General features: G+C 41.6%; 3 protein-coding genes, 1 long non-coding RNA gene, 1 other non-coding gene and 1 pseudogene across 5 annotated transcripts in view; 2 read left to right on the forward strand and 4 right to left on the reverse strand.

Annotated features, from left to right (window-relative positions):
• The window catches only part of LOC137035027 (uncharacterized), a 4,917-nt gene extending 1,491 nt beyond the window's left edge, over nucleotides 1–3,426 (reverse strand). The window contains exons 1-5 of the mRNA XM_067408273.1: nucleotides 3,366–3,426; nucleotides 2,679–2,999; nucleotides 2,226–2,528; nucleotides 2,056–2,142; nucleotides 1–7 (exon numbers count right to left, since the gene is read on the reverse strand). The exon at nucleotides 1–7 is cut by the window's left edge and continues 80 nt beyond it. Coding sequence (XP_067264374.1) covers nucleotides 1–7; nucleotides 2,056–2,142; nucleotides 2,226–2,528; nucleotides 2,679–2,999; nucleotides 3,366–3,426 — 779 coding nt within the window. The remainder of the gene's footprint in view (nucleotides 8–2,055; nucleotides 2,143–2,225; nucleotides 2,529–2,678; nucleotides 3,000–3,365) is intronic.
• Nucleotides 3,427–36,260: 32,834 nt separating this feature from the next.
• LOC137033688 (uncharacterized) lies at nucleotides 36,261–37,278 on the reverse strand. Its single transcript, XR_010896873.1, has 4 exons — nucleotides 37,194–37,278; nucleotides 36,951–36,979; nucleotides 36,520–36,591; nucleotides 36,261–36,357 (listed from the first exon to the last, which is right to left on the reverse strand). It is a non-coding gene; the product is annotated as an uncharacterized lncRNA (long non-coding RNA).
• A 1,822-nt stretch (nucleotides 37,279–39,100) lies between these two features.
• Nucleotides 39,101–69,501, reverse strand: LOC137035028 (carcinoembryonic antigen-related cell adhesion molecule 3-like; annotated as a pseudogene).
• A 3,778-nt stretch (nucleotides 69,502–73,279) lies between these two features.
• On the forward strand, nucleotides 73,280–78,155 carry LOC137035029 (cytosolic phospholipase A2 gamma-like). The gene is made up of 12 exons (XM_067408274.1): nucleotides 73,280–73,414; nucleotides 73,532–73,674; nucleotides 73,754–73,952; nucleotides 74,674–74,776; nucleotides 74,935–75,075; nucleotides 75,502–75,567; nucleotides 75,982–76,089; nucleotides 76,257–76,400; nucleotides 76,562–76,639; nucleotides 76,722–76,879; nucleotides 77,748–77,913; nucleotides 77,995–78,155. The coding sequence occupies exons 1-12, from the start codon at nucleotides 73,280–73,282 to the stop codon at nucleotides 78,153–78,155; spliced, it is 1,602 nt and encodes a 533-aa protein (XP_067264375.1).
• Nucleotides 78,156–86,775: 8,620 nt separating this feature from the next.
• Nucleotides 86,776–100,494, reverse strand: LOC137035030 (cytosolic phospholipase A2 gamma-like). The gene is made up of 15 exons (XM_067408275.1): nucleotides 100,420–100,494; nucleotides 94,519–94,544; nucleotides 94,285–94,396; nucleotides 94,051–94,193; nucleotides 93,715–93,922; nucleotides 93,274–93,376; nucleotides 93,057–93,197; nucleotides 92,576–92,641; nucleotides 92,412–92,477; nucleotides 92,039–92,167; nucleotides 91,681–91,821; nucleotides 91,284–91,361; nucleotides 90,628–90,782; nucleotides 90,120–90,285; nucleotides 86,776–86,936 (listed from the first exon to the last, which is right to left on the reverse strand). The coding sequence occupies exons 1-15, from the start codon at nucleotides 100,492–100,494 to the stop codon at nucleotides 86,776–86,778; spliced, it is 1,770 nt and encodes a 589-aa protein (XP_067264376.1).
• Nucleotides 96,412–96,530, forward strand: LOC137035135 (5S ribosomal RNA). The gene has a single exon (XR_010897034.1). It is a non-coding gene; the product is annotated as a 5S ribosomal RNA (ribosomal RNA).
• Nucleotides 100,495–125,550: the final 25,056 nt, after the last annotated feature.

Below are 125,550 nucleotides of genomic sequence, written 5' to 3' on the forward strand. Positions count from 1 at the left end.
TCTTGATCTGTAAAGGATGAATGTTAGTTCAGATGCTTCATATTCAGATTGTATTTTCCAGTGAAAATTCTTATATTGGTCACACTTTCAAGACATAGAATCTGTGATTCTGTAGTTCAGTATCCACACCGGTGCGGTGACTGACAGCAAGCATTAGATTCATCTGCGCTGATGAGCTGTGCCGAGGCACAACGCACGTACAGAAAACTATTCCGCCTATGACTGCAATTGCATGTTTCAAACAAGAGATGGCGACAAAGAGGAAAAATCGCAGCTGAAAAAACGGAGAAAAAGAGAAAAAACTGCAGCTTTAAATAAAGGGTGATTCTTTTCATAAGTACTGCGTTTTCTTTACTCATCTTATTCAGCATGATGTGGCTATGCATGCAGTTATATGCCCTCAAATTTCAAAATACATGGGCATTTTTTGCCCCGACGAGTTTTTGTCATTATATCATATGATATGATGTAGTTGTATTACGATATCACACGAGCTAGAGTGCCGTTTTCCCCAAATCAGCACAAATGCAATGTTCATTTAACTTATTGTTAAATGAACAACGTGAGTTACATTTTAGACACAGTATTGTTAATATTGTTTATTTTTTTCTTTATTTCGCCAACGAAAATTTTAAAATGGTGTACAGCAGAACAGAGCCCCGTGCAACAGAAATGCTTTTATTATTCTGATTGAATCCGCGTTTAGAACGAATTAATCCGAGCTTCATTCCTGAATGAATCAGTCATTTGAACAAATCGGTTGAATGAATTACTCACTCACTCACTAAGACAGTGACTTGCTGCCACCTACTGGCAGTTTAGTTTAGTTTAATATTTAAGGTACATTTTAATTAAAAAGTTAAAAATAGAAAAAAAATCCATATTTAAATATTGAATTAAATTTATGTACACAAATTGTAAATGCTGTGTAAATATATTAATGCCACTTCTCATTCTGTGTCATCTCTGTATTGCAAAGATGGATTTTGTTGATAATGATTTAATTTGATTGTTAAGAGCCATAATGTATAGGCTACTATGCTAGTATTAATTTTTATTTCTTCAGGTCTTAAAAAGCCTTAAATTTGACTTTAAAAAATGTGCAGCAACCCTGAAAGAGAAAAACTAAATAAACAAAGTAAAAATTATTTAGACTGATAACATTTTTTCTCCCAAGCATTCTATGCTATCGATATTCTATAAATATCGCGATATATCGATATCGTGAATTCTTTTGGCCACAATAACCGTGGTGTAAAAAATCTAATATCATGACAGCCCTACTACATATGGTACAAAATGACAATTGTATTTTTTTTTTTTTTTTTTTTCAACTGCTTACTCACATTTTCAAAACTTTACCTCTTTTTTTCAAAACTTTAAACAAATCCAAGAATTGCACACACAAAATGCCTCACATCTCTTGCAAAATGAAGCACTGCATTCAAGATATCACAAACACATCTCAAAAGCAAACATTTATCTTAAGTTGCCGTAATATATTCTATTTTTGGATAAATCATATACACACAGTTATTCAAAATTTAAAACTCTTCTTTCATGAGCTTCTGTGTACAAGATTGAAAGTAATTGACAGAGAGATGTTGAACAATTCAGGATAAATCAAAAGCAAGATTGAAACCAAATGATTTTTTTTTACTGTATTGTAGTTGTGAATCCAGTATTACACAAAAGAAAAGAAATAAAAGAAATGCATCAACCATGTCTAGTTGGACAGAATCAATGTTTATGTTTGAAAAATACTTTGATACTTTGTGTTAGATTTTACATAGAGAATTGTGTGTTGTGCTTTTTGTGTTTTGCAAAAAGTGTTTTATGAAATTGAAAACGGAGTCAAAGGCTGAGAATTAGTGTATGGCTTTGCTGATTTTATTTGTGTGATTCTGGTGTTTGAGAGTCAGGTTTCAGAAATTGTGTGACAAGTAAGGATTTTGTGTGTAAGCAGTTGAAAAAAAAAACTGTAGTCAACATACAAGATAACTCTAGCATTATGCACAGTAAAACACTGATGTGAGAAAGACAGTGATGATGTACCTTTAGTTTCTGGTGTCTTTATAGTTGAGGGATCCTGAGAGTTTGTGGTGTGGACTGGAATCAGTGCTGTCGTTGAATCATCTTGATCTGTAAAGGATGAATGTTAGTTCACATGATTCATACTGTAGAATAATACAATCATATTTTAATAAGCTAACAGAGACTCTAACCTGAATACTTGACAGTGTATGTGACTGAGGTCTTGACTTGATTTCTGAGAGTAAGCCGACATCTCCACTCTCTGTTGTCATCTTCCTTCAGGAGTGTTGTAGTCAGAGTGATGATACAGAGTCCTGAAGATGATATCTGATATCTGGAGTCTGTCATCAGATCAACACCAGCCTGATTCACCCACAACAGCTGAATTCCCTCAGAACGGGCCCAATTATCACAAGATTCTCCATAATATGAATACAACTGACAGGAGAGAGTCACAGAGCGACCTGGACTGATCTCAGTCTGTGAGGATGATGATGATGATGATGATGATGATGATGATGATGATGATGATGATGATGAAACTAAACACAAGACACAAATCACATTACAGACTTTAGTCTATTAAAGAGTTTAAAGAGAGGATCGTGACCATTTTGAAATTAACCACATAATCATAAAATTACCATGAAGAACATGCAGATAAACATGTGCATCAGTTCCTTGTTTTTGTTCATTCACAAATTGTCGGCAGCTGTAAAATCCAGGATCTTCTTTTGTGACGTTCTTGATGTTCAGAGAGCAGTCAGACCCCAGACTCAGTCTCTCATGTCTCTCAGAGTCTTTCTTCTTTTTCCCTCCATTAATCAGTTCAACTGATCCTGAATGTCTGAATCTGTTATAGATCCATGTAGTTGATGGACAGTCAGAAAGAGCATTATTACAGGGCAGACGGACATCTTCACCAGAACTGATGAACACATGAGCATCATCCACTCCACTGGTACCTGAAACACAAGTACATTTGAGTGATCATTATGTTATATATTAATAAATTAAAATATAAAACATATCAGCATAAAAAGCAGAAGATTCATACAGTCTTTTCCTCACTTAATGCAAACACACTCTCCAGAATAAACTGTTTTTCTTCATCAGAGAGCTGTTCAGATCACTCACACACTCTTAATATGAAGATAATGTTGATCATCAGATGTTTGAGTGTGACTCTATGTCCAGTATCAGGAATAATACACTGTATGTATCAATACACAACTCTGAGATCACAACTTGAATAAACTGATCATGTTCAAATGAACTCTTTCCAGACTAACTCCACTAAATGTCTTTAGAGAAAGTACAGATTTCTTTACCTGTGAGAAGTGAACAGAGAATGATCAGTCCCAGCAGACACAGATCACACTTATCAGACATTTTCTGTTTCTGTCAGTCTTCCTCTTCATTATACGCTCACAACTCTTTCTCTAAACATCATCAGCTCCTCCTGTGTTTGTTAACTTCCTCTGATCTGAGCGAATGAGTGTTTCAATCCGGCTACAGTTGATATATAGTGACGCTGTGCCAGTGCATGATGGAGAAGTGTTGCTTCACAGCTCTCTTATTAATATCCACTCTAATTCTTTTGTGTTGATTTACAGTACACTTTTACTGTAATAGGAACTGTCCCTCAAGAGCATCTTATGGTGACGTGTTCAATAATAAGAGCTCAGGCAGTTTTTGTATCAGTTACCCTGTTACAGGGGTGACATTTATCATCCTGGCCATAAGAGGGCGATAGAAAGAGGAAAAGAAGGAAAGAGAAGAAAGGAGGGCATGTTAATGGAGTGTGTTTGGTGGGGTGAAAGAAGGCTGAACATCACCTTTTGTTTGGGGATTTAAGTGAATTATATTTCAAATGCTCAACTGAAATCCCAATGCACATTTGATGTATTCTTGACAAATGTTTATTTTATATTGTTTAGAAGCTCACAGAAGACCCTGTTATGAGGCTCTAAAAGAGAAAAAGGACTGTTTGTGCAAATATTTACTGCAATATTACCTGGTTTGGATTACACCAGTGGGATTTAGTGTCTATAGTGACTTTATAGTTTCATCGACTGCTGAGACATTTTCTGTTTGCACATCTACAGCATTCAGATAAGACCTTTTGCATTATGAACTATATTTCCATTACTGCTGTTGCTTTCTAAAACTCTTTGATATTCCTTTCATACTTTATTCATTTTTGTTTGGTCTATTTGTGCTGTAGTGTCTGTATGATGATAATTTATCCCAGAGTCAAGATTTCTCACGATACTGAGATGGCTGATCGCTGTTCTACACTTCCGTAACTAAAATAGTGAATTAATTATAGCAGTTGTAGTGTTTCAGAGCTGTGAGCTCACTGTTGAGGTTTGGAAACATGTTCCTCTGAACTCAGTTTAACCCCATCGAGCAGTGATCATCTCTGAACCCAGTTTAGACTGTTGATTCTGAATCATTCTGATGTCACTTCCTTTTCTTTCTTTAAGTGCTGCATGACATTCAACTCCATCTTTTCAGTTGCAGTTTTTCTCAATTGATTTGACACATTTCTCCAAACTCAGATCACTGTTCTCAAAACAGTTAACTCTGTCATCTAAACACTTTGTAATTGACTTAAACAGATTGCAAGTTTTCATTCATGCAAATCATTTGAACCATTTTCTCAAAACACTACATACAAAAACTCTCAGATGTTTTCATAATAGTTCATACATCCAACCAAAACTTCAATATATCAGGAAAAACAATCACAGCTATTTTTATTGGCTTTACACAAATCACAATCATTCATGCACCATTTGTCCAAACACAACAAACACAACTCTGGATTATCAATTGCACATGTTGTGTTTTCTATTAGCCCCAAACTGATATCTGCTCGATTAATAATACACACAACACAGGAAATGCAGCTTTCTGAAATGTTTACGCATTTATCACAATAGCATTATGTAATATAAAAGGGAAAGAATACATCGATCAAGAGAAGGGGAAAATAAAGAGGTGTAAGTGTAAATGTGATGGCGTGGGTAGAGGAAGTGATGTAATGAGAAGGAAAGAGTGGAACAGATAGAAAGAGATCATATATGAGTAGAGAGGAGGAAGTTAAAAAGGAGGATATGAGAAGAGCTGAGTACAGTGGAGGAGATTGATGTAGAGGAAAGAGCAAGAGGAGAAATTATAAGAAGATATTGTAGATATCTCTCATATACTGATTAAAACAAGCTAATATCAAGTATGGATATATAAATGTATACATATAAATATAAATATTTGGTTGTAAAAAAAAAATTAAAAAAAAAAAATTAAACACTGAAATATGTAACAACTAAAACTTGACTCATAAATATGCATTACATCTATTTTGAAAATATTTTTAAAAACCTTTTTTGAAGCTTTATCTTCTCAATGACCCATATAACAAAATCTGTTAGAAAAACATCAAATAAACGTGTATTTTTGTTAGTGTATTTGTACATCTCCAGCTGAAAGTGTTCCAAAATCTTTAGAGAATACACTTGCAGTTTTGATTTTAGTATTTTAATAAATGCATTACTAGAATCAGAATCACAACTTGTAAGTGTGATTAATTATTGATGTTATTTTATGAGTGTTCAAAATACATAGTTTTGTGTTTTAGCTATATTGTGTGTTTCCGGCTAACTCACATCGTCTTTCTGAAATACTTCTGCTAATCAGCTGTGGGCCACTATTACCTAAAATTGAGTCCATTAATGCAGATTGTCGTTCTTACTACTTTGAGTAATGATAAAGGATGGAGCGAGATTTGTTTTACAAACTTTAATGTTTCATCAGTCATTGACGTCAGAGCTCGGCTAATGTATGTGCTGTTATTGATACTGTTAATAATACAGTTCCCACATGTGCACTGCAATACATTACAAATATACACATCAGTTTGTTGATGGACATATATGTAACAAATATCTCAGGAAAGGAGACATTAGACACAATTGCAGAGGTTTTATTAAGAAAATGAGTAGCGATCATTCAAATTTTTTAAATAAAATGCTAAAAACAGCAATGAACAGACAAGATAAGAGAATCACCAAATCAGCTCCAACAGAGAGGATCATACAAACAGTCTGAGTCTGTCCATTACTGTATTTATTATAATTAAAGCAGTTCATATATGAAAAAAAAAAATAGAAAATGACATTTAACACAGTAGGCAAATATCCATAAAATCCATATAAATGAAAAAAAAAAATCTAAGCTTGATGGCATCACTATTTCTTCAGGGTTTTTTTCTGTTTTCTGAGAAGAAAATTAAAAAACGAACAATCCTCCATAAGTTTTTGCAATTTTAAATATTATTGCAGATTCGCTCAAAACTCAGCAGTATTTTATTGTAATCTTGTAGGCATCTCTATTTCCTCTAGGTGCTGCGAGTTCTTCCTACCTGCAATATAAATGCATTCATTGATCTCTCATATGTGTTTTTATCAAGACTGCAGATTGTTCCAGATCAGATGAGTGTGAATCATCAGATTGTGTGAAGCTCAAACTCACCAGCTCTTCTTGCACAGATGATCTGAAGAAGAATCACAGTAGGAGCAGCAAACACTGCGATCTCAACAATCATCACAATCACTGCAGGAAACACGTGTGGACAGATGAGAGAGAGGAAGAAGAGACTGAATCTCTGAAACTGTACATGACTGAAGTCAAGGGTATCAAACAATGAATGATTATTGACAAGCATTTACAGACTGACTGATAGTTTCAGTGTTATAAAGCTGTTGTCATAAATGAACTGCAAACAAAGACGTGTCGTACCTCTGAATAATAATCCAGCAGTCTTACTGACTTCAGTTGATGCTGTGACAGCTGGATCTGTGGATCACATCTGTTAGTTCAGTTCAAACACATAATGTAATATATAAACATCATCATCACATAATACTTGAGCTTCACAGAAATGATGAATATGTGACCCTGTGTGAACTTCACTGTTCCACAAGTCTATCCAAGACATTTCTTTTACAATCTGCTGTAGTCCAGAGCAGCTCTATATCAGTGTGACTCAGTTATGGTGCTGAAAGCTGCTCACACTAACATGGGATGACTTGTATGTTCATGAAATGCTCACTATGATTTTAATAATTTAATCTCAAAAGCAAAATATATATGATGAAAGAGTATACAGTGCCCTCCACTAATATTGGCACCCTTATTATTGCAACATCCGTTTGCCAAGATAACAGCTCTGAGTCTTCACCTATAATGCCTGATGAGTTTGGAGAACACCTGACAAGAGATCAGAGACCATTCCTTCATGAATCTCTCCAGATCCTTCAGATTCCAGCTCCATGCTGGTGCTTCTTCTCTTCAGTTCATTCCGCTCATTTTCTTTAGGGTTCAGGTCAGGGGACTGGGATGGTCATGGCAGAAGCTTCATTTTGTGCTCAGTGACACATTTTTGTGTTGATTTTGATGTTTGTTTTGGATCGTTGTCCTGATGGAAGATCCAACCACGGCCCATTATAAGATTTCTAGCAGAAGCGGTCAGGTTTTGATTTTTTATCTGTTGGTATTTGATAGAATCCATGATGCCATGTATCTGAACAAGATGTCCAGGACCTCCAGCAGAAAAATAGGCCCACAACATTAAAGATCCAGCAGTATATTTAACCGTGGGCATGGGGTACTTTTTATCCTTGTGTGCACCAAACCCATCTGGTGGGTTTGCTGCCAAAAAGTTCTTTTTTTTTTTAGTTTCATCTGACCATAGAAGCTCGTCCCGTTTGAAGATCCAGTCATGTCTGACAACTGAATATGCTGGAGATTGTTTCTGGATGAGAGCAGAGGATTTTTCTTGAAATCCTCCCAAACAACTTGTGGGGATGTAGGTGCTGTTTGATCATTTTTTTTTTTTAGGCTTTCTGAGACTCAAGACTCAACTAATCTCTGCAATTCTCCAGCTGTGATCCTTGGGGAGTCTTTGGCCACTCAAACTTTCCTCCTCACCTCGCATTAGGACGATTTAGACACATGTCCTCTTCCAGGCAGATTTGTAACATCTTTAGTTGATTGGAACTTCTTAATTATTGCCCTGATGGTGGAAACGGGGATTTTCAATGCTTTAGCCATTTTCTTACAGCCACTTTCTATTTTGTGAAGCTCAACAATCTTTTTCTGCACATCAGAACTATATTCTTTGGTTTTACTCATTGTGATGAATGATTACGGGAATTTGGCCTTTGCGTTTCCTCATGTTTGTACTCCTGTGGAACAGGAAGTCATGACTGGACAATTTCATGTTCATGATCACCCTAGTGTGCTAAAAATGTAAATATGAATGTGAATATACTTCAGAAATATTTTACTCATAAAAAAATTCTAGGGATGCCAATAATTGTGGCCAATATGTATTGGAGAAAAACATTTATTTCATAATGTGATTTTTCCCCCACTTTCAATTGTTGAACTTAAATGAAAGTTTAGAATTTTATGATTTTTTTTAATAAAAGATCAAAAGGATAAACAATGCAGATTTATTTTCACATCCACCTTAGCTCATATTTACTAAGAGTGCCAATATTAGTGGAGATCACTGTTTACATTAGCTTTTATGTTGACTTCATGTTTGTGTGGGGAAAGTGAATGAATGAGCTCTACAAATTCAATAAGGTTTGATAAGCTCTTTCTCAGTAATTGGCACTGCAAACACTGACATATCAGTGTCACCCTCACCCTCAGAGATGATAAGAACCTCCTGTAAGTGAAAGTGACATTTGAAGGCCAAATATGGTAACTCATACTCTGAATTTGTCCTCTGCATTTAACCCATAACCCATTTACTTGAGTAGTTTTTTTAGAAAATGTGTACTTTTTGGAGTAGATTTAAATGTGGGTACTTTAACTTGAGTACATTTGTAATGAAAAATTTGTACTTTTACTTTGCTACGTTGGGTGACGTTCCTCTCGTTACTTTATTTTAATGCAATACTGTAAATGCGTAGTTTATTCCAAGCACGCTGTCTCTTTTTTCATGAACGATGCCCCATTCACAAATGAATCGCTCTTTTGAGTCGATTCTGTTCAAAGACTTGATCAAACAAATTGACAAAACTGTCTAAATTGGTTCGTGAATCAGTTTGAATGATTTGTTCAGTTCCTGCACACACTGAATCATCTGAAGCGGTTTCTCACTCGAGTGTTGGATGAAATGGCAGTGGATCTCCAGTCAGTTAAAAGCAAATCTGAAAATGCATCCTTTTGTTTGCCAGCGCTGAAGATCTTTATTACTTGAACTGCGTATGCTGTCTGTGAACAATTCCACACAGGTATCAATTTCATTTGATTTCAACTCATACAGCCAATAGCCGACATTTTACAACCAAACAGATTATTACGCCACGATAACAAAGTGAAGCATTTCTTTACCCTTTTTATGGACATATATCTTAATTTATACATTAAATAAGCTCCCATTGTTCAGAGAGTATGAAATGGTAATTTGTGGATAGTCTATTGCGCAGCGCCGGTGACCTGTTTGTCTTGAAAATTAACGCCTTTGCTTTGACACAGTTAATCAGTTTACACGCGCCTGCAGAAATATACATTTGAGTACATTTTGAAAAACAGACAGAAGAAGATCCGTCAATGTGCATTTGTTCATTGTTCATTGATCATTGTTTGTGTGATGTTCATGAGCGCGAGCACATGTAAAGAGTTCCCTTTCATGGGAACATCGATGCTGCGTTGACGCTTTGGGAACGCCTCTGCGTGATACATCTTGAAGCACTCGTGAAAACGAACCAATAGTGTGACGGGACGTCAGAGCAGGTGACGTCACGGAACAGGGGCCTCGTTTATAAAACTTTGCGTAGATTTTATCCTAAAAGTGTATGTACGCCCAAAAGCTAGATTCTGCGTACACACAAAAAAAATCAGATTTATAAAACCATGCGTACACCAGAACCTGTGCTATAAAATCCTTTTATAAATCCCAGTCAACGGAAGATTGTGCATACGTGCATCTCCACCCTGTCTCCTCCCCGAAATCACCATATATGGAGCTTATGACACCTAGTTTTACTATGCATAACCTAATCTGCATATCATTTCCATACATATTCCCATCCACATGACACCATGGTTAACGCCATCAAAGGTACAAGACAATGGAAAATATTAGTAATGGACTATAAATGCCATTTGTGCCACACATTATATTGATAAAGATCATCCAATATCCTCTTTATGTTTTAGAATAAATATATCAAAATATCCATAAAAACAAAATTGTATAAAATACTTAAGATAAAGGTTTTAGAATAGAGCTGATTCATTCATTTCCACTGGCCAAATAGTATTTTAATAGTTTTAAACAATTTGAATCAAATTTATGCAGTTTTGCTGATAAGGTGAACATATCTTTTAGGAAGTTTATAGGCTATTTTTAGTGGAAACAGATAGGCCTACTTATTTATTGCATTGTAATCGTCTGTCTCGGCGCATCACTGACAAAGTATTTTAAAAAGAAAACATGCAAATCTTACTGTTTTCATGTTACTTCAAATGGTAATTGTTTGAAGATCCTTAACACGACATCAATACTGGTGGCTTTACGAAGTTCCTGGATCGTTTCAAATGTCGCCTCACCACTCTCATCAATCTCCCCCAGCAGGTCAGCCTGATAAGTTTGCAGGATGGACATTGTATGTAAACATGCTGCAGCCTGACCTGCTGAGGCATAAGCTTTGCCCACCAGCGCTGACGTTGTTCTTACTGGTCTGGTGGGCAGCGTTGGGGATTTAAGGGACGATGCTGACTCGGGCGAGAGATAGCTTGCGAGTGTCTCCTCAACCCGAGGCATCGTCCCTGAAAATGCGTAAATGTAAATACCTTCTGCAGCTGCGGTTATACAATAAGCTATTATCATTGGACCTATTCAAACTGGACAACGGACCGTTCGACCACCAAATCCAGCAGTGTCTTCCATAATATCCAAGTTAAGTGTGCATCACTGATCATCGTTCTCGCTAAAATATTTTGTCATAACATCTGCAGTGTAGTTTAACCAGCAGGGCCTGGCGCTCCCTCAGGCAGCGGCAGGTCGCAGCGCCACTTCCGGTGGCATCGGCAGCTGCCACGGATTTCTTCTGGCAGCTGCCTGGATTCGTGGCAGCTGCCGCGGATACTTCTGGCAGCTGCCAGTGTTTGTGGCAGCTGCCGCGGATTCTTCTGGCAGCTGCCATGGTCTTTCTCGGAGTTTGTCGCTGTTTGAGATGTTCTCAGTGGCGTGCGGTGGTATTTTAAAATTTATGATGCAAAGTTCCCACAATTGTATTATTATTATTATTATACATTTTTATGTATCAGCATGCCAGAGTTTGTGCTAGCAGTCACGATCGTTTGTCGCCGTTTCTGGCTGCAAACTACAAAACAGGCTGAGAAAATAATCGATTTAAAAAACTCAAGTATTAAAAAATGTGATATTAAAAATTTAAGTCACTATAGTTTTAATAAAGTAACTTTGTCCAACAGCGACACCCGCTGGTAAAGTTAAAAAGAACAGTACATATTTGTATTTTTTCGGCCTTTTGTTATTAATCTGGAATAAATGTAAAAATACATAAAAACACTAACACTTAACAAACACTTATTGGTTTTGATAAACAGAATATTACATAGTGTAAAAATACAAAATATAACTGTATTTGGCCTTTTATATGTAATGTTTATTTAACCAGGAAAAAGTGACAACAGTAAGGGTAACAGGGACGTGAATTAAAATAATAATAATTATATTATATATTATATTATATATATATAGGAACAGTTTTTAATCAGAGAATAGCATCAAGTCAGTTAAACTCCTGGAGTACTGATCTGGTCATTTAGCAGAGGGGGTTGTTAATCAGTTTCAGCTGCTTTGGTGTTAATGAAATTAACAACAGGTGCACTTAGATGGGCAACAATGAGATGACCCCCAAAATGGTTTTACAGGTGGAGGCCACTGACATTTTTTTCCCTATTCATCTTTTCTGACTGTTTTTCACTAGTTTTTGTCAGGGTCAGTGTCTCTACTGGTAGCATGAGGTGATACCTGGACCCTACAGAGGTTTAACAGGCAGTCCAGCTCCTCCAGGATGGCACATCAATATGTGCTATAGTCAGAAGGTTTGCTGTGTCTCCCAGCACAGTCTTAAGAGCATGGAGGAGATTCCACGAGTAAGGCAGTTAGGAGAGCTGGACAGGGGCGTGGAAGGTCCTTAACCCATCAGAAGGACCAGTATCTGCTCCTTTGTGCAAGAAGGAACAGGATGAGCACTGCCAGAGCCCTACAAAACGACCTCCAGCAGGCCGCTGGTGTGAATGTCTGAAGTCTGTTTCTGACCAAACAATCAGAAACAGACTTCATGAGGGTGGCTTGAGAGATCTGACGTCCTCTAGTGGGCCCTGTGCTCAGAATTGTCAGGTCCACAACTGGCGCCCTGTGCTTTTCACAGATGAGAGCAGGTTCACCCTGAGCACATGTGACAGACGTGAAAGGGTCTGGAGAAGCCGTGGAGAACATTATGCTGCCTGTAATATAGTTCAGCATGACCGGTATGGTGGTGGGTTAGTGATGGTCTGGGGAGGCATATCCATGGAAGGATGCACAGACCTCTACAGGCTAATGGCACCCTGACTGCCATCAGGTACCAGGATGAAATCCTTGGACCCACTGTCAGACCATACACTGGTGCAGTGGGTCCTGGGTTCCTCCTGGTGCACGACATTGCCCGGCCTCATGTGGTGAGAGTATGCAGGCAGTTTCTAGAGGATGAAGGAATTGATACCATTGATACCCCCACGCTCACCTGACCTAAATCCAATATAACACCTCTGGGACATTATGTTTGGGTCCGTCCGACACCACCAGGTTCCACCTCAAACTGTCCAGGATCTCAGTGATACCCTGGTCCAGATCTGGGAGGAAATACCCCAGGACACCATCCATCATCTCATTACAAGCATGCTCCGATGTTGTCAGGCATGCATACAAGCACGGGGGGGCCATACAAACTACCGAGTACCATTTTGAGTTGCTGCAATGAAATTTCAGCAAAATGGACAAGCCTGCCACATAATTTTTTCACTTTGATTTCTAGGGTGTCTTTGAATTCAGTGCTCTGTAGGTTGATAATTTTCATTTCCATCAAACGATGTGGCATCCTTTAGTTCCTAACACATTACCCATTCCATGTCAGTATAGAGATCCAGCATATATATATATATATATATATATATACACACACACATATACACACATATATATATATATGTCACGGTTCGCAGATCCACTGTGTCATTCTGTTGTCTGTGTGTGGGTTGTGGGGTGTGTCACCTGATTGTTCTGTGTGGGCGTCGCCGCTGATTACTGATCAGCGGCAGCTGTGGGTTATTAGATCTTGCCTATTTAACGCCTTGTCTTTCGTCTCATGTTTGTCAGATCGTTGTTTTGGAGTCCTGGTGTTGTCTCGTGTTACCGTGTTTCTTGTTTCCTGGAGTTGGAGTTTTCGTTGCTGTTTCCTGTCTGTTCCCCTGGATACTCGTTCTGGATTTACCTTGCTCATCTCATCTCACGGATTCTCACCACGGAGCACCACTCACCACGGACACCAGCGCCCATCCAGTCCCTGTGTTACCATCTCTCCTGCTGTCTGTGTTGTGACTATACTGTGTGTATATATCTGACTAACCTGGCGTGAAGCACTATTAAAGTGATTAACTTGCTATTGCATCCAGTCTTCTTTTCACGTGACAATATATATATATATACGAACTCTGGCAACTGATACATAAATATGTATAATAATAATAAATAATAATACACCTGTGGGATATTATTAGTTTAAAATACCACCGCACGCCACTGAGAACAGACTGCGGTCAAGCCAGCCGCCATCCAGAAATGAGCGGTCAATCTAGCCGCCCCTATATTTCGCGGTCCGCGCATACACTTGCTATTACGGTAAGACTGTCTGTGAACGAACTGAAGGTGATTTCACATTCATTCATTTATTCAGTCAGTCAATCTGTATGAATGAATAAAAATAACTAAAAAAAATATTTCACAGCTCAATTTCACCTGAAAATGATAGTACACCTCAAAGCCTGACATTGTGTGCTGCTGAATTCCAAAACTAAAACCCTCCAATACTCGTACGCTGTTTTGTCTATACAAACAGCAAACAGCAGCAACATCGTGAAACTCCTAGAAAGACCGTGGCAGCTGCCTGAAGAAATCCGCAGAGTTGGTGGCAGCTGCCACGGATTTTTTCTGGCAGCTGCCAGAGTTGGTGGCAGCTGCCAGAAGAAATCCGTGGCAGCTGCCGATGCCACCGGAAGTGGCGCTGTGACCTGCCGCTGCCAGGATATGCGCTTGCTCTCTCTCAGTTTAACACTCTGAGGTCTGAAAACGCGCCGGCGCGTTTTGCAGGGTTTTTTTTTCACATTGCAGCAAAACAGACTTAAAATACTCCGTCATTTTTTGTCATAGAGACATAAGTAATATATCAATTGAAACTATAGAATATCTTCTTTTATTTGTATACACTCAAAGTAAAAACACGTTGTGCTTTTTGTAAAATAAAGAAAACTAACATGATGCGTGATTTCTCCTCTCCCTCTGAACGAAGTCCAATCTGATAGTTCTCAGAAAATGAACTGTAACTTAAGCCGAGTTCAGACTGCACGATTTTAGCCCCGATTTTGGCTCGCCGACAGGTTTTGAGAAATCGCCGACAAATGCCCGAAATCACAGGCAAATCGGTGCTCGTTCACGCAGTGTGACAATCACGCAGTGTGAATGAGCAAAGACGCGATATGAGAGAATCGCCGACGAGTCGCCGACACCCGTGAGATATTTGGCATGCTAAATATCTGAACCTGTCGGCGATTCAAAATCATGCTGTGTGAAAAGTGTTCTGACTGAAAACTACATCGGCGATGACCGACAGCCAATGAGAGAGCAAGATACAGAACAGCGGGGAGTTCGGGGAGGAGTTATAGACCAAAATATCAGCAAGCATGTCTTCGTTTCAGATAAACATTACAATTATATCAAACAAAAGCAAAGCACAAACATTTGCTTGACCATCCGCAACAGCAGCACATTGAAAAGTTATTTATTTAGTTCCAACTGTCTTTGCAGAACACACAATCCACAGTCTCCCCAAACATTTCCTTCTCCATATTCTTCTTTTATTTATGTTGTTTTCGCTGCAAATCAGCGCACAGGCAATTCATATTTCAAGCTTCTTGCGGACTACTATTTTTAATAATAATCCCACCGTGTGTCTCAATCAGCTCCCTAGTTCAGTAGTCAGGGCACTGATGAGGGTATCAGCCACATTCACTTTCATTATATACTGATTCACGAGCTAGGGAGCTAGGGAGCTGATTGAAACGCAGGGCCAGTCTCACATGAGAACTCCGGTCTTGAACGCGTGATATCGCGTTGTTTCCTTGTCACGTCTCGCGTGTGTTTGGTTGTGAAACGTAGTTTGCGTGCCAGGCAGTGTTGTCGGCGATTCTTCCTATTGTAAAGTCACGCAGTGTAAAAAACCTTCTATCGCCGATCCATCGTGCAGTTTGAACACAGCAGCGACTGAATGCTGGCCAAGATAGTCATGCAGTGTGAAAAGAACAGTGACCCGACTACTTTGAAAATCGTGCAGTCTGAACTCGGCTTTAGTGAATACTAATCACAGAAAAATTAAACTTATGTCTAAAAAAACGTTAAGATGTCAGGTTTTAAATCATGTAAGTCAAATCGAAAACAAACCTTCTGTGTTTATGTAATCTGTATGAAAAGAGAGCCATGTCAGAAGTCCGTGATTCAGCTCATTACCTGCTAATGCGGCCATGCCCACGGAGCCAGCGCTATTCAGAGGCAAATTCAGAGGCAATACATGCATTCATCGTCTCAATCGTGTATTTATTGTCTTGAAAAGTGTTTATCTGGATGTAAAATTCATGGTTAGGGAGCTCTAGAAGACATGCAGTTAGTTCCTGTTTACTTTTCTTCTACAGATGAATTTTAGATGAGTTTTTGTTTCTTTAGCGCCCTCCGGCTGCAGTATGAATTGGAAACTCCATTCATGGAATAGCCTCTTCTTCTTTTAGATGAATTTGTGGACTAAAAATGCACAGAGCGCCCTCCGACTTCAAGGATGAATTGAAAACACCAGCGCTCATAGTAATGACAATGAATATTAAATATATATATCTCCTCTGTATAGAAAATTGACAAACATATGAGAATCCAATATTTCTCCAAATGTGCATGCTTTTAAACTAAAAGCCTATATTCAGACTCTTTGCATCACAGAAATACATTATATTTTAAAGTATAATATAAAACCATTACTTTATATTGTAATAATATTTTTCTGTATGTTTCATATATCATAATGAGCTTGAGACATCACAGAAGGTTTTTTTCACAGCCTACCTGACTGAAATGCCTCATTAATATGCAAGTCATTTCAGCTCATTACTATCCAATTCTTTTGTCTTCTCAGGTGAGAATGGCCCATTTTCAGTGGTGATTCACGCCTCCTCGCATACTGTGTTTCTTGGCAAAAAGTGTCTTACAAAAACTAAATCAATATATTGTTTTATATGAAGGAGTAAGCAGCATAATTTTTACATAATTTTGAAGCAAAAACTCTAATTTACAACCTCCAATACCCAGAAGTCTTGTAAACACAGATTTACTATACTTTTTTTGCCCTTATTTCAGTGACTTAAGTTTTTTGTTTTTTCAATAACCACGCATAAACATTATTCCTTCAAAAACACAAACATGTACATACATGTTCCTCACATATTATGGTAACCTAGTTTGTGCTGAATACAGTGTAATGACACTTTTTCCATTAATATGTTTATGAACAACTGAAAAAAGCACAAATGTCAGGGCATGTCAAAACTTCTTCAGGCCCCAAATCAGCCTCAGACTCCAGAGGGTTAAAGAGGAATTATTGTGCTCCTAGTGCTCCTCGCTGTCATTAAAATAGCGTGTCACTGGAAAAGTGATCGAAAGTAGCACATCTGCTATCTCAATTCATATCACTTTTGATTAACTTCTGCGTAATGTAATTTCAGTGCTTATCGGCAATAGTGAAGTGTAATATTAATGTAAATGTTTATCAAATGAAAACTTGTTTCCATGCGAGTTTAAATAATTCTTTTATTTATTTAAACTGTTATTGTGAACATGAACTGTATTTATGATTATGACTCATAATGAGGATTTAAAGTGGTTTTCCTTTATATGCCGTCAGTCCCTCAGCTCACGATCAGTGTCGCCAAACTGCTCTGTCTCCAAAATGTTTGTATGCATGGGTCAGAGTTTGCGTGGAAGTGCGCAAATTTTCCCGTCAAGTTTGTTTTTATAAATCACAACTTATGCTTCGGAACTGGCATACACACGTTTCCAGCCCCGTTTTGTGCATACGCACGCTTTATAAATGAGACCCCAGGAAACTATAAAGCACTCCTGAGAACAAAGAACGCCAGCTTCTGTGTCTTCTGTGTGTTCATCCCTGCCCTCGCTTCATCACGGGCGGGGATACACACGAGATGTGCGTTGCTTGTTTGGGAGTGGAGCATACCCAGGCAGCTCTTGAGGGAGTTGTCTGTGTGCACTGCGAAAAGCTAACGCTCCGTACACTCCGTTCACGCCGGGCGTTCTTTGATAAAGATAAAGAGGGGGCCGCGGCAAGTGTTCCCCAGGGATCGGGTCCCTCTGCTGCTGAGGCACAGTGGCGGCTTCAGTCCTGGGGTTCACAAATGGATCTGGTGGAGGGGTTTGAGACGGGCCCAGCCTTATCTCAGCCCTCACCCGCCAAATCCAGTGTTTCTTCTCTGGTTGTGGAAGCACGCGCTTCGGTTTCTTCCCCCCGGAGAGAGGCACCAGCGCTTCACCTATCTAGCTCTGAGGAGGTGGATAGGGCGAGCGTCGAGGCTGGAGATGAGGACTCGCCATCCTCATCTCCAGCATATGAGGAGCTGCTAGAGGTTGTGACCAGGGCAGTGGCAAAGCTGAATATTGAATGGCCAGTAGAAGCACCTGAAGCACGTCATAAAAGCAAGCTGGATGAGCGCTTTCTTCCCGCCCGGTCACAGCCTCAGCGTCAGGGATTGCCGTTCTTTCCCGACCTCCACACCGAGGTGTCGAGGTCGTGGAAGAAGCCGGCTCAATATCGTGTGTATAGCCCCCAAACATTGCTATATTCAAATATTATGGGGCTCAAACAGTATGGTTATGGGACGATGCCTCGGGTTGAGGAGATGCTCGCAAGCTATCTCTCGCCCGAGTCAGCATCGTCCCTTAAATCCCCGACGCTGCCCACCAGACCACTAAGAACAATGTCAGCACTGATGGGCAAAGCTTATGCCTCAGCAGGTCAGGCTGCAGCATGTCCATCCTGCAAGCTTCTCAGGCTGGGGGAGATTGATGAGAGTGGTGAGGCGACATTTGAAACGATCCAGGAACTTCGTAAAGCCACCGATTTATCTCTCCGTGCCACCAAGGAGACGGCAAAAACAATCGGCCGTTCTATGGCAGCCCTGGTGGCCACGGAGAGACACTTATGGCTGAATCTCTCCGATATCGGAGAAAAGGACAAAAGTGTTCTATTATTCACCTCGGTCGTCGAGAGGTTCCAGGAAGCCAAAAAGCAATCAGTGGCCTTTCAGAAGTTCCTCCCTCACCGCTCTCTCCCCACCGAGGCTGCTGACTGGGAGCAGTCTCGGCCATCAAGCAGTTCCTCATTCGTGCATAGAGCACAACAAAAACAGAGTGTCGCCACCCGTGCTCCCCCTCTCCCTGAGAGCAGCTTATATCCCGGGGCATCAAAATGTGGGGGCAGACATCCTGTCGAGGCAGGGGCCGAGGCCCGGGGAATGGAGACTCCACCCCGAGGTGGTGGAGCTCATATGGAAGAATTTCGGTCGCGCAGAAGTCAACTTATTTGCCTCAAAAGAGACGTCTCATTGCCCACTGTGGTATTCTCTAACTCATCCAGCCCCTCTGGGGTTGGATGCCATGGTACAGACGTGGCCGAGGCTGCGTCTGTACGCATTTCCCCCGATTGCTCTGCTCCCCGGTGTTCTGGAGAGGGTTCGGCGGGACGGGGTCCGTCTCATATTGGTAGCCCCATTCTGGCCAACCCGAGTGTGGTTTACAGACCTAGTGTCTCTCCTAGACGGCTCCCCCATGGAGATCCCAATCAGGCAGGACCTTCTGTCTCAAGCGGGCAGCACGATAACTCACCCACGCTCAGAGTTATGGAAACTGTGGGCTTGGCCTCTGAGGGGGCTGAGCTCAGAGAATCCGGTCTCCCAACCGAGGTTGTGGAGACCATACTCCACTCCAGAGCTCTGTCCACAAGAAAACTGTACGCATATAATTGGAAGCTGTTTGCTACTTGGTGTAGCCAGTCTCAAGTGGATCCGGTCCACTCCTCTATCAGTCATGTACTGCAATTTCTCCAAGAAAAATTCTCGGATGGTCTAACTCCTTCTACATTGAAGGTTTATATCGCAGCTATATCCACTTATCATGCTCCTTTGGAGGGTATTTCTGTGGGAAAGAACCCGTTAGTTATACGTTTTTTCCGTGGTACCCAGAGGCTGAGGCCTGCTGTGCGTACAAGAACTCCGTCCTGGGACTTGGCTATTGTATTGGAAGGGTTGGCTGCGGCTCCCTTTGAACCTCTAGAGAAAGTACCTGAAGTTCATCACTCTGAAGACTATATTTCTGCTAGCTATATCATCTCTCAAGAGAATCTGAGATCTACAAGCACTTTCTGTTGCTCCTTCATGTCTGGATATTGCACCAGGAATGGTCAAAGCTTTCCTGCATCATAGACCTGGGAATATACCCAAGGTCCCCAAGAATGTCCCAGGGCCCATCGTACTGCAGGCCTTCTATCCTCCTCCTTTTGCAAACCCAGATCAGGAAAAACTAAATCTGCTTTGCCCAGTGAGGGCTTTTGACACTTACGTCCACAGAGCTGCCCTGTGGCGAAAAACCGATCAATTATTTGTTTGTTACGGGTCTCCTAAGAAAGGAGGCCCAGCGTCCAAGCAGAGAATGAGCAAGTGGGTGGATGAGGCCATCTCTCTTGCCTATGAGTCACCCGGGCAGCTTTCACCTTTGGCTGTCCAAGCACACTTGACTAGGGGTATGGCTGCCTCAAAGGCTTTGATCTCGGGGGTTCCCATCTCCGATATATGTGATGCGGCTGGGTGGTCATCTCAGCACACTTTTATTAGGTTTTATAACCTTGATTTGGGCTCCACTCCAGGGTCCTCAGTGCTCTCGTCATGAAAGATAACAGACAGGCCCTTGGTCTTATGGCCTAGTTGGGATAGCGTTCCCAAAGCGTCAACGCAGCGTCGATGTTCCCATGAAAGGGAATGTCTCAGGTTACGTCTGTAACCCTGGTTCCCTGAATAAGGGACGCTGCGTTGTTTAGCCATACTCCCTGCATGCCTATGAGCGTCTGCTTCATCCACATCAGAAGCTGGCTTTCTTTGTTCTCATGAGTGCTTTATAGTTTCCTGGTCCGTGACGTCACCCGATCCGACGTCCCGTCACACTATTGGTTCGATTTCACGAGTGCTTCAAGACGTATCACGCAGAGGCGTTCCCAAAGCGTCAACGCAGCGTCTCGTTCCCTTATTCAGGGAACCAGGGTTACAGACATAACCCGAGACGTTTTCCCTCTTCTTTCAAATGTAGATTATACATTGTTATTATTATATAAAGTAAAGGACATGCAACGATATTCGGGTTACAGATGCCAGAAATAATGCTTGTCTCTTCTGTGTTTGTTGCAAAGATATCTAATTATGAGAGTAATTTAAATATCTATCTAAATAATAACATGCTATTATATATATATATATATATATATATATATATATATATATATATATATATATATATATATATATATTAGTTACAAAGTAACTAGTAATGAGCTACTTGAGTAGATTTTCAATGGATACTTTTTTACTCTTACTCAAGTAATTATTAAAGATGCTCTAAGTGATGTCACGCGTTTTTAGGCCAAAACATTTTTTGTCACATACAGCAAACATCTCCTCACTATCCGCTAGCTGCCTGTCCCCTGAACAAAAAAAATGCAGTCTCTGTAGTCGCCACAAGTTCCGAAAACGGCAATAAAAAAAAACTGGTCCAGCCTGGACCACAAAACATAATAAACCTGCTCCAGCCAATAACCGACAAGAATGATTTTAAATGCGCGTTCATGACTGTTTCAGGAAGCACGGAGGGGAGGGGGAGGAGGAGGAGGAGGACTAGGGAGGGTCTAGCTAGCCTCTGTTTTGTTTGACAACACTTCGAATGTCAACAGGAAGTTACTCCACCCAGGATCACTTAGAGCACCTTTAAAGTCCCCCTGTAGTAAATTATTTTTTTCCCTTAAAACTAATCATTGATCACCAAAATGACATATTTAAAAAAAAAATTAAAGTGAAAAAAAATTCTTCATGCCTTAAAATAGCTTGTACACCCTTGCTCATTTAATATACATGGATCTATGAATATGCAAATTAGCCCCGCCTCCACTCGCTCAGCCGTTTTCTTCCGGAAATGGATATTTGACAATTTCGTTGCTTTTAGTTTTCAGATTTAAAAAAAAACATTCAGATGAAATCCTGCAGGCGCCCATGCCTCTCCGTACTTGAAACAAATGCACATCCTTGAATAAGCGCGGACTTCCATCGTATTTACTTGAACTTATCAGGTAGGCAAACATTTATAATGGACTGAATAACGTTAGCTCTCTCAGAACTTGACGTGCGATTCCACACTGGCTGAATATGCACATGAATCACGGTCACACGCACACGCTCAGAGCAATATTGTTTTAGTTATGTTTTATAGTATTAAAATATGACAAAAACATGAACTTTATTGGCTTTACTTCAAGTCAGCCGTCACTTTACTTAGCGTGAGCCCATATGCGCTCGCACACTTGGCACAGCCCGTGCAACGGTTCTGTCATTAATCAATACGAATTAATATAATTAGTCTTATCCTTGACTATGTTATTAAACAGCTAATAATGTGTTGCTAATGTTACACACACCGTTCCTGTTCTTCATCTCAGAGTCAGACAGCTGCCTTCTAACAATCAGTATCCTTACAAACGCTTTGAACAACTCAAAACGTCAGTGGAGAAAGGCTTATAGTTCATCATAACACCGTGATAGACTCGCTATATTGATAAATCTACACAATTTTTCATATAATCAGAAAATTTGCCGCGATAACCTGGCTTCTCTAGAGACTTTCCTGCTTCAGAGCAGTCACAGTTAATGATGTGCTAAAGCCTGCTGGCACGTTGTTGTGATTGGTTACAAGGTAGTCTGTGATGTCACAAACACCAGCGATTTCAAACCGCGGGTTTTAGACTGTCTTTGGTTTACTGCACTTTCAAACATAAAATACTCTGACTTATGAATTTGCACATGGTTTGTCTTAAAGCATATTAAAAACACTATATAGACATATAAACAACAATAAAAACTTGATTTTCACCACAGGGGGTCTTTAAGATTATTACTTTTACTTTTACTTTGAGTAAATATTTCTGTAAGTACTTGTACTTTTACTTGAGTACAGTTTTTGGATACTCTACCCACCTCTGGAAAACAGTGAATGAAAAGAGACAAAAAAATGGAATATGGTCAAAATATCATATCTGTCCATTGAGTCATGCAATATAAACACAGATTCTTCTGAAACTGAGTTAGGAAAGTTAGTTTCTCACCTGATTACAGTGTATACTTGATTTGATGAAAGACAGTGATGATGTACCTTTAGTTTCTGGAGTCTTTATAGTTGAGGGATCCTGAGAGTTTGTGGTGTGGACTGGAATCACTGCTGTTGTCGAATCATCTTGATCTGTAAAGGATGAATGTTAGTTCAGATGATTCATACTGTAGAATAATACAATTATTTTAATAAGCTATCAGAGACTTCTTGTGGAAATTTTAAAAATTTATTGTAATTATCCTTATATGTTGATGATTACATGTCATCTCATACAAGTGAAAAGCCTTTTAGTCATGTAGAACAGCTACGTTTGGGGACTTATTTTTGGCTCGTGGCCAAGCCAGAGTAAAAGACCATGTTTGTATGAAAAACAAATGTATAAGTTGTAGTGTAAGAGGATTATGATTGTCACATGACATGTGGTAGAGTTTTTCCTGGTTATGTGCCTAATATGGTAAAAGGAGGTTAGAGATAAAAAATTGAGAGGAAGCTTTCATTCTTTGTCTTACACTCTGCAGCTTTTTGTGAGCTTGTATGACTGTCTCACCTTTCTTGCAAGAAATAAAACTTTCGAAAGACAATTGGACTTGTTTGTCTCTTATGCAGTGAGTCGAGTCAAATTTCTTCCTCAACAGACTCTAACCTGAATACTTGACAGTGTATGTGACTGAGGTCTTGATTTGATTTCTGTGAGTAAGCCGACATCTCCACTCTCTGTTGTCATCTTCCTTCAGGAGTGTTGTAGTCAGATTGATGATACAGAGTCCTGAAGATGATATCTGATATCTGGAGTCTGTCATCAGATCAACACCAGCCTGATTCACCCACAACAGATGAATTTCCTCAGAACGGGCCCAAAGATCACAGAGGAATCCATCATATGTTTTTGTTCATTTATTAATTGTTTGGAGACCCCTTGTGGCGACATTAGTGGGTCATTTGTCTTATTTGTGAAACCACGCCCCCACCCCCAGCAGAGAAGTTTATCCGATGCTGAGAGGTGGTAGGTAAATGTGCTCCGGTAAAATGAGATTTCTTGGCAACTTAGTATTTGTTAATTTCACAAATAATATTAAGATTGAAGTTCAGTGATATTGTGAAACAATATGTTAAGTGATTGTGATTGTATTTGATGAACTTTGTAGAGTTTAGATGCAATTTGTTCACCATGTGCATTGCATGACTGACTCCATCTTGTTGAATCAAACGCAAGTGAATCTCTCATTTCTTTTGCTGTTTTAGATGCATGAGTGTAAATGCCCACTGTCGAAAAAGGATATATGTTTCTCCTTGTTGTGTTACAGGTATGTTTATTTGTTTGAATCTTGACTGTTAAAACTGTTCTATTGAGACAGATGCGTGCTGCGTCACGTTCAGTTGTTTGTTTAAAGCAACAGCAGAGAAGTTTATCCGATGCTGAGAGGTGATGCATGAGTGTAAATGCCCACTGTCGAAAAAGGATATATGTTTCTCCTTGTTGTGTTACAGTAAACATCGCATGAAACGCAGTTCTCTGTGTCCGCCTGTGATTCACGTGCTGTCGGATGAGAAGCGTTACACTGGTGCCGTGACTCGTCGCATCACAAAGATCCGCATGACGCAGATCGCCGAGTGGTTGCTGAAACGTCATATTTTCATCGCGGAATCGAGAAGACTGGAATAATAGTAGATCGGTTGGTCGTTCCTTTTACACTCTGAACATTTTTTTATTTTTTTTTATTTTAAGTCAAGTGAAACATTTGATGAACATTTGACTCATTTTGAACTTGAATCATTATGAACATTTGACTTATTTTGAACTTTGGACTCATTTTGAACTTGAATCATTATGAACATTTGACTCATTTTGAACTTTGGACTCATTTTGAACTTGAATTATTTTGAACATTTGACTTATTTTGAACTTTGGACTCATTTTGAACTTGAATCGTTTTGAACATTTGACTCATTTTGAACTTTGGACTCATTTTGAACTTGAATCATTTTGAACATTTGACTTATTTTGAACTTTGGACTCTTTGAATTTCAGACTCAATTTGAATTTAGGATTCAAATCACAATGCATTAGTGATCTAACTTAATCTGTTTATATAGGTTAGTGTTAATTTAGTTTTTATTTGTGAGCATATATATATATATATATATATTTTTTTTTTTTTCCCTTTCTTTTTGTGTATATATATATATATATATATATATATATATATATATATATTTTATCCCCTCTTATCCATTTTGAAATAATGGCTGAGAAATTTCCTTCAGATTATGATTCTACTAGCCCATTTATCCCTAGAGGGAGAGGTGTTTTGCTTCCTGGGTTGAATAATAGTGGCTTGCCACGCAGCGAGTCATTTTGTGGAGAGATTGGAAATCTTCAGTCGATGAGTGATAGTGAAAGGGGTATAGGGCGTGGTCATACCACGACTAATCCGACAATGAGACCATCTTTGGGGGATGGGCCTTTTGTTTCCACTCCAAGAGCTGATAATACAGAACATGCGTTGCAACAGTTGACAGATACGATGGGTAGACTTGGAACCCAAATAGGTGATTCGATCATGGCAAGACTTGCGGAGACTGGAGTTATAAATGCTAATTGTAACTCGCAAAACAGCAGACATTTGGGCTCTGATTTTGTCAGACAAGATACGCCTCAGGTCACAGTACATGTTAAAGCAGACAGGGAACCAGTGATGTTTAAAGGTGACGGTTCTGATAAATACTCTGTCTGTGATTGGATTGAGTTGACAAAATCCCAACTAAATAAACAGAAGTGCCCAGTATCCAATCAAGCTGACGAGATACTTTCGAGACTAATGGGCAAAGCGAGGGACATCGTGAAAATTGGGTTGAGGAGTGATGTTTCTCTGGATGTGGTACGCAACCCTGAAATTATTTATTCCATACTGCTCAAATACTTCAGCGATGCTTCTTCGTGTTTGCCTCTGGCTGATTTTTATTCCACATGTCCAGAGCCAAAAGAAAATCCAGTTGATTACTGGATTAGACTTAACAAAGCAGCTGATTTGGCTGAAGAAGGGTTGCGCAGACAGGGTAGAGTTATGGATAACTTTAGCATGGAAGTGGCGCGTATGTTCGTGAAACACTGCCCTGACCCTGAGTTGTCATGCCTTTTTAAATGCAAGCCAATTGATGAGTGGAATGCGAGAGACATCCAGCGGAGGCTGGATGATTACCAGAGAGAAAAAAGAGCACCATTGAGACATGCTAGTCCTCATCTTCGAAACCTTGCTGCTGTCGTCCAGTGCAATGACCCACCACAGTCATTTGAACTTTGTGAATCTAATACACAGACAAGCTGTTCCAACGTTCCTCTACCTACACAAAGTCAGCTAGGTGGTGCTCATTGTACTGACACAGTCACCTCCATGGCACAAAATGTGCGGAAGCCAGATGGGGAAATCTTTAGCCGAATGATGAGTATGCTTGAACAAGTGCTCGAGAAAGTGGCGCAAAATAGCAATGCTCATATTTCACACAGTGCTGATTTTAGACAGGGCGATGGAGTGAGAATATGTGATGTCTGTAAAGCACGAACCCATTCCACCAAAACTCACTGTCTTAGAGAGAGGCTATGTTTCTCTTGTTTTTCTTCAGGTCACACACACAATACGTGTCCACGCAGAGTGCCTGCCCAGCGCAGTCAGACTGGGGGAAACTAATTGACCCGTATATGGTGGGGGGGTGTACGGGTCTAGGTAGCAACTCCCATATGACTGATGTTGATGTTGAAGCTGTGACTACGCTGCCCAAAGACTTTCGTGATTCAACTGAAAATGTAATTGTACAGAACACCAACACAATATGCAGAAGCGACAGTTTGTTTTACACACCAGTCATCGTGGGGAACAAGTTAACTCTTGGTGGCATGCTCGATAGCGGTTCGATGGCTTGTACAATGAGTGAAAATGCAGAGGCCAAACTCCTCGATGCTGGTGTGTTGAAAAAAGAGAATGAGTCCAATTTTGATGTAGTTCTGATAGGCTGTGGTGGCAGTCGAGTAAAGCCTAAATCTGCTTATGATGTTGAAATGGAAGTGTATGGCTGTAAGATCATTGTTCCTACTCTGGTTGTTCATGGCCAACTGGATGACCTTATAATAGGGACAAATGTAATCAAACATGTGATCCATCAGTCTAAGCGTTGTCCTGCCTACTGGAAAGCATTGTCTCATCCATGTTTGAATGCTGATTTAGAATCTGAACAGTTTCTTTCTATGTTAGCAGGAGTGGAACGTTGGAAGGGTGGGGAAATTCCAGATAAGATTGGAACAGTCAGATGTACTGCGGCAGTGTGCCTAGAACCCGGCCGTGAATACCTGCTGTGGGGAAAGTTGGATAAGTCTAGTGCTATTTCGCCAGGTAGTACTGTGATAACCGAACCTACCACTTCCAGGTCAGCTCCCAGACATGTATTAGTGGCTAGACTTGTCACTCCTTTGTGGGGTGATGGGTGGATACCACTGAAGCTCATTAACATGTCTCATCAGCAAATACTGCTGAGACGCAATGCAAAGATTGCTGATGTGTTTGCATGTGTGGCACTTGAAGATATGGAAGATGTCGTACCTATCAGTAAAGATGTTCCTCTGTTGAGCTATTCTCAGGTGACTGACTCCACATCAAGCCAGGGTGGAGGGGTAAATGAGTTAAATGAGCAGCTGCTACGTGTTGGTCTGGGTGAGCTGGACATTAACTCATGTGAGGTTCCTGTAGGTTGTAAGAAACAACTTCTGGATCTTGTTTTGCGGTATGAGGATATTTTCTCCCGCCATCATCTTGATTGTGGTAAGGCTGAGGGATTCATGCACAGAATTCACCTTACTGATACCAGACCCTTTCACTTGCCGTACCGGAGAGTGCCTCCGAGTCATTATCAGGTTCTTCGCAAAGTACTTAATGAGATGGAGGAGAGAGATATAATTCGAAAGTCAACCAGTGAATTTGCCTCTCCACTGGTGCTGGTTTGGAAAAAGAATGGGGACCTGCGCATCTGCACTGATTTTCGGTGGCTGAATAAAAGAACATCCAAAGATGCATACCCGCTTCCCCACCAAGCGGATTGCTTGGCTGCACTAGGTGGCAATTGTTTGTTCAGCACCATGGATCTCACATCGGGGTTTTACAATATGCCCTTGCATGTTGATGACAGGAAATATTCAGCTTTCACGACCCCGACGGGGCTGTACGAATATAACCGTCTTCCACAGGGGTTATGTAATAGTCCTGGTAGTTTTATGAGAATGATGACAGCAATTTTTGGTGATCAGAATTTCTTAAGCCTACTCTGTTATCTTGATGATCTTCTTGTTTTTGCCCCTAATGAGAAGACTGCTTTGGAGCGGCTAGAAATGGTCTTTTGTAGATTGCGTGGACACAACTTGAAGCTGTCACCAAAGAAATGTTTTTTTTTCTCAGGAAGTCAGTTAAGTTTCTAGGGCACATAGTTGATGAGACGGGTGTCTCTACTGACCCTTGTAAAGTAGAGAGCATTGCAAGAATGACTTGCACTGATCTGATGGAACAGGATGGCGTGACTCCGAGTCAAAAACATATAAGATCATTTCTTGGCATGGTAAATTATTATCAACATTTCATACCCAAGTACTCATCCATTGCTAGACCTCTCTTTGAGTTGCTTGCAGGACAGACAAGAAAATCTAAAGGTGGTTGGAGGTTGAAGCGATCTTCACAGGGCCATAAGCTGAGTCGTGAACACTGGACTGATGACCATGTTAGAGCCTTTGAGATGCTGAAATCGTCCTTGCTTAATAGTGTGGTTCTGGCACATCCAAACTTTGATCAGCCTTTTATGCTTTCCACTGATGCTTCATTGGATGGCCTTGGGGCTGTTCTTTCCCAAGTGCAACAGGGCGACACTATTGCCAGGCCTATTGCATTCGCTAGTAAATCGCTGTCTAGGTCTCAGAGAAACTATCCTGCTCATAGACTAGAATTTCTGGCTTTAAAATGGGCAGTGTGCGACAAGTTTAGCCATTGGCTAAGAGGTAATAAATTCACTGTCTGCACTGATAATAATCCGCTGACCCATATCATGACGAAGCCAAAATTGGACTGTTGCGAGCAGCGATGGGTGGCGAAGTTAGCCAGCTATGATTTCGACATTAAGTATGTCCCAGGTTCTCAGAATTCAGTTGCTGATGCTTTAAGCCGTGTGCCTTTTGTGAACGTGGGACACAGGTTGCTGAATGAATCGTTTGATCATCTTAGGTGCAATATGAAAGAGATGTCTGATGCCTCTGTTCAAAATGCTTTTAGGCAGGCAGCGAGTGGTACTGACAAATTCACTCATGCTGATTCTGTTGTCCAGAATTTTACATTAGTGCCAAGTGATGTTGTTTCAGCAGTCTTGCAGTCTCACAATGAGTGGGAAGCTGGTGCTCGGGTACGCGCTCTGACGGCTTTGCAGAATTTGCCCCAGATTGTTGATGCTGACTTTGACTTTTTCCCTGCATACACAGCGAGCGAACTTTGTGGTAAACAACGCAGTGACAAGATTCTCTCTCGTGTTTTGGAGTATGTTGAGAGATGCCGTAGGCCGTCTAGGAGAGAGAGAGCGAAAGAGCCTGCTGCAGTTGTAAGATATTTGAAGCATTGGGAAAAACTTAAGATTATTGATGGGGTGCTTTACAGAGTGTCTAGAGACAACTTGTTGAAGACGAAGCGGTTTCAGTTTGTTGTGCCAGACTCTCTCAGAGCTGAGGTGATGAAGGGCACTCATGACCACGCTGGTCATCAGGGTCAGTTCAGAACCCTCAGCCTGGTGAGACAACGTTTTTTTTGGTTGCATTTCGATAGGGATGTGCGTGAATATGTACGCCATTGCCAGCGATGTGTTGTAAGCAAAACTGTTGAACCCGATGGTAGAGCCCCTCTGGTAAATATACAGTCCGGCAAGCCTCTGCAGATTGTCTGCATTGACTTCTGGCCAGCTGAAAATTCGCAGAACAAATCCATTGATGTCCTTGTTGTGACTGATCACTTTACTAGACTGGCTCAGGCCTTCCCATGTAAAAATCAGTCGGCCAAGGAGGTAGCCAGGGTTTTATGGGATAAATACTTCTGCATCTATGGGTTTCCGGAAAGAATTCACTCTGATCAAGGCGCTAGTTTCGAAAGTAACCTTATCAGTGAACTACTCAGAGTTTCAGGTGTAAAGAAGTCCCATACAACCCCATATCACCCAATGGGAAATGGTGCTGTTGAACGTTTCAACAGGACACTTGGTGGTATGATTTGCGCATTGCCTCCTGGTGAGAAACATGAGTGGCCGAGACGGTTACAGACTCTTACCTTCATGTATAATTGCACAGTGCATGAGACGACGGGGTTTGCACCCTTTTATCTCATGTTTGGGAGGGTCCCCCGTCTACCTGTAGACATGATGTTTCGAAGTGTTTTGTGTGATTCAACATCATCAGATTACCCTAAGTATGTGTCCACCCTATCAAAGGATCTTTCTGAAGCTATGAACATAGCTCAAAAACTCGCTTCTAAGGAGCAACACCGCCATGCTGTGCTGTATGACAGAAAGGCAAAAGGGTCCAATATAGAAGTGTCTGATCGTGTACTTCTGGCAAATCGCGCTGAGAGGGGGAAGAAAAAAGTTGCTGATCGTTGGGAATCAACTGTTTATACTGTGGTTGACAAGATTCCTAGCACAAACACATTCAGAATTCGTAATACTCTCACTGGACAGGAAAAAGTAGTTCACCGCAATTTGCTGTTATTGGCCAACTTTCTTCCTGTGACAGATGCTTTCTGTAATGATTCAACATCTTTGCCTTTTTCAAGTGATGTCGAAGCTGATAGTCCATCATCAACCTTTGAGAATGCCTCTTTGCATAATTCCAACCCATGCTTCACACAGGATGGGAATAGAGTTTCTGAGGGAAACTGTTCAAATAAGACCGTTCATGCAGGTTTTTATGTTGACACTAATAAAACAGCTGTTGATGACTCTGCTAGTATTGCCCCCAATCCGACTGAATCAGTGCCTATAATGGATGAAACGAATATCTGTGAACACACCGAGGCAACTTCAGATTCTTGTGTCAAAGACTGTACCTATAGGACTCTAGAATGGGTCTCTCAGTTGCCTGATGATAGCTCTGACCGGGCTGATCCTGGTCTACGCAGTGAAGTGTCTTATCCTGTAAGTGCAAACAATGATTCCGTTGTGGTGGATGCAATGGCAGGGGGATCTACCACTCTTCCAGAACAGTCTTTTGTTACCTTAACACCGCCAGGCCAGCAATGTGATGTGAGCAGTAGTCATTCTGTTCAAGAGCAAGTCAATGATGATGTTCCAAGTGGATTTTCTCGTGTGACATCCCGATTCGGACGTGTTATTAATCCTGTAAACAGATTGATATATACCATGTCCAGACAAGATGTAAGCTACGACCCTAAGAGTTATGTTAAAACCATTTGTAGGTCAGTTGTTCAAGCTCTTCGTGAATAGTGTTATTTGCTGACAACATTTATTGTTTGTGGATGTTTTGATTGTGTAAACCAAAAAAAAAAAAAAAAAAAAGAATATATACATTTTTTTTTCCTTTCTTTTTTTTTCTTTATTTTCAATTATTGCGAGAAAATGTACACACTTGTACAATACGTGACAGAGTGGTGGGGTGTAAATTGGGCACCCTACAGCCAGTTGTTGGGTTGAGACTCTGGCGCCAGTCTCTTCCCATTCAATCCTTATGGGATACTTTGATAGTTGGCAGTCCTTTTCTAGGACCCTGTCTTATGTCTTGGTAAACCTTTGTGTGTATTTATTTATTTATTTTTTTTCTTCTTTCATCTGAGATTTTTACAATTTTGGTGAAATTCCGCAGGGGTGAATGTAACAGGGTTAATAATGTTGCTGTAAAATGTTATGACTTTCACCAAAATTTCTGTGTTTTTGTTCATTTATTAATTGTTTGGAGACCCCTTGTGGCGACATTAGTGGGTCATTTGTCTTATTTGTGAAACCACGCCCCCACCCCCAGCAGAGAAGTTTATCCGATGCTGAGAGGTGGTAGGTAAATGTGCTCCGGTAAAATGAGATTTCTTGGCAACTTAGTATTTGTTAATTTCACAAATAATATTAAGATTGAAGTTCAGTGATATTGTGAAACAATATGTTAAGTGATTGTGATTGTATTTGATGAACTTTGTAGAGTTTAGATGCAATTTGTTCACCATGTGCGTTGCATGACTGACTCCATCTTGTTGAATCAAACGCAAGTGAATCTCTCATTTCTTTTGCTGTTTTAGATGCATGAGTGTAAATGCCCACTGTCGAAAAAGGATATATGTTTCTCCTTGTTGTGTTACAGGTATGTTTATTTGTTTGAATCTTGACTGTTAAAACTGTTCTATTGAGACAGATGCGTGCTGCGTCACGTTCAGTTGTTTGTTTAAAGCAACAGCAGAGAAGTTTATCCGATGCTGAGAGGTGATGCATGAGTGTAAATGCCCACTGTCGAAAAAGGATATATGTTTCTCCTTGTTGTGTTACAGTAAACATCGCATGAAACGCAGTTCTCTGTGTCCGCCTGTGATTCACGTGCTGTCGGATGAGAAGCGTTACATATGGATACAACTGACAGGAGAGAGTCACAGAGCGACCTGGACTGATCTCAGTCTGTGAGGATGATGATGATGATGATGATGATGATGAAACTGAACACAAGACACAAATCACATTACAGACTTTAGTCTAAAGAGTTTAAAAAGAGGATTGGGACCCTTTGAAGTTAACCACATAATCATAAAATTACCATGAAGAAAATGCAATGAAACATGTGCATCATTTCCTTGTTTTTGTTCATTCACAAATTGTCGGCAGCTGTAAAATCCATGATCTTCTTTTGAGACGTTCTTGATGTTCAGAGAGCAGTCAGACCCCAGACTCAGTCTCTCATGTCTCTCTGTGTTTTCCTTCTTTTCCCCTCCAATAATCAGTTCAACTGACCCTGATTGTCTGAATCTGGTATAGATCCATGTAGTTGATATGCAGTCAGAAAGAGCATTATTACAGGGCAGACAGACATCTTAACCAGAACTGATGAACACATGAGCATCATCCACTCCACTGGTACCTGAAACACAAGTACATTTGAGTGATCATTATGTTATATATTAATAAATGAAAATATAAAACATATCAGCATAAAAAGCAGAAGATTCATACAGTCTTTTCCTCACTTAATGCAAACACACTCTCCAGAATAAACTGTTTTTCTTCATCAGAGAGCTGTTCAGATCACTCACACACTCTTAATATGAAGATAATGTTGATCATCAGATGTTTGAGTGTGACTCTATGTCCAGTATCAGTAATAATACACTGTATGTATCAATACACAACTCTGAGATCACAACTTGAATAAACTGATCATGTTCAAATGAACTCTTTCCCAGACTAACTCCACTAAATGTCTTTAGAGAAAGTACAGATTTCTTTACCTGTGAGAAGTGAGCAGAGAATGATCAGTCCCAGCAGACACAGATCACAATTATCAGACATTTTCTGTTTCTGTCAGTCTTCCTCTTCATTATACGCTCACAACTCTTTCTCTAAACATCATCAGCTCCTCCCGTGTTTGTTAACTTCCTCTGATCTGAGCGAATGAGTGTTTCAATCCGGCTACAGTTGATATATAGTGACGCTGTGCCAGTGCATGATGGAGAAGTGTTGCTTCACAGCTCTCATTAATATTCACTCTAATTCTTTTGTGTTGATTTACAGTACACTTTTACTGTAATAGGAACTGTCCCTCAAGAGCATCTTATGGTGACGTGTTCAATAATAAGAGCTCAGGCAGTTTTAACCTACAATCATTCTGTAAACACCTCAACAGGTTAAATCTTCCCTCTAGAGAGCGAGTGCTGACTGTTACCAGTGTTGTGTTGAATGATTCACTGTCAAACCACCACAACCACTAACCTAAGAGGAACAGATTTGACATGACACTGATTGAGAAACATCTTCTTCAGCGTGAGAAGTGCTACTGTAAACCACACTGTCACCCACATTTATTGTATTTTTTACAGTAAAAAATACTATACTCTAAATACGTTTACAGCAAGTTAAATGGTACTGTAAATAGTAGTTTTTCTCGATTGCTTAAACACTATAACCAGGCTTAATTCAATATTGTTCACTCAAGTCAGCACAGCTTGAGCTCAATTAGCACACAGATACCCACGTGGAAACACTAAGAGTCAAAATTTATCACACACCAATCAGAACCTTCAATAGAGAGATAAAAGAGCCTGAGACAGTTCATTCAGTTTTGAACAATGGATCCAGAGACGAAAAGGTTGACTGAAAAGGTTGAGGACACCAGAGAGGAGGAAGAGGATGAGCAAGAGAAGTAAAGAGTGGAGAAAGAGGAGGAGGAGGAAGATGAGGGGCAAGGAGACAAGGAGTCTCAGATGGAATTCGCGCCACTAGTTGACCATGTCCTTGTCCATGGTATGACTATGAGGGAGGCTGGGCAATGAGTTCAGCCAAACTTAAGTTGCTTCACCATCGCCTCGATCATAAGAACCTTCAGGGAGGAAAACAGGCAGGTGTACCTCAGTGTACTCTACTGTAACTTCTGAGTGCTTTACTCTGTTACAACACATGCATCAAATCGCCTTACATACAGATAGAGTTGCTGTCTGCTTAAATTTTGTAATTAATTTACAAAATGGAATGGAAGAAGCCTGATGAGACATTTCAGTTGATGTGTGCCAGGGGTGGATCAGGCATGCAAGAGGATTTTCCCCCGCTGTCTGGATAGGGCCAGTACAGCCTGTGATGTTGACGAGATTCTCTGGCCTGTCCCAGACCAAAGATGTGATGCTGGGGCAGAATATTTTTGTTGTTGTTGTTTGGTGTATTGTACTGTACAGTACATTAGGGAATAAAAAAATGTGCAAATGTATAAACATGTTCATCATGTAAAAAGTTCCTTGTGTGGGAGAACCACAAGCAACACAACTTATTACTGGTTTTTGTTTTTTGTACAATTTTTTTTTTAATTTATCTCACCAGTGTGTAATATATGTTGTAGTGTGTGTGTGTTTTTGAGGGCTTGTGTGTGATGTGTGAGGGTAAAGTTTGGTTTTTCAGCAAGAGTGAATGGTTTTGAGAGTCAAGCTTAATTTTGATCTGAAAATAGGATGTTTGGGGAATTGGGTGAGACATTATGGATTTGTGTTTACTGTTTTGAGAATATGAGGCATAGTTTCAAATGTGTTTAAGCAATCGAGAAAAACTGTAATACAGAATTGTTACTGTAAGTTCAATTTACAGTAAGTTACTGGAGAATGTTACTGTAATTTCTATTTTACAGTGTATCTTAGGGTACTGCCCCAGTGACAAGCACTGCACCTTTTTTTCTGACAGTGTACCAGAAGTGAATGACATTAATGGTTCTCAGACATGCTTTCTTCCATTGATATATAGCCATACAATCAGAGGTTTCTGTGTCACGTCTACAGAGTCTGCACAAGAAAATATGTGTAATGATGGAAAATATATTTCACCATAAAGACACATGTTTGACATAGACTATTTTATTAATGACAAATAATATATAATTTTACAATCATTGCTGAAAGCAGCTGCTCAAACAGTTCAAACACCAAATTATCATTCCTGATATATTGTGATAAACACTTACATCATCAAGCTTTGCCTGTTCTCATAATAAGTGAAGTTCCTACACGTAATTTAGGGAGGAGCGAGCCCATCTAATCTTCCAATCAACAGCCAGAGTATATAAGCAGCTGCTTACCTCTCTTCAGTCTCAGCTGTTTCAGCATCCCTCCACCTCCCCAAACTCCACCTTCATTTCAGGTACCTTGCCCTATGTAATCACATCCTATATTCACTGGGGGGTGTATCAGAGCTTGAGTTGAAGATGCTTCATCGAGCCCCTCCTCAGTGGACAGCAAGCCAAATTAGCTAACCTAATACCCTAAAGATTATATGGGCAAACAAACTCGTTAAACTGACAGTTAATAAGCTGCTCGAGAAAATACATGATTTAATGAGAATGATCTAAGAGAGTAAAACTGTCCTCATTTTCTAGACTTTGTGCACGTCTGCAGACCCTGAATTAATAATAAAGACACTAGATTAACTGATCAACAAGCAGACAGAAACTGTAGAATAATATGCTGAACTGAGCAAAATAAATCAGAGCATCTCTTGGGTTTGTTTGTTAACATTTAAAAGACTTTGAAAGTATTTATAATGGCACTGAAAGAAACCATTAGGAGTCAATTATATTAGATTCATTTTCCTCTGCTCATGTGTTTTTTGTATAATTATTCATCTGATTTGTGATATTTCTTGTTCACAGAGGCATAAAGCTCACTGCAGTTTTCTGGAGCTCCAACTTTTGCTCCTCTGATGGAGGAATACGTCACTTTATCATCACAGTGAACCTGAATGAACATCACAGTTATTGTTTCAACACAGTTATTACAGCATGATGTTTGAGCTCAATTCAGCACAGAACTTTTGAAGAACTGCAGAGAAGAATAAAAGCGATATACTGTAGGTCATGCTGAGAGAAGCTGGACAACATCAAGGAAGTGTTTGCTCACCTTCTTCTTTTTGCCTTGGTTTTTACTGTACGCAGTGACCTCGGTGTAAGTCACATGATCATCTGTCTGCTCCTAAATATCAATGAAAATATGACAAACCAAGCTATTAAAGGCTGATCCATCACTACTATTTTACACAGGTGCTGCAGATGTTTCAGGTAAAGTATGTGTGAAATGTACCACAGTAACTGTCAAATATACACAGATTATTGAAGATCAATCATATTGTTCACTGGGAGTAGGATTAATGGAAATGTTGATTGTGTCAGTGGTTCCACCATATTTATTATTGACTTTAGATCAGAAACAGTTCAAATACACTAACTTGTCATAATGTAATCTGACTAATAAGAGTGTCATATTTCAGGGTCAGTCCTCTGTGGAGAAGAGCTTAAACACTAATAACTCATGGATCAACCTGCAATACTCACCACAGAGTCATCAGTCCTTCTTCTGTTATCTGAAACATGATGTAATGGGAATAATTATGCAGATGACAATCAGTTTTTATAGAGTCTAGAAGAATTCTAGTGCTGTAAAATAGAAACATTATTTTTATTAACTCACTGATTTCTCTTCACTTAGAGGAAATCTGTCTAAATTACACATTTATTTATTCAGGTGTTTTGGATTTTTTGTCTGTTGTTACAAAATGAGAAACTCTGAAAACTCACCTGCTCTTTTTTTAAGAATCACCCAGAGAATTAGAGCAAGAAGGAGAACAGCGAATGAAGCGCCAACAATCCCAATCCCAATCACTGAGAGAGAGACTATAGAGAGACACATTCAGCATTACTGCAAATATATAAAAACAACAACTACTAATAAAATGATAAATGACACATTTAATAGCATAATGATCCATATTTATCATGAAGTAAATTGATGCTTGTGATGAGGATTTTATAGAAAGTTCAGTAAGTTTATTACAGCAGTGATGGTCCTCTGAGATACTGGTGTCACTTCAGCAACTTTAAAGTGTTTATTATCTTAAAGCTTCCACAAAAAAATAGTGTACAAAAATAGTGTACTAAAAAAACACAGTGTACAAAACATTTTGGCCGAACAACAACACTGCAACAATATCAGAGTGATATTAATATGTCCTCTGAGGTCAGTTTCAAGACAGGTCATATGTCGATTTATTGTACATAATTTTTGTAGATGACGTTTGTGATGATAAACCAGTCTGTGAGAGCCAGTGCAAACCACTGAAGAGAGAGACTGATGATGTGTGACAGTGATCATGTGATCATGAACCTTGTGTAGGAGCTGCTGCTGTAGTTTGGCTCGATTTCTTCTTAACCTTCATTGATTTCACCCATAAACCTTCAGTTTGTCCGGAATTAATCACATTATTAATCCTTATAATTCCTAAAACTGACCTCTGACATGGGTCATACTAGGTTCAGATAGACTATTCTGATTTATGCAATATTTCATGTATGACCCATGTAGGAGGTCAATTTTATGAATTTTAAGCATTTTTATGCATTTTATGGCTTTGATTACTACCATTTCACAATGTCAGTATGTATGAAGACATCAGAAAGAGTAGAGCCAATCTGTGAAAGATTTCACATCAGAATGGTGAAGTTCTGGAGTCAGGAAAGGGTTATCAGACCAAAACCACACTGTGAAAAAATTCACAAACTATAGTCTATAACCTCATCCCCTCCTCGGGTCATTTTGACCCGAAATTAATATTTATTTATTTATTTATTTTTAAATTTTGTCGCACTAGAACTTGGAATACACACACACACTGAAAGACTGGATTTGAGGTCATTTATGTGTGTCTGGGCCACACACAGATCCTCACCAGCCCCTCTTTGGGCCCCTGAACTGCCGGCGCCACCCTGGCCCTCTGAACTGCCACCAATCTGCCACAGGCTGGTCTGGTTCTTTCTGTTCCGCCACTGGCCCCAGCGCCAGCGATACCTACAAGGACCCTCACCCCTCCCTGCCCAGTCCCTCAGGGGACCCACGGAGCCAGGTAAGTGCACTAAACTCACCGCTTCTACTCCGGGACACTGGGCTCCCCTCACTGCCCTCCTGCGGGTACGTCTGTTGTCCCTTTGGTGCCACTTGTACAGAGTCTGGGAGCCTGGTTAACGCTTCCCAGTATGTCCCACTGGCTCATTCGGACAATCAGATTCAGCTATACCAGGGGTAGGCAAGTTCAGTCCTAGAGAGCCGCTGTCCTGCAGAGTTTAGCTCCAACCCTGAAAAAAACCTTCAGCTGCCTTTAGCCTTAGTAATCCTGAAGAGTTTGATTAGCTTGTTCAGGTGTGTTTGATTAAGGTTGGAGCTCAACTCTGCAGGACAGTGGCTCTCTAGGACCGAACTTGCCTACCCCTGAGCTATACAATTTAGTTTGCCAGGCGTTCCCCCAGGTTCAGCACTGTCCTGTCCTGCATCATGAGATTGCAGTCCTCCTGATGAAGGACGCAATAGAGCCGGTCCCTCCGGCTGAGATGAAGTCAGGGTTTGACAGCCCGGACTTAATAGTACCCAAAAAGAATGTCTAATCTTGGGTCTGCGTGTCTTGAATCAGGCCCTTTACAGGATGAATGTGACTCTAACCTGAATACTTGACAGTGTATGTGACTGAGGTCTTGACTTGATTTCTGAGAGTAAGCCGACATCTCCACTCTCTGTTGTCATCTTCCTTCAGGAGTGTTGTAGTCAGAGTGATGATACAGAGTCCTGAAGCTGGAGTCTGTCGTCAGATCAACACCAGCCTGATTCACCCACAACAGATGAATTTCCTCAGAACGGGCCCAAAGATCACAGAGGAATCCATCATATGAATACAACTGACAGGAGAGAGTCACAGAGCGACCTGTACTGATCTCAGTCTGTGATGATGATGATGATGATGAAACTGAACACAAGACACAAATCATATTACAGACTTTAATCTTTTAAAGAGTTTAAAGAGAGGATTGGGACCTTTTTAAATTAACCACATAATCATAAAATTACCATGAAGAACATGCAATGAAACACGTGCATCAGTTCCTTGTTGTTTGTTATTCACATATTGTTGGCAGATGTAAAATCCAGAATCTTCTTTTGTGACGCTCTTGATGTTCAGAGAGCAGTCAGACCCCAGACTCAGTCTCTCATGTCTCTCTGAGTCTTTCTTCTTTTTCCCTAAATTAATCAGTTCAACTGCTACTGAATGTCTGAAACTGCTATAGATCCATGTAGTTGAGTTGCAGTCAGAAAGAGCATTATTACAGGGCAGACGGACATCTTCACCAGAACTGATGAACACATGAGTCTCATCCACTCCACTAGTACCTGAAACACAAGTACATTTGAGTGATCATTATGTTATATATTAATAAATGAAAATATAAAACATATCGGCATAAAAAGCAGAAGATTCATACAGTCTTTTCCTCACTTAATGCAAACACACTCTCCAGAATAAACAGTTTTTCTTCATCAGAGAGCTGTTCAGATCACTCACACACTCTTAATATGAAGATAATGTTGATCATCAGATGTTTGAGTGTGACTCTATGTCCAGTATCAGGAATAATACACTGTATGTATCAATACACAACTCTGAGATCACAACTTGAATAAACTGATCATGTTCAAATGAACTCTTTCCAGACTAACTCCACTAAATGTCTTTAGAGAAAGTACAGATTTCTTTACCTGTGAGAAGTGAACAGAGAATGATCAGTCCCAGCAGACACAGATCACACTTATCAGACATTTTCTGTTTCTGTCAGTCTTCCTCTTCATTATACGCTCACAACTCTTTCTCTAAACATCATCAGCTCCTCCTGTGTTTGTTAACTTCCTCTGATCTGACCGAATGAGTGTTTCAATCCGGCTACAGTGGATATATAGTGACGCTGTGCCAGTGCATGATGGAGAAGTGTTGCTTCACAGATCTCTTATTAATATCCACTCTAATTCTTTTTTGTTGATTTACAGTACACTTTTACTGTAATAGGAACTGTCCCTCAAGAGCATCTTATGGTGACGTGTTCAATAATAAGAGCTCAGGCAGTTTTTGTATCAGTTACCCATTTACAGGGGTGACATTTATCATCCTGGCCATAAGAGGGCGATAGAAAGAGGAAAAGAAGGAAAGAGAAGAAAGGAGGGCATGTTAATGGAGTGTGTTTGGTGGGGTGACACTGCACTAGTGATATAAAACGCACACACACAGGTCTGTTCAATTAAGCAATACTTTTAAGGTAGTCTAATATTTTTCTGACTAACAAATTGGCACAGTAAGGGTAGATTTAAATAAATAAAGAAAAACGAAATTTAAATAAAGAAAAAATGAAATTTAAATAAAGAAAAACGAAATTTAAATAAAGAAAAAACAAATTTTAAATAAAGAAAAACAAAATTTAAATAAATAAAAACAAAATTAAGTTAAATTAAAACGAGATTAATTTAGATTGATAATAACGGGTAAAAATGCTAATACATTTTGTTTCTATTATTCTATTTTCCACAATGTCAAAGCAACAAAACACAAGCTCAGACATGCACTTCGGTCCATACAAACTCCGCTGTTCTGCGCTCTAGCCAGAGAACACTCCTGTTGCTGGAATACGCGTCGGTTCTATTTCTAGCATGCACGCGTTTTCCGCGTGGCTCGAGCGCGCCTGAGACGCGTGTCTCAGTGTGCAAACTCCAACCTGTTAAACATGGGAGCCAAAATAAAAACGGACATGCCACGCAGCTGAGACGCTCACGCAGCCAGTGTGTCGCCGGCCTTATTCAAGGGGAAATGAGAACCGTTTCGCGGGGGATCCCAGGTGTGAGAGTGCCATTTTTCATTCAAATATATTCAGAAGGCCTTTCTTCTAGTGTTCTCCACAAACTACGACCTGCATGTGACAGTGATGGACAGCTTGACAGCCTCACAAATATGAAGCCTAAAATATCGCTATCGCCCCCTGGTGGCTTGCTGCAGTACAGGTAATATGTAAAAAATAGCATAAATTTGGAATTAGAATTAGTATATCAAATAATAACATATTAGGATACAATTCGAATTTTATTTTATATTACGAGTATCTGGCCCTTACAGTGTCTGCAGAGAAAAATTCTGGCCCTTGGACAAATATAGTTGATGACCCCTGCCCTAGGACTTGGTTAAGCTGAGAATGACATTCAAAGTCGATGATGTCAAAAATGTCACAATGTTTGATGTGCTGTATGTTCCAAAGTTATCCGGGAATCTCTTCTCAGTGGGAGCTGCTGTCAGAAGAGGAAATACGGTGCAGTTCTAAAAAATCTCACTGTTACATCCGTAGTAAAGATGGAGATCTCTGAGGAATGGGAACACAAAGATCTGATGGACTGTATCAGCTGGGTGTCGATGGAAGTTCATCTGACTGTCACTGTGCGTCAAGTGCATTAGTAACAGCCAGCGTGTGGCACCAGCGACTGGGTCCCACCACCAAACTGAAGGAACTTAAAAATATGGTAAATGGAATGGACTTTTCTGCAGAGAAAGAAGTTCTCTTCTGTGAAGCCTGCGTGGAAGGCAAGCTGTCTAGAAAGCCTCACAAGCCAAATTGCAGTTGGTTCATAGTGATGTCTGTGGTCCCATGCAGACTGAGTCTATAGGTGGGCCAAAGTACTTTACGATGACTATTCTAGATGTTGCAAAGTATACTTTATGAGGCAGAAGAGTCAAGTGCTTAGCAAATTCAAGGACTTTGAGAAAACATTCTCCAATGAATGTGGAGAGAAAGTGACAAGACTAAGAACGGACAATGGTGGAGAATACACATCTAAAGAATTTCAAGAATACTTGAAGGCTCAAGGTATCCATCATGAAACAACTGTTCCTCACACCTCAGCAAAATTGTGTGGCAGAAAGAAAAAATTGCACATTAATTGAAGCAGCAACCATGCTCTCTCATGCTAAATTGACAAAGATGTACTGGGCAGGGCCTGTAGCGACTGCAGTTTACATACAGGACAGACTGCCCACATCTGTTCTGAAGCAAGAGACACCCTACCAGAGATGGTATGATAAACAGCCAAATGTAAGTCACATGAAAGTGTTTGATTGTGTAGCTTATGCACATGTTCCAGATGCAGAAAGAAGAAAACTGGACAAGAAGGCTGTGAAGCTACGTTTCGTACGATATGCCAACAATGCGAAGGGCTATTGTTTGTTTGATGAAGAAAGAGGAAGAATTCTAATTCGTCGGGATGTGATCTTCAACGAGTCAGACTTTGACTGGAAACAAGAAGTGGACATTTCTTCTTCGGAGAATGAAGTTAACATGAAAACTGATGAGACAACATCAGTCAATGTTACTGTCGATGAGACTGCTTAAGAAGGCGTCAGGATCAGAAAACCACCCAAGAGATTTGGATATGATGAGTTTGCTGATCTGGTGGCAGTTGGTGTTTGTTGTGTTGAGGAACCAAGCACAAAGGAATGGCAGGATTCGGCTGATTTGGAATATGAATCGCTGTTGGAAAATGAGATGTGGGATTTAGTTGAGCTACCACAGGATCGGAAAGCTATAGGATCAAGATGGGTGTTCAAAATCAAGCATCAGAGTGATGGACGAGTGGAAAGATACAAGTGCAGACTCATCGCTAAGGGATTCTCACAGAAGTATGGTGCTGACTTTTTCACCCGTGGAAAGATTTAGCTCAATTCGTACATTGCTGTCCTTTGCTGTCCAGAATAACCTACATGTGCATCAGACAGATGTAGTAACTGCATTTCTGAAGGACACCTGGACCAGGAAATATATATATATGTTGTATAACATGTATGTTGATGATCTGATACTAATCACAGTCGCTGGAAAGAATGGAAGAGCTGAAATTTGCTCTTAAGAAGCGCTACAAGATGAAGGACATGGGAGAACTTAAAATAAAATGTTAAAACACCAATGAACAGACAAGATAAGAGAATCACCAAATCAGCTCCAACAGAGAGGATTATACAAACAGTCTGAGTCTGTCCATTACTGTATTTATTAAAGCAGTTTATATATGAAAAAACTAGAAAATTACATTGAACACAGTAGGCAAATATCCCAAAAAAAGTTTTTGCTATTTTAGATATTATTGCAGATTCGCTCAAAACTCAGCAGTATTTTATTGTAATCTTGTAGGCATCTCTATTTCCTCTAGGTGCTGCGAGTTCTTCCTCCCTGCAATATAAATGCATTCATTGATCTCTCATATGTGTTTTTATCAAGACTGCAGATTGTTCCAGATCAGATGAGTGTGAATCATCAGATTGTGTGAAGCTCAAACTCACCAGCTCTTCTTGCACAGATGATCTGAAGAAGAATCACAGTAGGAGCAGCAAACACTGCGATCTCAACAATCATCAAAATCACTGCAGGAAACACGTGTGGACAGATGAGAGAGAGGAAGAAGAGACTGAATCTCTGAAACTGTACATGACTGAAGTCAAGGGTATCAAACAATGAATGATTATTGACAAGCATTTACAGACTGACTGATAGTTTCAGTGTTATAAAGCTGTCGTCATAAATGAACTGCAAACAAAGACGTGTCGTACCTCTGAATAATAATCCAGCAGTCCTACTGACTTCAGTTGATGCTGTGACAGCTGGATCTGTGGATCACATCTGTTAGTTCAGTTCAAACACATAATGTAATATATAAACATCATCATCACATAATACTTGAGCTTCACAGAAATGATGAATATGTGACCCTGTGTGAACTTCACTGTTCCACAAGTCTATCCAAGACATTTCTTTTACAATCTGCTGTAGTCCAGAGCAGCTCTATATCAGTGTGACTCAGTTATGGTGCTGAAAGCTGCTCACACTAACATGGGATGACTGGTATGTTTATGAAACGCTCACTATTATAATCATTTAAGCTCAAAACATGTGAAGGCCAATACTCTGAATTAGTCCTCTGCATTTAACCCATCCAAGTTGGTGTGTACACATTAGGAGTAATGAGTAGTGAACACACACACACACACACACACACACAGAGCATTGGGCAGCCGCTGGTATCAAGAATCAATCCAGCAACCTTCAGGTTACCAGTCTGACTCTCTAACCATTAGGCCACTGTATCATAGGATGTAATGAGTTACACTAGTCGTCTTTAACATTATGGTCATGACTCATGTATACCAACATGTTATAGACTCACTGACAAACTATTTAAAGAGCTACTTTTTTTAAAATAATTTTTGTGATGATAAACCAGTCTGTGAGAACCAGTGCAAACCACTGAAGAGAGACTGATGATGTGTGACAGTGATCATGTGATCATGAACCTTGTGTAGGAGCTGCTGCTGTAGTTTGGCTCGATTTCTTCTCGATTTCTGAGCTGCTGACTGGAATCAGTGTTGTTGAATGGACTGGAGCTGCAGAAGATGAATGTTTAGATACATCTTTAGGACATTAACATCATATTTTCATACTTTATCATGACATGCAGTTTGTGCTCCATCATCACTGTTCAAAGTGGCAGTAATTGAGAAGACCACAAAACCAGTTATAAGTCACATGGGTATATTTGTAGCAATAGCCAACAATACATTTTATGAGTCAAAATTATCGATTTTTCTTTTATTCTAAAAATTATTAGGATATTAAGTAAAGATCATGTTCCATGAAGATATTTTGTAAATTTCCTACTGTAAATATGTCAAAAATTTATTTTTGTAATTAATATGCATTTCTAAGGACTTCATTTGGACATCTTTAAAAGAGATTTTGTAATATTTTGATTTTGTGCACCCTTATTTTCAAATAGTTGTATCACTGCCAAATCATACATCAATGGAAAGCTTATTTATTCATCTTTCAGTAAAAATGGTTCTGTGGTCCAGGGTCACATATTATTTATGCCTTCTTTATATGAGAGTGAAACACTGAGCTGCTGTCCATAAACCTTCAGTTTGTCCTGAATTAATGACATTATTAAGCCTTGAAATTCCTAAAACTGACCTCCTCCACGGCTCATACAAGACTCAAATAGATTTGTGAAATATGTAATGTATGATCCATATAGGAGGTCAAATTTATGAATTTTAATGCATTTTATGGCTCTAATGGCAATTTCACAATGCCAAAATGTAAACATACAGGATATGAATCATGTCTGTGGTGAATGAAAACAGACAAGACAAAAAATGGGATGTCGTCAAAAGATCTGTCCATTAAGCCATGCAATATAAACACAGAGTCTTCTGAAACTGAGTTAGGAAAGTTAGTTTCTCACCTGAATATTTGACAGTGTATCTGACTGAGGTCTTGACTTGATTTCTCTGAGTAAGCCGACATCTCCACTCTCTGTTGTCATCTTCCTTCAGGAGTGTTGTAGTCAGAGTGATGATACAGAGTCCTGAAGATGATATCTGATATCTGGAGTCTGTTAGATTAACACCAGCCTGATTCTCCCACAACAGATGAATTTCCTCAGAACGGGTCCAATTATCACAAGATTCTCTATCATATGAATACAACTGACAGGAGAGAGTCACAGATCGACCTGGACTGATCTCAGTCTGTGAAGATGATGATGATGATGATGATGATGATGATGATTAAACTAAACACAAGACACAAATCACATTACAGACTTTAGTCTTTTAAAGAGTTTAAAGAGAGGATTGGGACCTTTTTAAGTTAACCACATAATCATAAAATTACCATGAAGAACATGCAGATGAACACGTGTATCAGTTCCTTGTTTTTGTCCATTCACATATTGTTGGCAGATGTAAAATTCATGATCTTCTTTTGTGACGCTCTTGATGTTCAGAGAGCAGTCAGACCCCAGACTCAGTCTCTCATGTCTCTCTGTGTCTTTCTTCTTTTTCCCTGAAGTAATCAGTTCAACTGTCACTGAATGTCTGAATCTGTTATAGATCCATGTAGTTGATGGACAGTCAGAAAGAGCATTATTACAGGGCAGACGTACATCTTCACCAGAACTGATGAACACATGAGTCTCATCCACTCCACTGGTACCTGAAACACAAGTACATTTGAGTGATCATTATGTTATATATTAATAAATGAAAATATAAAACATATCAGCATAAAAAGCAGAAGATTCATACAGTCTTTTCCTCACTTAATGCAAACACACTCTCCAGAATAAACTGTTTTTCTTCATCAGAGAGCTGTTCAGATCACTCACACACTCTTAATATGAAGATAATGTTGATCATCAGATGTTTGAGTGTGACTCTATGTCCAGTATCAGGAATAATACACTGTATGTATCAATACACAACTCTGAGATCACAACTTGAATAAACTGATCATGTTCAAATGAACTCTTTCCCAGACTAACTCCACTAAATGTCTTTAGAGAAAGTACAGATTTCTTTACCTGTGAGAAGTGAGCAGAGAATGATCAGTCCCAGCAGACACAGATCACACTTATCAGACATTTTCTGTTTCTGTCAGTCTTCCTCTTCATTATACGCTCACAACTCTTTCTCTAAACATCATCAGCTCCTCCTGTGTTTGTTAACTTCCTCTGATCTGAGCGAATGAGTGTTTCAATCCGGCTACAGTTGATATATAGTGACGCTGTGCCAGTGCGTGATGGAGAAGTGTTGCTTCACAGCTCTCTTATTAATATCCACTCTAATTCTTTTTTGTTGATTTACAGTACACTTTTACTGTAATAGGAACTGTCCCTCAAGAGCATCTTATGGTGACGTGTTCAATAATAAGAGCTCAGGCAGTTTTAACCTACAATCATTCTGTAAACACCTCAACAGGTTAAATCTTCCCTCTAGAGAGCGAGTGCTGACTGTTACCAGTGTTGTGTTGAATGATTCACTGTCAAACCACCATAACCACTAACCTAAGAGGAACAGATTTGACACGACACTGATTGAGAAACATGTTCTTCAGCGTGAGAAGTGCGACTGTAAACCACACTGTCACCCACATTTGGTCTGAACTGAACTTATAGACTTGTAGGGAGTGAAATTAAGGGTATAAAATAATGTTCTAATACCTTGTATAGATCTGGGGTATAATATCGCGAGAACAGCGCCCCGCGATTTGGATCGCGGGGGAGAGGACAAACAGTGTGTGTGTGTGTAAAGTTAGAGTAGCGGACGGAGAGAGAGAGAGAGAGGTGCACGCTCTGTAATCAGTTGTGGCAATTTATGATGTTCGCCTCTGAATGTTCAGTAAAAACAAGTGTGATCACCCGAGCTCTTTGTCAGTGTCATCTATAAGCGGTGATAACTTGGTAAACAGAACAAAGCCAAGAACCCACGAAGCAGCGCTGGGTAAGAACTGTAAAGTTAGAGTATAACCCACGTGCGCGTTACACTGGTGGCAGCGCTGGTTGGCTTGTTTTCTGGACGCTTGTTTTTTTTTTTTTTTTCATATTGAACGACGTGAATATCGCCGCTTTAACCTGCAGAGCCGTTTATACTGTTCTATTTTTTTACGTGCTCTTTTTGCAAGTTCGGATTACGTGCATTCTTTTTTTCTTTCTCGCACAAAATGGCGGACGATGAGAATGACGCAGTTGCAATGCAGAGAGACAGACCTGTCGCAGATGAAGCAAGTCCACATCCGTCATTTAAAATTGACCTCCCTGCTCCTTTTTCTGGAGATAGTAAAGAGCCATTTAGTGCATGGATACAAAGATTTGAAGTGGCACTTGATGTCTCAGCTGTACCACTGGATAAGGCCAAACTTCTCCCTGTGAAGCTTACCGGTCCAGCGTTTGCATACTGGCAGTCTCTCTCCCCTGCGGTGAAAGCGGACTACAATTTGACCAAAGCCAGTTTAAGCACTGTTTTTGGACGTAAAACTTTTTTGGCCACATTTCAGACATTTTTGAATGCTCGTCCTCGTAAGCCACAAGAACCTCTTGAAGTCTATGCTGCTGAACTTACAAATCTTGTGACTGAAGCGTTTCCTCAATATGATGCAGCAGCCCGTAATTGTGAAATTTTTCGCAGATTTGTGACCGGCTTAGATCCATCACTTCAACTGAAAATTCATGAGCATGGGGCTGTGACTTTGGACAATGCTTTGAAAGTGGCCAGTCAGTGTGAACGCGCTCAGTTAGCCATTAGTGTTGCTGGCCCTTCAGGTGTTATGCCTGTGACTGTGAATCCCCAGCCATCGACTAACATAGTGACACCAACTCAAATCACTGAACTAGCATCAGCCATCGCTGAACTCCGAACCGACCTACAGGCTTTACGTCAGTCTCACTTGCGACAAACTGATGAACGTATGGACCAGCTCTCGCAGCGGATTTCCAGCCTTCAGGACGAGGTGAAGTCTTCCACGCACTCTCCACATCAGACCTGCGCAGCCGTGGATTACAACATCACAGCACGTCATCGCCAGCCTGATTGGGATGATCATCATTACCGCCAGGACTGCTGCTGTTCTTCTCAACGTACACAGAGAGGTCGACGACAACACCCTCATGATGACTGCTGTCCTCCACGACGCTACCATGGCCACTCAGAAAACGATCGAGCACCCCCAAATGCTGACTTCTACTGCCAAAGACGCAGCTACTCTCCTTCCTCCCACAGTCGTGAGTCACACACCTCTCACACCACACAATCTGATCGATACACCCCCCAAAGACATCATTATGGCAACTCAAACTCTGGCTGCTCGCCTTCCCGGGAGCACCGGCCTGATTCCGAATACGAACATAGAACCCGTTATGCTCGTTCACCCTCACCAAGCCCACAGTACAGAAGTTCCAGTTACCACAGACACAGATCTCCTTCGCCACCCCCCCACTCCCAAAGTGCGCCAAGATCCCCCACACGACATGTACATTTCTCCCCATCCTACAAGGGGACAACCCCTTTCTCACCACAGCGGGGAAACGAGTAGAAGCTGTCATTGGGGACCAAATGCCAGCTTCATCCCCAATAATGGTCCACTCTGGTACAGTTGGTTTCAAACCTACTCCACCTACACCATTCATTCAAATTGCACTGGCTGGTACTGAACTCCATGCTTTGGTTGATACTGGGTCAGGTTTATCTCTCATTACCGATGACTGTCGTAGATCAATTCCAGCTTTGTCTACTCAGTCTATCAGTAAGTCATTTGTGTTAGCGTCATCAGTTACTGGACAGTTATTGGACATACTGGGCTCTGTAATAGCACCCATACACATTGGAGATGTCACATTTTCTCATGTTTTTCATGTGGTACGTACAGCCACTCATCCTGTTCTCATAGGATGGGATTTCTTAATTGAACACACAGTTACCATTGATGTACCACATGCATGTTTACAACTGTATAACACTTCAGTGCCTCTTTCACCGCCCCAGTCACTGATCCCAGTACAAAGTTCTGCAGTTAGTGTCGCTCAGGTGACTGTGCCCCCTATGTCTGAGATGGCAATCCCAATTTCTATCAAAGATAATGGTGTAGCGAATCCTTTCACAGACACATATGTGGGTATGCTGGAACCTCAGCCCCCTCAAGTTATAACCTTAGGTGTAGCTCGAACACTGACATCAGTTCAAAAGGGGAGGGCCATTGTTAGAGTTGTTAATCCGACTGATGAACCAGTCTCTCTTGAGGCTGGATGCCCATTGGGTCAGCTTTTCTCTGTCACTGGCAATGCGCATGATGAGTATGCATTAGTCTCAGCTGTGACAACTTCTAAAGAAACTGTCCATCCAGCGCCTGAAGTGCATTTGGAAGATACACACTTAAACGCTGAAGAACAGGCACAGCTTAAGACCCTACTGACTGAATTCGCTAACATTTTTAGCTCCCATTCTCATGACTATGGAAAAACCAACTTAGTATCACATAGTATCAACACGGGTGATGCTGCTCCAATAAAACTGCGCCCTTATAGAACATCACCAGCTACACAGGCTGTACTACAACAAGAGGTATCAAAGCTTTTGGAACACAACATCATTGAGGAGTCTCACAGTCCGTGGTCCGCTCCGGTTGTGCTTGTCCGGAAAAAGGATGGAACACACCGGTTCTGTGTTGATTACAGACGCCTCAATGATGTCACAATCAAAGATTCACACCCTCTTCCTCGGGTGGATGATACACTCGATAGACTTTCTGGGGCCAGAGTGTTTAGCACAATTGATTTAACTGCTGGGTACTGGCAAATACCACTCAATCCAGATGACAAAGAAAAAACAGCTTTCTCCACTGGTACAGGACTATATCAATTCTGTATGATGCCAATGGGGATCTCTAATGCCCCACCCAGTTTCCAGCGCTTAATGGAGCTTGTACTTCGGGGTCTGCACTGGAGTATTTGTTTAATCTACTTAGATGATATTATCGTCTACAGTGCTGATTTCCCACAGCACCTTCAGCACTTGCGTGAAGTTTTTCAACGATTTCGTACGGCTGGACTCAAACTTAAGCCATCCAAGTGCCATCTGGCACGCTCTTCTGTCACTTTTCTGGGTCACCGTGTTTCTAGTGCCGGTGTTGAGCCAGACCCATCTAACATAGATAAAGTCAAGACATGGCCAATTCCAACTTCAGCCACACAAGTCAGGGCTTTTCTGGGTCTGTGTTCTTATTATCGTCGATTCATTAGACACTTTGCACGCACAGCTGAACCCCTGTACCATCTCACACACAAAGGTGTATCATTCTCATGGTCAGCAGAAGCAAATGAAGCTTTCAGTGTACTGAAGCAGGCACTGACGTCACCACCAATCATGGCATTTCCGAATCTTTCAATCCCCTTCCTCCTTTACACTGATGCATCCCTTCATTCAGTGGGCTCTGTTCTTTCGCAGCAAGTTGAAGGAAAAGAGCATGTCATTGCGTATGCCAGCCACGTGCTGTCTGCTTCAGAAAGAAAATGGTCCACATTTGATCGGGAATTGTATGCCATTGTGTGGTCAGTTCGTCATTTCCGACACTATCTTCGTTGTCACCCATTCACTATCGTTACTGATCATAAACCTTTGGTCGGTCTCAAGAAACTTCCTTTAGATCATGACCCTACAGGTAGACGAGCGCGTTGGGCAATAGAATTGGATCTTTACGACTGGCATGTCATTCACCGTGATGGAGCTAAACACCTTAATGCAGATGCCATGTCTCGCCGGCCAGAGACTCATCCCATGGAACCTGACAGTTGTTTTCAGAGTGACATGTCTACTGTCTCGGTAGCGACTCAGACCACATCGATAGCCTTGCAAGACATACCAGTGTCAGCACACTCCCAAACACTGCCCACGAGCAAAAATGTCCCTTTGCCCATGTTCGTTCCAAACCACACAACATCAAATCTTGTTCAAATCCAAAGTGACTGGAAGGTGATGGAACAACAGAGGTCAGATCCAGATTTAGCTGTTGTTTTCTCCTGGATAGAAACGGGGCGTAAACCGCCCTTATGGAGGCTACGTAATGCTTCACCATACCTCAGAAAACTGTGGGCACAGTTTAGTCGCCTTAATGTTCATAATGGAGTGTTATGCAGACACTTGCGCAACTCATTAGGTGACAATACCTTACAAGTAGTCGTTCCTACATCATTGATTCCTGAAGTACTCAGTCATGTCCACGGACACCCGTCGGTGGGTCACTATGGTCTGGCCAAGACATCGGACAGAGCCATGCGGTCCTTTTACTGGCCTTACATGTCTTCAGACATCGCCAAACATTGCTCTCAATGTGCTGCTTGTCAGTCACGGCGTTCTCCTGTGCCCCGACCACAGGCGCCACTCATTCCTATCTCACCTGACCGTCCATTTCAAATAGTGGCTGCAGACATAACAGAGTTGCCTATTTCTACCAAGGGTAACCGTTATGTACTAGTAATGATGGACTTGTACACTAAGTTTGTCAATCTCTACCCATTGAGAGATCAAACAGCTGTCTCTGTAGCAGGCTGCATTTTTGACCACTACATTCCACAACATGGTGTCCCTGAGGCCCTACACTCTGACCAGGGCAGACAGTTTGAATCTGACCTTATAAAGCATCTTTGTAATTTGCTGTCAATCAAGAAGCTTCGCACGTCACCGTATCACGCTCAGTGCGATGGGGCCGTTGAGCGCTTTAATCGCACTCTAAAAGATGAACTTTCCAAACATCTTTTTGAATCAGGTACGGAGTGGGACGAGCACCTTCCACAAGTTGCATTGGCATATAACACCACTAAGCACACAAGCACAGGATTGACACCTTTCTTTTTGGTTCATGGCCGGGAGGCCCGTGTTCCCCTTGACACCCTGCTCCGGGATAATAATGCTTTCAGTTCAGCGACAGTGGGCACACCAGCAGCATATGCTAACAATCTGTGCAAGAGATTGACCTCTGCTTACCGTTCTGCAACTGCTTACTGAGACAGGGCGCAAGAACAACAACGCCTGAACTATGATCGCCATTTGAAATACACTCCCTATAACCGTGGTGACTTGGTGTTAGTGGATGATCCTGCCCACCGCCACAACAAACTGTGTCCACGTTGGGTGGGCCCATATGAGGTTTTGCAATCAATATGCCCCTCTGGTAGCTCTACCCCTGTCAATTTTGAAGTTAAAGATGTATCCAGACCTCATGCAAGATCAAAAATCATTCATTACAATCGCATGAAACCTTACATCACTGACCCAAAGAACACACACGCCCTTCCTCCCCCTTCCTCCCCTGTTAAACCGAACACTCTGAATACTTTATCAGGACTCCTTCCACCTCACATTACACCGGTGCCACCAGGGCTTCCCACACCCCGGGTTCCATTGGAACCACCACAATTGCCCCAGTTGCACCCTCGCCTTCAATTGCAACAACCTGGCACCTCACAACATTCCAGCTCTACGGACAGGGCACAGGACAGCCATGTTACCCCGGACTCTGAACTGTTTCCTCCAACACAGTGCACACCTATAGCTGGACTGCCAGCAGGTGCATCTGATTCACCTGACGCTCCAGTGTCTACTCGGGATGTGCTCCCCAGGACACGTCGGTTGCCTTACCATTTAAAGGACTTTAAACTTTACTGACTTGCTAAATGTTCCCTGTACACGTTTATTATTTTATGTACAAGGTTGATAGATGTAACGAGTGAAATCCTTAGTCAGAGCATGCGGCTTTATTGATTTCTTATGGGCCTGGTTGATTTCCTATGTTTCAGTATTGTGGGGAAAAAAAAAAAAAGAAAATGTTATGTTTGTTTTGGCTTGTTCATACAGATTTTAAGAACTGTAATGTTTTGTATGTTATACACATTTTGTTTTGTACCTTTCTTTAGCTATATATAGACACACAAGGATTGTGTTATAGAAATGAGGACATTTCTACTTGGGTAAGGGAGTATTATGTAGGGAGTGAAATTAAGGGTATAAAATAATGTTCTAATACCTTGTATAGATCTGGGGTATAATATCGCGAGAACAGCGCCCCGCGATTTGGATCGCGGGGGAGAGGACAAACAGTGTGTGTGTGTGTGTAAAGTTAGAGTAGCGGACGGAGAGAGAGAGAGAGAGGTGCACGCTCTGTAATCAGTTGTGGCAATTTATGATGTTCGCCTCTGAATGTTCAGTAAAAACAAGTGTGATCACCCGAGCTCTTTGTCAGTGTCATCTATAAGCGGTGATAACTTGGTAAACAGAACAAAGCCAAGAACCCACGAAGCAGCGCTGGGTAAGAACTGTAAAGTTAGAGTATAACCCACGCGCGCGTTACAGACTCATGAAATCCAAAACAGTTTTTAAATTATGAAAACAGTTTTTCACATTATGAAATAAATGTTTTTCTTCAAATCATGTTGGCCACAATTATTGGCACCCCTAGAATATTTATGAGTAAAATATCTCTGAAGTATATTCCCATTCATATTTACATTTTTTTTAGCACACCAGGGTGATCATGAACATGAAATTGTCCAGCCATGACTTCCTGTTCCACAGGAGTACAAACATGAGGAAACACAAAGGCCAAATTCCCATAATCATTCATTACAATGAGTAAAACCAAATAATATAATTCTGATGTGCATCAAAAGATTGTTGAGCTTCACAAAATAGAAAGCGGCTGTAAGAAAATAGCTACAACATTGAAAATCCCCATTTCCACCATCAGGGCAATAATTAAGAAGTTCCAATCAACTAAAGATGTTACAAATCTGCCTGGAAGAGGACGAGCATCTAAATCGTCCTAATGTGAAGTGAGGAGGAACGTTTGAGTGGACAAAGACTCCCCAAGGATCACAGCTGGAGAATTGCAGAGATTAGTTTATGATGTTTATTCTACTTCACACAAAAGATAAAGCGTCTGTTTTCACTCTAGAAAATTACTGTGAATAATTAATAAAACACTGAAAATGTGCATTAAAATATTATCCACAAACTCTCTCTCTCTCTTTCCCTTGTGTTATCACCAACAAATATTGCGAATTACACAGAAACACTCATTACAACTAACAGTAAACAAATATATAAAGACCTTATTCCTTTCGGGTGGTGCTTAATAAACTTTTTACCGTAAATAAGCTCAGATGAACTGTAATAATAACTGTAAGTACTCTCACCTTCATTACTGCCGTATTTAGTGTCACTCTGGAGACTGTAAGCTGGATCACAAACAGTTTTTACTTGTATATCCTCCTTGAGTAACACATTTTTAGCACAGTCTCTGTTTTGTAATGTCTCTTTGTATTGATATTTGTTCACAAAGCAGTCCGGTGTAAAATGATTCGAGCGGACATACACGAATTTCGGCAGAAGTGATAGAGCATTTTCCTGGAAAACCAAGTTAATCCACCTCCTTTTCAGCAGCTCAGATTTAGGGAGTAAATGGAGAAAGCTCTGTGGATTAATCCATCCAGCTACAGAACACCTAAAACGCTTGGGAGACACTCTCAGCAGTGCAGCAATGGCGGACTCGCTGTAAACAACATGCTCAGAGCGGGTCTGTGTCAACACTGTGGGCGGGGCCTGTGGGGTTTGTGACATCACACTGCCAGGGATCTGGAAATGGCTTGTTCTGAGACACTGCTTATGATTTATGGGGATTAAAAAAAAAAGAGTGGGTGTACTCTACTGTAACTTCTGAGTGCTTTACTCTGTTGCAACACATGCATCAAATTGCCTTACATACAGATAGAGTCTCTGTCTGCTTAAAGTTTGTAAAAAGGTTACAGTAATCAGTACTTGTATTTTTGTAGGACACAGAAATGATGGAATGGAAGAAGCCTGACTAGACATTCCAGGGGTGGATCAGGCATGCAAGAGGATTTCCCCCCACTGCCAGTACAGCCTGTGATGTTGATGAGATTCTCTGGCCTGTTCCAGACCAAAGATGTGATGCTGGGGCAGAATATTTTTGTTGTTGTTTGGTGTGTTGTACTGTACATTACATTAAGGAATAAAAATTGTATAAACATGTTCATCATGTGAAAATTTCCTTGTGTGGGAGAACCACAAGCAACACAACTTATTACTGGTTTTTGTTTTTTGTAGTATTGTTTTAAATTTATCTCACCAGTGTGTAAGACTATGTTGTAGTGTGTGTGTTTTTGAGGGTTTGTGTGTGATGTGTGAGGGCAAAGTTTGGTTTTTCCGCAGGAGTGAATGGTTTTGAGAGTAGAGCTTAATTTTGACCTGAAAATAGGATGTTTGGGGAATTGGGTGAGACGTTATGGGTTTGTGTTCGATTTACAGTAAGTCACTAGAGAATGTTACTGTAATTCCTACAGGACATTTTTTACAGTGTATCTTAGGGTACTGCAGTGACAAGCACTGTACCTTTATTTCTGACAGTGTAACGGAAATGAATGACATTAACGGTTCTCAGACATGCTTTCTTCCATTGATATACGGCCGTACAATCAGAGGTTTCTGTGTCACGTCTACAGAGCATGCTCAAGACAATATGTGTAATGATGGAAAATATATTTCACCATAAAGACACATGTTTGACATAGACTATTTTATTATTGACAAATAAAATATAATTTTACAATCATTGCTGAAAGCAGCTGCTCAAACAGTTTAAACACCAAATTATCATTCCTGATATATTGTGATAAACACTTACATCATCAAGCTTTGCCTGTTCTCATAATAAACTGACAGTTAATAAGCTGCTCGAGAAAATACATGATTTAATGAGAATGATCTAAGAGAGTAAAACTGTCCTCATTTTCTAGACTTTGTGCACGTCTGCAGACCCTGAATTAATAATAAAGACACTAGCATTAACTGATCAACAAGCAGACAGAAACTGTACAATAACATGCTGAACTGAGCTAAATAAATCAGAGCATCTCTTGGGTTTGTTTGTTAACATTTAAAAAACATTTTATGTAAAAGACACTGAAAGTATTTATAATGGCACTGACAGAATCCATTAGGAGTGAATTATATTAGATTCATATTCCTCTGCTCATGTGGTTTTTGTATAATTATTCATCTGATTTGTGATGGTTCTTGTTCACAGAGGCATAAAGTTCACTGCAGTTTTCTGGAGCTCCAACTTTTGCTCCTCTGATGGAGGAATACGTCACTTTATCATCACAGTGAACCTGAATGAACATCACAGTTATTGTTTCAACACAGTTATTACAGCATGATGTTTGAGCTCAATTCAACACAGAACTTTTGAAGAACTGCAGAGAAGAATAAAAGCGATATACTGTAGGACATGCTGAGAGAAGCTGGACAACATCAAGGAAGTGTTTGCTCACCTTCTTCTTTTTGCCTTGGTTTTTACTGTACGCAGTGACCTCAATGTAAGTCACATGATCATCTCTCTGCTCCTAAATATCAAGGGAAATATGACAAACCAAGCTATTAAAGGCTGATCGTTACTACTATTTTACACAGGTGCTGCAAATGTTTCAGGTAAAGTATGTGTGAAATGTACCACCGTGACTGTCAAATATATACAGATTATTGAAGATAAATCATAGTGTTCACTGGCAGTAGGATTAATGGAAATGTTGATTGTGTCAATGATTCCACCGTATTTATTCTTATCTGTGACTTTAGATCAGAAACAATTCAAATAGACTAACTTGTCATAATCTAATCTGACTAAGTGTCATATTTTCCTCTGTGGAGAAGAGCTTAAACACTAATAACTCATGGATCAACCTGCAATACTCACCACAGACTCATCAGTCCTTCTTCTGTTATCTGAAACATGATGTAATGGGAATAATTATGATCAAACAATCTCTAATGCAGATGACAATCAGTTTTTAATAGAGTCTAGAAGAATTCTATTTTTATTCCCTGGTGAAAAAAAGTAAATTTCTTTAATGTACTTAAAGTGCTCTATTTTCGCGCACTAATTTTGTACTTAATATACTAAAAATTCTTCTTTAGTACTTCTTAAGATAATCTTAAGAACATCTAAGTGTACTCAACTGTGCTATTTTGAGACACCATGAAATATGAACTAAAATGCTTTTAATATACTATCTCTGTATTTAAAAAAATATATATATTTAGATACCACTTATAGTACATTTGAACCCGTAGTGTACTACAAGTGGTAACTAAATACATTTTTTAAATACAGAGATAGTATATTAAAAGCACATTTTAGATCATATTTCATGGTGTCTCAAAATAGCACAGTTGAGTACACTTAGATGTTCTAGAGATTATTTTAAGAAGTACTAAAGTAGAATTTTTAATATATTAAGTACAAAATTAGTGCGTGAAAATAGAGCACTTTAAGTACATTAAAGAAATGTACTTTTTTTCACCTGGGTTAACTCACTGATTTCTCTTCACTTAGAGGAAATCTGTCTAAATTACACATTTATTTTATCAGATGCTTTTTATCAGATTTTGTGTCTGTTGTTACAAAATATGAGAAACTCTGGAAACTCACCTGCTCTTTTTTTAATAATCACCCAGAGAATTAGAGCAAGAAGGAGAACAGCGAATGAAGCAGCAACAATCCCAATCACTGAGAGAAAGACTATAGAGAGACACATTCAGCATTACTGCAAATATATAAAAACAACAACTACAAATAAAATGATAAATGACACATTTCATAGCATAATTATCCATATTTATCATAAAGTAAATTGATGCTTGTGAGGTACTTGTGATGAGGATTTTATAGAAAGTTCAGTAAGTTTATTACAGCAGTGATGGTCCTCTGAGATACTGGTGTCACTTCACAGTTCAGCAGCTTTAAAGTGTTTATTATCTCAAAACTTCTATTGGTCGAGTAACAACAATAACAATATCAGGGAATATTAATATGTCCTCTGAGGTCAGTTTAACTACAATCCCCCTCACTCCCTATCCTAAACCCCACCCCGATTCCTCAGCTAATCGTGCTGGGCAGTGAGTGATGTGGATTACAAATTAAACATGGCTTGAGTCATTATTGATCAGCTCCTTGAACTTCAGAGATGATCAGATACTGATTCTAGAAAATTCTAGAGTATGAAAACAACCACTGGAATGAGAATGATAAACATACACACCTGGTTTTAGAAATGTTGGTGTAGTTTCTGGAATCAGTGATGTTGCTGTAGTTGACATTGCAACTATTAAAAACAAAATGCAAATGCAAAAATTATATTTTAATGCGTGAACACAATGTCAAGATTTACTGCTGTAGTCCAGAGCAGGTCTGCTATATGTTTATATAGCGCATTTCCAGGGCTCAAGGATGCGTTACAATGTACATTTAACAAGGAAGAAATAATACAAGTGACGACAAACAGTAATTAGAAGATACAGTAAAGGAACATTATATGGACAGGGAAGCGTACAAGGTCAGTTTTAGGAATTATTTTATTTTATGAAGCATTTTATGGCTTTGATCACTACCATTTCACAATGTCAGTATATATGAAGACATCAGAAAGAGTAGAGCCAATCTGTGAAAGGTTTCACAAATCAGAATGGTGAAGTTCTGGAGTCACACTGCAAAAAAACATGATTTCTTTTTTTCTTTTTTTTTCTTCTTTTTTTGTCTTGTTTCCAGGCCAAATATCTAAAAATTCTTAAATCAAGAAGCATTTTCTAGAGAATTAAAAATTATTGTCTTATTTTCAGAAAAATAACTCAAAATTAAGTGAGTTTTTCCTTAAAACAAGCAAAATAATCTGCCAATGGGGTAAACAATATAATGTTATTTCAAACCGGTTGAAATAAGATTATTTTGCTTACCCCATTGGCAAGTCTTTTTCTTGTTTAATGTCAATGTTAGTGTGTTGCTATTTTGTTTCCCTGAATGTTCCTGTCATGCTTTTGGATTAAAGATAATTGAAATTGAATTCTTCTTTATCATGCGCTTCTCTTCAGCCACTCAGCCTTGACAGAATACAGGACCAACAAGAAACAAGGACTCAACACTGGACTCTGGTAATGTCACCCACACTGTGCCCGGTTACGCTCTACTTCATGCCATTCACCATCTGGACTTGGCTGGCCGTGACCTGACTGACTGCCTCATGAATATCCTGACAGAGAGAGGCTCCAGCCCCTGACCAAAGTCCAGTAAAGGATCCAGCCCCTGACCAGAGTCCAGTGATGGATCCAGCCCCTGACCAGAGTCCAGTGATGGATCCAACCCTTGACCAGAATCCAGTGATGGATCCAACCCTTGACCAGAATCCAGTGATGGATCCAACCCTTGACCAGAGTCCAGTGATGGATCCAACCCTTGACCAGAATCCAGTGATGGATCCAACCCTTGACCAGAGTCCAGTGATGGATCCAACCCTTGACCAGAATCCAGTGGTGGATCCAACCCTTGACCAGAGTCCAGTAAAGGATCCAGCCCCTGACCAGAATCCAGTGATGGATCCAGCCCCTGACTAGAATCCAGTGATGGATCCAACCCTTGACCAGAATCCAGTGATGGATCCAACCCTTGACCAGAATCCAGTGATGGATCCAACCCTTGACCAGAATCCAGTGATGGATCCAACCCTTGACCAGAATCCAGTGATGGATCCAACCCTTGACCAGAATCCAGTGATGGCTCCAGCCCCTGACCAGAATCCAGTGATGGCTCCAGCCCCTGACCAGAGTCCAGTGATGGCTCCAGCCCTTGACCAGAGTCCAGTGATGGATCCAACCCTTGACCAGAATCCAGTGATGGATCCAACCCTTGACCAGAATCCAGTGATGGATCCAACCCTTGACCAGAATCCAGTGATGGATCCAACCCTTGACCAGAATCCAGTGATGGCTCCAGCCCCTGACCAGAGTCCAGTGATGGCTCCAGCCCCTGACCAGAGTCCAGTGATGGCTCCAGCCCTTGACCAGAGTCCAGTGATGGCTCCAACCCCTGAGCATGGTACAGAGTCCGCTCCAGTATGTTCTCCAGAGTCAACTCCAGGATACTCTCCAGTGTCTGCTTCAACCCCAGAGCTCAGCCCAGAGAGCATTGAACTCTCCATAATAGCTTCAACATTTATGTGTTTCTGGGCCACACACAGATCCTCACCAGCCCCTGAGTCCGCTCCAGCCCATGAGCTTGTTCCAGCTCCAGCTCCAGCCTATGAGCCAGCTCCAGTGTCTGCTCCTGTTCTCAATCCTATAACTCCTCCTAAAAAATTGTGGCCATAGTGGCCAAGCCAACTGCTGGCCCCTGAAATGCTAGTGCCACCCTGGCCCACTGAACTACCTTCACCATCATGCCTCCCTAAACTGCTGGCAAGCTGGCAAGCACACATCCCTGCCAAGTCCCACAGAGCCAGGAAAGTGCACTAAACTCACCGCCTCTACTCCGGGACACTGTGCTTCCAAGGTTGAGCCCTAGCGCTCCTCACTGCCCCCATGCAGGTACGTCTGTTGTCCCTTTGATGCCACTTGTACAGAGTCTGGGAGCCTGGCTAGCGCAGGCCCAGGTACAGCGGCGTTCAACTGCGTCCCTGTCCTGCCTACAGAGATTGCAGTCCTCCTGATGAAGGACGCAATAGAGCCTGTCCCTCCAGCCGAGATGAAGTCAGGGTTTTACAGGCCGTACTTCATAGTACCCAAAAAGAGTGGGGGGCTACAGCAAATCCTGGATCTGTGTGTCTTGAATCGGGGCCTTTACAGGATGAATGTTAGTTAAGATGACACACAAGATAACTCTAGCATTATGCACAGTAAAACACTGATTTGATGAAAGACAGTGATGATGTACCTTTAGTTTCTGGAGTCTTTATAGTTGAGGGATCCTGAGAGTTTGTGGTGTGGACTGGAATCACTGCTTTTGTTGTAACATCTTGAGCTGTAAAGGATGAATGTTAGTTCAGATGCTACATACGGTACAAAATGACAATTGTATTTTGCAATTTTTTTCAACTGCTTACACACATTTTCAAAACTTTACACAAATCCAAGAATTGCACACACAAAATGCAAAATGCCTCACATCTCTTGCAAAATGAAGCACTGCATTCAAAATATCACAAACACAGCTCAAAAGCAAACATTTGTCTTATGTTGCTGTAATATATTCTTTTTTTGGATATATCATATTTATTCAAAATGTAAAGCTCTTCTTTCATGAGCTCATACATGAGCATATACATTTCTGCATAAGATTGAAAGTAATTAGCAGAGAGATGTTGAAAAATTCACGATAAACACAAAAGCAAGATTGAAACCAAACTACAGTAGTCAACATTTGAAGTGGATCAAAACCTTTCATCAAGTTGACCTAAAACCTTCTTCTTAGGACGACTTTGATGAATGTTTTCGATCCACTTCAAATGTTGACTACTATTTTTTTTTTACTGTAAGCAATTGTTGTAGTGAATACAGTATTACACAAAAGAAAAGAAAATAAAGAAATACATTAACCATGTTTAGTTGGACAGAATCAATGTTTGTGTTTGAAAAAGAAAATCAAGATACACTTGTTTTTATGAGACGAAGGCTGAGAATTAGTATATGGTTTTGCAGATTTTGTGTAAGCAGTTGAAAAAATGTCTCGGGTTACAGATGTAACCCTGGTTCCCTGAGTAGGGAACGAGACGCTGCGTGACAACGCATTGGGAACCTTCTGCGTGATGTCGTCACTGAAGCACTCATGTATCTAACCAATCGCGTAGCGAGACGTCAGAGACGGGTGACGTCACGGACCAGGAAACTATAAAGCACACCCGGATGCAGAGCACGGTAGCTTCTGGATAAGTCTGAAGCAAGCACTCACAAGTGTGCAGGGGTACGGCAAGAGACGCAGCGTCTCGTTCCCTACTCAGGGAACCAGGGTTACATCTGTAACCCGAGACGTTCCCTTTCGTGGGAACTATCAACGCTGCGTGACAACGCATTGGGAACGCAATCCCAACTGAGCCATAGCTCAAACACTTGTCAAAGTTATCTTGACAACCCGGAGGACCCTAGGGTGGAGCCGATATCAAAGTTATAATACTTAATAAATGTGTGCTGGTATGACCATCCAGCTGCATCACATATATCACCCATGGAAACTCCTGACATCAAAGCTTTTGATGCCGCCATACCCCTAGTTGAATGGGCGCGAACATTCAAAGGAGAAGGCTGTCCGGCCGCTTCATAGGCAAGTGAGATGGCCTCGACCACCCACTTGCTCATTCTCTGCTTCGATGCTGGGCCGCCTTTTTTTAGGGGACCAATAACAGACAAACAATTGATCTGACTTACGCCACAGGGCAGCTCTGTGGACATAAGCATCCAAAGCCCTTACTGGGCACAGCAGATTAAATTTTTCCTGATCCGCAGATTCAAATGGAGGAGGATAGAAGGCCTGAAGCACAATGGGGCCTGGGACATTGGTAGGGACCTTTGGGACATAACCCGGTCTAGGATACGGGAATGCTTTCACCATTCCCGGAGCAAATTCAAGAAAAGAAGGAGCAACAGAAAGTGCTTGTAAGTCTCCTATCCGCTACAGAGAAGTGATAGCCAAAAAAAGAGAATCGTTTTAAGAGTGAGGAACCTCTCAGGAACCTCCTCTAGTGGTTCAAAGGGAGCCTCCGCTAACCCCTGTAAGACCACGGCCAAGTCCCAGGCCGGAACCCTTGTGCGCACTGGAGGCCTCAACCTCAATGTGCCACGGAGGAAGCATGTGACGAGGGGGTCTCGACCTACCGAGATATTCCCCTCAAGAGGAGCATGTTATGCTGAAATTGCTGCAATGTAAACCTTCAAGGTTGAGTGAGATAGGCCCTCCGAGAATTTTTCCTGGAGGAATTTTAGCACACAGCTAATAGAAGAAAGGACAGGGTCCATATTATTGTTTCTACACCAGGTAGAAAACAAATTCCATTTGTAGGCATGCAACTTCCTCGTGGTGGCAGCATGGGTCCCTGGGACAGGAATCAAGGCTTTTTCCACATGACCCGAGCACGAAGGCATCGCTGCGTGACTTCGATCATGCGAAAAGGGTTTCTCCTCAGGGAAAACCCCTTGGTCCTGTGCCACCACTGTAAGGGTCTCATGTGCAGAAGGCCAATTTTAATCACGTTGGACGCAGCTGCCATCAGACCCAACAGTCTCTGAAACTGTTTTAAAGTGAGAGTGGTTCGAAGGGAGCCTCAGCTAACCCTTGTAATACCACAGCCAGGTCCCAGGCTGGCCTCAACCTCAGTGTGCCACAGAGGAAGCGAGTAACGAGGGGGTCTCGACCCACCGAGAAGCCACCCTCAAGAGAAGCATGAAAGGCTGAGATAGCCGCAACGTAAACCTTCAAGGTTGAAGGCGATAGGCCCTCCGATAATTTTTCTTGGAGAAATCTTAGCACAAAGCTGATAGGAGGGTGGACAGAGTCCATATTATTCTGTCTGCACCAAGCAGAAAATAAATTCCGTTTATAGGAATAAAGCTTCCTCGTGGCGGGAGCTCTGGAGTTAAGGATGGTCTCCACAACCTCAGTTGGAAGACCAGCATCTATGAGCCTGGCCCCCTCAGAGGCTAGGCCCATAGCTTCCACAGTTCTGGGCGGGGATGTATTATCGAGCCGCCCGCTTGCGACAGGAGGTCCTGTCTAAGGGAAAGCTCCATTGGGGAGCCGTTTAGTAAGGACACTAGGTCCGAGAACCATATTCTGGTTGGCCAGAAGGGGGCTACCAGTATTAGGCTGACCCCTTCCCGGTGTACTTTCTCCAGAACTCCCAGGAGCAAGGTGATCGGGGGAAATGTAGCTTCGGCCACGTCTGTACCATGGTATCCAGACCCAGAGGTGCTGGATGTGTTCGGGAGTACCAGAGTGGTCACTGGGTTGACTCTCCCAAAACAAATAGGTCGACTTCCGCTCGACCGAAATTTTTCCATAGGAGATCCACCACTTCTGGGTGGAGTCTCCACTCCCCGGGCCTCGGCCCCTGTCTCGACAGGGCGTCTGCTCACTTTATACCCCAGGATGAAAGCTGGCTTCAGAGAGAGCAGCTTCCCTAGGGACCATCGGAGGATCCGACGGGCCAAGTAGTAAAGTTGGCAAGACCGCAGACCCCCTGATGGTTTATATATAAGACCACTGCCGTGTTGTCCGTGCGGACCAACACGTGATGGCCTCTCTGGTCTGGGAGAAAGTGTTTTAATGCTAGAAACACCACCATCATCTCCAACCGATTTATGTGCCGGCCTGGTATGCAGAAAGGCTTTCACCATACCAGGTGCAAACTGCTGACAGCGCTTGTAAATCACCAATTCTCTTCAAAGAAGAGACGGCCAGGAGAAAGATAGTTTTAAGTGTCAAGAACTTGTCTGACACCTTCCAGGACCTCCCATAGACCCTGAGCTGAGCGACCACTCATGATCGCCCCCCATCCCGTGAGGTAGGCATCTGTCGTAAGCATTACACGACGACCAGAAATCCCCAGCACGGGTACCTGGGACAGGAACCAGGGATCTTTCCACATGGCCAGAGCACGAAGGCATTGCCGCGCGACTTTTGATCATGCGAAAAGGATTTCCCCTCGGAGAAAATCCCCTGGTCCTGAGTCACCACTGTAAGAGTCATATGTGCAGAAGGCCAAAAAGGTATGACGTTGGACGCAGCTGCCATAAGACCCAACAGTTTCTGGAACTGTTTTACAGTGAGTGACTGGCCTAACTTCACCCCTTTCACGGCTGCGAGAATGGAACTCACACGAGCAGGAAACAAATGTGCCTGCATCATGGTGGAGTCCCAAACTACACCTAGATAAGTGGTAGTCTGAGCCGGAACTAGCACACTCTTTTTTTTTTTTTTTTTTTTTAGCATTGAGCCTCAGCCCGAGCCTTTTCATGTGGTACAGAGCAGCATCTCGATGCTGAACTGCTAGTTGCTCTGATTGAGCTAGAATCACTTTCTATGTAATTCAGTACGTGGATGCCCTGGAGTCTCAGTGGAGCCAGCACTGCATCCACGCACTTCGTGAATGTGCGGGGTGATAATAACAGGCCGAAAGGAAGAACCCTGTATTGGTAAGCTTTGCCCCCGAAAGCAAACCTGAGGAACTTCCTATGGGAAGGATGGATGAACACCTGAAAGTATGCCTCTCTCAGGTCTATTGCCACAAACCAGTCCTTGGACCTGATCTGTGGGATAATCTGTTTAAGTGTAAGCATCTTGAATTTGAGCTTTCGTATTGAGTGATTTAACACATGTAAATCTATGATAGGACACATCCTTCTTTGGAACAATGAAGTAGCGGCTGTAGAAGCCTGACAGCTTGCTGGGAGGAGGAACCCTTTCTATAGCTCAATTTCGCAAGAGTGTCATAACCTCTTGTTCCATAACCAGAGACTGCTTGGGGGTCACCACTATGGGAAAGACCCCATTGAATCTGGGCGGGCGAGACCCTGTAACCCTCTGATGAGCAGCATCCATTTTGATATATTCGGTAGAAGTTTCCATTCTACCATAAAATCTACTAAGGGAACCAGTCTCTCAGACTGACCTCTGGTGTTTTTGAGCACTCGATTCAACGTTCTGGAGCGGTGCACCGGCAGAAAACAGATGAATCAAGTCATAACCGGCTCTCCTCGGAGAGTCGGTGGAGACCGTTGTGCCCTGACGCACACTGGGTGGCAGGGTTAGCATAACGGCCCCCTGAGGGCGCCAAAGGGGGACAGGTGTCAGATATTCTAACACAGGACCCCCTCCGGAGGGGGCTGCCCTCATGGATCCTGGCCCACAGATGTCAGGACCTCTTTGAAGCCTTCTTGGTGGTAATAACAGTCCGCAGATCTGTCCTACTTCACAAGGACTTCAGCTGTGTCACCTGTCCCGGTCCCCAAGCTTTCTGCGGGGGAGCAAGGGTGGTGACACCCTTTTCCTTTAAATTCCTCAGAATTTAATGTATTCAATATTTCATTTAATCCTTAAATTAAATGCAGCCCAAAACAGTCAAAAATGACAGGCTGAATATATTAGAATACAAAGAGAATTATAGCTCGTAATAGTTTGCAAGGTATTATAGGGAAAGAGAGAAAGGGAAACTCCCGTCTACTCAGTTCCCTCCAGATATATATATATTATGTATAAACATTATATACAATATATATACTACGTGCACGCAATCTATGCGCAGCCTTGGCAAACGCAAGATCCGAGCGAGCCGTATATTTTTTGTTGCACACTTAATCTACACGCTGCCTCGGCAAACGCGAGATTCGAGCTATATATTCCTTATTGCAGGCTTAATCCACGCGCTGCCTCGGCAAACGCGAGATCTAAGCCTCGTGTTAGACTTTTATTCCCTCGAGAATAAAGCCAACAGGAGTGGAGATAAAAACTCCCGCTAGTTCATTTCTTTTACACTCCGGGACATTTTTATGAATGAACCGTCAGCTGCTTTGTTTTTGAACTGACGTGCATGCTCCACTCCCTAACACGATGTGTGTGAGGTGGCGAGTCCTCAGATCGATATCACAATATCCACCTCCTCAGAGCTGGCATGTGAAATACCGGTGCCTCAACCCGGGGAAGAAACCGCAGAGCGTGCTTCCACCTGGGAGACGGCACTGAACCTGGCAGGTAAGGGCAGAGAAAGGGCAACGCCCATCTCTAACCCCTCTGTCAGATCCATTTGTGAACCCCACGAATGGCTTCTTTTCCGCGATCCGCGGGGAACACTGGAACACAGTATTCTGAGAGCGAGTTTCTTTTTTTTTTATATATATATATATTGCACACAGACGGCTCCCTCGAGAGCTGCCCAGGCTTACTCAACTCCCATTCAACTGCTGTTTCTCGCCATAATACGTGTCTTTTTTATATATATATATATATATATATATATATATATATATATATATATATATATATGGATTGGTGTGAGATACTCTTGTCCTCAGACAAAGATATCGTGACTTGTTTATATGAAATAAGACAAACAACACCAAATAAGACACACGATAACATAGAGTGCTTGCTGAAGACACAGAAGCTACCGTGCTCTGCATCCGGGTGTGCTTTATAGTTTCCTGGTCCGTGACGTCACCTGTCTCTGACGTCTCGCTACGCGATTGGTTAGATACATGAGTGCTTCAGTGACGACATCACGCAGAAGGTTCCCAATGCGTTGTCACGCAGCGTCGATAGTTCCCACGAAAGGGAACTGTAATTAGTCAACACACAAGCATTATGCTAACATTATGCACAGTAAAGGATGTCACATCAAGACAGTGATGATGTACCTTTAGTTTCTGGAGTCTTTATAGTTGAGGGATCCTGAGAGTTTGTGGTGTGGACTGGAATCACTGCTGTCATTGTAACATCTTGATCTGTAAAGGATGAATATTAGTTCAGATGATTCTTACTGCATAATAATAAAATCATACTTTAATCAGCTAACAGAGACTCTAACCTGAATACTTGACAGTGTATGTGACTGAGGTCTTGATTTGATTTCTGAGAGTAAGCCGACATCTCCACTCTCTGTTGTCATCTTCCTTCAGGAGTGTTGTAGTCAGAGTGATGATACAGAGTCCTGAAGATGATATCTGATATCTGGAGTCTGTCAGATTAACACCAGCCTGATTCACCCACAACAGATGAATTTCCTCAGAACGGGCCCAATTATCACAAGATTCTCCATCATATGAATACAACTGACAGGAGAGAGTCACAGAGCGACCTGGACTGATCTCAGTCTGTGAGGATGATGATGATGATGATGATGATGATGATGAAACTGAACACAAGACACAAATCACATTACAGACTTTAGTCTTTAAAAATGTTTAAAGAGAGGATTGGGACCTTTTTAAATTAACCACAAAATCATAAAATTACCATGAAGAACATGCAATGAAACACGTGCTTCAGTTCCTTGTTTTTGTCCATTCACATATAGTTGGCAGATGTAAAATCCAAGAGCTTCTTTTGTGACGTTCTTGATGTTCAGAGAGCAGTCAGACCCCAGACTCAGTCTCTCATGTCTCTCTGAGTCTTTCCTCTTTTTCCCTGAAGTAATCAGTTCAACTGTCCCTGATTGTCTGAAACTGGTATAGATCCATGTAGTTGAGTTGCAGTCAGAAAGAGCATTATTACAGGGCAGACGGACATCTTCACCAGAACTGATGAACACATGAGCATCATCTACTCCACTGGTACCTGAAACACAAGTACATTTGAGTGATCATTATGTTATATATTAATAAATGAAAATATAAAACATATCAGCATAAAAAGCAGAAGATTCATACAGTCTTTTCCTCACTTAATGCAAACACACTCTCCAGAATAAACTGTTTTTCTTCATCAGAGAGCTGTTCAGATCACTCACACACTCTTAATATGAAGATAATGTTGATCATCAGATGTTTGAGTGTGACTCTATGTCCAGTATCAGGAATAATACACTGTATGTATCAATACACAACTCTGAGATCACAACTTGAATAAACTGATCATGTTCAAATGAACTCTTTCCAGACTAACTCCACTAAATGTCTTTAGAGAAAGTACAGATTTCTTTACCTGTGAGAAGTGAGCAGAGAATGATCAGTCCCAGCAGACACAGATCACACTTATCACACATTTTCTGTTTCTGTCAGTCTTCCTCTTCATTATACGCTCACAACTCTTTCTCTAAACATCATCAGCTCCTCCTGTGTTTGTTAACTTCCTCTGATCTGAGCGAATGAGTGTTTCAATCCGGCTACAGTTGATATATAGTGACGCTGTGCCAGTGCATGATGGAGAAGTGTTGCTTCACAGCTCTCTTATTAATATCCACTCTAATTATGTTTTGTTGATTTACAGTACACTTTTACTGTAATAGGAACTGTCCCTCAAGAGCATCTTATGGTGACGTGTTCAATAATAAGAGCTCAGGCAGTTTTTGTATCAGTTACTCTGTTATAGGGGTGACATTTATCATCCTGGCCATAAGAAGGTGATAGAAAGAGGAAAAGAAGGTTTCCTTTAAAAGAGAAGAAAGGAGGGCATGTTAATGGAGTGTGTTTGGTGGGGTGAAAGAAAGCCGAACATCACCTTTTGTTTTGGGATTTCAGTGAATTATATTTCAAATGCTCAACTGAAATCCCAATGCACATTTGATGTATTCTTGACAAATGTTTATTTTATATTGTTTAGAAGCTCACAGAAGACTCTGTTATGGGGCTCTAAAAGAGAAAAAGGATTGTTTGTGCAAATATTTACTACAATATTACCTGGTTTGGATTACACCAGTGGGATTTAGTGTCTATAGTGACTTTATAGTTTCATCGACTGCTACATCTACAGCATTCAGATAAGAACTTTTGCATTATGAACTATATTTCCATTACTGCTGTTGCTTTCTAAAACTCTCTGATATTCCTTTCATACTTTATTCATTTTTGTTTGGTCTATTTGTGCTGTAGTGTCTGTATGATGATGATCTGAATTTATTCCAGAGTCAAGACTTTCTCACGATACTGAGATGGCTGATCGCTGTTCTACACTTCCGTAACTAAAATAGTGAATTAATTATAGCAGTTGTAGTGTTTCAGAGCTGTGAGCTCACTGTTGAGGTTTGGAAACATGTTCCTCTGAACTCAGTTTAACCCCATCGAGCAGTGATCATCTCTGAACCCAGTTTAGACTGTTGATTCTGAATCATTCTGATGTCACTTCCTTTTCTTTCTTTAAGTGCTGCATGACATTCAACTCCATCTTTTCAGTTACAGTTTTTCTCAATTGATTTGACACATTTCTCCAAACGCAGATCACTGTTCTCAAAACAGTTAACTCAGTGATCTCAACACTTAGTAATTGTCTTAAACAGATTGTACACTCTAAAAAATGCTGGGTAAAAAAAAAAACAAGCTGGGTAAAATATGGACAAACCCAGCAGGTTGGGTTAAAAGGCACCTATTATGCCCTCTTTCACAAGATGTAATATAAGTCTCTGTTCTGGTCAGGTTTCAGCTTACAGTTTTTTCCAATTGCTAACACACTAAAATGACATGCACAGCACAATTATTTAAACTGACACACAGAGAGCAAAACTTCTTCTCAAGTCTCCAAAAGTCTAAACACCTTTTCTGTTTTACACACATTTTGCATTTCAAAATAGCACTTTTTAAATTCACTAAATACAGTTCTCTGCATAAGACACAACAATCTGACATAAAGTCACATGTTTGCCATTTCAAAACACTGCCATTCAAAATGACACTACATGAGCTAATTGTCCAATTACATGTGCCACCTGGCCAAACACCTCAGTGGTTAATTGTTAACACTTCAATCAGGATGTAAGCACTATGAAAAGACCACAGGTGAGAACCTTTTTTTTTTACAACAACAATGGAAGACATTGCAGAGAGAGGAAGAGGAAGAGGAAGAGGGAGGTTGAGAATAAGAGGGGGAGGAAGAGTGAGAGGTAGGGGTAGAGCAGGTAGAGGAGTTCATGGCCAAAGAAGACAAACACTTTCAAATGAAATCAGAGCAACCTTAGTAGATCATGTCATCAACCATGGGTTGACAATGCGTGAGGCTGGACAGACTTGAGCCGTTTTACTGTCGCCTCTGTCATCCGGACCTTTAGACTGGAGAACAGGTATGTAACCAAAATTTCATGTAGTACACATGTAGTATACCCCATGTCATAGTGTATCAGTTGGGTGACACCTGTTTACTTAGTGTATGACATCAGCCATTCATGAACTGTACAAGTTTCCTGTACAATGTACTCTACTGTGGGGGAAAATATTTAGGCTGCATTGTCCAAGCCCTATATATATTTTTATTTTATTTTTTCTAAAGGACTGAGAGACGACACCATGGTGGAGGAAGGGGCCAAATGTTCACCGGGGTACAGGAAGCTGCCATTGTAAACTTGGTTTTGGAAAATAATGAAATCAGATTACGAGAAATTCAAAGCCACATCATCCAAGACAACACCTTATTCAACAACATTCAACGAGTTAGTCTGTCCACATTGGCTCGCATTCTCAAGCGAAACCAAATCAGAATGAAACAACTTTATAAGGTGCCGTTTGAGAGAAACTCTCAAAGAAACAAAGAGTTCAGACGAGCATATGTGGATGTAAGTACTATATTGACTGCAGTACACTACACACAACATTGTTTCCCAGTGTACTGGATAACACCATATTGAGTGATTTTTGTTCTTTGTTTTCAGGGAGTACTGGAAATGGATGCTCATGCAATCCCACATGAGTTCATCTTTATAGATGAGGCTGGGTTCAACCTAGCAAAGACCAGAAGAAGAGGGAGAAACCTCATTGGCCACAGAGCCATTATAGATGTTCCTGGCCAACGTGGTGGGAACATCACAATGTGCGCTGCCATCTCCAATATGCATGGTGTCCTCCACCGTCATGCCAAACTTGGACCATATTCTCACATTTCTGGACAGACTTCACAACATTCTCATACCACCAGAGCGTATGAATGATGCAGACCATCAAAGAAACCGGTACGTTGTAGTATGGGACAACGTGAGCTTTCATCGTGCAGCCCCAGTCCAAAACTGGTTTGCTGACCACCCAACATTTCTCGTGCAATACCTCCCACCATACTCACCATTTCTGAACCCCATAGCAGAATTCTTTTCGGCATGGCGGTGGAAGGTATACGACCGGCAGCCCTTTGTGCGCATGCCTCTTGTGCAGGCCATGGAAGAGGCATGTGATGAGATTGATGTGGGTGCAATTCAGGGATGGATAAGGCACTCAAGGCGCTTCTTCCCTCGATGTCTGGCAAGGGAAGATATTGCCTGTGATGTTGACGAGGCGTTGTGGCCAGACCCGGCTGTGCGGCAAGATGCTGCCTAATTATTTTTCTTGCCTTTTTTTTTTTTTTTTTTTTTTTTTTTACTGTAATATATTTTTTTTCAGAAATTTTCTTTTTCAGTTTACTTTTTTTGTAAGAATATTTTTGTTCAGTCCCATGTAAATATATCTGCTGTGCTTATGTTGTACTGACTTGTTTACTGTAGTGAAGGAAAAAAAATAAAAATGTTGCAACAGCATGTGTGTGTATCTGCAAATATTTCTGTGCATGTGAACAATCTGATACATATTTTAGTATTATGGCAAAGCATACTAAAGATGGGGGTGCTTTTCATTATGCCCAACAGTGTGTAGGTGGTTAGGCAAAAATCTGGTAATATGAATGAAGTGTGTGCCATTTCATGCAAAAGTTTGATTTTGATAATGCTCTGTGTAGTTTCGGTTGCAGTGCTTGATTTTGCAGGATATATGAGGTATTTTGCAGTTTGGGTGTGTGGTTTTGTGAATTGTGTTAAGTGTTTTGATAAAACCAGACTAGTTTGAAAAATTGTGTGTTAGCAATTGGAAAAAACTGTAAAGTCTATTACAAACTGGATGATTCTCAGAATAAGACTTATTTACTTAACAAAATAGCAGTATGTGATGTTAAATTCAGTCTGTCTCTGCAGTGTTGAGGTGAGAATTGAACACTCTCTGAATAAGGAGGAGGAGTTTGTAGCCAGAAGGAGAAAAGCTGTTCTAGAAAGCCTGCAGAAGCTTCAGATACACTGCAGTCAGGTAAAACCTTATTTATAGGCTACTGCATGTATCTTCCTGGCTATTCCTTATTCTTACAAATTATTTCATAACTGATAAACATCAAATGTTTGCAAAGTCAAACTGTTTGTGTTTTAGACTGAAGTGCCAAACATTGCATTACTGGGTTCTGGAGGAGGACAAAGAGCCATGGTGGGATTGCTGGGATCCCTGGTTCAGCTCCAGAAAACAGGTCTGCTGGACTCCATCCTTTATCTGAGCGGAGTCTCTGGATCCACCTGGTATGAACAACAACACACACACACACACACACAGATGTGGTGAATGCCAAAATTGACAGCAAATGTTGTTCCTCTGAAGGTGTATGGCCTCCTTATATCAGGAACCAGACTGGTCCACCAAACTAGAGACTGTGAAAGATAAGATCATCCAGAGACTAAACGGTCCTGGAGTCAACTGGACAGAAGCATTTGACAAACTGAAGAAATATTATGGGAAAGACATATTCAGTATGACTGACGTCTGGGCCGCGATGTTCGTCACAAATTTTGTGAAAGAGGTCTGTACCACATCCCACAACCCTCAATGATGTATACAATCTTAATGAAGAGCTATATATTTATATTGATATATATGACACACTTGATTAAAAATATGATTTTGTTAGTCATAAATGAGAAACTTTGTCATAATTATGACTTAGTATCTGATTAATTGAGAAACTTGTAATAATGACAAATGTTAATACATACAATAATATGTCAATACAATAATGACATACGTTAATGATAAACGTTCTTGTCATTATTAGCAGCACAAACGTCTCGGTTTATGACTGTAAAGGTCATTGCACACTGAGTCCGAAATTCGCATGCGAAACTTTCGTACGTTAAAAAATAAATTCGATCTCACGTTATGTCAATCGTGTTTGCACACTGCCTCCGAAACTTTCGTCCGTCAAAAAAATATTCGGATCAGGTTCGATTTTCTGCGTTTTTCGCATCCGTGGCACAACGCCTACACCCTGGAGCAGTTGGACTGCTGTTCTGCCCACAAAGCCCCTGCATCCAACCTCCACTATTAATATAATTAAAGTAAACAACTGGACACAAATGTTTGCTGTGAAATATTATAATAGCTCATTAAACACAAAGTTTCCACAATGAAAAAAGTGTCTAGCAGGAGGTTTTTACTTGAGCTTGTTTGTGACTTAAGAAACTGTCTCAGGTCTCCCCTAAACTGACATGATAAATTACAGCTGCAAAATGTTTTCTCTTCAGATAGACGAACACACACCCACAGACCATTGGGACCAGCAGAGTAAAGACCCGTTTCCCATCTATGCAGTGATTGACAAGCACTGCAAACAGAACAAAGATGGAGGTGTGTGTGTGTGTGTGTGTGTGTGTGTGTGTGTGTGTGTGTGTGTGTGTGTGTGTGTGTGTGTGTGTGTGTGTGTGTGTGTGAGAGAGAGAGAGAGAAAGACATTCAGAGAAAATGTGTTTGTTTCAGCTGTTATATGACCGTGTTTCTGTCTGCAGATCCCTGGTTTGAGATCACTCCTCATGAAGCAGGTTATTCTCTCACTGGAGCGTTTGTGAAAACCTCCAGCTTTGGCAGCAAGTTTGAAGATGGACGTAAGATCAAGAACCAGTCTGAAATTGACATGCTGTACCTGCAAGGTATATAACAATCTGTGTTTTAAAGGAGAGTTTATTAATATTTATAATTTAAACTTACATTCTACAGATTCTCCATTATAAATTGTGCATTGAACTGAATTAGATAATACAGTAAAATAGATCAGTAGTCTCTGGGATGTATATTGATCTGGAGATCAGGTCTGTCAAAACTGAAATATAAATATTACAATTAGAAATGTTGAAAAATAATTAAAAAAACAATTTCACCAATACATTGAAGTGCTGCTTTCCAACATAAATCTTCTCATTACACAGTGATTTAAAAGAAAGATCATTTTTGCTTCACAATAAGAGCTTTATTAATAACTATATGCATCAGACTGATTGTATTATACATTTTATTTTAAAGAATGATGCATTTTTGTTTAATGTAAACACTTTTAAACTTGAATGTGTTTTCTGCAGCTCTGTGTGGCAGCGTTTTATCTGATGGAGTCGAGATCCTTAAATTCCTCTGGGAACGAATAAAAGGTGCAACTTCATTTGTTCTCAAGATTAATTTCTGTATAAAGCTGACAGTCATATTATTATCATGTGAACTTCATTTGATCCCCCTTCCCTCCCCCACCTCACCCCTCCACTCCAGAGTTCCTTCATCATTTCCTGCCTAAAAGAGAAACAGGGATGTCTGGGGGGAAAAGTAAAGGTAAAGCTTTTCTTACTGCTTTTGTTTATTGACAAGTTGTGTGCTGTTCATGAATACCTGCTAAAAATTTAAACGTTTTAAAGTCCCCATGAAATCACTTCAGTGTGACTTTAATGATTAAAAAATAAAAGTGATCTATAATGATGATTATCAACTGAAAACTCCTGATATCTGAATGTCATTAATTTGGGGATGGAAAGACATTTTGCATATGTTTGTTTAACGTGTGTTTTCTTCAGAAGACGAATGTTATCAGGTGCTCATGGATCTGGTGGACATGAATCTCTCTGTTTTGAATGGCATTGATCCGTCTGATCTCGATGTATCCATCAGAACGAAGCTGAACGGTAAGATTTTCCTAAGGTGTGCTAGAAAATGTATCATTAATGGCTTTTCTGGATACATTAACATGCAAAAACATCTGTTTTGGATAGTAAATAAATAACACAAGATACACAAACTAGAATTATACAGATAACAAGAACTCAATCTGCACATTCTCCTCTTTTTACAGAGCTCACCGGAGGCAAACATCAGCTGATTTTTCAAGACAAAAAACTGAATCTCACTGATAAAGAAGCTGCAAAACAGTATATGAAACAATACACTGAGGATGTGTGTAATGATTTGAGTCATTGCTTCTGTTTCCGGCCTTTTGGTAAATTGAACTATCTTTACAATGTTAATTTGTTTACAATGTTAAAGCTGAAGAAAAACTTTTTTCCAAAGAACCATATAGTCAACTATAAACATATAAAGAATATAAAACAATATCAGAACCATTTACTGAATATAAGAACCTGTGTATTTGTTTTACAGATATTTGGATAAGAATTTTCATATGCATGGATCTGTGGATCTGGGGCAGGAATAATAACTTCCTCCACAACATGAAAGGTGAGAACAGAAACTCAAATGGACAGATGCTGACTGGAAATTCATTGTGAATAATACTGTATTATAATGCTGTGATTCTCAGATGAAGCAGTGCCCTCCACTCTTCAGGAAACTGAGACGAGAGACTATGAAGATGCCGGACTGTTGCTGAACTCACCCTACTTCTCAGTGCTGAGAAAAGAGAGAGACATCGACCTCATCATTTCACTGGACTTTAGTGAAGATCTTGATCTGTTTACGGTATTATACACACAGAATTCACTCATTTAAATGAATAAATCCTCTAGAAATCATCATTTACTCCCTCTCATGACATTCCAAACCCGTGACTTGTTTATTCTGTAGAACACAACACCAGACTTTTTTAAATAAAATCTTTTTTTAAATAAAATCATGTTTGGGACTCATAATGAAAGAAATTAAAAGAAGAGGATGACTAGTTTCACAACATTGCCAACACTATTTTATTCTCCTTTTTTCATTCCTTCTCAACCAGAACATTGACTCTTGCAGCCTCTAGTGGGCTGGCCCAGTATTGCAGTCTGTGAACATTAACACTTATGACATTCATAATGACCACCAGAGTTCACACTAACCTAAAATGTACAGGATTTTAAACACATTAACTGATAATTACAAATGCTGTATTTCTGGAATTGTCTCGCTCTGTTTTAGTTCAGTTTTCTGAGATTGTTAGTTTCCATGGTTATTCATTAGTTCCTCATCTGTTCATTGTTCCTTTGTTTATTCTGTCTGTGTATTTAAACCCTCAGTTTTCTCTGTTCATTTTCTTGTTGTCTTAGTTTTAACTTGTTTATATTTTCCTGTGCTCTCCTGCATGCTCTGAGCACTATTATTAAAAACTTATTATAGCCTGTGTGATTCCCAACAACTAAGACACCTGAAAATCTTTTAAACCGATAAAAGGAAACCATTTTAAAATAAGTGCATGAGTTTTCATTTATGATACCTTGAGAATGCTAACAGATAGCACTCTCTTTTATCTCAGAGGGTGGTTCTCATCCTGATGATTTCAGTGAATACCTACTTCAATTTAAACGGTCTAACACTTTTAATCAAACAATATTGTGATGTTTTTCCACTACAGACGGTGAAGGAAGCTGCTGAGATGTGCAAGGAACTAAAGATCCCTTTCCCTGAGGTCAACATTCCCAGTGAAGACATAAAGAAACCGAAGGACTTCTATGTGTTCAAAGGCCAAAACACTCCAACTGTGATCCACATCCCTCTCTTTAATGTGGTCAACTGTGGAGGCAAGTTAAAGTCTTACAATGTCCTGAATGTAATTGAAATATCAACTCTGTTCTGATTTAAGTGTGTTAATGTTTCTTCAGATGATATTGAGACCTGGAGGAACAAATATGCCACATTTCAACATCCTTACAGCGCTGAGATGATCACTGATCACATGGAGGTCGCTGGAAAAAACATCACAAACAACAAAGACAAGCTGCTGGAGCAGATACGCCTCACCATAGGGCCAAAAATACACTAATAATGAAAAATAAATATCAGTGGTGTGCAGTGTTCTGAAATGAGGCAGCAAAGTCCTCACTGTTTGTTTAGTTTTTTCAAATTTAAATTCATGTTTCAGTTAGACTTAATGCTGACACATTTTTGACAAACGTGGAATGCAAATGAAAATGAAAGGCGGGATTTATTGTGTGCAAAGCAATAGGCCAATCAGATCTTATTCACAGCAGCTCCATCTTTAACAGGAATGAAATTGAGACTGTGAGGGAAAGACATACATTTCTTCAGTGGGTTGTATTGTTATTTAATGTGCTTTTGGATTGCTCTGCAGATGAAAAACTGCACCATATCTTTCCAAGAAATTTCATTAGTCAAAAAACGTCTTGGGTTACGAGTGTAACCCTTGTTCCCTGAGTAAGGGAACGAGACGCTACGTCGGTGACGTGATGGGAATCCTCTGCATTTTTGTGTTCGTGAAGCACTATTGTATCTAACCAATGAGAGAACGCGACGTCAGAGGCGGGTGACGTCACGGACCGGAACCTATAAAGCATGCCCGGAAACAAAGAACGCTAGCTTCTGTGATATGTCTGAAGTAAGCGCTCCAGGCATGCTGGAGGTACGGCAACGTGACGTAGCGTCTCGTTCCCTTACTCAGGGAACAAGGGTTACACTCGTAACCCAAGACGTTCCCTTTCGTGGGAACTATCAACGCTACGTCGGTGACGTGATGGGAACGCTGTCCCAACTACGCCGAGCCTCCAGGTGCCTGGCTACTATCTTGTAAAACCAAAGCACCCGGAGTTCTATTCACATTAAGATTATAAAATCTGATGAAGGTGTGCTGGGATGACCATCCAGCAGCACCACAAATGTCAGCCAAGGGAACCCCTGACATATGAGCTCTTGAAGCAGCCATACCTCTTGTTGAGTGTGCCCTAACATCCAAGGGGCACGGAAGCCCCAGGGCTTTATAAGACAAAGTGATGGCCTCAACCACCCACTTACTCATCCTTTGCTTGGACGCTGGGCCCCCTCGACTCGGGGACCCATAACATACGAACAGCTGATCTGATTTCCTCCACAGGGCAGCTCTGTGGACATATGCATCCAGCGCCCTCACAGGGCACAGCAAATTAAGTTCTTCCTGATCCGGATTAGTGAACGGAGGGGGATAAAAAGCCTCCAGAACAATAGGACCTGGGACCCTAGTGGGGACCTTAGGTACGTACCCAGGCCTTGTATGTAAAAAGGCCTTAACCATGCCTGGTGCAAACTCTAAACATGATGGTAGAACCGAAAGAGCTTGAAGGTCACCTATCCTTTTCAAGGATGAGATGGCCAATAAAAACACAGTCTTCAATGTGAGCATTTTATCTGACACATCTTCCAAAGGCTCGAAGGGCGCCTTAGCCAGCCCTTGTAACACAATGGCTAAGTCCCAGGTCGGAGATTTTTGGCGTACTGAAGGCCTCAACCTCAGTGCACCACGAAGGAAGCGAACAACTAAGGGGTCTCGACCTACCGAGACACCACCCATAGGAATGTGATAAGCTGAAATAGCAGCCACATACACTTTTAGTGTGGAATGAGTTAGGCCTTCTGAAAGCTTTTCTTGAAGGAACCGAAGCACACAGCTGATAGAACAATGGACAGGGTCCACCTTAAGATGACTACACCATGTAGAGAACACCTTCCACTTATACATATAAAGCTTCCTCGTAGACGGAGCTCTGGACTGAAGGATGGTCTCCACAACCTCGGTTGGGAGACCAGATTCTATGAGCCTTGCCCCCTCAGGGGCCAGGCCCACAGTTTCCACATTTCTGGACGGGGATGTAAAATCATGCCGCCCGCTTGGGACAGGAGATCCTGTCTGACTGGAAGCTCCAGAGGAGAGCCGTGAAGAAGCGATACTAGGTCCGCAAACCATATTCTCGTTGGCCAGAAAGGAGCCACCAATATCAGGTCTACCCCTTCCTGACGGACTTTGTCCAGAACCCCCGGGAGCAGAGAGACTGGGGGAGAAGCATACAGGCGTCGCCTCGGCCACGTCTGTAACATGGCATCCAACCCCAGAGGAGCTGGATGCCTCAGAGAGTACCACAGAGGGCATTGAGTTGACTCCTCTGAGGCAAAAAGATCGACTTCCGCTCGACCGAATGTTCTCCATATGAGCTCCACTACCTCTGAGTGAAGCTTCCATTCCCCCGGACTCGCGCTCTGCCTCGACAGAGCGTCCGCCCCCATATTCAAATACCCCGGAATATACGCCGCCCTTAGCGAGAGTAATTTCCCTTGGGTCCACAGGAGGATGTGACTGACCAGTTTGCATAGTGGACGAGACCTCAATCCCCCTTGGTGATTTATGTAGGAGACCACCGTAGTGTTGTCTGTCTGAACCAACACATGGTGGCCCCTCAGGTCGGGGAGGAAGTGCTTCAGAGCCTGAAACACTGCCAGCATCTCCAGCCGATTTATGTGCCAGGAGAGCTGGTGTACCTCCCAGTGACCTTGAGCTGAGCGACCACTCATGATCGCTCCCCAGCCCGTGAGGGACGCATCTGTCGTAAGCATTACGCGACGACATGAAGTTCCCAACACGGGTCCTTGGGACAGGAACCAAGGCTTTTTCCACATGACCAGAGCACGAAGGCACCGCCGCGTGACTTCGATCATGCGAAAAGGATTTCCCCTCGGAGAAAACCCCTTGGTCCTGAGCCACCACTGTAAGGGTCTCATGTGCAGAAGGCCAAAAGTAACAACGTTGGACGCAGCTGCCATCAGACCCAACAGTCTCTGAAACTGTTTTACAGTGAGTGACCGGCCTAACTTCACCCCATTCACGGCCCCGAGAATGGAAGTCACACGAGCGGGAGTCAATTGCGCCCGCATCGTGATCGAATCCCAGATTACCCCAAGATAGTTGGCAACCTGACTCGGAACCAGCACACTTTTCTTGGCGTTGAGCCTCAGCCCAAGCTTCTTCATGTGCGACAACACAACATCTCGATGTTGAGCTGCCAGACGTTCTGTTTGAGCTAAAATCAACCAATCGTCGATATAGTTCAGCACGCGGATGCCCTGGAGTCTCAGAGGAGCCAAGGCTGCATCCACGCACTTCGTGAACGTGCGGGGTGATAGTGATAGGCCGAAGGGAAGAACCTTGTATTGGTATGCTTCGCCCCCGAAAGCAAACCTGAGGAACTTCCTGTGAGAAGGATGGATGGAAATGTGAAAATATGCGTCCTTCAGATCTATCGCCACAAACCAGTCCTCGGATCTGATCTGTGGAATAATCTGTTTGAGTGTAAGCATCTTGAACTTCAACTTCTTCACAGATCGATTTAGTATACGAAGATCTATGATCGGACGCAACCCCCATCCTTCTTTGGAACAATGAAGTAGCGGCTGTAAAAGCCCGACATTTTGCTGGGAGAGGGAACCCGTTCTATAGCCCCTTTTTGCAAAAGCGTCGTAACCTCTTGTTCCATTACCAGAGACTGCTCTGGAGCTACCACCGTGTGAATCACTCCACTGAACCTGGGCGGACGAGAACCGAACTGAATTCTGTAGCCCTGTTCTACCATGAGCAGCACCCATTTCGAAATATTCGGAAGACATTTCCATTCCTCCAAAAATTCTACTAAGGGAACCAGCCTCTCGAGACTGGTCTCTGGTGTTTTTTGAGCACTTGGCTCGTTTATCTGACGCGGCGCACCGGCAGATAAGCGAATCACGTGCTGGCCGAACCTCCTCGGAGGATCGACAGAGACTGCTGCGCCCTGTCGCACACTGGGTGGCAGGGTTGGCAGAACAGTCCCTTGAGGGCGCCGATGGGGAACGATAGAAATTAATCGTCGAACCCCTTCGGAGGGGGCTGCCCTCAGAAACCCTGGCCCATGAGCGTCAGGATTTCTTTTGGGAAGCCTTCCGGGAAATAATGACGGTCCTCAGACCCGCCCTACCCCCGGAAGGCTTCGGCTGTGCAGCACGCTCCGGTCCCCAGGCTTTCCGCGGGGGAGCACGGGCGGCCACACTAGCCTTTTGCTGGGACCTGTGTCCCAAGGAGCCGGCTATCGGCTGAGGCTGCCCCCGCCCAGCAGCCTCAGGGGGATGAGATTTTCGGGGGAGGAACCTATGGAACGCCGCTTTCTGCTTTTTCGCCTCCTCGAACCTGTCGACGACAGTATTAACTGCGTCGCCGAACAGGCCCCCGGAGGAAAGCGGCGCATCCATAAGGATGTGTTTATCCTTCTCCTTAATATCAGCTAGGTTGATCCACAGATGTCTCTCCGTGGCCACCAGGGCTGCCATAGAGCGGCCTACTGACTTGGCCGTCTCCTTGGTGGCACGGAGAGCTAAATCTGTGGCCTTCCTCAACTCCTGAATGGTTTCGACGGTTACCTCCCCACTTTCGTCAATCTCCCCCAGCAGGTCAGCTTGGTATGCCTGCAGTATTGACATAGTGTGCAGACATGCCGCAGCCTGACCCGCTGCCGAATAAGCCTTGCCCACCAGATTCGATGTTTGCTTTAAAGGTCTGGTGGGCAACGTCGGGGATTTCAGGGACGATGCAGACTCGGGCGAGAGATAGCTCGCAAGCGTCTCTTCAACCCGAGGCATCGCCCCATAACCGTGTTGCTTCAGCCCAGTAATATTGCTGTACATTGATGTCTGCGGGCTGAAGACACGGTACTGCACAGGTCTATTCCACGACCTCGACACCTCGGTGTGGAGGTCGGGAAAGAACGGCAGTCCCCGACGCTGGGGTAGTGACCTAGCTGGGAGGAAGCGTTCATCCAACTTGCTTTTAACTTTAGGAACGCTTTCCTCCGCGGGCCAGCTTATATTTAGTCTCTCTACTGCCCGGGTCACTACCTCCATAAGCTCCTCATGGGCTGGAGATGAGGATGACGGTCCCTCATCACCACCCTCGACACCTTCAACATCGACCTCCTCGGAGGAAGATATATTCAGTGCCGGTGCCTCCCTTTGAGGGGAAGAAACCGCCGCGCGTGCTTCCACCACCAAAGGAGAGACACTAGATCTAGCAGGTAAGGGGAGCGATAAGGCAAAGCCCGTCCCTCCCTCCTCTGCTAGATCCATTTGTGAACCCCACGAGTGCAGCCTTCGCTGTGCCTCGGCAGCAGCGGGACCAGACCCGCGGGGAACACTCGCCGCGGCGCCCTCCTCAAAGAGCGCCCGGCGTGAGCGCAGCGTCCTGAGAGTGAGCCGCTCGCAGTGCACACAGACAGCCCCCTCGAGAGCTGCCTGTGCGTGCTCAACTCCCAGGCACTTCACACACATGTCGTGTGTGTCCCCCGCCACGATGAATCGCGGACAGGGAGGCGCACACTTAGTGAAACGCTGGCTTTCCGTCATTATATATATATTGTGTATGTGTCTTATTCACTTTCTGGAAACTCTTGTCCTCAGACGAAGAGATCACTTTTTGGCGAGATGGTAGACAAACAACAGTTAATAAGACAGACAAGATACAAATAGCGCTTACTGAAGACAACAGAAGCTAGCGTTCTTTGTTTCCGGGCATGCTTTATAGGTTCCGGTCCGTGACGTCACCCGCCTCTGACGTCGCGTTCTCTCATTGGTTAGATACAATAGTGCTTCACGAACACAAAAATGCAGAGGATTCCCATCACGTCACCGACGTAGCGTCGATAGTTCCCACGAAAGGGAACTCCAGACAACATGAGCTGCAGAAAATTATAAGTGATCTAGGAGCTTTATGCAGCTTTTTACAGTGGATGCCATTGAAAACATAAGTCTATCTCTCAAAGTCTCACTTTCATACCTGTCATGGCACTGCTCTGAATAAGGTCTATAGGCCGGTCATTATGTTACTTTTATGTTTAATAGGTTAAACATGTTTCTGCATGTTTCAGTCTGTTCATTATAAGTAATAAATTGCTAATCATTAATAATCAAATCAGTAAAAAGACCGAATTACAATTATGACTCTCAATTATGGTTCTCTTTCTAACATGTATCTCACTATGGGAAACCCTCAGGCATGACAGATCATGGAAGCACCAATGACACCACGTCTGCTAATCATGGCAGAGCAATTGCTGCAGTGATCAGGGAGTATATAAACCACAGCCACCAGCTGTTTCATCATTCTCGCTCTCTTCCCTGTGGAGCTCTCTCTTCATAACAGCTTCATTTAAGTATAGCACATGTTGTCATGTTGTACTTCTGAGACATCAAATTCAAGTTAAGATCCCCTCCTTCCAGATTTATTGTTTAAAAAAGTTTTATTCATTCTGAAATATTCCTATGGCCAAATTATTTAGTAATTTTATTCTTTTTTGTTTCAAAAATATGTTTTCCAGTCACTTTTCTTGATCATGTTTTTTTTTTGTTTTTTTTTCTGTGAGGTAACACAAAATTAAAAAATTGAAATAAAACACTAAGAAAAGATGAAAAAATCAGCAAAAAAAAAAAAAAAAAACAAACAAACAATAAAGAAAAGTCAATTTTCAGGATAATATTTTAAAAATAATTTTGTACAATACAAATAAGCTTTACAGATTTTTATTAGAAAGAACAATGTCAAGTCAAGTCACCTTTATTTATATAGCGCTTTTTACAATGTAGATTGTGTCAAAGCAGCTTTACATTGATAACTGGTACATTATTTTTGCTGCACAGCAGCTCTTAAAGAATAGTGTCAATGCAGGCAGATCAAAGCACTGTTGAATATCATGTCTCCAACATATAATGTCCCCAACTAAGCAAGCCAAAGGCGACAGCGGCAAGGAACCCAAACTCCAACAGGTGACATCAGGCGGCAACCAAGTGGCAAATACAATGACAAACAATGTTTGTCATGTTTTTCTATTATTGCACATGCACCTATCAAGGTCACAGTTACAATAACTTATGACACTAAAGAGACCTTACTCTGAAAAACACCAGAAGAACAATGCCCCAGGGTCTCTGATCACCTCTGTGAACGTGCCTTAGTCCTGCTGCAGGAGGCATGAGGACTGCAGATGTGAACAGAGCAATAAACTGCAATGTCTGTAATGCAAGATGCCTGAGACAGTGCTACAGGGAGACAGAAGGACTGCTGATTGTCCTTGCAGTGCCAAAACACATCTAACCATAAGTCCCCCCAGACATGTTTGAGAATGTGAAATGCCTTAGTGGAAGAGTGGAGTAACATCTCACAGCAAGAGCTGCAAATCTGGTGCTGTCTATGAGGATGAGATGGGAACCAAGGGGTATATGATGTTGCTTTGCAACAAAACTATGTGACAAATAACAGCAAGTGTGCATTGACCTGTTTGACTTTAATGATAATTTGTCATGATATCCAGTAAAATATGAGAAAACAGGAAACATTTGAAGTTTGGCGTTGATAAAGGGGTTGATAAAGTCTTACTGTGGAGGCTGGAAAACACTGAATATACCAAAATAATCAAGAAATTAAGGATGACACAGAATATTCAAACCAGGCTATAGCTTATATACTTTTTATTAGGCCACAGATATATTTGTAGATTTTTATTTCAAATTGTCAACACTATGCGGTAGGCTACTGTAGTCACAGAATGACAACAAAAGAAGCAGACTAATCAAACTATTCAAATACATTTTAAAGCCTCACAAATAAAAAAAAGCTAAACAAAACACAGTGTAAAACAAGGTTATTCGCTCATGTTTGCTCGTATCCTTACGTTAACTGTTATCTGATCAGGCAAAATAGCTAGACGATTTATCATATTACACAAACTATGCATTGTTTTGAACATGTGAACTGTTGCCTAACATTAAATATTTTATTCCCTTTTCGAAATAATATGTTAAACAGTGGTGATTTGAGGAGCATGTACTAATATTTTCAGTTACATTCATTTGCATGCTTTCTGACCCATGGACTTTACACCTGTGTTTGGATCAAATACTTGCCTATAACGTCTATCATTGTCTATAACCGCTGTCATTATGAGAGAGGATTCTTGGGAAAGAGAGTGATTCTGACACACACACACACACACACACACACACACACACACAGAGAGAGAGAGAGAGAGAGAGAGAGAGAGAGAGAGAGAGAGAGAGAGAGAGAGAAAGAGAGAGGGCAGAACCAAATACTGTACGTCGAAAAAATACTGTAAAATTATAAAGGGTTATTACCACTGTAGCACTGGATTGTTCAATCAGCATCCAGGACCACAACTATCAGTTTTATAATAATGAGCGTTTGTGCTGTTTGATATCAAATTAACAAAAAAAAAAAAAAAAAAAAAAATATATATATATATATATATATATATATATATATATATATATATATATATATATATATATATATATATATATATATATATATATATATATATATTAATCAGTATTTAATCAGTATTTATTGCTTAATGAACAGACAAACATGCAGAAACATGTTTAACATATTAAACAATAGTACCTTAATGATTGGTACCTTAATATTGCTCTGTTGATTTTTCTGTTTTCATGTGCATTCCACATGCTTCAGAAATGTGCCACCATTAACTGGAATTTACATTTAAAAAAACAAAAAAAACAAAAGACAAACAGTGAGAACTTTGCTGCCTTATTTCAGAACACGGCACAACACTTATGTTTATAATTCATTATTTGTGTACTTTTATGGACAGTTGAATCTGCTCCAGCAGATTGTCTTTGTTGTTTGAGATGTTTTTTCCAGCGACCTCCATAAGATCAGTGATCATCTGTATGTCGCTGTGAGGCCATTTAGAGGTGCTATATTTTTTCCGCCAGTCCTCTATGTCATCTGATAAAACAATGACAGACTTAAATCAGAACACAGTTAATAATTCAGTTCTCTTTCAAATGAGAACTCACACTACATCCTCTAGAGGACACTTTAGGGAATGCCTCCAGCGTGACTGGTGTCTGAAGCACGTGTTTAAACGTGACAATGTCATTAGCCGATGACAGTCCATGACGTCACTACTGGTGCGACTGTGAGTATGACAGGGCACCTGCATTAGACGTCATTAATTTCTTTTGTTTTCAGGATCCATTTGTTTGCATATAAGGGAATATGAATATTATGAAGAGTGTGTGTCTGACCTCTCTGTGAATGAGTGAGGAGCACACGCATTTAGTTTTCAAGGGAACTGAATGCACGCATTGTGAGGATTTCTCAATGAAAAGCTCCATTCACATTGTCTCTATTCTCAGCTGCCTACCCCAGAAGCAGGGTTTAAGCAGGTGGCTTCTTCATGAGCCTTTAAATTAGAGCTATTTGCTGAGGCTTCCACTCTCCTGACCTCATTCTAGACAGAGACATCAAGAGTGTCAGCTCTGGGGCCGCTGTGATAAGCTGTCTTTAAGACTGAGCATGGTTTGGCCTCATCGTTCTAATGAGGCCTCCAATCTTCTGAGCTCCACTTAGCAGCGACATTGATCTCCAAGGTCAGGTGAGCTTCCTTTAACCCCACCTTTGTGGGATCCTTTAAGAAACAGGTAGCTCCCTTATGATAAGCTTGGGGCAGCCGCATCATTTTAAGGGGCTTTAGTAGATGGCTCCCTTTTAGATGTTTTGGAGTTTCAGGGTTTCAGGGTCCTTTTAGTAGGCATATTCCCTAGAATAACTATAGCATATTCGCAAGGTCGCAAGCCTCCCCTTATAGTGGGTTCTTAAGCAGGTGGCTCGCTTGTGTTAGCAGTGAAGTAGAAACTGCCTCCCTCAAGCAGGCAGTTTCCTTGTGTGCTCCAGAGATCAATAGCTTGGTTAAGCTGGGCCTTCCATTCAGGGTTCTGTAAGCAGGGATTCTGCTCCCACAAAAGAACTCAAGATGATCCCCAGACTACAGGGGCTATCATGGAGTGTACCCTCCACGTTGCCTTTTCTTGGGTCCTGTTAATATGCCTGTAACAAAGTTCATATATATACAGGAAGAAGAAGGCGGGAACCGGCAAACACTCAAACCTCATGGCCCTCACCCAGCCTTGCTCACATACCCCCATCACCCCTCGCAGGCCAGGGAGTACCCACAAGACTGGCCCCCCCTGGGGGGTCTCGGCGGCCGCAGCACCTGGGGGTAAGGACAGACGAGACGAAAGAAAAGGATACGGAAGCATAAGGAGCAACAGAGACGAGAGAGGGAAGAGAGGAAAAAATTCTTGGTCCGGTCCCTAGACACACTACCGCTCAGTCCTCAGCCAGCCGCGAGGCTCTTCCTCGAGGTGCCATGTGATGGTACTGGATGCTCGGTGGATAGCACGATCCTCCTCCGCCCCCTGGCAGCCGGCTCCTCCGGCTAAGGGCAACTGGCAGCGAGTCCCCGTTCCCTGCTCCTCTCCTTTATGGCAGACAGCAGCAGGCCCCGGCCTACGGCGGCGAGTCCTCCACTCCTCGGCAGTGACCCCACCTTGACCCAGGAGCACAACAGCGAGCTCTCCATCCCACCCATTGTATGGTGACTCCATCACCACCGCCTCGGGCAGCCATTCGCGGTCTTCATTCTTCCACGCTGCCAGACTTCCCCAGCACTGCGATCCCCCTCAGCAGCAAGGGCTCTCCAACAGCATGTCCCTCCTTCCTACCGGGTTTCGGCACCAATGTAACAAAGTTCGTATATATACGGAAAGAAGGAAGTGGGAACCGGCGAACGTTCAAACAAACTTTAATATATAAAATAAACAAAGAATAAAATGAAAGTAATGCCGGCAACTGCCGGCCACACAAACACAATAAAACGTAACTTAAAGTTCAGACCTGGTCCTCTCTTGTCCTTCACTGTCGTCGCTCCTCCTTTTATGCTTCCGGAGCTCCTCTGTGAGAGATACGAGACCGGGGCAACGCACAGCTGACGCTCGTTATCACTCATGTCACCGACCTCTAGCAGTTCCCTCACGGCCCTCATCCCACCCTGCTCGTCACAATGCCTTTTCTTGGGTGCTGGACCTTATGTTTAATTAGGACGCGGCTGCCTCCCCACAGGTTGGGTTTCCAAGCAGGTGGCCCCTTCATGAGTCAAGTTTAAGGTTAAAGCTGTCTCCCCCGATAGCGTGTCCCTTAAGTAGACGGCTCCCTTAGGTCGCAAGTGACAGGCGAGGGAACCATTGATTTCCTTGCCAATATTCCCTTAAGGATAATGTCAGGCATAGAGGCTGACATTACCAGACCTTTGAGCGCCACCCATGTTAGAGCTCGATGTTGGGTGGTGGCCGTAGGGAATAGTTTCACTAAGAGTTCTGTGGACCTGAGTGAGGGAATCTGACTTTGGCATCTAAATCAGTTAAGTCTTTGTTTTTGCTTGTCACAGCCAAGTATGCAGTCATTCCCTCAGCATGGTGGAGTGGGTATTGATTCCCTAAAGTGTCCTCTAAAGGACGCAGTGTGAGTTCCCATTTGAAAGGGAATGTCTCAGGTTATGCATGTAACCATGGTTTCCTCAGAAGGGGAACGAGACACTGGGTGCCTCTCATTTCTTATTTGTGCATCCTCATTTCCTTTCTTCTCTTCCTTTCCTTGCATATTAGCTCCACTCCCTTAGGATGCGAGGGAAGAGTAAACCTGTGTATCCTAACTCATGACTCTTTAGGAAGCTTCCTCGCTTTTCATTCCTTGCCTCCAACAGGTGCAGTTAGAGAATTGAGATGTCATTCAAGTTGGCTGAGTTCGATCAGTTTCCGGGTCACAGGCTGGATGGAGCAGCGAGGAAACAATTTGAGTATTCAATTTGAGTACTGAGAAGCACCCACTACATCTCTCTGCCATGCATTGGGCCTGCCTGTCTATGTCTCCTACACACAAAGAAGCTGATGATGTCTAATACAGGTGCCCTTTCATACTTCTGCAAAAGTAGTGACGTCATGGACTGTCGTCAGCCAATGACACTGTTGCGTATAAGCACGTGCTTCAGACACCAGTCACGCTTGAGGTGTTCCCCAAAGTGTCCTCCAGAGGACGTTTTATTCAGGACATTGTAAGACTTTAACTTGCCTACACAGTTGACCACATTAAAGAGAGGAATGTGGATCACAGTTGGAGTGTTTTGGCCTTTGAACACATAGAAGTCCTTCGGTTTCTTTACATCTTCACAGGGAATGTTGACCTCAGGGAAAGGGATGTTTAGTTCCTTGCACAACTCAGCAGCTTTCTTCACTGTCTGCAGTGGAAAAGCATCACAATATTGTTTGAAAGACTGAAAGGGCTAGACCATTTAAAATTAAGTAGTTATTCAATTGTCAGAATGAGAAACCCCACCCCCTTATCTGTTATTATCTGTTAATGTGTTTAAAATCTAATGTGTTTAAAATCCTGCACATTTTAGGTTAGTGCAAACTCTGGTGATAACTATGAATGTCATGAGGAAAAAAGCAGCTAGATTTTTTTTTTAAATCTTTTGGTCTACAGAAGGAACAAGTCATAGGTTAGGAACGAAATGAAAAGGAGTAAATGATGATTTATATGGATTTTTTTTAAACTAACTTCTCTGTGTGCATAATACCTTGAAAGGATCAACCTCACTGAAGTCCAGAGAAATGATGAGGTCAATGTCTCTCTCTTTTCTCAGCACTGAGAAGTAGGGTGAGTTCACCAACAGTCCAGCATCTTGATAGTCTCTCGTCTCACTTTCCAGAAGAGTGGAGGGCACTGCTTTATCTGAGGGATCACAGCATTATAATAATACTCACTATGAATTTCCAGTTCACAGCAGTGCTTGTTAAGGCAGCACATTTACTAAAAATTGATCGCATGGCCCCTGCAAACGGATGACATGCAAATCTGTGAAGAGCTCTATATTTTGGGGCAGTTGTGGCCTAATGGCTAGAGAGTCAGACTTGTAACCCGAAGGTCGTGAATTAGAGTCTCAGTCAGTACCGGTAGGAAATGTAGTTGGGGGAGTGAATGAAAACCGCTCTCTTCCACTCTCATTACCTACAACTGAGGTGCCCTTTAGCAAGGCACCTAAACCCCAATCACTCCCCGGGCGCCACAGCAAAAAATGGTCGCTCACTGCTCCGGGTGTGCGTTCACAGTATGTGTGTGTTCACTTGGATGGGTGAAATGCAGAGCACAAATTACGAGTATTGTACACCATACTTGGCTACACTATAAGTCACTTTCACTTTCAGTCAGTACCAGTCCATTTGAGTTTCTGACCTTTCATGTTGTGAAGAAAGTTGTAATTCCTACCCCAGATCCAGTCAGCCAAGCATTTAAAAATGCTCATCCAAATATCTGTAAAAAAAAGATACACAGAGGTTCTTAAATTCAGTATATTGGTTCTGATATTGTTTTATATTTTGTATATGTTTTTAGCTGGCTATATGGTTCTTTGGAGAAAAAGTTTTTGTTTCATTATAGTTTTATTCAGCTTTAAAGTACATTGTTGGATGTCTAAACATTCTTCTGTGGCATCAAACCTGTTTTGTTGGACGCTTTATGGAATCTCAGAGTAAAGCACCTTTTGCATTTAGGGTATGCATTAATCTGGCTTGAAAATCAAAAATTAAGTACATTATACAAATCGTCACATTGTAAGGACAGTTCAACCTACTTTTAGGCCAGAAACTGAAGGAACGATTCAAATCATTATATACATCTTCAGTGTATTGTTTCATATACTGTTTTGCTGCTTTTTTATCAGTGAGATTCAGTTTTTTAGCTTGAACCATCTGACGTCTGCCTCCATTGAGCTCTGTGAAAAGAGAGGAACATGAATATGATTAAGTTCTTGTTATCTGATGGGGTATAATTCTAGTTTTTGTATCTTGTGTTAGTTTTTGTTGGCCAAAATAGATGGGTTTTTTTTTCATGTTAATGTATCTGTATTTGTTGTTTCATCAATTAGCTTGTAGTTTGTTTTACTGTCTAAATGTAGCTACATTTTCTAGCATACTCTCTGAAAACCTTACTGTTCAGCTTTGTTCTGATGGATTCATCAAGAGCAGATGGATCATTGCCATTCAAAACAGAGAGATTCATATCCACGAGATCCATGAGCACCTTGTAACATTCGTCCTCAGAAAGAGACATTGGATCTTCTGAAGAAAACACACACTGAACAATCATGAACACAGCGCAAAATGTCTTGAATGCAAGTGCTTTCCATCCCCAAATTTATGACATTCAGATATCAGGTGGTGATAATCATCATTATAGCTCATTTAAGTTTTCATCTTTAAATAGTTTAACTGTTTATTTATCAACAAGTATCATGAACAGATCACTAGACACAAAAGATGGATCAACTTGTCAAGAAATAAAAAGTAATAAGAAATCCTTTACCTTCCCTCATTTTCTTACACCTCTTCATTTGTGTTTTACTTGCAGGTCTTAAAAAACGTAAAGAATCTGGGGGGAAAGGATCAAATGGAGTTAAAGTTCACATGACAATCAAATGACTGTCAGCTTTAGAGAGAACTAAGACTTGAGAAGAAATTAAGTTGCACCTTTTATTCGTTCCAAGAGGAATTTCTTGTTCTCGTCTCCATCAGCTAAAACGCTGCCACACAGAGCTGCAGAAAACACATTTAAGTTCAAAAGTGTTTACATTAAACAAAAACGTATCATTTTAAAAATAAAATGTGCACTACAAACATGCATAAAGTTTTCATTTCAGCTGTTACTGTGAAGCAAAAATGATCTTTCCTTTAAATCACTGTGTAATGAGAAGATTTATGTTGGAAAGCAGCACTTCAATGTATTGGTGAAATTGCTTTTTAAATTATTTTTCAACATTTCTAATTGTAATATTTATATTTCAGCTTTGACAGACCTGATCTCCAGATCAATTTACATCCCAGAGACTACTGATCTATTTTACTGTATTCTTTAATTCAGTTCAATGCACATTTTGTAATGGATAATCTGTAGAATGTAAGTTGAAATTATAAATATTAATAAACTCTCTTTTAAAACAGAGTTTGTTACCTTGCAGGTACAGCATGTCAATTTCAGGCTGGTCCTTGATCTTACAGCCATTTTCAAACTGACTCCCAAAGCTGGAGGTTTCCACAAACGCTCCAGTGAGAGAATAACCTGCTTCATATGGAGTGAACTCAAACCAGGGATCTGCAGACAGAAACATGTTCATATAACAGCCGAAATAAACACATTAACTCTGTCATTTTTTCTCACACACACAAACCTGCATCATTGTTCTGTTTGCAGTGTTTGTCGATTGCCATGTAGATGGGAAACGGGTCTTTACTCTGCTGGTCCCACTGATCTGTGAGTGTGCGTTCATCTATCTGAAGAGAAAAAAAATGTTTATGCTGCTGTTATTTTTCATGTTGGTGTAGGAGAGACCTGGGACAATTTCTTCAGTTAAAAAACAAGCTCAAGTGAAAAGTGGAAAACACTTTCTATAAGAAATGTTTATAAATCTCAGATTTTCAATATGGTCTTTTGAACAGCACTGCATGTAGATTAGCAGAAGAAGAATGTTACAGTATCGTTTCGCCTGTGCTTCAGGTTCCTTGGTCTGCCATTATCAACTCTCATATCAATACTAAAAACATAGCATTTTTCAAGTCTGAACGAGCGCATCTCATTACGATCATTGAGGGTTGTGGGATGTGGCACAGACCTCTTTCACATATGTTGTGACGACCATCGCTGCAAAGACGTCAGTCAAACTGAATATCTTTTCATCTTTCTCGTCGTAATATTTCTTCAGTTTGGCAAATGCATCTGTCCAGCTGACTTTAGGACCGCTGAGTCTCTGGATGATCTTGTTTTTCACAGTCTCTAGTTTGGTGGACCAGTTTGGATCCTGATATAAGGAGGCCATACACCTTCAGAGGAACAACATACTCTCATTTCAAATTTGTGTGTGCATGTGTGTGTGTGTGTGTGTGTGTGTGTGTGTGTGTGTGTGTGTGTGTGTGTGTGTGTGTGTGTGTGTGTTTCTCAGTGTTCATACCAGGTGGATCCAGAGACTCCGCTCAGATAAAGGATGCAGTCCAGAAGACCCGTTTTCTGGAGCTGAACCAGGGATCCCAGCAATCCCACCATGGCTCTTTGTCCTCCTCCAGAACCCAGTAATGCAATGTTTGGGACTTCATCCTGAAACACAGATTGATTTAACAAACATTTGATGTTCACCATATACAACATCTTTTGTAAATAGCCAGACAGATATATTAAGATGTTTTACCTGACTGCAGCATATCTTAAGTTTGTTCAAACTTTGTAGAACAGCGTTTCTCCTTCTGGCTACAAACTCCTCCTCGTTCTCATTCAGAGAGCGTTCGATTCTCACCCCAACACTGCAGAGACAGACCAGTGCTGACTTTAACATCACATACTGCTATAACCCAGTTTGTATTTGAATTGTGATGCAGTACAGTATATAATGGAGCTTCCGTCATAAGAATCTAAGCAGAATTACCTTTTCTCGGGTTTGGATGCACTCATCTGTAAAACAATAGAGTCAACATTAAAGTTCAAATCTATAATTCCAAAACTAAAAATGGAAAATCTATTGAAAATCTTATGATCAACTTTACAGTTCTTCTGATAAAAATACATCATACCTCAAATGTCACTTATTAAGCCACAGTTTTGTTTTTGTTTTTTTTAATGCAAGTTGTTAACTTTAAAACTCACTGTTCTTGTGTAGTCTTGTAAAATCCAGAGACTTCACCAAAAGCAACTCAGCAGCTGTTGATTCTCAGATCTGACTGAAGAGCCTCTTTTATCTTTTATAGGACTCTGAAAGTCTAGATATCATCATGAGAGGTGGAGTCCATGAAGTTCCAGAGAACAGAAAACATTTTCCATGTCATTTCTTTACATTTGGGGGTAGGTGTATAACATGTCTAAATGCATAGAGAAACTATATGCAAGGCTATGTGTTTGAACTATATGGAGGGTGTTCAGGGCTGAGCAGATAGTTTTCAAATCACAGACCCATACAAATTAAATCAGAAATAGATACAATTATATCATAAATTCCCAAGCAAAAAAATACTTTTTTAGCTGTGATGTGTGTGAGTGTGAAAGGTGTGTTTTACAATTGTTCTCAATTGATTTGACACTTCTCCACGCTCAAATCACTGCTCTCAAAACAATTAACACTTTGTAATTGTCCTAAACAGATTGTAAGTTTTCATTCATTTAATAGAAATTACAAATCATATGCATAATTTTCTCAAAACATTATGTACAAAATTCTCAAATGTGTCTCAAATTCTCAAAAATGTTTATATGTCATGGGGGACAAATTGTTTGCAGCTCTTTTTATTGATTTTACAAAACTCATCCCATCTGAGGTCTTGGAGTCTTTAGGTGTGTTTGACTTGAAGAGCGCAGACCGATCGGTGTATGACATCAGAGTATCGCTCATTAATCGCTCTTGCTGTACTTTGATGTCATACACCGATCAGTCTGCTCAGCACCGCTTCTACCCAGCTAGAAATCTTTTATGTTCCACTGGCAAGTTTTATTTTTGTTCCCAGAATGTTCTGCTAAGCAATTGGATAACATTCTCTAAAAACATTCTAAAAATGTTTAGATAACATTGTTAGAACATTATCCCCTAACATTCTTCCCATTGGACACTGGATGTGGACTCAAACTGGGTGAAATCAGATAATCAGACTGCAACATGAGGATCTTTATCATCAACAAATACTTGACATGATCTGATCACATTTTCATTTGCTGTTCTTGCCATAACAAACAGTTACAGCAGCCAAAGAAAAACTAACATTAAAAAGTTAAGAGTCAAACTGCCCAACTAAAGCAAACACTGATCACAATAATGGTGACGAAACAGAAAACAACATCTAAAAGTCTTTTTTATTTTAATAAGAACTTTTATACACATATGACAGAAATGAGTCTGGTTTGTAATAAGTGAAGCTGGCAATGCTGTTTTTGGATTTGCTTGATGACGTTGTAGCTTGACGTCAAATAAATGATGGGTTTAGACGTCAAGCTGATTTTCATTTTCGACCAAAATTTGATATCTGAGCGACATTGGAGTCCACATCAACTGCAGCTGGGAAACTTTATAAGAATGTTAGGGGATAATGTTCTAACAATGTTATCACTAAACATGTTTAGAATGTTTTTAAAGAATGTTATTGTCACATGTCTGTTTGTTTTGAACTCTATGTTTAGTTTCCCGCCACTTGTTTGTATCTATAGTTACCTTCGTTTGTACCAGCTGTGTCTTGTTAATTAGTCTCATTTGCTCCTCTGTTTCCTTTGTATATAAGTCCTTAGTTTCTGTCTAGTCCTTGTCTTGCGTTGATGTTGTTTTGAAGTAACAGATTTTGCTTACAGCCATACCACTCTGAGCACGCCCGATCTTGTCTGATCTTGGAAGCTAAGCAGGGTTGGGCCTGGTTAGTACTTGGATGGGAGACCACCTGGGAATACCAGGTGCTGCAAGCTTTACGTTTTTTTCACACACACAAAAAAAAAAAAGAGAGAGAGTGTCTGAATGTCTTAAATAGCCAACTCTTGGCTGCAGATTTCACTTAAGGCCATGGTTGTGTGTTCAGTTTTCTCCAAGATATCTCCTATGTGTTTCCTAGTTTGAGTCTTCAATTAATTTTGTGTATCTCTTGAGTCATGCGCTTCACTACAGCCACAACATTTTGTGACAGTTATCCTACATTTTAGGAGAATATTCTGGGAACAAAAATAAAATTTGCCACTGAAAACATTCTCAGAATACATGTTCTCAGAACATTCTTAGAACAATAAAATTTCTAGCTGGGTAGTCAAACACACCTTTAAATAACGAGCTGATGAGTTGAATCAGGTGAGTTTGATCTAAGCTGGGGTTATGTTGCGTTCACACCACCTCGTATTTACCGGAATCTTGAGATTACAACACGTGATATTATATTCGGAGCTGTTCATGTCCTTGGACTGGGAATTATGCGTTTCCATGGCACCACTATCAACGCCTATGAATCTATAGCGGTCAGGTGGTACAGCAGCCGCGTGGTACATCTGGGAGCTTTTTAGAAAACTCCCAGCTTACAAGCTGTAATTACGAGCTCTACGAGGATGTGGACACTTTTTACCAGCTAGAATCTCGTAACTACAGGAAAGCTGAACGCACCTTTACTCCATGAGCCAGAGTTCAAGCATACAAATGATTGGTTATGGATCAGCAGTGTATTTGATTTCTTAGCCAATTAAAAACAAGAGATAATAAAAAATAAACCCTGTTAATTAGACAAAGGTCAGAAAAACTGCTATTACACTTGACATTTCTGTCTTCCTCACTTCTGAAATGATGTGTTAATTGTTTTGACAGTAGTGACCCGAGTTTGGAGAAATGTGTCATACTGATTGAGAAAAATAGTTTATTTTCTAAACGTCCACATATTCAAACCTGCAAGTTGAAAAAACACTTGTAAACTCATAATAATGATGCATATTCATAATAATAATAATAATAATACACATAATATTCATTTCTATAATGATTTTACTTGCTTGTACATTCTTTTTGACATATATTTTAGATGTATTTTGATTTTGGTGTGATTTTGTTTGGTTCTGCTGTATGACTGTGATCCCACCCACTTCCTCAGTTAGGATTAGAATTCACTTTTGATGCGGGTGTTTTGGGGAAATAAAGCATTACATTCTGGGAAATCTGATAATAGGATTCAAAACATCTTAACAGGGCTTTTATAGTTCACTAAATCATGAAATAAATAAACATAAACTGGGGGGGAAAAATCAAATAAAATATAAAAAAAAACTTAAACTTGTTTAATTTCAGCTAGTTGCCAAGGCAACATTTATCATTTTCATTTAGCTTAACTTGATAAAATAATAAACTAAAACTGATATAAAAATTAATAAAAGACATACTATAACTAATACAAATGATAAATACTGTCACCAAAGAAGTGTGTTTTTGGTTGTGAGGGAAAGATAACTTTGCTTTCCAAAGAACCCAGCATTAAGTGGAGCTGAGAGATTTGGGTTCATGGTTGGGTGACCCAACTTGGGTTGTTTTACTCCCAGCATTTTTAGAGTGTATTATCTCAATGATCCTAAAATAACACCGTCACAGATCCCTTGTTTCTCTGGACTTCATTTCCCATCATCCTCCTGTTCTCCACACCTGCACTCACTTCCCTCGTCATCTCCCCATCATCACGGATCACCTGCACCTGGACTCTATTATCAGCACTCACTCCCTTCACTCCTTGTCCATTCTCTGTTTTTGCTTTGTGTATGTTTGGTGTAACCTGCCTTTGTTATTTGAAGTAAAGTGTATGTCGTTGTGGAAATCTGCCTCATCCTTCTACCAGCTACCGTAACAAACACTGAGTGTAACACATTTTGTTTCAACATCTGTAACATCCAGCCATTGATATTCCTGTATTTATCTGCTGCAAATACATGCTTCTGTTTGTTTAAAATGAGTTTAAACTTCTGAATCCCAATTCAAACCTCAGACAGTACACACAAACTGTCAAAAACACAGACTGGGATTACAGTTTGTCCAAAGGCTAACTTACTTTTGTCCAATCACAATTTTGAATAAAAAAGTCAGAATTATGAGATGTAAACTCACAATTGCCAGAATAAAATAGAATTGTGAGATAAAAGTCATAGTTACCTTTTATACTCTTTTATTTCTATGGTGGAGAAAGCATCAATAATAACCAGAGGCTATGTTTCTTGGGATTTGGTGTTGATCAATGTCAGCAATTTCATGTTTTGATTTCAGTAAAAGCTTCATGTAAAGCTTCATACTACAATGATTCCACTATCACTGTTCCATATATGCAGAATATGTGGTCTGCGTAGGGCACTAACTTCCAAGAGTACACCATTCTTGACAACATGCTTTCTAAAAGTGAATGAGTGATTACTTTATAGCAGTGGTTCCCAACCAACATTCCCGGAGGCCCACCAAGCATGTCTCCTTTGTCTGACACACCCATTTCTTTCTGTCTCTACTAATGAGCTGTTAACTTTAATCTGGTGTGTTTGTTGTTGATCTTGGAAAGTCTCTAGGGGGCATGAAGTTTACATAAGGTGACATAAAACACACACATGCTGTACGCTCCAGTGTAGTGTATACCACATCCTGTAAAGATGATGTATGTTGCATTATGTGGGTGAAGATGGGTTCTGGGGGAAAGAAGCATTGTTGTTTACACAGTTTAGGACACATTTCTCAGTCACTTTTGCAAACCTCTTCACACAGTTCTCCTAACCAACTTTCAGCTTGGCAAACCAGTTCATTTCACATTCAAAATGCACTACAACACTTTATTCGGGTCTCAAATCAACTCATTCTTCCATGACCACAAGCAAAGGTTGACAGCTGAGCTGACAAACACACTTTGTCACCCACAAAACAATGATCTAAAAAACACTAACAACATGTAGCATTATACAATGTTTTCTTGTGTAAAACAAGGACACATCTCTGTTTATAATTCACTGCAATAAATGTTACTGGAATGAATCAGACATTTGTCAATATTTTATGTTGTTTATTTATTTTTAGTTTTTGTTGCACTGAGTAATTCCAAAATACAAGAATTTGTATACACACCATCCACTGATACAGATACAATGGTAATGCTAATCTACTCGGGCTTCTCCATTTGGCGACAGGTTTTCATCCACATCACATCTTATGTCATCTAGGGCAATACACCTAGGAAAGAATCTTCTGGCATGCCTGATCCATCCCTGGCAATCTTCTGCTGATATGTCCAGGCATCCAGCATTCATTGCGTCCAGGAGGGACATTTGATCATGTGGATGGTGGTCATAAACCTTCCACCTCCATGAGGAAAATAATTCCTCTATGGGGAATGGAGAGTAAGGTGGGAGGAAAAGTGACTCCATTCTGGGATGGGCTGCAAACCACTCAGTGACTGCACAGGAGTGGTGAAATGCCACATTGTCCCATACAATTACAATTGTTGGCTGATTCCTTCTCTCTGCATCCATTTACTGACCTAGCACAACCCTTCCATAATGATCATGCAGGAACACAAGGAGACGTTCAGTGTTGTATGGCCCAATTAGTGGTTTGTGTAACAGCAGTCCATCAGTAGATATTGCTGCGCATATTGTGATGTTGGCACCCCTCTGGCCTGGGACATTCACTGTGGCTCTCTTCCCAAATACATCCCCCCCCCAGGGTGTTTGCCTGCCTTCAATCTCCATGACTCTCTAAAATAAATCCACAAGGCAACATAAGCTGTTACAGTAGTAAATTTGTAAAAATGGTCTTGGTGTGTTTGGTTTCGTTCAAAAACAGTTTTGTATTTTATTGTGATCTTACCTGGACATATTGGTTCCTGAGTTGCTTGACATGTTCAGAGTTCCTCTCAAAAGGCACAGTGTACAACTGTTTCATCCTGACCTGATGTTTTTTCAGGACTCTAGAAATTGTTGTTATGCTTTCACTGTGAATATTTGCAAAAGTAACATTGTCTGCCAAGTCTGTCTCGAATCTCAGTGAGTTTTATCCCATTGTTTCTGATGACCATATCAACAAGGGCAGTTTCCTGCAGTGAGCATCCTTCCTCTCCCACCTGTGTACCTGTGAGGTAACCGTTGAGTCCTAAGCAGAAATGCAAAAACAATTACACACAAGTTTATTTCAATTAAATTCAATTCAATTCACATTTATTTGTATAGCACTTTTCACAATACATATCGTTTCAAAGCAGCTTTACAGAGAATGCATGTCAAAATTACAATATTAGAAGAATGCAGTTAGCAAATAATGTAATAATTTGTGCAATTAATTTACAAATACTGTTAGCATTTAATTTTAAGGTAGAAGTAATGAGCTCCTGGAAAAATGAAATCAACAATAATTAGGATATATAGAAATTTGGGAATGTGCATGGTGCGTCTTCTGAGGTCTTCGTAGAAGTTGGCGTCGTCTCTTCACAGGTGTTAGTCATCTGAGATCTTCTTAAGAGGGTGGATCCAAACTGAAGCTGATGTCCTCTCTAGTCACCTCGGTACGGGTGTCCCGAGGTAAAACAGAAAAGCAAATAGAGAATAATTAGCGTAGCTGCTGTTCATAACATTAAGCAAAGATACGTGCAATTGATCTGACATGTGTTATGTATGAATAAAATAATAATTGTGACTTTAATACGTAAGTAATGGGTGGAGTCACGTAGCGATGACGAAGTGATTGCTCTGATATACAAGGGCATGTGAGCATTAAAAAGAGGCAACGCAAGTTCTTTTGTCCCTGGATTATTATTTCTGACTATTATTGAGTGTCCTCTGTCTCAAGTAAAAAGGGAAAGACATGACAAAGTGGCGACGAGGATGTTTGAAAGAACTTCTGCGTGTGTGAATTGCCGAATGGAAGAGTAAAGTGCTGGAAACGGCTGAACGCGGCGTGAACTCGGTGCCTGTAAGACGATATGGCTGGCGTCATAGGCAATATCGGACATTTCGACGAAAATGTTGAACAATGGAGCTCATATACGGAGCGATTTGAATATTTCCTGCAGGCAAACGCCATTGAGGGTGAGAAGATTGTGCCTACGTTTCTCAGTGTGATGGGTGCAAAGACCTTCACTTTGCTACGCAGTCTCGTGCAGCCCGCGAAACCAGGTGAGAAAACTTATGCGGAGATTGTGGCTGTGCTAAGCGCACATTTTTCACCTAAACTGTTGGTGATAGCGGAACGATTTCGATTTCACAAGAGAAATCAGGAGGAGGGAGAAACTGTAACTATGTTTGTGGCTGCTCTGAAGAAACTTTCTGAACATTGTGAATTCGGTGATGTTTTGAATGATACAATCAGGGACAGGCTCGTATGTGGATTACGAAGCGAAGCCATTCAAAAAAGACTGTTAAGTGAAAGTAATCTCACATTGCAGAAAGCCACTGAAATAAGTGTGAGCATGGAACTTGCGGCTAAAGAAGCCCAGCAATTCAGTAACACAGATAAAGTGCATAAGTTGTCTGCTGACATGAACACATTCCAGAATTCCCCTGGTAAAGCACCTAAAAATGCAACATGTTATAGGTGTGGGAAAGTCGGACATCTTGCATCGGAGTGTTGGTGTAAAGAACTGGTGTGCCGTAGTTGTGGAAAAAAAGGCCACATAGAACGTGTTTGCAGAGGAAAACAAAAGACTGCAAAACAAAAATTCAATAAAATGCCTGGCACATCAAAGAAAAAGAAAAATGTGTATACAGTGCAATCAAGTTGCAAGGAGTACACAGACGACACTGACTCCTCTTTGGAGGAAGTTCCTCTAAAAATTCTAGCCATGGAAGGAGACTCCAAAGGCTATTGGGTGACACCCATCATTGAAGGAGAACCGGTGCGTATGGAGATAGACACTGGCGCTGCTGTGTCTATAGTGTCAGATGCTGTGTACCACAAAACACTCAAACATGTCTGTCTAAAGCCCACCAATATCGTGTTGAAAACATATACGGGGGAGCCTGTGGCCATAAGAGGTGTAATGGATGTGGAAGTGGAATTAAATGGTCAGTCAGCAACATTGCCACTGTATGTGGTTAAAGGGGACTACCCAACTTTACTTGGACGAGGATGGCTGGAAACCATGAAACTGGACTGGCCGATGGTGCAGATGGTGTCAAAGGGAAACACTGAGCTCAGTACTGTTCTGGGGAAACATGCTAGTGTTTTCAGGGATGAACTTGGTACGATGAAAGACATTACTGCTAAACTCGACATCAAGCCTGATAGTAAGCCCAAGTGTTGCAAAGCCCGTTCTGTGCCATATGCTATCAGATCAAAAGTTGAGAAAGCTCTGGAAGAGCTGGTAACCAGTGGAGTCATCGTACCAGTGAATAACAGTGACTGGGCTACGCCTATTGTACCCGTGCTTAAAAAGGATGGGTCTATTCGGATTTGCGGTGACTTTAAAGTGACAGTAAACCCTGTATTGTCTCCCGACCAGTATCCACTTCCCCTCATTGATGATCTGTTTGCTGGCTTGGCAGGGGGGAAGCGGTTCAGCAAACTTGATTTGAGTCAAGCCTACCTACAAATGAAAGTCGATGAGAGCTCTAAAGAGTTATTGACAATTGTCACACACAAAGGGCTTTTTAGATACCAGCGTCTTCCTTTTGGTATCACTTCGGCTCCTTCGCTTTTCCAGAGGGCCATGGATCAGGTATTAAGTGGCCTGTCGGGGGTGCAGTGCTACTTAGATGACATATTAGTGACAGGAAGAACAGAAGCAGAGCATCTGAGTAATCTGGATAGTACACTCCAGCGACTAAAGGAATATGGCTTAAGAGTGAGAAAAGACAAATGTGAGTTTTTCAAGCAGTCTGTTGAATATCTTGGGCATGTGATCGATGCTGATGGACTGCACAAGGCACCTTCAAAAGTAAGAGCCGTTCTAGAGGCTCCAGCACCACAGAACGTCAGCCAGCTCCGTTCATTCATAGGTCTTCTGAATTACTATGGTCGATTCATCAATGGCTTAGCCACACTGCTGAAACCTCTACACCAACTTCTGTGTAGTAATCAGGCATGGGAATGGACACAGCAATGTGAGACCACTTTTCAAGAAGCCAAGAAAGCTCTGGTAAAGTCTGGTGTGCTGACCCATTTTAATCCAAAACTCCCCCTGCAATTAGCTTGTGATGCATCACCCTATGGTGTGGGAGCCGTGATTTCCCACATCATGCCTTCAGGAGAAGAGAGGCCAATTGCATTTGCCTCGCGCACCTTGAACAAAGCGGAGAGCAAGTATGCGCAAATCGAGCGAGAGGCTTTGGGAATCATTTTTGGTATTCGGAAATTTCACCAGTACCTGTATGGCAGGCAGTTTATCCTGCTGACTGATCACCGGCCTTTAACCACCATTCTTGGGCCGCACACAGGTATCCCCTCTCTAGCAGCGAGCCGAATGCAGAGATGGGCTCTGCTGTTATCAGCACACATATATGAAATTAGATATCGGAAGGCAGAGCTGCATGGAAATGCAGATGGTCTATCAAGACTACCGTTACCCGTGACATGTCCTGAGAGCAAGCAGAAAGACATTTTCTACTTTGAGCAAGTCACAATGGCTCCAGTGACATCAACACAGGTGAGAAGATGCACACGGAATGATCCAATTCTGTCTGCAGTCTTGGAAATGGTAAAAGATGGACATGTCCCTAAGGACACCACCAACATGAAGCCATACCTGTCTAGGAAGAACGAATTGTCGGTTCATTCAGGATGTCTTCTCTGGGGACAAAGAGTCATCATTCCCCCATCGTTGAGGAAACCAGTCCTTCAGCAGCTCCATGTGGGCCATTGTGGTATCGTGCGAATGAAGGAAATGGCACGAAGTTATTTTTGGTGGCCGGGACTTGAGGGGGACATTGAAGGTAAAGCAAAGTCATGTCCATCCTGCCAACAAGTGAGAAACGAACCTCAACTGGCCCCATTACACCCGTGGGACTGGCCAGAAACCCCGTGGCAGCGTGTACATGTGGATTTTGCTGGCCCGGTTGAGGGAAAGATGTTGTTAATAGTGGTGGATGCCCACAGCAAGTGGCCTGAAGTTGCTGTTATGCACTCTACAACTGCTGAGAAAACAGTAGTAAAACTGGGAGAAATGTTTAGCCGTTTTGGCTACCCTGAACAGCTCATCAGTGACAACGGGCCACAATTTACATCACAAGAATTTGCTGTGTTCTTACAACGTTGTGGTGTACAACATCTTAAGTCAGCTCCGTACCACCCAGCCACGAACGGTCTGGCAGAGAGAATGGTTCAAACCGTAAAGCACGCCCTAAAGACATCACAAGGACAAGGGAGCCTTCAGCAGCGCCTGAACGATTTCCTATTGTCATACCGAAACACCAGCCATGGGACAACAAAAGTTTCTCCAGCTTCTCTGATGTTGAAGCGTTCGTTGCGCTCTGGATTTGATTTACTGAGACCTTCCACTGTCAAAGAGGTGATAACTTGCCAGCAACAGAAGCAAGTTCAACGGAGAAGCATGAAGGCAAAAAGCAGACTGTTCCATCCAGGACAAAATGTTCTGGCGCGCAACTATACTTCAGGACCAAAGTGGGTACCAGCGACAGTGATAGCTCAGACCGGCCCAGTGTCATACACTGTACTAACATCTGACAAGCTTATCTGGAAAAGACACTTGGATCAGCTGTTGCTGGGATCTGCCCTGGAGGCTGAGTCTGCTGTTACCACACCCATTGTTTGTTCAGACTCTCCAATGTTTCCAGAAGTGATGGTGGACTCACCACTTACACCAGTGGAAGGACTTGCACCACCAGAGACTGAAAGCATTCCGCAGATGGAAAATTCTGAAAAACAACCTACACCAAGCTCCATCATTCCTGTTTCGGAGCCCGTGTCAAACACAGAACGCCGCTATCCCACTAGGGAAAGACGCCCACCAAAAAGGCTTGATTTATAGTGATAGAAATAATAATAAAAAAAAAAAAAAGATAGATAGATAAACAGAAGAAGAAGGAAATGTGCCACTACAATATTTGACAGTTTAAGTTCTTTATTTCAATTTCGTTAAATAATTGGCTGCAGATGTAAGGATGTTTTTGTTCTATTTCATGTTGATACGTTCTTTAAAAAAAAAAAAAAAAAAAAAACAAGTAAAAGAAAAGTGGACTTTCTGTTTTGGGGGGGAGGAGTGTTATGTATGAATAAAATAATAATTGTGACCTTAATACGTAAGTAATGGGTGGAGTCACGTAGCGATGACGAAGTGATTGCTCTGATATACAAGGGCATGTGAGCATTAAAAAGAGGCAACGCAAGTTCTTTTGTCCCTGGATTATTATTTCTGACTATTATTGAGTGTCCTCTGTCTCAAGTAAAAAGGGAAAGACATGACAACATGAAATGTATTATGTGAACGCTTGGCTAAAGAGATGTGTCTTTAATCTAGATTTAAACTGGGTGAGCGAGTCTGAGCCCCGAACATTATCAGGAAGGCTATTCCAGAGTTTAGGAGCCAAATGTGAAAACGCTCTCCCTCCTTTAGTGGACTTAGATATCCTAAGTACAACCAGAAGTCCAGAGTTTTGTGATCTTAAAGAGCGTGAAGGATTGTAGGGTGATAGAAGATCGGTTAAGTACATAGGAGCTAAACCATTTAGAGCCTTATAGGTCATTAGCAATACTTTATAATCGATACAGAACTTAATAGGTAACCAGTGTAGAGATGATAAAATTGGTGATATATGATCATATTTTCTTGACCTGGTAAGAACTCTAGCAGCTGCATTTTGGACTAATTGTAGCTTGTTTATTGAGGAAGCAGGACAACCTGCTAATAATGCATTACAGTAGTCGAGACGTCATGAAAGCATGAACTAACTTTTCTGCATCAGAAATAGATAACATATTCCGAATCTTAGCAATGTTTCTGAGGTGGAAGAAGGCTGTTTTTGTAACATATGAAATATGATTTTCAAAGGATAAGTTGCTGTCTAATATAACACCAGGTCTTTAACTGTCGAGGATGGAGTAACAGTACATCCTTCTAAATGCAGATTGTAGTCTGAGAGATTCTGTGCACAGGTTTTTGGCCCAATAAGTAATACTTCAGTCTTATCTGAATTTAATAGAAGAAAATTACTATAGTCATACAATTTACTACTTCTTTAATGCACTCTTTCAGTTGGATAATTTAGAGATTTCATCTGGTTGTGTTGAAATATATAACTGAGTATCATCGTCATAGCAGTGGAAACTAATCCCATGTTTTCTTATAATATTGCCGAGTGGCAGCATGTAGATTGAAAATAGCAGAGGCCCTAACACCGATCCTTGCGGCACTCCATAGTTTACTATCGTTATCTTAGATTTTTCCCTGTTTAGATGACGGTCTGATAGGTACGACCTAAACCACCGTAATGCCTGTCCCTGAATACCAGTGTAATTTTGTAGTCGATCTAGGAGTATTTTATGATCTATAGTGTCGAACGCAGCACTGAGATCAAGTAACACTAGTATTGAGACACAGCCTTGGTCAGAAGCTAGAAGTAAGTCGTTTGTAATTTTAACGAGCGCAGTTTCTGTGCTATGATGAGATCTGAATCCTGACTGAAATTTTTCATAGATAGCGTTTTTTTGCAAGAAGGAGCACAATTGGACAGACACCACTTTTTTCTAGTATTTTAAACATACATGGAAGATTTGAGATGGGTCTGTAATTTGCTAATAATTTTGGTTTCTTACAGTTTTTTACAGACGCTAGAACACATTTCTCAATACTTAGGTCACTTTTGCAAAACTCTTCACACAGTGAGCACAACAGAAGTCTATGTGGGCTAAACTGAGGAATGATTATCATTGCTTTGGCACAAAATGCTTTCAATGACATCTCTCAAATTTCATGAATTCTTTTCACACTCAGACACAACAACTGCCAAAACTCTTTGTACGTACAGGTCAGTTTGCACATGCTTACATACTGTTTTCAAAACTGTTAAACTTATGTTCAAAACAATAACATAATACTAAACTGAATAAGACAGCAATTTGCTACATTCCTATAGTAATATTTTAATGAAATATATTTTAAATCTATTTAATTTAAAATTAAATGCTATAAAAACAATTGAATTGTATCTGTATCAGTGGATGGTGTGTATACAAATTCTTGTATTTTGGAATTACTCAGTGCAAAAAAATAAAAATAAATAAACGACATAAAATATTGACGAATTCTGCATCATGCCTGATTCATTCCAGTAACATATATTGCAGTGAATTATAAACAGAGATGTGTCCTTGTTTTACACAAGAAAACATTGTTTAATGCTACATGTTGTTAGTGTTTTTTAGGTCATTGTTTTGTGGGTGACAAAGTGTGTTTGTCGGCTGTCAACCTTTGCTAGTGTTCTGGAAGAATGAGTTGATTTGAGACCTGAATACAGTGTTTTGGTTGTTGTAGTGCATTTTGAATGTGAAATGAACTGCTTTGCCAAACTGAAAGTTGGTTAGGAGAACTGTTTGAAGAGTTTTGCAAAAGTGACCTAAGTATTGATAACCTTAATAACTGCTAGCTTGAACGGGGAACATCGGGGAACGTGACCCAGAGATAAAGACGAGTTGATAATATTGAGAAGAGGCTCTTCTGCTACAGGTAACAATTCTTTCAGTAGTTTAGTGGGTATTGGATCTAATAAACATGTTGTTGGTTTAGACGCAGTGATAAGTTTACAATTGTATTTCTGATGCTTTCGATTTTCTCAGTGAATTACTTGTATTTACTTCTGTAATGTGCAAATCAGTCAAATCAGTCAAATGCCCTTGCAGAATACAAGTTACCTGTTGGTTTGCCAGAAAACAATACGGTAGATGCCAATAACAATAGATGCCACTGTAGAGCGTTGCAGATTTGGCTGCACTCTCTGACCAGCCTCTCTCATTGAGAGACCATGATTTACTACATGATCAATTACAGTAGCTCTGATCTCATCTGAGACTACAGCTTGGATCTTCCTCTTCTTCCACCACGCATATGTATTCCTCGCCGCCTCCCAGCCACTCTTCTTCCTCTTTCAGCCACTTCTCTATTTCTGGCTGGGTCCATGTTTACATCACAATACTAAACTATTTAGCAGTTGTCTCCTTTTGTAATGAAACTGAAAGAGTAACACCTGTGTAGATGTTCATCTACAATGAGAATCAGGTGTGGCTGGTCCATTTGTCCAATTGTTTTTATAGCATTTAATTTTAAGATTTAAAATATATTTCATTAAAATATTACTATAGGAATGTAGCAAATTGCTGTCTTATTCAGTTTGTATTATGTTATTGTTTTGAACATTTTAACAGTTTTGAAAACAGTATGTAAGCATGTGCAAACTGACCTGTACATACAAAGAGTTTTGGCAGTTGTTGTGTCTGAGTGAGAAAAGAATTCATGAAATTTGAGAGATGTAGTCACTGAATGCATTTTGTGCCAAAGCAATGATAACTGATCCTCATTTTAGCCCACATAGACTTCTGATGTGCTCACTGTGTGAAGAGTTTTGCAAAAGTGGCCTAAGTATTGAGAAATGTGTCTTAGCATCTGTAAAAAAAAAAAAAAACTGTATTATAAAAACGTATTATTTTTTTCCCAAAATGCAATAAATTCATGACACTTTTTTTTCAAAATGCAATTAAATCATCAATATATAATTATTTTTCAAATAGAAAATACACAACAAATTAAGTTGATTCACATATATGACAGAGTCAAAGAAAGGGAGAACACGTGACAGAATAACACGACGGATATTGCATTTTGCGCAAAATTAATAAATGACTTTTCAAGACCGACCAGATACAATACTGATTTTGGCAGAAACTCAAATTTTTTTTTAAATGGCACTTATCGTGTTTTGGAACCAAACTCTTCAATTCCTGTTATAGTTAAAGCCTGGGCCAACTTCAGCCTTGAAGAAGCTGTGAATCATGTGTATCTTTGTATGTGTGCTAAGTGTTCTGTACAGGTCCTGTATTGGTACTGGTGGAGAACTGGCACTCTGCTTGAGACCTGCAGGCAACTTCTCATGACTTAAAAAAGACATCCTGTGCCTAAATTCAGGGACCGAGCATCAGCATTGTGATGGATGGAGAAATACTACTGACTATCTTTCCATGTGTGGAATGTTACTAATTTTGTCTATTTTTCTTAGCCAATCAGAATCATTCAACCTGAAGTAATAACGTTGTTAGTAGACTCTGTTAGAGTATAATTGTTGTGGAAAGAGAATGTATGCAGAGCGGCCTACGAACTCCTTGTGGTCAAGGCAAGGCAAGGCAATTTTATGTGTATAGCACATTTCATATACAATGGTAATTTAAAGTGCTTTACATAAAGAAGAATAAAAATAGAACATAAGGAATAAAAATAACAGTAAAAACAGAGAATTTTGCTATCTGGATGGAAGAGCTAGAAAGTCTTAGGGAGTTTTGTTGTTGTTGTTGTTGTTGTTGTTGTTGTTGTTGTTGTCCGTCAGAGTGGATCTAAACGGATCTGTCCATTAGAGCGGATCTAAATGGATCTTCCTCACATGACAGGACCGCTGTCTAGCTACCTGTTAAGGCACTTCAAACTGATAAACAAAGTTTCAATCTCCCCTTTTGCCAGGACACCTCAAACTGCGCCACACAGCCCTAATCCCCCGTCTGGAGATATCTATGCAACGCAGTTCAAATTTGCCCTTTGGAAAGTGTCCTGACTGTAATTCAGAGATATCTTAACCATGCACCTGTCATGATCACCAGTTGGTGTACCCTAGTTAGCCACTAGAGGGCACTCCAACCCGGACAATTGCCTCACCACTGCAGACTACATTTCCCATAACACACTTCCCGGACTCATTATCTCTTCATTGCACCCAACTGTCTTCACTCATGTTATTAGTGTCTGTCTATATATATACCCTGTTGTGTTAGTCATTTGTTGTCAAGTCTTTAGCTATGGTCACAGGCACTCTTTTCTTGTTTTCTTGTTTTCTTGTTTGGTTTGTTTTCTTTTTTGTGTGTGTGGACCGATTCTGTGGATTTTGACCCTTGCCTGTTGGATTACGTTTTTGGATTGCCCCATTAAAGCTGCAATTGGATCTTACCCTCTTGTCTCTGTGCCATCCGTGACAGCACCACAGCTCAAATTTCCCCATGGTTTGTCCCCTTATCCAAATTTACCAATTTTTAAACTATTCACAAATGCTTTCTTCCTAATCCTCCCAGCTTTTTCAACCAGACAGCAATATTTAAAATGTATTAAAAGTAGTACAAAGTAGAAATAACAAGATACATAAGAGATATCAAATACTTTATAGGAAAAGGAATAAAAAAGAATAAAAAGATAATACATATATAATAAAATGCAAACAGTTTGGACATAGCACAGTGCGCAATCAGCAAATGCATAAATAAAAAGATGTGTTTTGAGTCTGGATTTGAAAGTGGCTATTGTTGGAGCACACCTGATCTCTTCTGTAAGCTGGTTCCAGCTGTGTTTTCTGGTTCTGCTCAGAATCCTGACAGTAGCGTTGTGTACGGGCTGCAGCTGTCTTATGGTTTTTTAGGAAGGCCAGTGAGGAGTCCATTACAATAATCCACCCTGCTGGTGATGAAAGCATGAACAAGTTTCTTGACTGGAAACAAAGCATCTAATTCTTGCAGTATTTTTGAGATGATAATATGCTGATTTAGTTATTGTCTTTACATGGCTACTGAAACTTAGGTCTGACTCAAAATCACACCAAGATTCCAGACTTGATTTTTAGTTGTTTGACCCCTAGAGTGAAGGTACATGTTCACTTTGAGAACTTCATCTTTGTTTACAAACGCAATGACTTCAGTTTTGTCTTTGTTTAACTGAAGAAAGTTTAGGCACATCCAATTTTTTATTTCATCAATGCACTGGCACAGGGAGTCAATGGGCTGTAGTCGTTAGGTGATAGCGCTAGGTAAATCTGGGTGTCGTCTGCATAGCGGTGATATGCATTTTGGTTCTTTTTCATTATTTGGCTCAGTGACAGCATATATAGGTTGAACAGGAGGGCTTGCAAGTATTGAACCTTGAGGGACTCCACATGTCATGGATGTCCACTCAGACTTATGGTCACCAATACTCACATAATAACCTCTCCCTTCTAAGTACGACCTGAACCATTTAAGGACCATCCCAGAAAGCCCAACCCAGTTTTCCAGCCTGTCAAGAAGAATGTTGTGATCGACAGTGTCAAACGCAGCACTGAGGTCAAGTAGAACCAGCACTGTTAATTTACCTGTATCGGTGTTAAGGCGAATATAGTTTATTATCTTTATGAGCACCTTCTCTGTGCTGTGATGCGGTCGGAAACCAGATTGAAAGTTGTCAAAGTATCCATTCAAGCTTAAGATTTTGTTCAGCTGATTGAAAACAACTTTTTCAATGATCTTGCCTATGAAAGGAAGATTTGAGATTGGTCTGTAGTTGCTCAATATGGTGTTATCCAGATTGCTCTTTTTCAGGAAGGGCTAAACAACTGTAGTTTTCAGGGATTTTGGAAAAGTCCCAGAGAGAAGTGAGGCGTTTACCACTTCTAGGAGATCTGCTTCTAAACAGTTAAACACGCTTTTGAAAAAAGATGTGGTTAGTGTAACAAGGGTGTTACTGTTTCTTCCAAAATTTTACCATCAATTGCTTCGAAAACAGACATAATAGCAACTTTCTGAGGTTGTGATCTGATCTGTTTTACCCCAGTGCAGCTCAAGGATGTGCTGTTCGCCTTTCTGATATTATTAATTTTCTCAGAGAAGAAGGAAGCAAACTCACAGCATTTGCTGTCTGAGAGCATTTCACTGGGAATCTGACTTGGGGGGGGTTGTTAGTCTCTCTACAGTAGCAAAAAGAATGCAGGTGTTGTTTAAGTTTCTGTTTATAATGTTTTAGAAGAAGGTCTGTCTAGCTTTGTCTAGTTCCACATTGAAAGCATGAAGGATATATTTATAGATGTTATAGTGGATTTCAAGTTTTGTCTTTCGCCACATGCGCTCAGCATTTCTGCATTGTCTTTTCATATTTTGCACTGCTGTTGAGATTCCTCACCCACATTCATTAACACTTCAAATCTGTTCTCCAGATGTACTGGCGGTGGTAGGGAGCTAGTGTTTGGGGTAGAGGATGCTACTGCATTAATATGTGATACTCATGACAATCTGATGTCTCGAGTGCCTTTGGGTCTTGCTCCCTGTTTGTGCCATCGATTAATATGTTGATCAGTTTGGGCACTCAGTATGGTCTGTTTAGGAGCATTAGATTCATGGGACTCACCGACAATGTGCTGAGGACGTCCATGACGAAGCTCTGCTGGGTGCAATCCTTTGTAGAAATCTGCGGCAGTTTGTGCAGCAGGTAGATTCTTCAACCAGAGGAGGCATATTATTTCTAATCCCTTTGGATGTATGCAGCTGTGTTTTCCCTTCTCCAGAATGTAAGCTGATGGCTGCCATCAGTGGGAGGCTGGTTGGATAAAAATTCCCCTTTTTTGTAGCAATTCTTCCAGTTAAAAAGTTTGTTGGTGCCAAGATTTGTCATTTGAGCACTGTGCTGATAGAGAAGCAATAGAGCAAAGCGCGGAGCTGTAAGCAAGAGCATCTGAACAGTAGCGAAGCAGGAAGAAGATGACCTTTACTTGCAAAGACTGAGAAGCTCTTTTACACCCAAACATGATACCTTCCCCTATTACCAATTCACATGCTAATTGTTGACTGTTTAAACACATTTTAACTTGGATATTATATAGTCTTTTCAATTTTATTTTGCTTCTGTCCCTTCTTTTTTTGGAGTGTGTTGCATTCATCAAAATCAAGATTATGTTGGTCAGTGAAAACATTTGAAATATTTTCTTTGTACTTTTGTCAGTTAAATAGAGGTTTGAGAGAATTAACAAATCACAGATTGTGGGGGGGGGGGGGGGGGGTTATCACATTTTACAAAATGTACTCTTTTTTAATGAACTCCTCTGGAATTAGGGTTGTATACACTGTAAGAAGAACACTGTAAAATGCACAGTAACTTGCTGGCAGCAATTAGCAAGTAAGTTGCTGTGTCCTATTCCACAGTATGCTTACTGTTAATGCAATCACAGTAAATTAAATTTTACTGTAATAATAAACACAGTAACAAAATAATAACTGTAAATCAAATCACAGTAACTTTCTTTACTGTGTTTCTTATTACGGTAAAATTACTGTATAATAATAAAAACAGTAACAAAATAGTTACTGTGATTACATTCACAGTATGCATACTGTGGAATAGAACACAGCAACTTACTTGCTAATTGCTGCCAGTACATTCACAATATTTTATTATTACTGCTGTATTTTTTATCACAGAAAATATAAGATTACTGTAAACTGTTTGTATTGTGTACTATAAAATGAAGACATGATTTTTGTCACAAAATGTCATTTATTTTAAACATTTTAAATCTGAAAATACATAGGCATAAAATATTTTACATTATATACACATTTATAGGCTATAAATTTTTATTATTTGGTATACAACACTCCTAAACATGTAAATCCATCATCTTTGTTGAAGCTGAATTAAAATTTCCAGATACAATTGGAAATGAATAAAACAGAAAGTATATATAATATAAAAACTGTAGAATTTTAAGCATCAAAATCCTTAATACCAACTTTATTCCTGAATGGGAAAGTTCCTTCTGGGCTGGAGTCGTTTCCTGCAGTGGAAAAAATTAGTCATTAATGTAGACAACTAAAGGCAAGACTGGTGGCTTGATGACAATGATTACAAGTTGGTCTGGCTAAATTAAATAATCCAGTCAACATTAATATTACTATGTTGACCATATTAACTAGTGTGGACATGATAATGAGTGGGCCTCAATCAGCTCCCTAGTTCAGTAGTCAGCACAGGGAGTCAGCCATTTTAAGGGCTGTCTCAGTCACAGAATCCTTCCAGTGCACTGAAATATTCACTTCCTAAAAAGTCCCACAATGCACCATGAAAATCAGGGAGCAACAATGCTCAATACGCTCCCTTAAGGGAAGTTCTGAAGAGTGAAACTTTGATGACATGAGCCAACTCACAACACATAACGACACATAATTGTTTGTTCATGCTTATAAGCCCTCAGTTTTCCCTTAGTCTTCATCAGTTTTAGTGATATGTAGCATTTCTTTTTATTCCTGTTTTCTAAGCATTCATCATTAAAGTCTGTCCTTGAGAGTTTCCTCATCTTTGTGACTTTCCTAACCACACATTGTAACAATTATACTATATTATTTTCACACAATGGGTGTGTGTGCCGGCAGACAGAAAAATACTATTGGAGCATTGAATATAAATCCAATACCAAGTTTAATAACTTCCCCAAAGACAAGACAATCCACTAAACAGGCAGAGTGAAACACCTTAACATAATCGTAACACCAAACAGAGAATGGAGACAGGCACAACTTAACTAGTTACAGTATTTCACAATTGCTAAAACACTAAAATCCATTTTCAAAACCAAAGTTGCAAGTGTACAAACCACTTTATTGATTGAATCACACAGTTTGCAGAACTTTAAACACTTATCATGTGGTTAGACACAACAAGCAAATCGGAATCACTCTTTGTGCAAAACTGTAAACACATTGTCATTCACAAAGCACATGTAGCATTGTGGTGCACTTAACTCAGAATGGCACAACACAGCCCCCGAAAGTGAAACACGAGCAACACACTGTTGTCATCGGTAACACACAAGCACTCAAAATTGAACACACCTATTTCAAATCAGTAATGTGTTGCACCTAATCAGTAATCAGGATATAAAGCCATGTCAAATCCAAATGGCATGTGTGATTTTCACAATGAAGGGCAGGAGAGAAGGAGCAAGTGGAAGTGGAAGTGGAAGAGGAAGAGACAGAGGAGGAGGAGACGGAGGAGGAAGAGGAGGAGGAGGAAGAGATGGAGGAGGAGGAGGAGGAGGAGGAGGAGGAGGAGGAGGAGGAAGAGACGGAGGAGGTGGAGGAGGAGGAGGAGGAAGAGACGGAGGAGGAGGAGGAGGAGGAGGAAGAGATGGAGGAGGAGGAGGAGGAGGAGATTGTACATATTTGGTGACATTTCAATGCATTAGGCCTGTCTGTACAATTCTAACAAGAGGTTTTATTTGATAGAACTGAAAGACTGCCACATGCCGGTGGAAGGAGAGGTATGTTCTCACAACAGCAGGAGACCATTATTGTCAATATGGTCCTTCAAAATAATCTCATTCGTCTGCGTGAAATACAACAGCGAGTTGAGGAAGACAACGTGAATTTTGAAGGAATCAACAGTGTGAGTCTCTCCACAATTGACCGTGTCCTGAAACGCAACCTGATAAGTCTCAAACAAGCCTACAGAGTACCATTTGAGAGAAATTCTGAAAGGGTAAAAGAGCTACGATATCAATATGTACAAGTAAGTAATCATGTCCAGCGATTATACAGCACTATTGAGTTACTGTACATCCTTACTGTGTTGAATGTAATGTAGCACATGTATACAGAGGCATGAAGCCTGGAATGCTATGTCATTTACGTTACTTCAAAAATTAATTTTCGTTAATTTCTATAGAGAATGTTTCAACTGGATTCCATGGAGAGGCCTCATGAGTGCATCTTCTTGGATGAAGCTGGCTTCAATCTCACCAAGAGGAGAAGGAGAGGCCGCAACATTATTGGTCAACGTGCCATTGTAGAGTTGCCAGGGCAGCGTGGTGGCAACGTGACCATATGTGCTGCCATCAGCAGCTACGGGGTTATTCACCGCCATGTGACATTAGGGCCTTATAACACTGCCCATCTTCTAACATTTCTGGATGCTCTACAGGAAGCACTACTGAGACGTGAACGGAGAGGTGATGAGCAGGCAGAGCATCCCATGTATGTGGTAATCTGGGACAATGTGAACTTTCACCGTGGTCCTAGAATTCATGAGTGGGTTGAAAATAACCCACGTTTTATAAATGTGTGCCTCCCACCATACTCGCCCTTCCTTACAGTTTTTTCCAATTGCTAACACACTAAAATGACATGCACAGCACAATTATTTAAACTGACACACAGAGAGCAAAACTTCTTCTCAAGTCTCCAAAAGTCTAAACACCTTTTCTATTTTACACACATTTTGCATTTCAAAATAGCACTTTTTAAATTCACTAAATACAGTTCTCTGCATAAGACACAACAATCTGACATAAAGTCACATGTTTGCCATTTCAAAACACTGCCATTCAAAATGACACTACATGAGCTAATTGGCCAATTACATGTGCCACCTGGCCAAACACCTCAGTGGTTAATTGTTAACACTTCAATCAGGATGTAAGCACTATGAAAAGACCACAGGTGAGAACCGTTTTTTTTACACCAACCCTGGACGACAGTGCAGAGAGAGGAAGAGGAAGAGGAAGAGGAAGAGGGAGGTTGAGAATAAGAGGGGAGGAAGAGTGAGAGGTAACGGTAGAGCAGGTAGAGGAGTTCATGGCCAAAGAAGACAAACACTTTCAAATGAAATCAGAGCAACCTTAGTAGATCATGTCATCAACCATGGGTTGACAATGCGTGAGGCTGGACAGAGAGTGCAGCCAAACTTGAGCCGTTTTACTGTCGCCTCTGTCATCCGGACCTTTAGACTGAGAACAGGTATGTAACCAAAATTTCATGTAGTACACATGTAGTATACCCCATGTCATAGTGTATCAGTTGGGTGACACCTGTTTACTTAGTGTATGACATCAGCCATTCATGAACTGTACAAGTTTCCTGTACAATGTACTCTACTGTGGGGGAAAATATTTAGGCTGCATTGTCCAAGCCCTATATATATTTTTATTTTATTTTTTCTAAAGGACTGCGAGACGACACCATGGTGGAGGAAGGGGCCAAATGTTCACCGGGGTACAGGAAGCTGCCATTGTAAACTTGGTTTTGGAAAATAATGAAATCAGATTACGAGAAATTCAAAGCCACATCATCCAAGACAACACCTTATTCAACAACATTCAACGAGTTAGTCTGTCCACATTGGCTCGCATTATCAAGCGAAACCAAATCAGAATGAAACAACTTTATAAGGTGCCGTTTGAGAGAAACTCTCAAAGAAACAAAGAGTTCAGACGAGCATATGTGGATGTAAGTACTATATTGACTGTAGTACACTACACACAACATTGTTTCCCAGTGTACTGGATAACACCATATTGAGTGATTTTTGTTCTTTGTTTTCAGGGAGTACTGGAAATGGATGCTCATGCAATCCCACATGAGTTCATCTTTATAGATGAGGCTGGGTTCAACCTAGCAAAGACCAGAAGAAGAGGGAGAAACCTCATTGGCCACAGAGCCATTATAGATGTTCCTGGCCAACGTGGTGGGAACATCACAATGTGTGCTGCCATCTCCAATATGCATGGTGTCCTCCACCGTCATGCCAAACTTGGACCATACAACACAGCCCATATTCTCACATTTCTGGACAGACTTCACAACATTCTCATACCACCAGAGCTTATGAATGATGCAGACCATCAAAGAAACCGGTACGTTGTAGTATGGGACAACGTGAGCTTTCATCGTGCAGCCCCAGTCCAAAACTGGTTTGCTGACCACCCAACATTTCTCGTGCAATACCTCCCACCATACTCACCATTTCTGAACCCCCTAGAAGAATTCTTTCGGCATGGCGGTGGAAGGTATACGACCGGCAGCTCCTTGTGCGCATGCCTCTTGTGCAGGCCATGGAAGAGGCATGTGATGAGATTGATGTGGGTGCAATTCAGGGATGGATAAGGCACTCAAGGCGCTTCTTCCCTCGATGTCTGGCAAGGGAAGATATTGCCTGTGATGTTGACGAGGCGTTGTGGCCAGACCCGGCTGTGCGGCAAGATGCTGCCTAATTATTTTTCTTGCCTTTTTTTGTTTTTTGTTTTTTTTACTGTAATATTTTTTTTTTCAGAAATTTTCTTTTTCAGTTTACTTTTTTTGTAAGAATATTTTTGTTCAGTCCCATGTAAATATATCTGCTGTGCTTATGTTGTACTGACTTGTTTACTGTAGTGAAGGAAAAAAAATAAAAATGTTGCAACAGCATGTGTGTGTATCTGCAAATATTTCTGTGCATGTGAACAATCTGATACATATTTTAGTATTATGGCAAAGCATACTAAAGATGGGTGTGCTTTTCATTATGCCCAACAGTGTGTAGGTGGTTAGGCAAAAATCTGGTAATATGAATGAAGTGTGTGCCATTTCATGCAAAAGTTTGATTTTGATAATGCTCTGTGTAGTTTCGGTTGCAGTGCTTGATTTTGCAGGATATATGAGGTATTTTGCAGTTTGGGTGTGTGGTTTTGTGAATTGTGTTAAGTGTTTTGATAAAACCAGACTAGTTTGAAAAATTGTGTGTTAACAATTGGAAAAAACTGTAATCCCATTGAATAATTTTTTTTTGCATGGAGGTGGAAGGTCTATGACAGAAATCCTTATGCACAGGAAAATCTCCTTCAGTCAATGGATGCAGCATGTGACAACATTGGAGTGGAAGCAATTCAAGGTTGGATTCGGCATGCTAAAGGATTCTTTCCCCGTTGTTTATCAAGGGACAGGATTGCCTGTGACGTTGATGAGGTCCTGTGGCCTGACCATGCCCAGAGGCATGATGCTGAGGCAGAATGATTTCAAGACATTGCTTACTATCGATCTGTTGCATATTTAGTTTGTGACTACATTTTATGCGTGCAAGTACTTGATAATAAAAACTTTTTTTCCTTGCTCTGCCCTGAGTGCAGTGTTTTGCATTTATCTCTGTAGTGTGTAATGACTGCTGTGTAGTGTTTATGCATTAGCTGGATGTGTGTGTTATTTGAAAACAGTGTTTGGTTTTGGGTAAAGATAACATAGTTCTGAAGCAATTGTTTGATATAGTAAGACAAGTCAAAGATTTTGACAGTATAGCTTAAGTTTGGTGATTTGTGTTTAAGGTTTTGAGAAAGCGAGAGAAACATTCAAAAAAAGTGTTTTAGCAATTCAGAAATACTGTAATACAAACGAGACTAATTAATCAAACGCAGCTGAAAGCAAATGAACCAATGACAGTTACTATAGCAAAAAAAAAAAAAAGAAAAGCATGTTGCTATATATCATGTAGATTATTTTACTCTAAACTTGTGGCCTTGAGAACATAAGAACGTCTCGGTTACAAAGGTAACCCTCTTTCCCTGAAGGAGGGAACGGAGACGTACGTCGGACAGACCGACGAATAGGAATCTCGCCAGAGAGGCCAATCTACTTCGAGTGTAACTAAACGAGCCAATGCACATTGGCATGCAATCATCTGCATCAGCTGCTCACCTATATATGTATATAATGAGCAGCAGGTGCGTTGCATCTTCAGGTTTTCGCTGAGGAGCCGAACCAAGCAGGCGGCAGCACAGCAGGTCAACAACTGTGGCGACGGGACGTACGTCTCCGTTCCCTCCTTCAGGGAACGAGGGTTACCTTTGTAACCGAGACGTTCCCATTCAGTCGGTCACGTTCGACGTACGTCGGACAGACCAACGAATAGGAATCCCTACCAAAGCGCCACAGGAGCTGCCCTCCTCCAGCGCTCTGTTGTAAGCCACCTGAACCCCCTTGCCTGCGGACAGTGGGACAGGGCTAACACACAGAGAGGGTCGATCACTGTTGTTCCAAAACCCATTCAGTGAGACTATTGGATAACGCTGGGAAAGCGTAACCTTCGTTTGAAGGAACGCTGCGGAAGCCACATCCTTCCCCGAAGGAGTTATGTGGAGAAGTACATATGGACTAACCCTGTAGGGCTGTGCTACATATGGAAGAACTGGGGTGACTCCAACTCGGTTAGAGATGGGTTCTCCCAGAGGGAAAGACACGGGCTTCGTTTAAGAGCAGCCGTGGAAAAAGCCATATGGGATCCCCGTAGGGTCACACATATGGAACCCAGCCTAAATCCGGTTCTCAAGGATACAACGGAGTATAGGCCTGGCGCCAGACGCACCGCCACGTCGGTAGGAACCTTGGGCACATAGCCAGGCCGGGGTCTTAGTACCACACCCGGCCCGAACTCTAGGCACGATTCGTCGACCGAAAATGACTGCAGGTCCCCTACCCTCTTGACAGAGGTCAATGCCACCAGCAGCAAAGTCTTCATAGACAGAATCTTTAAGTCTGCTGACAGCAAAGGCTCAAAGGGAGCAATCTGAAGTGCTCTGAGCACCAGAGTAAGGTCCCAAGAGGGTATGGAGGGGGGACGAGGAGGATTTAACCGTCTCGCCCCCCTAAGGAACCTGACGACCAGGTCGTGCTGACCAACAGATTTGCCATCTATGTGGTCGTGGTAAGCGGATATGGCAGCAGTATGGACTTTGAGGGTGGAGGGGGACAGCCTACGCTCCAACCCTTGCTGCAAGAAGGAAAGCATGACACCGATCGAGCATCTTCGGGGGTCTTCCCGGCGAGAAGAGCACCACTCGACGAACAGGTTCCACTTCGAGGCGTAAGCACGTCTCGTAGACAGCGCGCGAGCCGAAGTGATGGTGTTAAGTACCTCGGGGGGTAAGTCACCTAGAACCTCCGCGTCCTATTTGCGCAGGCCCTGGGGCCAGCTGTGTGCCAGTGCGTCTGTCCCGAGTGTTCCCCCGGTCAGAGAGTAAAACAACTGGCAGTGGGAGGTTTCTGGTGAGGCAAACAGGTCTACCTGAGCCTCTCCGAACTCTCTCCAGATCAGCTGAACCACCTGGGGGTGGAGTCGCCATTCTCCTGGCAGCACAGCTCGTGATAGCTCGTCGGCCACACGGTTGAGCACACCGGGGACATGAATGGCGCGAAGCGACCTCAGAAACTTCCGACTCCACAGGAGGAGATGGCGGGCGAGTTGCGACATGCGACGGGAGCGTAGACCACCTTGATGGTTGATGTACGCAACGGTCGCAGTGTTGTCCATACGGACCAGTACATGCTTGCCCCGTAGCAGGCCTTTGAGGCGGCTCAGAGCAAGGCATACTGCCAGCAACTCGAGGCAGTTGATGTGCCAATGCAGATGTGCAAACCCCTGACACTGCATGCCCGTTGTACGTGGTACCCCAGCCGGTGGCAGAAGCATCTGTGAACACCACAGCATGCCGGGACACCTGTTCTAGGGGTACTCCTGCCCGAAGAAACAAGGGGTCCGACCACGGACTGAAGGTTCGGCGTCACTCCTGAGTGATCGGCACCCGGAACGTGCCGCGCTGCCACGCCCATCTCGGGACCCGGCCGTGAAGCCAGTGTTGAAGCGGTCTCATATGAAGCAGACCGAGCGGTGTTACAGCCGCAGCAGCCGCCATATGCCCCAGGAGCCTCTGAAAGAACTTCAGTGGGACCGCTGTCCTGCCGTTGAACGTATTCAGGCAGTTCAACACTGACCAAGCACGTTCCTCTGTGAGGCGTGCTATCTGCTCGACCGAATCCAACTCCATACCGAGAAAAGAGATCCTCTGCACTGGGGCGGGTTTGTTCTTTTCGCAGTTGACCTGAAGCCCCAACTGGCTGAGGTGTCTGAGCACCAAATCCCTGTGTTCGCACAACTGATCCCGGGACTGTGCTAAAATGAGCCAGTCGTCAAGATAGTTGAGAATGCGAACACCCTCTTCTCTCATGGGAACAAGGGCTCCCTCCACGACTTTCGTGAAGACGCGGGGAGACAGGGCCAGCCCGAAGGGTAGGACTCTGTACTGATATGCCCGACCTTCGAACGCGAACCGCAGGAAAGGCCTGTGTCGCGGAAGGATCGAGACATGAAAGTACACGTCCTTCAGGTCGATCGCTGCAAACCAATCCCGGGGACGGACGCATTCGAAAATGCGTTTCTGCGTGAGCATCTTGAACGGTAGCTTGTAAAGGCTCCGATTCAAGACGCGCAGATCCAGGATCGGTCATAACCCGCCGCTTTTCTTGGGTACAATGAAGTAGGGACTGTAGAACCCTGACCTCATATCGGCTGGAGGGACCGGCTCTATCGCATCCTTCGCCAGTAGGACTTCGATCTCCGCACGCAAGACAGGGGCATCGCCATCTTTCACTACAGTGAAGTGGACACCCCTGAACCTGGGGGGACGCCGGGTGAACTGAATCGCATAGCCGAGCCTGATGGTCCGCATGAGCCAGCGGGACGGACTGGTGAGAGCTAACCAGGCCCCCAGAGACCGTACCAGCGGGACCAGAGGAACCACAGGCGCACCCGCAGCGGGGCAGCGAGGTGGAACGCAGGGACGCGGCCCGGGGGGCTCTCTCTGCGAGGCGGCCCGACACGGCGTCACAGTGTGCTGTGCAACACTTACCTGCTTCCACGGGTGGACAGAGGGAGCAGTCGAGGCTTTGACTGCCTGCTGCTCGCTGCTGTCCGCTGGCGAGAGAAGAGGGGGATGAGAGTGGTGAGGTTCTTGCCCTCCCACTGCTCTCCGAGCCCTCTTTGGACCCGGAGATAGAGGAAACTGCTCTTTTATTGAGAATTTGGGTACCGCTGGCTGTTGGGCCAGCGGCGGAACAAAAACAGAAGGAAACAAAAGATTCCCCACCCGGCCCTCCTCCGGGGGAAGGAGCGGTGCGGTCACCACCTCCTGTAGAGCAGTCCTCTCCATCTCCGGGTCGCCCGTCCTAGGGCCGCTTGGACTTGGCCTTGCCACCCTTCTTCTTGGGGGGTGGCGGGACGGGCTCCACGGCGCCGCTTAGCCGGAGGCTGCTGCTGCTGGGGCGTGGGAGCGGGGGCGGCCGCAGGGGGGCGCCCTCGGCAACGAGCAGTCTGAGGTGCTGCGGGCGGTGGTGGAGCAGCAGCTGACCGCCTCGGCAGGATATGACTGATGGCCTCAGACTGCTTCTGTACAGTCGAGAACTGTTGGGCAAAGTTCTCGACCGCGTCGCCGAAGAGGCCGGTCTGGGACACGGGGGAATTAAGAAGCCTGACCTTGTCGGTATCCCTCATGTCCGCGAGACACAGCCAGAGATGGCGCTCCTGGACCACAAGTGTGGACATCGCACGACCCACTGACCGCGCCGTAACCTTCGTCGCACAAAGCGCGAGGTCCGTCGCGGCACGAAGTTCCTGAAGAACTTGTGGGTCATGACCACCCTCGTGCAGATCCCTCAGTGCCTTGGCCTGATGGACCTGCAACAACGCCATAGCGTGTAGGGCAGAGGCAGCTTCCCCACAGGCCTGGTAAGCCTTGCCGGTAAGATCCGACGAGTGCTTACAGGCCCGGGAAGGGAGAGACGGCTCCCCACGCCAGGTGGAGTTAGGGCACAGTTGCATAGCAACGGCCCGTTCCACAGGGGGTATGCGCGTGTAACCCTTCGCTGCCCCGCCGTCAAGGGTGGTGAGGGAGGAGGACCCACCGACATGGTTTCGGGCAGTAAAAGGTGCCGTCCACGTGCCAGTGAGCTCTTCATGCACCTCCGGGAAGAAAGGCACTGGGGTGGGGGGCTGAGAACCAGCCCTTGCCACCCCGAGATACCAATCGTCCAACCTCGAGGGTTCGGGACACGGTGGAGGATTCCACACGAGCCCGACCCTGTTGGTGGCCCGGGAAAGCATAGCCATCATTTCCGGGGCTGAATCGGGCACAGTTGTCACTCCCGAGGGAGGCAGCTGCGCCGAATCGTCATCCGCGGAAGTATCAGGCTCACCCTCCGATGCAGCGATCGACATCCGGTCGTCCTGGGGAGCTCCGAAGGATACGGATGGTACACACCTCTGGGGTGGTCCACCGTGCTCCCCCGGCAGCTCTACTGGCTGCGGAGTGCAGGAGGGATGAGGGTTCCTAGGGGGTTGGTTCCCCGAAGGAAGCGCGCTCACCGTGATCCTCAGGTCACCAGTGCCGCTGCCCGAAGCAACCCTCTGAGGATGATTGGAACGAGGCAACGGCACCGGGACTCCGCCCCTTTGCAGGAACTGGAGTCTAGACCGCAACTCCGCGACGGTCATCTTCCCACAATGGCGCTCTTAAAGCGCACCGTCACCAGCCGTGAAAACGGCCTTCACGCTGATACACAGCTTATTTGCTCAAATAAAAAAGGCAAAACACAAAGCAAAGAAGAGAAAATCGGCCCCGCTGCTGTGCTGTTCCTCCTGCACCGGACGAGAAGAGCAGTCAGAGAGAGAGCTGGCTCGTTGAAGTCCGTTCTTCAAACACTCGCTCGTAGAAACCACCGTGTTTGCTCAGTAGTTCGGCTCCGAAGCGAAAAGCTGAAGATGCAACGCACCTGCTGCTCATTATATACCCGCGCTGCGAGGTGAGCAGCTGATGCAGATGATTGCATGCCAATGTGCGTTGGCTCGTTTAGTTACACTCGAAGTAGATTGGCCTCTCTGGCGAGATTCCTATTCGTCGGTCTGTCCGACGTACGTCGAACGTGACCGACTGAATGGGAACTTGAGGTCATGACAACACATTGATTGGCCACAACACAACGATGTAGTTCGTCATATCCATTTTATATCAGTGAAGTTCCATATCGATACTTGGGTAAAGTTGGTTTTATATTCGCACATTCGGACTTCTGATAAATTCAGACTTTTCAATAAATGTGCAATAAATTAATGTTTACGAATTTTAAGCAGCGACATGATATTGACAACCAACGATTGTCAACTTATAACATTTTTCACAGTCGATCAAAATAGGCAAGTATTGTTTTAATGTTATATTTACTTGTGAATGTCCACTGAATGTCCAATGTAGTGTGATTAACAAGCTATTGAATACAGATGTCCAAATGTGCAAATATAAAACCAACTTTACCCAAGTTCTCCTGGTGCACTCCTAAACACAAGTGAATTTACATGAGGACGCCTTGGTAAATTAACCTAACATTGCAAAATATGAGAAAAGTTACCTTGTTGAAGACAAATCCTAAAGAAATTGT

Source organism: Chanodichthys erythropterus, chromosome 13 (assembly GCF_024489055.1).
Source record: "Chanodichthys erythropterus isolate Z2021 chromosome 13, ASM2448905v1, whole genome shotgun sequence".
In the NCBI taxonomy this organism is placed as follows: Eukaryota; Metazoa; Chordata; class Actinopteri; order Cypriniformes; family Xenocyprididae; genus Chanodichthys; species Chanodichthys erythropterus.

What these genes read in the sequence shown, in the direction of transcription:
- LOC137035029 (XM_067408274.1), top strand. Translation starts at nt 73,280, where the DNA reads ATGTTAAATTCAGTCTGTCTCTGCAGTGTTGAGGTGAGAATTGAACAC. An exon ending in TCACAAATTTTGTGAAAGAG is followed by an intron (nt 73,953 to 74,673) that starts GTCTGTACCACA and finishes TTTTCTCTTCAG; the next exon opens with ATAGACGAACACACACCCAC. An exon ending in CTTCTGTTTCCGGCCTTTTG is followed by an intron (nt 76,401 to 76,561) that starts GTAAATTGAACT and finishes TTTGTTTTACAG; the next exon opens with ATATTTGGATAAGAATTTTC.
- LOC137035030 (XM_067408275.1), bottom strand. Translation starts at nt 100,494, where the DNA reads ATGAAACAGTTGTACACTGTGCCTTTTGAGAGGAACTCTGAACATGTC. An exon ending in TCAGGAACCAATATGTCCAG is followed by an intron (nt 94,545 to 100,419) that starts GTAAGATCACAA and finishes ATTGTTTTACAG; the next exon opens with ATGAGTGCATCCAAACCCGA. An exon ending in CAAACAGAACAATGATGCAG is followed by an intron (nt 93,198 to 93,273) that starts GTTTGTGTGTGT and finishes TTCTGTCTGCAG; the next exon opens with ATCCCTGGTTTGAGTTCACT.